At 42.7% G+C, this 143,369-nt stretch overlaps 6 protein-coding genes and 1 long non-coding RNA gene across 15 annotated transcripts; 5 read left to right on the top strand and 2 right to left on the bottom strand.

The window, feature by feature from the left end:
* Positions 1 to 12,657: 12,657 nt before the first annotated feature.
* On the top strand, positions 12,658 to 20,537 carry LOC106583221 (zinc finger protein Eos). Of its 3 annotated transcripts, none has more exons than XM_045705342.1 (8): positions 12,660 to 13,012; positions 14,193 to 14,240; positions 14,337 to 14,479; positions 14,657 to 14,920; positions 15,118 to 15,285; positions 15,432 to 15,581; positions 15,716 to 15,847; positions 16,053 to 20,537. In XM_045705342.1, the coding sequence occupies exons 3-8, from the start codon at positions 14,416 to 14,418 to the stop codon at positions 16,862 to 16,864; spliced, it is 1,590 nt and encodes a 529-aa protein (XP_045561298.1). In that variant the 5' UTR covers positions 12,660 to 13,012; positions 14,193 to 14,240; positions 14,337 to 14,415; the 3' UTR covers positions 16,865 to 20,537. The 3 variants fall into 3 exon arrangements, with proteins under 3 accessions (XP_045561297.1, XP_045561298.1, XP_014022618.1); XM_014167143.2 differs by having other exon boundaries at positions 14,381 to 14,479; XM_045705341.1 differs by having other exon boundaries at positions 12,658 to 13,012; positions 14,193 to 14,479.
* A 3,768-nt stretch (positions 20,538 to 24,305) lies between these two features.
* Positions 24,306 to 30,963, top strand: drc2 (dynein regulatory complex subunit 2). Of its 3 annotated transcripts, none has more exons than XM_014167146.2 (9): positions 24,306 to 24,590; positions 25,558 to 25,765; positions 25,898 to 26,065; positions 26,445 to 26,614; positions 27,295 to 27,433; positions 27,865 to 28,062; positions 29,836 to 30,054; positions 30,224 to 30,376; positions 30,458 to 30,963. In XM_014167146.2, exons 2-9 carry the CDS (start codon positions 25,619 to 25,621, stop codon positions 30,749 to 30,751), a joined length of 1,488 nt encoding a protein of 495 aa, XP_014022621.1. In that variant the 5' UTR covers positions 24,306 to 24,590; positions 25,558 to 25,618; the 3' UTR covers positions 30,752 to 30,963. The 3 variants fall into 3 exon arrangements, with proteins under 3 accessions (XP_014022621.1, XP_014022619.1, XP_045561439.1); XM_014167144.2 differs by lacking the exon at positions 24,306 to 24,590 and adding an exon at positions 25,075 to 25,260; XM_045705483.1 differs by lacking the exon at positions 24,306 to 24,590 and adding an exon at positions 25,334 to 25,355.
* LOC106583223 (FKBP prolyl isomerase 11) lies at positions 30,953 to 34,000 on the bottom strand. The gene is made up of 6 exons (XM_014167147.2): positions 33,479 to 34,000; positions 33,192 to 33,254; positions 32,136 to 32,226; positions 31,699 to 31,732; positions 31,388 to 31,458; positions 30,953 to 31,220 (listed from the first exon to the last, which is right to left on the bottom strand). Exons 1-6 carry the CDS (start codon positions 33,590 to 33,592, stop codon positions 31,018 to 31,020), a joined length of 576 nt encoding a protein of 191 aa, XP_014022622.1. The 5' UTR covers positions 33,593 to 34,000; the 3' UTR covers positions 30,953 to 31,017.
* Positions 34,001 to 38,851: 4,851 nt separating this feature from the next.
* On the bottom strand, positions 38,852 to 76,031 carry LOC123729676 (uncharacterized). 2 transcript variants are annotated; one of them, XR_006761350.1, is made up of 3 exons: positions 75,968 to 76,031; positions 45,657 to 45,693; positions 38,852 to 38,894 (listed from the first exon to the last, which is right to left on the bottom strand). It is a non-coding gene; the product is annotated as an uncharacterized lncRNA (long non-coding RNA). The 2 variants fall into 2 exon arrangements; XR_006761351.1 differs by lacking the exon at positions 75,968 to 76,031 and having other exon boundaries at positions 45,657 to 45,700.
* On the top strand, positions 43,273 to 88,551 carry LOC106583220 (receptor tyrosine-protein kinase erbB-3). Of its 2 annotated transcripts, none has more exons than XM_014167141.2 (28): positions 43,273 to 43,748; positions 53,122 to 53,276; positions 57,351 to 57,537; positions 58,040 to 58,165; positions 60,687 to 60,749; positions 60,887 to 61,005; positions 61,148 to 61,289; positions 61,513 to 61,626; positions 61,839 to 61,956; positions 70,750 to 70,823; positions 70,967 to 71,057; positions 73,357 to 73,574; positions 73,702 to 73,834; positions 73,956 to 74,049; positions 74,329 to 74,483; positions 74,593 to 74,646; positions 74,789 to 74,930; positions 75,079 to 75,198; positions 75,368 to 75,466; positions 77,897 to 78,082; positions 79,805 to 79,960; positions 80,230 to 80,305; positions 80,453 to 80,599; positions 84,210 to 84,307; positions 84,530 to 84,697; positions 84,888 to 84,947; positions 86,247 to 86,523; positions 86,809 to 88,551. In XM_014167141.2, exons 1-28 carry the CDS (start codon positions 43,670 to 43,672, stop codon positions 87,684 to 87,686), a joined length of 4,329 nt encoding a protein of 1,442 aa, XP_014022616.1. In that variant the 5' UTR covers positions 43,273 to 43,669; the 3' UTR covers positions 87,687 to 88,551. The 2 variants fall into 2 exon arrangements, with proteins under 2 accessions (XP_014022616.1, XP_014022617.1); XM_014167142.2 differs by having other exon boundaries at positions 79,805 to 79,954.
* Positions 88,552 to 89,577: 1,026 nt separating this feature from the next.
* On the top strand, positions 89,578 to 97,286 carry LOC106583219 (proliferation-associated protein 2G4). Its single transcript, XM_014167140.2, has 12 exons — positions 89,578 to 89,819; positions 92,039 to 92,167; positions 92,584 to 92,689; positions 93,803 to 93,872; positions 93,960 to 94,116; positions 94,282 to 94,360; positions 94,765 to 94,843; positions 94,984 to 95,117; positions 95,297 to 95,391; positions 95,480 to 95,607; positions 95,837 to 95,890; positions 95,973 to 97,286. Exons 1-12 carry the CDS (start codon positions 89,735 to 89,737, stop codon positions 96,036 to 96,038), a joined length of 1,182 nt encoding a protein of 393 aa, XP_014022615.1. The 5' UTR covers positions 89,578 to 89,734; the 3' UTR covers positions 96,039 to 97,286.
* Positions 97,287 to 98,324: 1,038 nt separating this feature from the next.
* LOC106583217 (protein cereblon) lies at positions 98,325 to 127,629 on the top strand. Of its 3 annotated transcripts, XM_014167136.2 has the most exons (14): positions 98,325 to 98,404; positions 98,508 to 98,534; positions 99,082 to 99,104; positions 99,429 to 100,349; positions 100,824 to 100,900; positions 101,006 to 101,208; positions 102,148 to 102,297; positions 113,233 to 113,395; positions 115,405 to 115,467; positions 117,220 to 117,304; positions 117,445 to 117,560; positions 120,515 to 120,579; positions 123,949 to 124,080; positions 126,239 to 127,629. In XM_014167136.2, exons 4-14 carry the CDS (start codon positions 100,160 to 100,162, stop codon positions 126,420 to 126,422), a joined length of 1,428 nt encoding a protein of 475 aa, XP_014022611.2. In that variant the 5' UTR covers positions 98,325 to 98,404; positions 98,508 to 98,534; positions 99,082 to 99,104; positions 99,429 to 100,159; the 3' UTR covers positions 126,423 to 127,629. The 3 variants fall into 3 exon arrangements, with proteins under 3 accessions (XP_014022611.2, XP_014022613.2, XP_014022614.2); XM_014167138.2 differs by lacking the exon at positions 123,949 to 124,080; XM_014167139.2 differs by lacking the exon at positions 102,148 to 102,297.
* Positions 127,630 to 143,369: the final 15,740 nt, after the last annotated feature.

Here is a 143,369-nt window from a genome sequence, read left to right on the forward strand (position 1 = left end):
TTGTTCGTTTGTTGCTTGTCGTGGGGTGTTTTTGTTTTCTACATTTCTTTTATGCGGAGGACGTTTGTTTCATTGCTGGACTGCGCTCATACTATTTTTGAGTTGGACATTTTCTGTTTTGTCGTCTGGTATGGTTTTTCCTTGTTCATTTTTTCCTAAAGGATTTTTTGTGGAACTAGGAAAATAAAACACCCTACTCTATTTATGTGGTCTCCTGCGCCTGACTTCACCCCCCATCACTCTAGTGAATCGTGACAAAATCTCGCACCAACTATATATGGAGTCAGCAGGAGCAGAGGCGCCACAATCGTCGATGGAGGAACGTGTCGTGCAACACACCAATATACACATCGTCTGGGATCAGCAATGGACCAGGTGTTGGCCAGAATGGAGATTTGGGAGAGAAGCGCTCTCCCTACACCACCATCAGCTGCTCTACAACCTGCGCCACCACCATCACCGCCGACGTCCAGCAGCAGCGGAATTAAACTCTCTCTCCCGAGGGAATACGATGGGTCGGCTGCCGGGTGTAAGGGGTTCCTGCTTCAGTTAGAACTTTACCTGGCGACTGTTCACCCTACTCCCTCGGGAGAGGAAAGAGTCAGCGTCCTCGTCTCCTGTCTTACTGGGAGAGCCCTGGAATGGGCCAACGCAGTCTGGGAGGGTCCAGATTCGGCTAGGTACCACTACCCAGAGTTCACTCGTCGCTTCCGGGCTGTGTTCGATCATCCACTTGAGGGCAGAGCGGCGGGTGAGTGGCTGTTCCATCTGAGACAGGAGACGAGGAGTGCGCAGGACTTCGCGCTGGAGTTCCGGACCCTGGCCGCTGGCTCGGGGTGGAATGAGAGGGCCCTGATGGACCATTATAGGTGTAGCTTTAGAGACGACGTCCGCCGGGAGCTGGCATGTAGGGACACCACTCTGACTCTTGACCAACTTATTGACATGTCCATAAGATTGGACAACTTGTTGGCTGCTCGCGGGCGTCCCGATCAGGCCCTCTTCGTTCCACCTCCCAGCACTCCTGCTCCAACGCCCATGGAGATAGGGGGTACTGCTGTTAGGAAGACAGGAGGGGGAGTCTTTTCCTGCACCAACTGTGGTCGGAGAGGGCACACTGCTGGCCGGTGCTGGAGGAGCTCTTCTGGGAGTCGAGATGGCAGGCAGAGTACTACTCAGACACCACAGGTGAGTCAACACCACGCTCACCCAGAGCCCCCTGTCGGCCATATGCATGTATTGGTTTCTTTCCCTGAGTTTTTCCCTCATTCCCAGCATAAGGCGCTAGTCGATTCAGGCGCAGCTGGGAGTTTTATGGACCGTGGGGTCGCGAGTAAGTTAGGGATTCCTTTGGTTCAGTTGGACCAACCCTTCCCCGTGCACGCCTTAGATAGTCGACCACTTGGGTCAGGGCTGGTCAGGGAGTCCACAGTCCCAGTTATGGGGGGGGGTCATGAGGAGCCGATTAGCCTCTTCCTCATTGATTCCCCTGCGTTTCCTGTGGTGCTGGGGATTCCCTGGTTAGATGATCACAATCCTAATATTTCATGGCGAGAGGGTGCTCTTAAATTCTGTATGGTAACACATGAATAATAGGCCTACAGAGCTGCAACTCTCACGCATTCACCGTGAGACACACGCAATTGACTCTGAAAACACGCGCTCACGCTACACCTTTTTGTGTGCTTCATTTTTTTATGAATTGTGTGCAGGTATGAATATGAAGGCGGTATTTCGCCATTACTTATGGGCGTCTGCTGCAAGCCCAAAGAAAGCCCCTCCTACTCGTAGCCACACTACGGTCAAAGTTGATACAGACTGCGCTCGTGCATTGTCATCAAGCTTCACTGACAGAATTTAGTGTTCAGCAGCTCTCGGACTCCCGTCATTTTCCAAATCAAGACAAGTCCCCAGAGAGAGTTCAATTCAAAGAAAGAACAAAGTAATTTAGGTAAGCAATGCAGTCCGCGTTATCATTGACGTAATTTTTGAATGTATTTATTATGTTTTATTTTGTTTTGATTTTATTTATGATTTTTTTTTTTTAATGTTTTGTATATTTTAGTATTTTTTTTTTTATCATTGACATAAATTACAATGTGAGGCAGGCTGTTAAGTTTGTTATTTTATTTATGGAAAACTTAACCTACCTACTGTAGCTAACTTAGCTAATGCTGGCTTGACAGAGAGTCTCAAGTTCCTCCTAAAAAGTGTAAAACCATCCCCCATTGGTTTACTTTGGATATTGGGGAACACAGTCAGTCATCCCTCTCTCCTTTGAGAAATGATGAGGGTGGTGATGAATTGCATCAGGTAGCTGGCTTGTAACTATTGATTTTTAGAGATTGATTCAATCTCATAAATTACGTCAAACAATCAATCCAGATTGGAGTTTAGCTAATGCAGTCAATCTCTGTTTTAAGGATGTTATCTAAAGTGGCAGGGAAGAGAACATTAATTTCAATGTGGGCAGCAAAAGATCAGCCCACAACAACAAAAAGGCACCAGCAATCGTTCAGAGAAGCCAGAGAGAGAACTGGGCCCTATCCTTCAGAGCAGCTAGAGAGAAAGGATGACAGAGAGACAATACAGCAGACCCAGCCAGAGACGGCAGCAAGAAAATAAGTGGTCAAAAAGCAAAGAGCCCTGAGTGTAGCTGCCAAGTATAAGTCCATGTTTAAAAATGAGTGGACAGCCAAATGGTCATTTTTATATAATGGAACCATGAGCATGCATTATTGGTGTTCAATATGTCGACAGGAGAACACATGTTCTAACCAAGACATTACAGATGTTATCAGACATATTAAGAGCCAGGGCCACCAGGAGAAACATGAGGTGCTGCAGTCTGCAAGTGACATTGCCTGGTTTTCTGTCTCGGTAGCCACTTCTGTTGGTGGGATGTCTACACAAGAAGCCAAGGTACACTATCAATGTAAATCAGGGGGAGTGTAGAGCTTAAGACTGCACTGGATGGGCAACATCTGGAAGAGAAAAAAAACCGGAATGTAACATGAACACATGTAACACTGTTAAATCTACTACAAATAAAACATTTTTTTTGTTGCAGACAAGGAGGGCAAAGGTTAAGGTGGCCTTGTCATTGGTTGAGCACAATGTGCCGATGGAGGTGGCAAATCACCTGGGGCCTCTGTTCAAGGAGTGTTTCATTGATTCCCAGATTGCTAAAGACTACAAGTGTGCCCGCACAAAGACCACCTGTATAATCAACAAAGCTGTCACACCACACATCAAAAATGTACTGGTGATGAAGATGAAAGACAATCCGAACACGATCATCACCGATGGATCCAGGAAATCCCACACCAAGCTATCTCTGAAAGTTGGCAGCCTTGGGCCTATCTAGAAAGTAGAGAGTAGAGTAGTAGGCATACTTTAATGATCCCAATTTGGGAAATGATTTCATCAATCAGCATCCTCCATAAATTACAAGGACTAGACACATATGAATGACAAACATGATTTAAAAAAATACATCATCAGTATGAAGGCACCTGCACCTTAGAGATAGAGCTGATTTAAAAAGGTAAGAAATTCGGATTTCTATCTTACTGGGCAAACAAGCAACAACCCTGATGAGGACAGCTTGTCTGTCTAAACGTTGGATATTAGGTTATTCAGTTATTGCATCTGAGCTCCTAGAGTGTGTGGCTCTCCTTTAATTTTTCAAACAAGCAACAACAACATTCATATTAAGAAGCATGGTTGGGTATGTTACTTTCTAAATGTAATTCATTAGTTATTAGTGAGCCTACTTGTCCAAAATTGTAATCATTAATGTAATTTTCAGATGACCCAAATTCAGTAACATAATCTGATTTCTTTCAGTTACTTTTGGATTACTTAATTAGAAGAAGACAAAAGGGATCCAGCAAATACATTTGGTGTGTCATCATAGTGGTAACCCTAACCTTAACCACACTGCTAACCCTGATGCCTAACCCTTACCTTAAATTAAGACCAAAAAGAAGGGGAAAAAATCATTAATGTTTACAATATAGCCAATTTTGACTTTGTAGCTGGCCCATCTAGCGGAAATCGCTCAGTTCTGCTTCAAGAACAAGACTCATTCCAATAAACGTCAACCTGCTTAAGAGGCATTAGAAGAAGACTAAATTGAATATTACCAATTGAACAACATCTATTGCAGGATAAATCAATGTTAGAGTTTACAGCTGGCCATAACAGCCAGGTCACACATGATACAAGTCAGTATTAGACTAGCCCAACCTCCACAATTGGATGTTGCATTTTACTTTCTGGGTTATTTATCTAGGATTCTTATAACCCATCGCTTTCTACTACAGATAATAATACGTTTAGACTATCTTTACATTTAAAAAAAATAAAGTCTGTCAGATTTCCAGTCATTCCAATTAATTGAATATCCCTTGATCTTCAAGAATTGGACTTGTAAATATAGATTAGCCAAATATGTTTTACCTGAGCATAACCCTAAAACGAAGTACTAATTATCTGAATCTATTGTTTTTTATTTTGTTGCCATGGAGGACTGATTGGGCTCATTGCTTTGAGTTGAAAAATAAATGCTGCTCTCGGAATGACATGTTTTGAGCACTACCGAAAAGGGCTAACAGTATTCGCATGTGAAAAACTAGATGGTCATTTTTCATGAAGAAAATAAAAGCCCCACTCTTGGTCGTCTTAAATAAACTTGTTTTTGACAGTATGGAACACAATGCCAAGGGGAAGTTGAGAAGGGAGGAACTCAAACTTTAATTCCATAGGCTGGGATCAGTAATATGCAGCTGTTGCCAGGGCCGGAAATCCCGGGGGGGACACAACCCCCCCCCCCCATCCTGGGAAAAATATGATTTGTCCCCCCCAATATATCACTGAAACATAACTATGTAATTTAAATAATATTAATAATACGCAATAAAAGCAATTGTGCTGATTATAGACACTTAATAGCACATTTTTAAGTTTCAAAAGATTGCGACCCCCCCCCACCCTTTGCCTCACAATGGTTTGATCCACTGCCAGTTCCTTAGCTTGCTAGGTAACGTAGAGGTCGTATCTACTGTCTGAAAGGCACTCAATGCACGTAACTGTCGTGAGGTTAATCCAGTCAATCGCGCACACACACTAGCTGAATATGCAGAGCTAGCGCGCGAATATTAACTATTAAGCTAGCTAGTACCTATTCCATTTATGTGGCATCGTCAAAGATGGAATCTTTGCTATCGTCAATTTATTCCAAGATCAGCATGCATGTAAGTTAGTGCTTCAAAGTCCCTGTGATAAGGTTAGTGATCAATTGAACAGAACTACACTCTCTTCTACCATTGTTTTAAATATATTTAATGGTCTCGTTGCAAAAGCTAAATTGTCGCAAGGGAACTTTTATTTATATATTTTATTTCACCTTTATTTAACCCGGGTAGCAAAGATTATAGCAAACACCACTGAATTGGTGCTCGCTAGCTTTGCAAATTCAGCTATTGTTAAAAGCCAGCCAATATGAAACAAACTATTAAAATTACAAAAGGTTGCAGCATATGTTGTGTAAATGGTGAACTCATACAGCTGTCAACTCTTGTCACTGCAATCCGTTTCACATTTGCTAGCTACCTTTTAGATCGAAGCCCATATAGAATGATAGAAGATAAGATGATAGAAGCCCATCTCCTACTGTAAATAACCTACATACTGTGTGTGTGTAGCCAACCAGGTAGAAAAATGGCTGAAAAATGGCAGAAAAAAGACGGACATCAGAGTATTTTTCAGTACACCAAAACGCAAAGTAAGAACCCTAGTAGCCTAATATCTCAAAGACTAGTTGATAAAATGTTCATAACAAAGAAATGAAATTCTAATGGAAATGTTTCACAATGATGTCATTAGGCAGAGCAGGCAACAGATGGCAGACAGCAGAGTTGGGGACAGATATGCAGCGACAGACTTGCAGAGAGGGGAGTCTCAGGTAAGTTTGTTGAGTCTTTGTTTGGCAACATTATGAAAGGTTCTCAATTTTTTTTACTTGTAAAATAGGAACATAATTGGAAAATGCCATGGATACCCCCACTCAACTTAAACTGGTGACTGAACTAAGATTTGTTCAAGGCAATGGTATTGCTGTTGTGATTAGTTGTGTAGTTTTGGGTACCGGTAGTTAGGAGTACGGCAAACACCTTATTTCTTTGGTTCCTCAATATACATTTACCATATTAAACGTAGGCCATGTGTTACAGCACTACTTTTGGTGTCCCCCTCAGGAATTGCTCTTGAGAAAATGTAATGTAATTGTCCCCTCCAAAGTTGATATCAGATTTTCGCCCCTGGCTGTTGCAAGAGCTCAGGCAGTAGGACCATCCTACCCATGCTAGATTACGGAGACGTAATTTATAGATCGGCAGGTAAGGGTGCTCTCGAGCGGCTAGATGGGCATTACCATTCGGCCACCAATATTCCTTATACATCACTGCACTCTATACTCTGTAAACTGGTTCTCTGTATAACTGTCGCAAGACCCACTGGTTGATGCTTATTTATAAAAACCCTCTTAGGCCCCACTCCTCCCTATCTGAGGTATCTACTGCAGCCCTCATCCTCCACATACAACACCCAATCTGCCAAGGTCCCCAAAGCACACACATCCCTGGGTCTTTCCTCTTTTCAGATCGCTGCGACTGGAACGAGCTGCGATAAACACTCACTGGACAGTTGTTTCTCAATCTTTTCAGTGAAAGACTCAATCATGGACACTCTTACTGACAGTTGTGGCTAATTTGCGTGATGTATTGTTGTTTCTACCTTCTCGTCGTGCTGTTGTCTGTGTCCAATAATGTTTGTACCATGTTGTCATGTGTTGCCGCCTTCCTATGTTGTCTTCGGTGTCTCTTTATGTGGCGATTTGTGTTTTGTCCTATATTTAGGAGGCATTTTGCCTTTTGGTAAGCCGTCATTGTAAGTGAGAATTTGTTCTTAACACACTTGCCTAGTTACATAAAGAAAGAGCGCATTTTTCACTGGCTGTCCAATGGGGCGTATTCATTACTCCAATTCTGTTGCAAAACGTTTCTTAAACGGAAGAAAACGGGATGGAACGAGGGAACTACCTGAATTCGTCCAATAGAAACTCTCGGTTTGCTTCCTTTTGGTTCTTAAACGGTTTCGGTAATGAATATACCCTGTTTGCAAAAACGATGAACGATTGGCTTTTTAAACTTATTTATTTCAACCATTATTGGTTAAAATACACATATAGCATACATTTGTAAACAGCCATTCACAACAACCTCAATCCGTAAACCGCAAATAAATGAGAGCGCAGCAGTGTGGTTCACATCAATGTGCTATGTAGCCTAGATATGAATAATAAATTATATCAGTATCACACGTAGGCTACACCACTGCTGTTGTCCTTCCCGCCAAGCGTTTATTCAAGTTGGATAACCTTTGGATCCTAGAAGTAATCATCTAGATTTTCAAAAGTATCTGTAATCTGATGACAATATATTTTATGGTAATGTCACTGATTACAGTTAGTTTTTTTTGTAATCCGTTACATGTAACTGATTACATGTAGGCTAAACCGTTACTCCACAACCCTGAACGCAGGACATGTTTAGAAAAAGGCTGCAAGCCAAGGCTCACATGATGATGGATAATGTCATGGAAACAATCCACAGCACTCTAATGCAGCACAGAAGCTCCACAGAAAGGTTTAGAATGGTCGTTCTTACCCACAGCCATGAGACTTTTTAATGAGTGCAATGATTAATTGAAGTATGATGCTTCTTAACAGGGCCCAACAATTACAAAAAAAAACTAGGCCTAACTGTAATCTTTTATGTTACAAGCAGAAATATTGTAATCCAATTACAAATACTTTTTAAAAACTAAATGATTACTTCCAAGATCATTTTTTAAATTCAGATGACACGAATCAGTTTGTTCCACCTGAGCAAGTCTGACCACAAATCAGAGACCACTATGACCAACACTATGACAAACCAAATGTGTTTGCGGGAAAAGAGCAGGAATAGGCTTTTGTAGGCTACAGTCCAAACTACAGTGCTTCTTCCAATGGTGCAACTGCTGTCGGCATTCAAAAACTATCCAACTTGAAAAACTTTTGGCAGTAAGACTTGACAGCAGTGGTGTAGCCTATACGGGCAATACCCAGTGGGCACATACACTACCGGTCAAAAGTTTTAGAACACCTACTCATTCAAGGGTTTTTCTTTATTTTTACTATTTTCTACATTGTAGAATAATAGTGAAGACATCAAAACTATGAAATAACACATATGGAATCATGTAGTAACCAAAAAAGTGTTCAACAAATCAAAATAGATTGTATATTTGAGATTCTTCAAAGTAGCCACCCTTGCCTTGATGACAGCTTTGCACACTCTTGGCATTCTCTCAACCAGCTTCACCTGGAATGCTTTTCCAACTGTCTTGAAGGAGTTCCCACATATGCTGAGCACTTGTTGGTGGCTTTTCCTTCACTCTGCTGTCCAACTCATCCCAAACCATCTCAATTGGGTTGAGGTCGGGTGACTGGAGGTCAGGTCATCTGATGCAGCACTTCATCACTCTCCTTCTTGGTCAAATAGCCCTTACACAACCTGGAGGTGTGTTGGGTCATTGTCCATCAAGGCCTTGGAGGCGGTCAAAAAATTTAAGTGGTGAAGAAATTTGGCCTGTCCCCAAGGGCCCTCACAGAGTTTTACAGGAGCACCATCGAGAACATACTGTCAGGCTGCATCACGGCCTGGAACGGCAACTCCACTGACAGCAGGGCCCTACAGAAGGTGGTACGCTCAGCCGAACACACTATTGGGTTCTCACTGCCTGTCTTCCAGGACACGTACAACACCAAGTGTCGCAGGAAGGCCAAGAAGATCATCAAGGACCTCAGCCACCCGAGCCACGGCCTGTTCTCCCCATTTCCATCACTCAGACGCGGGCAGTATACGAGTATCATGGCAAAAATGTTCAGACTGGCCAATAGCGTCTACTCCCAGACCATCAGACTGCTGAATAGCCACTAAGTAGTTACCTGCTCCCCCTGTCCCCCGGACTTCCTGCCGCTCCCCCTATGAATGTTCTTCCACCCCCTTCCAACAGACACTTACCCTGCCCCCCCATCGGATTATTTATTTATTTATCACCTTTATTTAACTAGGTAGGCCAGTTGAGAACAAGTTCTCATTTACAACTGCGACCTGGCCAAGATAAAGCAAAGCAGTGCAACAAAAACAACAACAGAGTTACACATAAATAAACGTACAGTCAATAACACAATAGAAAAATCTATGTACAGTGTGTGCAAATGTAGAAGATTAGGGAGGTAAGGCAATAAATACGCCATAGAGGCGAAATAACTACAATTTAACATTAACACTGGAGTGATAGATGTGCCAGTAGAGATACTGGGGTGCAAAAGAGAAATAAGATAAATAACAATATGGGGATGAGGTAGTTGGGTGTGCTATTTACAGATTGGCTGAGTACAGGTACAGTGATCGGTAAGCTGCTCTGACAGCTGATGCTTAAAGTTAGAGAGGGAGATATATCTCCAGCTTCAGTGATTTATTTTTAAATTTTTTTGCAATTCATTCCAGTCATTGGCAGCAGAGAACTGGAAGGAAAGGTGGCCAAAGGAAGTGTTGGCTTTGGGGATGACCAGTGAAATATACCTGCTGGAGCACGTGCTACGGGTGGGTGTTGCTATGGTGACCAGTGAGCTGAGATAAGGCGGGGCTTTACTTAGCAAAGACTTATAGCTGACCTGGAGCCAGTGGGTTTGGCGACGAATATGTAGCGTATCATTGCTACAGTTGTAAACGTGTATATATTATTATTGTAATTTGTATTTTTTATTATTGTCTCATTCATTCCCTTTTTTGACCTGCACTGTTGGAGCTCGGAGCATAAGAATTTAATCTAATACAGTGCATTCGGAAAGTATTCCCCTTTTCCACATTTTGTTACGTTCTTATTCTAAAATATATATTTTTTAAATGTTTCATCAATCTACACACAATACCCCATAATGACAAAACAAAAACAGTTTAAATTGTTTTGGCAAATAAAATATAGAAATAGCTTATTTACATAAGTATTCAGACCCTTTGCTATGAGACTCGAAATTGAGCTCAGGTGCATCCTGTTTCCATTGAAATGTTTCTACAACTTGATTGTATCACGTTTTAGGGAAGACCCAGATGCAGACAGTGTCGAAGTAACAAAAGTTTATTACCAGAACAGGGACAGGCAAAACGACAGGTCAATGCAGGCAGAGGTCAATAATCCAAATCGGAGTCAAAAGGTACAGAACGGCAGGCAGTCTCAGGAACAGGGCAGGCAGAGGTCAATAATCCAGGGCGGTGTGACAAGGTATAGAATGGCAGGCAGGCTCAGGGTCAGGGCAGGAAGAATGGTCAAATCCGGGAAAACTAGTAAACAGGAACTATAGAAAAAGACAGGAGCAAGGGGAAAACCACTTTTAGGCTTGACGGACAAAACGAACTGGCAACAGACAAGAGAACACAGGTATAAATACACTGGGGAAGATGGGCAACACCTGGAGGGGGGTGGTGACAAGCACAAACACAGGTGAAACAGATCAGGGTGTCACAGATTGGAGTCCACCTGTGGTAAATTCAATTGGTTGGACATGATTTGGAAAGGCACACACCTGTCTAGATATTATGTCCCACAGTTGACAGTGCATGTCAGAGAAAAAACCAAGCCATGAGGTTGAAGGAATTGTCCTTAGAGCTCCGAGACCGAATTGTGTCGAGGCACAGATCAGGGGAAGGGTACCAAAAAATGTCTGCAGCATTAAAGGTCCCCAAGAACAAAGTGGCCTCCATCATTCTTAAATGGAAGAAATTTGGAACCATCGAGACGCTCCCTAGAGCTGGCCACCTGGCCAAACTGAGCAATCGGGGGAGAAGGGCATTGGTCAGGGAGATGACCAAGAACCCGATGGTCACTCTGACAGAGCTCCAGAGTTCCTCTGTGGAGATGGGAGAACCTTCCAGAAGGACAACCATCTCTGCAGCACTCCACCAATCAGGCCTTTATGGTAGAGTGGCCAGACAGAAGCCACTCCTTAGTAAAAAGCACATGACGCCCGCTTGGAGTTTACCAAAGGGTACCTGAAGGGCTCTCAGACCATGAGAAACAAGATTCTCTGGTCTGATGAAACCAAGATTGAACTCTTTGGCCTGAATGCCAAGCGTTATTATTGTTGCGTCTGGAGGAAACCTGGCACCATCCCTATGGTCAAGCATAGTGCCAGCATCATGCTGTGGGGATGTTTTTCAGCGGCAGGGACTGTGAGACTAGTCAGGATCGAGGGAAAGACGAACGGCGCAAAATACAGAGAGATCCTTGATGAAAAGCTGCTCCAGACTGCTCGGGACCTCAGACTGGGGCAAAGGTGTTCACCTTCGGGACAAGTCTTTGAATTGCTTGAGTGGCCCAGCCAGAGCCTGGACTTTAACCCGATCTAACATGTCTGGAGAAACCTGAAAATAGCTGTGCAGCAACGCTCCCCATCCAACCTGACAGAGCTTGAGAGAATCTGCAGAGAAGAATAGGAGAAACTCTCCAAATATAGGTGTGCCAAGCTTGTAGTGTCATATCCAAGAAGACTCGAGGCTGTAATCGCTGCCAAAGGTGCTTCAACAAAGTGCTGAGCAAAGGGTCTGAATACTTATGTAAATGTCATATACATTTGCAAAAAATTCAAAAAATCTGTTTTTGCTTGGTCATTATGGGATATTGTGTGTAGATTGATGAGGGGGAAAAAACTATTTAATCCATTTAGAATAAGGCTGTAACGTAAAATGTGGAAAAAACACTTTCCGAATGCACTGTATGTGAGAGACTTTTTAACATTTATTTCACCTTTATTTAACCAGGTAGGCCAGTTGAAAACAAGTTGTCATTTACAACTGCGACGTGGCCAAGATAAAGCAAAGCAGTGCGACACAAACAACACAGAGTTACATATGGAATAAACAAACGTACAGTCAATAACACAATCAAGAGTCAAGAATCAAGACGCATCAAGAGGCACCAGAATGCCACATTTCAACTGATATCATGCAGTTAAATCAACTGAAACCTATTCTGATAGTTCTCAGGCTCTGCATGGCCTTATTTGGATGCACCATGCAATCACATTTTCTCTTTTGGACACAAACACACACACACACACACACACACACACACTGTACAGCAGTAGTGCCACCCTGTGGCAGATGAGTAAACAGCCGATCTAAACTGTTTCGTATACTGTCTATAACATTACTACCACTGCCAAAGTTCTAGTTTTAGGAATACAAATATGTGATTGAACTTTTTTTTCACCCAGGTCAGTATAAATGTTTGAAGTCAATCTGCATTATTAGACATTATCAGTGACTGTACACGACTCTTTCGCAGTCTTATGATTGATATTTTATCCTTCAAACGATTTTACTACTTTTTCCCAACCACTTGATTTTCATAAATCCTCCACTCATCAAAATCTTTAGGTTAACAAAAATTATACTTCTAGTGGGCTGCAGCCTAAATGGAACTATCTTTGATGAATACAAGGGCAGCCCAGTTTCGTAAAAATACAACACTGGTGAAAAGGGAATTGCCAAGAGTGTGCAACAAATCATTGCATGAAAGATAGACAGCCTACAGGGAATAAAAAAACGATCATCTTTTCCTCTGAATGAAAAGGCTGGACTATGTAGGTACTAGGTCCTATGTGACATGTAATGTGCAACACGTGGGTCAGTTTGGGAAGATGGCAGTCCTTAGCGGAGCCACAAACTCGATACACGACATTCTGTTGATGAGAATCCATGGGAGTTGGATTAAACCGGTCTGTATCCCGGAAATTGTTTAGGATTTGAGGTAAATGCTGCCGGGAGATGCTGTCGCCGCAAGGGAAAACAAGCGGAGAACCAGAAAAATAAAATCACAGAATCGAGGCCTATCGTGGCAGGTACGGAAGATTTTCAAAAAAATATTTGTGTAGATGCTGTTTCTACAGATGGTTTGTTTAAATGCTTTTAATTAAGTGTATAGCTGACGATGCCATCAGCCAGATAGGCTAGCTAAATGATTAGCTGTAGGAATAGTGAATGTTTCTGGGCGGTGGGTACCATAGCAACCGCTTAAGAAACATTATTAATGTAACTAGCCAACCAGACATGCTAAAACGTGGAATTGAGAGTAAACATATCTACAATGTTTGCATTCGATATGATTTAGCTAGGCACCATTTAGTAATATTTTATGTTCTTTACTATTTGGTTTTTGTTATATCGAACTGTCACTGTCGGTTTGACTCCGGTAGCTAGCTAGCAAACGTTAGGTATCTGAAAACAATTGGCTAATTACAGTAGTAACGTTCGTTAACAACGTTATCAGTTGGCAGGCTGGCCAGACAGCTAGCTAGTGGTCGCTGAGCTCAGTTAGCTAGCATGTACTAACAAACTAGCCAACTAAATGAGCCAACTAACGTCAAATATCATAACTAGCTAGCTAACCCTTTCATCTGTGCTAACCAAATATTATTTTTGCTAACGTAGTACAGGTTACAACCCCCACCAAATGAACAAATAGCTAGGTAACGTTCGCTAACTATGTACAGTAACGTTACAAGCACGAATAAAGTCTGTTTGGTGGTTAAAATAACTTGCATAACCAATGTATCTATAAAAGTAACTAGCTTTTTAGGCTGTCACACTGTAAGCAAGTAAAGTAGCTAACTAGATATTTCGATACACATTGACTGAGTGTTAGTGACTTCCTTCTGTACATAAACTTAGCCAAGTGTATCTTGGTTTTGCCAAGTTAGTCTTTAATTGTTATGTACTTGGCTGGTAGCATATTTGCTTGTATTGCAATCTAGCTCTACCAACCAACTATCCTAAATTACAGACAGTATAGGCCTAGTGCACAGTCTTGAAGAAATTGATAGCTAAGTGTTCAACAAAAGGCCATTGTATCTAGCTCCATTTCATGTCCCCAGAAATTGCTGGGCTTGGCTCAATGAGGGCCAGTTGCACTTCAGGAATTTTCATCTACTATGCATTTCCTGGAACTGTGAATGTGTGTACAGAAGAACAACTGATAATTTAGAGGCTCTTCTCTACCTCTTTGTTTTTTCCTTCGGTTAGCTGGTGTTAGAATGGATGACGACTGCAATGGCCATCCCTACATGTCAGGTATGGAGGGCAGGGCATGGACAGTCCTTTGTATTAGCTGACTTACTGACCTTATGGTTGTGACATTATTGAGATGACTGAATGGACTGTCAGTAGGCCTGTGTGGTGTGTGTCTGTCTGTCTGTGTGTGTGGACTGCAGGCAGTGGAGAATCTTCGAGGGAGTTTTCAGGGGCCATGGGAGGCCGCACAGTGAGCACCCCCAACAGCCAGCACACTTCCCCCAGCCGTTCTCTTAGTGGTCAGTTCCAATTAGTCAATTCCTTTGTTGTAGAAGTAGTGAACTTTATTATTCCCAAGGCAGAGTATGGTAGTTGGTTTTGTGGCTCAGATGTTTTTATTCTAATTTAGCAAGCACAGCCGTGTCTCTGCTCTCATCATATATCCTTCTCCTGGTCTATTCACTGTCTCTCTCCAGCCAACTCCATCAAAGTGGAACTGTACAGTGACGAGGAGGTGGGCCGTGGCACAGGGCCAGAGGATGAGAAAGGGGACAAGGTGGAGGAGGATGATTCTGAGCAGGGAGGAGAGGCAGGAGGCGGCTACAGGGAGCTGGCCAGTCCGGAGCCCATGTCACCAGGAGGTGCCATCCGGCTGCCCAATGGGAAACTCAAGTGTGACGTCTGTGGGATGATCTGCATTGGGCCCAATGTCCTCATGGTGCACAAACGCAGCCACACAGGTGACTGACCAATTAATTGAGTGATTAGTCCTTTATACGATAAGATTAGTTTGCGGAGCAAATCTGCCCCGAAACCAGGTTGACAGTGTGATTTGGGCACGTGACTGGGGGTGAAACTGATTTCAAATTACTCAAACTGGTTTGAAATTTGGTTTGTACGGGGTCGGTGTGTGTAAACGGGTATGTGCCTCCTCCAGGTGAGCGGCCATTCCAGTGTAATCAGTGTGGGGCCTCCTTTACCCAGAAGGGGAACCTGCTGCGTCACATTAAGCTGCACTCAGGGGAGAAGCCTTTTAAATGTCCCTTCTGCAGCTACGCGTGCCGCAGACGGGACGCTCTCACCGGCCACGTCCGCACTCACTCAGGTGAGAGGGATACACATACTGTACACACATTATCGCACACACTTGGGTGATGAAAAGAGGGTCTGAGTTGAGCCTGTCAGCTCCTGAGCAAAGTACACACATATTCTGTATGTACTGTATTTACGGTATGTTTACTTTGTCCCCAGTGTCGTCTCCCACAGTGGGAAAGCCCTATAAGTGTAGTTACTGTGGACGCAGCTACAAGCAGCAGAGCACCCTGGAAGAGCACCGCGAATGCTGCCACAGCTACCTGCAGAGCCTGGAGACACAGAAGCCAGCCAGTGCTCACACTCAAGGTAGTGGCGAACAAACTCTCACACACGCACACAGAGCAACCTATAGAGCCTTGATGACATTTAAATCACATTCATACATACACAAACACTGCATGTTACTGCTTTTATCTACGGTGTGATCATGTCTTCTATAGTAGAGGAGCTGAGGGACCTGGAGTTCATGCCTGACACCCTGCTGCAACCTTCCTCAGACAAGATTACGTTCATCGATCGGCTGGCCAACAGCATCACCAAACGCAAGAGATCCACACCACAGAAATTTGTAGGTCAGCACTTAGTTGGAATGTGTAAAGGGGTGGGGTGAGCAAAGACACCACTCACACACGCACACAGGTAACACAAAGGGTACAACATCATTGATGAGATCAGGTGTCTGTTTAAAAAATATATATAATAATTACCTACCTTCACATCACTAGTTTCTCTGAGTTGTGGTACAGTGTGATTCCCTGCCTTCTATCTGCCCTGCAGGACAGAAGCACTTGCGCCACAGTCTACCTGACACGCCTTACGAGCTCAGCGACGCCTTTGACAAGGACGGGGAGACACACCACGGTCTGGACCAGCCACACTACACCGGCCTGGGAGGAGGCTACCTGGGGGTGCCAGGAGCTGGTGGATCTGAAGGCCTCCGACCCCTATGGCTGCCACCCCCTCACCCCTCCTGTCTGTCAGAGCTCCGGCCAGTCATCAGCTCGGCTCACACCCCCATGGCGCCGCTGGGGCCGGGGCTGGACTGCATGGGGGCTGGCCTAGGGTCCACAGGAGTGGGGGGCAGGGAGGCTGCAGAGGGTCACGAGGACCTACCTCTTGGCCGCAGCCACGCCCCTTCGCCTAGCAACGTTTGCCAGGACTCCACAGACACTGAGAGCATGCCGGACGAAGTGTTAAGCAATGTGGCGCCTGCCCTGCCTCTCCACAACAACAATCACCACCTCCACTCCAACCACCACCCACCTCCTCCGCCCCTACTGCACCACAGGGGTAGGGACAGACACAGCCCAAGCCACGCCAGGGAGAGGGAAGAGGATGCCATCCCCCCGGCCCCAGGCTCCCCCACATCCAGGGAGGCGTTTCAGGTGGTGGACGGAGAGGGGCACGTGTTGCGCTCCTTCCGCTGCGAGCACTGCCGCGTGCTCTTCCTGGACCATGTCATGTTCACCATCCACATGGGCTGCCACGGCTTCCGCCAGCCCTTTGAGTGCAACATCTGTGGCCACCGCAGCCAGGACCGCTACGAGTTCTCCTCGCACATTGTCCGCGGGGAGCACCTGCTAGGCTGAGGGGTGGCTGGGCAGGCCTCTGTACTTAGGTTTTGTTTGTTTTTTACTCTGAGAGAAGGGCCTGCTTGGGTTTGGTCTGCATCACAATAGGGGGTAGGGGTAGTACGAAACTGCTTTTAGTAAATTATTTGTGCAAAGGCGTTGATACTGTTAACACATAAACCTTGACTTGAAATTGGTACATTAGGTCAATTGCATCACTTAAAGGAAAGAGAATCCTCACCACTCTGAATGCACTTTTCAAAATGCATGAATTCTTAATGAGAAAATGCACTTTCAAATAGATTTTATTCTGAAGTAAATGGAGTGAATGCACTTTTTTTTATCCTCAAAGTGCCTTTCTCTGCTGTGGTCTACCTTTCCTCTCTTATCCTGGTAAAAACTGGGTGCACAAAACAGCGATGCTACCATCTGGACAATGTGATTTATGTGACATTTTGAGTTGCTTTGTCTACTGCACTTTAATCAATATTTTAACCAAGATAAAAACAAGAACAGTCAGGCTACCTTGGAATTTGTCAAAGCTCTATTTGAAAAGCACTTAACGGATCTATTCCATTCCGTAACACACCTAGTCCCTGGGGGTGTGGCAGGCAGTGTTGTTTCAGATTATGTGTAGATGGTATATATCACTGTTGGTCATTTATTAGAATAAGTTGCGGTGCAGACCGGACCCAGGATCCCAAGTTAAATGTTCAGAAGAGATTTGAGGGGTTGGCCTCAATGAGGAGTGCACTTTCCAATTTCAGTTTGTGTATAGGTGTGTATGTTTGTTATTTTGGAAGTTAAGTTAAATGAGAGTTTTAGGCTTTTAGCAGTGTGAATGTCGTGGAATGGGGTGCAGTATGTTTGTTTTGTTTACTTTAATTGCTTTTGTTGCACTGAGATACCTGCCGAGATAGTTCAATATAAATTATTTTATAGAAGATTACATTTATGGCCTGCCCCTTTCTCTGTGCAGCATGTTGAAAGAAATAAAATGTTTTTAAAACTCATTCCACAAAAGAAGAGGGCCACTGCCACTATTTTGGAGTTGATGTCAACAAAGGTTGGGGATAAGATTTTTGGCCATTTTAGGTCCTTGATATCCCACTGCTTTGTGTACTACGAAACAAACCTAAACATGATTATTATTTACAAGTGAGACCTAAAACAATTGTATATTCATTGTACTGTGCCTTTCATGATGTTGACCTGGGGGACATGTATTAACAGCCATGTCTTGCCAACATATATCTTTATGGATGAGAAGATGTAGTTATTTTGACGATATAACATGAAATATCCTGTCTGCCCCTGCTAAGTAGCCTGCCCATGCTGAATTCTAGATTGCCCTTCACTAGTCACTTTGATTTGCACAGTCACTCATTTCTTAAGTAGCCTAATCATGATGTAAATTGTATTACCTTGTCCAAAAAGGAAATAAACATGTTTAAAAAAGCATTCGGGCATGTAAAAGATTTTAAAATATTCAGTTGATAAGTACATGTCCACAAGATTGTCACCTGCTGCTAAGGCGTAAATGAGTAGTGTGTCATAAATGAGCAGTGTGTGTGTGGTTGTCCACAGTCCTCGGTGGTTGAGATTGAGAACGTGGTTCTTGCGAAGTGACGTTGAAATGCTTATTCTTGTTCAATGATTTTCCTTTTTTCTCATTGGACTTGTTTTTATAGAGCACTGATGTTGGTAAACATTTTCCTTGGAATCATGACTCATTTAGATCCCTTTGGTCGACTTTGACGACCAAGATGTATATTTTGTATTTTATTTTCCACAACAATGCTTTGCTCAAAGGAACTTGATGAATATGCACTTGTGAATTTAAAAAAGCACTTCCATTGAGAGATTAGGAGACTGAGGGTAAGGGGTCAGTTAGGTCCTGATTGGTTTTGGCAGTTGCCTTACTCGTTTACCTAATCTCTTGGTCTTCACAGTGAATGAACTTGGAAGCCTGTGGGGTGTATAGCTCTTGATTAGGGCCCCAGAGTTTTCTATGGTCAAGCAAAACTACTGGCCCTACTAATGACACAGATGAAGTATGACAGACTGGAAAATCTGCCATTGGATTTAAAATAAATGACACTTTACCTCATAATTGCCTCTTGGGGGATAAAGGTTTGGTGAATGTTTATTTTTTTTGGTGGTTAATTTGACCTTTTATGTTTTGACAGCGACGGCTCTGTATCTTCACTTAGATATTTTAATACGTTTTACCAACAAAAAAAAGGAATGTGGCTTTGAAGTGGAGTACAAGAAAATATCAGAAAAGATCTTAAACTATTTCATAGCACTTACATTGTGCTGAATTACAGGGCATAGTTGCATTAATGTTAATCTGTACTGCTGTTCTAAATGTAATGCCTTATGAACGGATATGTAATTACTCTTCAAAGTAGATAATATTTAGAAGGTAAATAAAAAATGGTTTGATTATTGAACTGATATGGAAGTTGTGCATCGTTTCACACTAATTCGAAGGGCAGGATCTCTCTCCAGATCTGTTGTTTCGCTTTAAAAATCGGTCTATTGTGCCTTACTCCGTGAGGTTCACTGTTTGAGGATGTTGGCTCAACATAGATTTGAGGACAGAACACTTGGTCCAGGGTCAACCTCAATAAGAAATAACAAATGTATGTAACAGATATTAGGGGGGAAAAAACTTTAATGAGTGTTAATTATAGTTGTTTCACATCAGTCACCAATCCGACACCTAGCTACATAGACATGACCTTGTCGTTCCACAAATCACGCAGATGGCACAGCACAAAACTCTAGCTTCTGACTCATCTCACAATAGCTTTCATTTACAAATGTGTCTGCGACTTCACTCGTGTTATGATGCAAAAACAGTTTGTTCTGTAAACCAAATGGCATGTACACAATAATGGACATTAACTGCCAAAGATCCAGGTTTGAGATGGCATGATCTATGCATGATATTACGGGTCTTTATAAGAATGAATTCTGCCTGTCCCAGAGTAGATAGATGGCTTGTTCTAACAGAGCTATATTAAAGAGCTTGTCAACGGAAATACTAGCAGAGATGTCTGGGCTTTGGTAAGTGTGAAAATGCCAATTCAGTTAACCTAACCAGACAAGGATAATAGGACAGGATGTCTCATACTTGCCCTGGCAATGACCAGTGCAGTTTCTCTTACATGAAATCCATTTTGACCAGAAGTTAAGCAAATCCTTGAAAAAAAAAAAAGTAAAGGAGGTGATCCTGGATTTTATTCTTTGGTGTACTACACTGGATTGCCTTTATGCTTTTAAAACCTGGTGCATGTGGTAACAATGTGGTCTGCTAAACCTTAAAAGTTTTCACAAAAATCTAAAGTACAAATGAGTAAAGCTTATTTTGTATTTCCCCTTAAGTCACCCCAACCTCAGAGAAAAATATTTTGTTACTGATGTGTGCTTGTTTTTGCCTTCGTTTCAACGTTCCTTTCCTTTTCAAGGTTTCTTGATTGCACTGTGTTTGTGTTCCCTTTGACTTGACTATCTGCTCTGAGACCTTTACTCCTGCCCCTGTGAATGGTGTGAATTCGCTTTAACTGCAGAGCCTTTTTTCATGTACCATAATGTAATTAAGTATTTGTGTATTAAGATTAAACTACTGTACATTTTGTACTGTATTGAAGGAGACTATTCCAAATAAATACACTTGACTGGCTGATATTTTCTACAATGATAAGACATTCATATTTATAAAGATGTATATAAATGTTTTGCAAGTGAAAAATATATTCCAATCTGTTTTACATGGGCCGTGGAGAAACTCTGGGTGGGCCACCCTGTAGAAAGAGAACACATTCCATCAGAACAGTATTCCACAATCACATCATGCAATAACAGCCAACGTTAGAGGAAAAGCAAGAATGGAAATGTCAGTTTCTGTATTTGACTGAGGATTCTCTCAATCCAAGCAGATATCCCAGACATGAGGACTTGTGCAGGCCACAGTTGTCAAACTCATTCCCTTGTACTTGATTGATCCTTACGGTCACTGACTATTAAGGAACTCCCCTCACCTGGTTGTCTAGGTCTTAATTGGACAAACTGAAAGGAAATAAAGAAAACTAGCACATATTCAGCCCTCCATGGAATGAGTTTGACACTCATGATCACCATTTAATTGCCATGGCAGAGCTTGGTGCTCGAGTACTCACAACTGGGCCTGAAGCAGGATGGTGGTGTGCGGTCCTTCCTGGCCTCTGTGGAGTGGTTCCTGACCACCTTACAGTGGATGGCACAGCTCACGCAGTAGTGCAGTTTCACATAGAGCTTGGGCAAAACAGGCTTGCCAGAAGAAAGGATGTTTGAGTATGAAGTGTAATAAACCAAGGATCTGGTGGATCTAATCGAGCGAAATACATGCTCCAGTGCCATTCAATGCTGGTCCTGGGGACCAACAGTGTGCCTAATAGCATCACATGACTAATTACCCTCAGACCATTCAACAATCTAGCCTCTGAGATATCCCTGACGGCAGCAGCCTCAACAATGTTCCTGATGACAAACTTTTTTTTATGGCCTTGTCCTTGTGCAGCGGATGGGCTGCACATGCCCACAGCCCTTCTTGGCACGACCGCAGTTCCGTCTCTTCTTAGTCTATAAACAAAGGCATAATGAATGTCTTGAAACATCAGCAGAGACTCACTGTCGAGTTATTCACAAGTGTTCCTCAACTCTAGTCCTTTGTGTAGGTTCATTTCAGCCAATTAGCTACTCCCATTAGCAAGGCTCAATCAACTGATCTAAAAATGTCACAAATGCTGAGTCAGTAATTTCAGTATAATTAATATAGGTAGAATAATTTGTTAAGCACAAACATACAGTGCATACAAAGAACCAACCTGCGATATACCGACTCTTGGTCAACCAAAACAAAACCCATGTTTCAAGCAAGCTCAATTTCCTCAACTTAAGCCTTATTCAGCATATAAAAAGAGAAAATGTTTATAATTGTTGCCTACGAGTTTCCTATTATTGCAGTGGTCTTTGCCAGAATGTGCAAGAAACTAGCTAACCAACTATAGTACATACCGTACCGGCAAATTAGCAATCTAGTTAGCTAGCTGGTCCACAGTTATACAATATTCAATTAAAAAGCTTGACTTAATGCATCAACAGTCACAGTACTGTGGAAATTATTTTTATTGCTTTGTTTTTTATTAATATTAATGAGTATGTAAAACAAATAGTTAAGTTGAGTTGTTATATAATCAATTGAAATGTATTTAACGTAACTTTAGACAACGTTAATTCATATTGGGAAATCGACCCTGTGAATTGCATTTGACTGATCAGTTGATTCAGCATCTTCATGAATGATATCACCACACAGGTTACACAGGGCAGTACAGATTCAAAGTATTTTGTCCATTTTAGATGAGAGGTTGATTGGCACTGTCTGTGAGATGATTCTAAACCGTTTGAGTCTTTTAATTACACGTTCCAAATGAACCCTCACTTTGGCTATCCATCTTGTACATGTGGTGTCCTCCACTGACAGCTGTGCGCCTCTTTTTGTGAAGGCTGGAATTGCTCATTTGACCTTCCTCTCATGTACCAGATCACGGATTGTGAAGCCCCGGTCAGCCATGACCTCAACATCTGGACAGAGGTTCTCCAGGAACCTAGAATCCAACGTTATATATTTGTTGCTACATCTACCTCGATATGCTGAGGGGATGAGCATCACCAGACCACAAGGTGCAATGACCACCACGTACTTTTTTGATTTATTTCACCTTTATTTAACCAGGTTGGCAAGTTGAGAACAAGTTCTCATTTACAACTGCGACTTGGCCAAGATAAATCAAAGCAGTTCGACACATATAACACAGAGTTACACATGGAGTAAAACAAACATACAGTCAATAATACAGTAGAAAAATATGTCTATATACAATGTGAGCAAATGAGGTGAGATAAGGGCGGTAAAGGCAATAAATAGGCCATGGTGGAGAAGTAAATACAATATAGCAATTAAAACAATGGAATGGTAGATTTGACAGTAGATGAGTGTGCAAAGTAGAAATACTGGGGTGCAAAGGAGCAAAATAAATAAATAATACAGTAGGGGAAGGGGTAGTTTGGGCTATTTATAGATGGGCTATGTACAGGTGCAGTGATCTGTGAGCTGCTCTGACAGCTGGTGCTTAAAGCTAGTGAGGGAGATAAGCGTTTCCAGTTTCAGAGATTTTTGTAGTTCGTTCCAGTCATTGGCAGCAGAGAACTGGAAGGAGAGGCGGCCAAAGGAGGAATTGGCTTTGGGGGTGACAAGTGAGATATACCTGCTGGAACGCGTGCTACGGGTGGGTGCAGCTATGGTGACCAGCGAGCAGAGATAAGGCGGTACTTTACCAAGCAGGGTCTTGTAGATGACCTGGAGCCAGTGGGTTTGGCGATAGTGTTTATAGTTTAGTTTTACTTGATAGTGTTCTGGGCGTAGTAATGGTTGAACGACTCCCCCCTTGAATCCAGATTCTTGCATTCTGTAAAGCAATTTCTGAGCAGTCGATAATCCAGGTTGTTCCTTGTTAGTGGTCCTTAAAACATTGTGGCATTGTAGCACGGATGGTCTCCCTTGGCAACCATGGAATGTACTCCCTCAGACTCTCTTCCATCATGTCAATCCAATAACTAATCACTCAACTGACAATACTCTGGGAAACACCAAACCTTTCTGCTAGGTACTGCTGCAGCAAGTTGAGCTTCAGCTTCATCAGAAGTTGATCTGTCAGGTCTAATCGAAAGCTGCCTTTGTAAAAGGGTAGGAGATGTTCCACCAGGAGGGTAGAAAAGGCAGCAAGAGACAAGCCTGTATGCAGTCAACAGAGTGCTTCATTCCTCAGCAGGGTTTTGTAGAGGTAATGCTGGGCACTGTGTCCCTGCCTCACAGGTAGTGGGCTTTATATGATCACCTGAGCTGAAGTTGTGATCACTTAGAGATGGGTCTTCCCATTGGGTTTGGGCATCCTTTTCTGAAGCCATATCCATTCCTTCTATTCGTGTTGGCCAATCCCCATTTTCAATTTGGTGAAAACCTGAACCTGTTGTGTCATCTGTTAAGAAATCAGTATGGCTTGTTAAACAAGTCAATGGACAATTAATAACAAAACACCACACTGCATGGACGCTCCTAATAATATGTAATAAACATAATAATTAAGTATATATATTTTTATTGAGTTGTAGAGGAAATAAATTGTGCTATTATGAGACTGCTTAGCTACAAGAGCGAGACACAAAGGAGAGAATGCAAACTGCTCAAGCGTTTGGCTTAACGTTACCTGTCACTGATGACTGCCTGACCAACACCCGCACGTTTTACGAGTGGATTTTAAGATTTTGTGCGGTTCTGTCAGTGTAAAACTTTCAAGCTCTCAACGGAAAGTACAACTTTTGCATGCGCGTCACGCGAATGTTGCCGGAAATAGAAACACAATTGCAACGAACTCGCCGTGACGTTCCAAGAATAAGGCCAATACGTTCCATTTTTTCTGCATCAGAATATAAACGAACTGGACCGGAAGCATGGGTGCCGGCCGTACATTTCACAACAATGACAGTTTTTAGAAAATTAATTCTTTTTCAAAATCATGGACAATTCAGCAAAGCACTCACCATTTTGAACAGGAGGACCTGAGGGATGGGTGCCGACCGAATTATATCTCTCTAGCACCCTGGATGTTGTGAACGACACAGAAAGCACTCATATGTATTTGTTTTAATATATAGTTTGCATAATTATGCTATTATCAAATAAATCAAATGTTTACTTATTTTAGTTCTACAAAATAACAAGAAGGATATGTGGCATCTTTGCTAGTAATAGACGTCATTTCCCATTATGCATTTCCATTAATCCGCAATTTACAAACATTTGTTTGTACAATCGAAGTTTCTCTGTTGATGTTACAAATTGACTGGCGCTTCGCTTCGGCATTCCAATACTTTTCTTTCAATGCTAATTGTAAATTATTTCAATTTGCTAGAGAGTAAAAGCATGCGTTTCGTGTTCCTGTCTGTGCTGGACAGCGAGAAATGTCTCCCAAGAAAGGGCACATTTGCCATTATGTTAATTCGCATGACGCTTGCTTTATTTGCATAATGCATCGTTTCTGCAGCTAGGTATTGATAAACCTACTTTTCACATTATCACAAGTTACTAAATTAATTAATTTTATGATATTGTTCATTCATTCATTGATAATGATTGTTTTGTCGATAACATTTTTCCTAGCGCTTTATTTTTGGCACATTGGCGGCGCGGTATGTGCAGTCTGGCGCGCCCCCTGGGTGGGTTTAACTCCTAGAATGTTGCTAGGAGACCAAACACAAACTCATTTTGTGGAGATCTCGCAATCATATCTCTAGAATTCACACAGGTAAGACATCGCATCATGTTAGTTGTCGCAAATACATTTACGGGTTGTTTGTAAACTGCATGGACATGGGAAGCTCTGGACAAGACCATATGACAGTGCGAAATTGCGTCATAGAATGAATGGTTAATTAGCTAGGCATTGGTCATGAGGTTTTTACTATGCTTTTGCTTGGTTATTGGACAATGACAACCAACTTGATGTTAATTAAATGTTTAGGCTGTTTTGTGTGGGTTGCTCATTTTTTTTTAAGTATGTCTGTCTTACCTCTTAAATCTTGGCTTCCCATTCTGAATGAAGAGAGTGAAGTGGGCTGAGTGACACCAAAACAGCACCCCAGGTGGAGCTTGAGAGAGGAACCATGCCAAAGAAGGGTGCAAAAAAGGGGGGAGCAGGGAAGCAGGCAGGGATGACAGAGGAAGAGAGACTCTTGTACATGCAGCAGAGGGCCCAGGCAGAGGATGAAATGGCCAAAAGGAAGGAAGACATGCTAACTCAATTTCTCAAGGTACGTTAAAGAATGTAACCCAATGAATAGTCACACAGCCTGATGCAACTTGTTAAGCCTATTCTATTCTCAAAATGTCCTTGCATGACCTCTAAGTACTGTCCCCATCATCTCTACCCGTAATGCAACCAGGATAAGCTGCAGAAGGAGGAGCGCAACAGTGCAGTGAACCTACACAAGTTGACGCAGCAGTGGCGAGCAGTTCTCCGCCAGACACGGGCAGCTGAACTGCGCAGTGACATTGCTGTGCTCAGCCAGACCTTTGAGAGGGTGCTGGACCGGAAGGACAGTGTCATCAAGGTTAGGTATTTATTTATTTCCACAAGCATCTGTGAGAGACTTCTACTTAGTGTGTGTGTGTGTGTGTGTGTGTGTGTGTGTGTGTGTGTGTGTGTGTGTGTGTGTGTGTGTGTGTGTGTGTGTGTGTGTGTGTGTGTGTGTGTGTGTGTGTGTGTGTGTGTGTGTGTGAGAGAGAGAGACACACACACAGAAGGCTACTGAGGGGAGGACGGCTCACAATAATGGCTGGAATGGAGTGGTATCAAACACATGGAAGCCATGTGCTTGATGTCTTCGAAACCATTCCATGAATTCTGTTCCAGCCATTACGTACTCCCAAATTTAGGTATCACCGGCCGCCTGTGGTGTGACAGTCTCTTTATCTTTCTCTCTGCTGTAGTGTTTGGTGTGTGACCTGAGTGAGGCAGAGCAGCAGTCAGCCCAGGCCCTGCGCTCTCACCTGGAGTGTGTGGACTGTCTGCTGGCCCTGCAGAAGGGTAGGCTGGCATCCCTGGAGCAGCAGTGGAACAGCGGCCTGGAGGGACTGAGCTACGAATTCAATTCTGAGAGGTGTGTGTAAAACCTTCTCACACACACCATGACAGATAGACCTATCCGTCCAGTTCTCTAATAGACAGACAGAGACACTATACACAGTTCTGCACAACAATTAATATAACTGAATTATGCTGCACTAAACTATTTAATTGAAAAGCTTTTCTAACCTTGATGCAAGTTTGATATTTACTAGATAGTGATGCTCTGTGTTGTATGCGAATTGACAGCTGTGTGTGTGTCACAAGCGACCGGTGGCACCTTAATTGGGGAGGACAGGCTCATAGTAATGGATGTAACGGAGTAAATGGAATGGTGTGGAACACATCATTTCCATGTGTTTGATACCATTCCATTCAGTTCATTCCAGCCATTACACACCATTCCAGCCATTGTTATAAGCAGTCCTCCCCTCAGCAGCCTCCTATTGTGTGTGTGATAGTGTGTGTGTGTGATAGTGTGTGTGAGAGAGTGTATCTTAAAAAATTCCACAGCACCCCCCCCCCAAAAATGTGCCTTTTGTGAACTACCACTCGCACTTTGTTGATAGCTTCTTTATTGTGGAAAATTGTACTTACTATGACTAAGATATGTGGTTGTCTCACCTAGCTGTCTTAAGATGAATGCACCAACTATAAATCACTCTGGATAAGAGTGTCTGCTAAATTACTTAAATGTGTGTGTGTGTTTCCCAGGGAGCAGATCCTGTCCCAGCACCAGCAGGAGTGTGCTTACCTGGAGGATGTGACCTTTGCCATGGAGCAGTTCTACATAGAGGTAGATGGGGAGGCTCGCCAGGACTACCAGAGCACCAGAGACGACATCAAGAACAGGGTAGGGGTCTGGCTCAGACAACCAGCATCAGAGTTGTTTTTCCCTCTGGTGGGCCTCTTTCATTTCCCCTCTCTCCATTTGCAGATCCTCACAATTGGTCTAGGATAATCTCTCCTCTTTAGCATGCTAGCAGATACCCATAGACTTCCAGCCATTGGACTAACGCTAGTTAGCATTGGCTTGCAAAACTACCTCTAACTTCCTTCATACTGGACACAGACATAAAAATGGTATCCACGAGTTCATCTTAGTTCATCATTTGGGGAAGTAGATAAAGGGCCTCATTGCCAAAATCCCGAAGTATCCCTTTAACCTTAATCATTATGAACCACAGAACAAATCAAGCCTTGAACCAGCTGTTAGGGGATATTGTGTGAGCTGGCTTACATTCCCTGTCTGTGATCTGTGATCTCCTTTCCCTCTCCCATTAGAACATAGAGGAGAAGCATGCGTTGAGGATCCAGTTAGAGGGGACGGTGGAGGGCCTGTGGCGTCAGTTCCAACATGCCCTACGCAGCTACAATGAGGCTACAGAGGACCGTCACATCGCCTTTGAGTCGTTGAGGACCCGCGATCAGCGCAGTGCCCAGGAGATCGACACGCAGATGAGGAGGCTGCAGAAGATGCAGGTCAGTGTAGGGCTACAGAGACTACTTTTCCAATGGGGGCCGATTCAGACTTAGGAAATGTATGCCTTTTTAACATGTTTTGATTGAAACACTTCTCAGTATTTGGTATTCAGACTTACCGTATGCAGGTGCGCAACAAACTCTTTGGGTGTGCCTCCAATATGCGCACTGAATACATTTAATTAAACTGCTGAAAACCCTCCCACTTGTTGGCCAACAGATTTTCTCATGGAGTTTTCATTTAATAGGGTTTTCAGTACTTTTATCAAAAGCCATCCCGTTAAATACGGTGTACCTTTTAATTACATTTTCTCAAGACTCACTAGAATATATCGAGAGAACGGGTTCTGAGTATTAGAGATCAATGAAGAAAGCCATCAAAATATTATTATTTAGGTTTAGGAAAGTATTTATGAATCTACCTAATTAATACATTTAAAAAACTGGTTTGGAATGCCTTTATGCACAGCGTATATTGATTAATCAAAAATACATAGGTTTGGTTCATCCTGAAAGTTGCTATATTCAGTTGTTCAATCCTTGAAATATTGGAAGGGGAGCAAAGTGTAGTCATATAAATCTACCTTAGTTCCATCATCAGTGAGTATTGTGATGACAACAGTCCAGTTGTCGTGAACCGTGCGCCAGGCTCCAGGTTTAAACTGCCACATTTTGTCTGCGTTCCTTAATGATTGAAATAGGCTACATGTCCCAAATTATTGGACAATTTGTCATTAAAAATGATTTACTACTGCTAGCGACCTTCCGCAACAACCACATGGACAGGACAGCGTTTACAGAGGAAACAAATAAAGGTCGGCAAAATCAAACAATGGAATGATAGGAAGGGAATTAACCCTAAATTGACAGTTAAATATGTGTGGTTATTACTTATGGTCGCTACCAATAGAAAATTGTAGGAAACAGGAAAAGTTGGGGAATATGATTAAAACATTCTAGAGCGCACAAAGGTACAATTTGGCATGACTGTCATTCTGCTCGGCTTTGCACCTCCAAGATTTATCCTTAAAAGTTAAGGCCATACGATTTAAATTATGCATAGCGGCACAACATTTCGTACTTCACTGTGGGAAAGGGGCATAAATACCTGTCATGTTGATAAGCTTTTCAGTTTGCAGCCATATTACTGATTTCAAATTTGTCTCCATAAGTTAAAATAGATCTAAAACAATTATTTATATTTACAATCCCCTTATCCAAATGGATTACTCATTTACCTAGCTCTTTATCAATTTATAAATGACAGTGCGTGGAGAATGGCGTTATTACTATCGGGTAAAAATAAAGATGTTTTTCCACTTGGAACTGACAGGTGCTAAACCTTATTCATGGCTCCTCGCGAGTAAAGGTGTTGGAATTATGAGGGAATTAAGTCAAGGTCAGAATAGACGTATCTGTAGACACACCTCTGCCACACCTCCATTTCTGTGATCACCTCCCCAAACTAATATCTGGCTGTCACATGCATTTCCTCATACTTAAGATCAAGGTCAGAATACGCATAGAGAAAAATGCATAAAAGGGAATTAAGTTCCATTTACAGGCGCGTAACTCGGGTCTGAATTCATCCTATGTAGAATACAGGGTCAAGAGGACTACTCTGCAACAGTCTACCATATGAAAATAGAATGATTATATTGCTCATCTGTTATGTGATTGTATTAACTTTATTTGAATACAGTATTCATGCATGCCCTCTGTATGTCAGCATGAGTGCTCGTTTCCCACTGTATTTGTGTGTCTCCCCTCCAGGACTCTATCTCTGCTCTGCGCTCTAGGCTTAACTCCAGCCAGAAGGAGAGTGAGGGGGCAGCAAGGGGCCTGAGGGCGGCCAGGGAGGAGGTGACCCTGCAGGCTCGCCAGCTCAAGGCCCAGCTGAGCCGTGCCCGTGCAGCCGAGAGGAACCAGCTCACCAACCTCACTGTGCACAGCAACGCCGCTGCCAAGAACCTACAGGGCATCATCACTAAGGTGCTAACGTTAATGCATGTGGCCACATACAGTATATACGTTTAGCAGCCAGACATACACACGCTTTGACTTACATATGCATACATTGACAGCACACTTATGCATGTGTACTGACTGATATTCACTTCCTATGAATTCTCACACCCTGTCCTGTGATGTTGTGGATCAGGGGGAGAGGGTGCTGCGTCTGGCTGAGATGTGTCGTAAACTAGAGACAGAACATGAGAAAGTCCTGCCCTTCTACACCTCATCTCTCACTGCTGAGGAAGAGAGCCAGGAGAGAGCTAATGCTATGGAGCCTCCATCTGAGGAGCTGGCACAGGTATTGGTAGTACTGTATTATACACACACTGATCTGATCTTTGACTCCCACCTAACTTCATTTGTAACCTGGTGTGCTCAGGCCATGCTGGACTACCTGGTTCTGGAGCGGTTCTGGCAGCGTTATAACAAGGTTCTGCTGGAGCGGTTGTGTTTGGAACGGGAGAGAGGAGCTCTGACCCAGGAGAACCAGCAACTGCGGATCTTACTGCGCCAGTACCTGGATGGCATCTCCGTTAGCGACGAGATCCTTCGCCATCGCAACCCCCTGCTGATGGTGTCACGGCCCACCCTCGCCGTTCAACCCACTGCTGACGTCCAACGCAAGCGCCACACTGTCATTGAGGCAGCACATGTTGTGCAGCGCATGCTATAGACACAATAACAGGCTCACATCACACACCATCACTCCTAGATTAACTTCAAAAGGGGTTTAAGTTGTACACTGACTAGGAGTAACTAACTTCAAACTGCCAGAATGCACTCCTGACAGAACTCAATTCCTTATTCTATTTGTGTGTAAATTCTTTCTACCAGGTGTCTTACAATATCCATCAAATAAAAGAGGACTATTCCATCCGATAATAACAACGTTCCCTTGTTGTTTTTACATTTTATTATTTAAATAGTTCTGAGTTTCCTTTATTTATTCTTGCTCTTCTTGGCCGCCTTCTTGCCTGGCCGCTGGGCATTGGCCTTGTTATAGAGGTAGAGGCCCACCATGCCCAGCAGAGTGGGAACCAGACCCAGACACACTAGGGGGAAGACATCGTTCACCATCTTCTGCCATGGGGTTGCCTGGATCAGTGACATCACCTCCACTTCAAACTCTAGAGCAGCATCAGCTAACAGGACAGAGGGAAGAAGAGCGAGAGAGGATCAACTACTGAGTTGTGTGTGTTGCTGTGCTCAGCCAGACCTTTGAAAAGGTGCTGAACTAGCTAGACAGTTAAAGGTGAGACATTTATTGCTGTATTTATTATTGTGTGTATATGCAGATGTGGTTAAGTACCTGGGATGGTGGGAGGGTATCCTCTCTTTCCATAGGCAAGGTGTGGTGGAATAGTAGTCTTGATTTTTTGTCTAGAGAACCATAAGACAGACTGAGGTTATTCTCATAGATTTTCATGTCATCCACTATTTGTGACATTTTACCAAAGTAATTTGAGACAGGATCTTTGATTGCTTCACATAGTGGTAATATCTATATTTGAAAAAATTGTCCTTGCTTAGCCAAGTCATATTGAATTCCTAGTGAAAGTGGTTCTAAATTAATGTAGTCCACTTCAATTTTGTATTGGCAGACCTTGACTGTTTACTTACCTTTCACAAACTCCAACCAAGCTCTGTTCCAGACCTGTTGGAGATACAGTATCACAGTGAATGATGCAATAAACACTGCACTGCAAGTGTGAGCTATATTTGAAGGTATATTTAAGCAATAAGGCACGAGGGGGTGTGGTATATGGCCAATATACCACTAAGGGCTGGATACAGCCCTTAGTAGATATTGGCCACATACCACAAACCCCACAGGTGCATTATTGTTATTATGAACTGGTTACCAATGTAATTAGAACAGTAAAAATAAATGTTATACCCGTGGTATACGGTCTGATATATGACAGCTGTCAGGCAATCAGCACTCAGGGCTAGAACCACCCAGTTTATAATACTGTTAACTTAATTAAGCTAGTGTTCCTGTTTTGTGTGATCAATATATTGTCTAAAACTGTCTTTTTGAATGGTTGTGATTTTACCAGGGATAACGGTCCTCTTTCCCAACACAACAACAAGGGGGTCCCGGGACAGTGATGAGTCAATCACCTTGCCATCTGCCAGCAGTTTACCCTGTTCAGAGCATTGGAACAATATGGTAGGTGCATGTTAAGAGATTTTGCACGCAAGCTGTGATTCTAATCTAGATAGAAGGTTAAGATGCCTATCCTGTTCAAGTCACATAAAAATGTGAAACACTTGACAGACCGTTCAACTTTCTTTACAGGAGTGGCTGCACTGGGCACACCGTTGAATCAATGACCTCGTCGTTTTAATGAAATCACGTGGGACCATTCTAGCCAATGAGATGGCAGACACGCATGTGAACAACCAGCGCAACGGTTTTCACTAGTTAACAGCCAGTCAAAATTGGCTTTATCATAAAAATGAAGGGAAAAAAAGTGCTTTTTGGTTTTAATGTAAGATTAGCAGTGTGGTTATGATTAGAAAACGCCACCTACTGCTGAAGACAGATTTTAGGCCCAGTTATGCCTCATCCTTTCTGGTTTGGTCATGTTCTCCTGCTCAGACATTGCTGAGGCATGACAGATCTTACAACGCCTGGTTAGGTATTTTACTTATCAAACCACATGTTATAGCAATCTGGTAATGAGCAGGAGTGCTGACGTGTTGCAGCTCCCCCATCACACTACCGAGTAGAATGTTTGGCACGCGGAAAACTTGTCCATTGCACATGGGGTAAAACACGCAATTTACTTGCCATCCCAGATATGATTACAAACTAAGTGTAATGCAAAACTGAAAGTTGCTTTTATTTGACTGGCACACGAATTTCCCCAGTCTTTAGTGAAACGAACTTGCTGCTTCACACCGTGCCACATAGGCAAGATCGTATCGAGGTGCAATGAATCAGCACCACTTCAATTGCAGAGAACACTTTTGACCAGATTTCATAAAAATCGACAGTTGTCTCAATAAGCATGTAGGCTAGGTCTGATGTCAAACAGGGCGGTGCCTAGCCTACCTTTGAAATTGAAAATGTTAGTTAGGCCATTAATGTACACTTTTTTTCTTACCGTATAGTGGATTTGTAGCGTGTCTCCCATTTCTGACATTATAGAGCAAGTTTCGGGTTTCACCTTATGAAGGGGGAGAAAAATGGGGGGGGAAATAAAATCAAGTAATTTTTGCATTCAAAATATGACATCGTTTTATTACATAAAATAAGCGATACCTTAATAACAAGCTGATAGGCCTACATTGTTTGAATTTGGTCTGAATGTTGCAATGCATTATTGTATTCGGCTCGTGCAAGAGTCGCCACTTTCTTATCGCTGCTTTGGCAAAAACAGACAGAACTCACCAAGGTTTCCACCAATAACTCTTCCACAACATTTTCCTCGGCTTCAGCATCCTGTGCTGCAACATAAACGAAAGCTGCAAGCATGACTAGGATGACCCCAATCTTGGCTTTCATTGTAAATCCGACCTTTTGGAAAAACTATCCAACTAACTTCAGTGAAGCTGTAGAGCATGCAAGCGCCGACGATTGACTATCGAAGGTAAAGCAGGCCGGTTAAGGATGATGTGTTGTTATATTAGGCTATGGCGATAACGGGGCAGCCGAACCACGGACGTTGTCCTAAAACACCTGGGTCGCCGAAGTGCCCGCCTTAAACATTCCGCCAGCAACCCAGAAGTCCCTTGCTGATGGGTAACGGTGCAGTTACATTCTTCGTGTCGGTTGAGGGCAGTTGTGAGTCTGATAAAAGCCTCAGCAGTTAGGATATGTCCTTTCAACTGGCCTAGGACCAGGCTACTTTCATCGCGATCTGAAACCTCAGATCATGGGGGTTCCCATGGTTGCTGCTCGTTGTGCTGTATCTGATTAGCGCTATAGCTTGTTTGTTTACTTTCCATACCTCACATGACAGTCACCACCATCTGTACTGACCTGTGTGCCAGCTGGACTCAATTATGTGTATATAAACCCTAGATTGTTAATGTTATGGTTGACCATTGAGGCTTTGAAGCCATCGGTCCGCCATATTGGCACTCCCCAGTGCAACCTGGTCTCAGAGCAAAACGTATTATATTTTACGAAAGTCCAGCACCGACATTTAGTGTGATATGTTACATTACATTGGCCAACCAATGTTGTAGCGGTCTTACAATTACAAATGAATTGCAAGATGTATAGTATCTTACGTCTTGATCATTTAGTATGACATTTTGTTTGACTACTTTAGTATGATATGCTATGTTTGACTGCTTTAATATGATAGAATAAGTTTGACTGCTTTAGCATGATACGCTACGTTAGGCATTAAGGTTAGGGCTAGGAGTTAGGTTAAAGGGTTAGCTACCATGGTAAGTAGTTGCAATGTAGCTAAAAAGTAGTAAGTAATTGCAAAGTTGCTAATTAGCTAAAATGCTATAGTTGTCTGTGATGAGATTCGAACCTTTGGGATGCTATATTTTCGCATTATATATCCAACCACGCTTCTTTTGTTTTTGCCTTAAGTAATCTAATGTCAGACCAAACATAACATACCAATTTCAGTGTCCTGAATTTACATAGACTAATGTAATCTAACATAAAGTAAGAATTCATACTAAATGGAGTGGCACAGATGAAGAAAATATAAGCAGCCCTCCACAGTATTTCAATGAAATGTTAAGGACAAAAGTACATGTGTTAAAGCATTTTTGTTGTTGTATTGGGAATAGTAATGTTAGAAATCTGAAAATGTATAGCTTAAGAATTTTTTATTTATTTTTTGTTTAGTTCACAATATAATTTAATAATATTCATTAAGGTGTCTGTAATATAACACGTGGCAAAAACGAATGTAGACACTAATAAATGCATTTCTATAGCGTCCAAAATATGTTTTACAAGATGGAGACACGTTGGTTTCAACACAGCACCCCATATTAGTCATCTAGTGTATTTATGAATCATTGGCTAAAATGCAGCTCTTTAAAAGAGAAGGGTGCAATTGTGGCCCGCAATTGCGGCGTTCCTGCATGTGGGCATTGGCAGGAACCCCTCTATATATACTTCTATAGGTCCATTTTTAAAATAGGACTCCCGTACACAGTCTGGAGGCGGGGGCGCTCCAGTACAGTAGGTGGCGGTAATGTACCATAAAATTGGATGGAAACCACCAATAAACTCCACAGAAGAAAGGACAGGCGAGTCCAATGTTGCCAACTTAGCGATTTTGTCGCTATATTTACATTTAAGTCATTTAGCAGACGCTCTTATCCAGAGCGACTTACAAATTGGTGCATTCACCTTATGATATCCAGTGGAACAACCACTTTACAATAGTGCATCTAAATCTTTTAAGGGGGGGGGGGGGTTAGAAGGATTACTTTATCCTATCCTAGGTATTCCTTAAAGAGGTGGGGTTTCAGGTGTCTCCGGAAGGTGGTGACTGACTCCGCTGTCCTGGCGTCGTGAGGGAGCTTGTTCCAGAGTAGAGCTTGTGCCAGAGCAGCGAACAGTTTTGACTGGGCTGAGCGGGAACTGTGCTTCCTATTTCCTATTTAGCAAGTATTCATACCCCTCTAGCGACACATTTTTTAAAAATCGACTAGCGACAAATCTAGCGACTTTTTCTGGTGTTATTGGAGGCTTTTGGAGACTGACGTGAAAGCACGTATCGTTCTTACTCTTCTCAACGAGCAGCGGGTGCTGCCGTGGGCCCAACCCCCGTCACAAAGCACTCACAGGCGGCCCAGTCCTCGCGCTGAAGTCAGAGCAGGAGATGTTCACCCCTCCGCGTCCAGACTGCAAATGAATCGCGCATGCGGGAAGCCGCCGCTGGCTGATCCTGTAAATGTAAAATGTTCTTTGTCTAAAATAAATCACTGCACAAAAATAAATCACTGCATTTGACTCACACAGCCTCAGTCACTTACTCACCTTGTCCAATGTGTGTGTGCCTCTCTGTGACATAAGATAAACATCTAGCTGGCTAGCTCATCATGTCTCAGTCTAAACTGTACACTCAAAAATACAGAAAGGAGTGGGAATCAAACCCTGAATTCAAAGGCTGGTTGAAGCTGTTTATTGGAGAATACGGGCATACTGCCTGTATTGTAAGGCTGATTTCTATGCCAAACTTCGTGATGTAAAAAAAACACATGACAACTCAAAAACATACTCAAAAGGCAAAGCCTTATAATGTGATCACATTGGAGAAGCATGTAGAGCTGCTTTCTCAGACTCCACTGCTGCTACCCACTTCAAAATGCACAGGACAAAGTGCACAGAAATGATTAATGGTGTTCTAGCACCATACTTTCTGAAAAAGTTGGTCGCAGATGTGGGTGACCAGCGTTTCAGCCTCCTCCTCGATGAGTCCACGGCAGTGGCGGTTCTAGACCATTTCAACTGGGGGGGGCCAAGCTGGGGCCAGTTGTACTGTTAGAGGGGCCAGTTACATTAGACGTTATTGTTGTCATATCATTTTCTTCACTGCATTGCAGGCATTAGCAGGCAAAAGACCATGTTCATAATCATCATCGTTGCTACTGTCTAATAACGGATGTAAAAAAACAATAGCATAACTGTATCAATTTATTCGACATGCTCATTTAATATATTTAATTATTTGCACAGTTTGTTACTTACAAATAAGCAGGGTGAAACCATTTCACTTTGTATTTTTCAGGTGTTGTATTCTATTTTGACCTGTCAGATACAGTATGTTGTTAACACCTAAAGCTAATGACAGTATAAATGGAATGCATTGAGAATATTCATCGCATTACTAGAACAATACCTGACCTCAAACCTCCCTCTGATTGTATTCTGTCAAGACTCATCAACACATCAGTCTGATTTAGTTGCTTGTCCAGATGTAAGCCATTCTACCACCACTGATACCAGCAGAACTCAGAGGTTACTGTCTTTTTGGAGTGTTGTAATATGTAACACTATTATATCATATACAAACCAAACAGTCCAGTATTCACATACATACAGCATCTATGTTACTTGTTCGTGTTGAATAATTTGAGTTGTGTTGCCTTATACACTGCTCAAAAAAATAAAGGGAACACTTAAACAACACAATGTAACTCCAAGTCAATCACACTTCTGTGAAATCAAACTGTCCACTTAGGAAGCAACACTGATTGACAATACATTTCACATGCTGTTGTGCAAATGGAATAGACAACAGGTGGAAATTATAGGCAATTAGCAAGACACCCCCAATAAAGGAGTGGTTCTGCAGGTGGTAACCACAGACCACTTCTCAGTTCCTATGCTTCCTGGCTGATGTTTTGGTCACTTTTGAATGCTGGCGGTGCTTTCACTCTAGTGGTAGCATGAGACGGAGTCTACAACCCACACAAGTGGCTCAGGTAGTGCAGCTCATCCAGGATGGCACATCAATGCGAGCTGTGGCAAGAAGGTTTGCTGTGTCTGTCAGCGTAGTGTCCAGAGCATGGAGGCGCTACCAGGAGACAGGCCAGTACATCAGGAAACGTGGAGGAGGCCGTAGGAGGGCAACAACCCAGCAGCAGGACTGCTACCTCCGTCTTTGTGCAAGGAGGAGCAGGAGGAGCACTGCCAGAGCCCTGCAAAATGACCTCCAGCAGAAACAGACTCCATGAGGGTGGTATGAGGGCCTGACGTCCACAGGTGGGGGTTGTGCTTACAGCCCAACACCGTGCAGGACGTTTGGCATTTGCCAGAGAACACCAAGATTGGCAAATTCGCCACTGGCGCCCAGTGCTCTTCACAGATGAAAGCAGGTTCACACTGAGCACATGTGACAGACGTGACAGAGTCTGGAGACGCCGTGGAGAACGTTCTGCTGCCTGCAACATCCTCCAGCATGACCGGTTGGGCGGTGGGTCAGTCATGGTGTGGGGTGGCATTTCTTTGGGGGGCCGCACAGCCCTCCATGTGCTCGCCAGAGGTAGCCTGACTGCCATTAGGTACCGAGATGAGATCCTCAGACCCCTTGTGAGACCATATGCTGGTGCGGTTGGCCCTGGGTTCCTCCTAATGCAAGACAATGCTAGACCTCATGTGGCTGGAGTGTGTCAGCAGTTCCTGCAAGAGGAAGGCATTGATGCTATGGACTGGCCCGCCCGTTCCCCAGACCTGAATCCAATTGAGCACATCTGGGACATCATGTCTCGCTCCATCCACCAACGCCACGTTGCACCACAGACTGTCCAGGAGTTGGCGGATGCTTTAGTCCAGGTCTGGGAGGAGATCCCTCAGGAGACCATCCGCCACCTCATCAGGAGCATGCCCAGGCGTTGTAGGGAGGTCATACAGGCACGTGGAGGCCACACACACTACTGAGCCTCATTTTGACTTGTTTTAAGGACATTACATCAAAGTTGGATCAGCCTGTAGTGTGGTTTTCCACTTTAATTTTGAGTGTGACTCCAAATCCAGACCTCCATGGGTTGATAAATTGGATTTCCATTGATTATTTTTGTGTGATTTTGTTGTCAGCACATTCAACTATGTAAAGAAAAAAGTATTTAATAAGGTTATTTCATTCATTCAGGTCTAGGATGTGTTATTTTAGTGTTCCCTTTATTTTTTTGAGCAGTGTATATAACCAATCTACAGTTTTTATATACCTTCTCCTATGAAATGTTTTGTTTTTTGCTCCATAATGCAAAATTGGTCAACAAGGGGTTTCTGTCCTCTGTCTTCCTTTTGGTTCCTGTGTTTGATGAGTGTGCTTGGTTCATTTTTGGTAGTTGGTGTTTGGGGTACAAAAATGTGATGTTGTCTGTGAACATAAAGGAACATAAATTATGATAATCAATGGGAAATTGATGAATTACCTAGTGACTTATTGATGAATTACCAAGTATCTGGGGTGTCATGGACACCCTACCCTGTAAAGCTGTAAAGTGGTGTAATAAAACAAAGGAAAATAAACCCATTTCTCTATGACCTGTCTCATAGGCTCTGTGTGAAAGTTACTGAAATGTACAGTGGGGAGAACAAGTATTTGATACACTGCCGATTTTGCAGGTTTTCCTACTTACAAAGCATGTAGAGGTCTGTAATTTTTATCATAGGTACATTTCAACTGTGAGAGACGGAATCTAAAACAATTATCCAGAAAATCACATTGTATGATTTTTAAGTAATTAATTTGCATTTTATTGCATGACATAAGTATTTGATCACCTACCAACCAGTAAGAATTCCGGCTCTTACAGACCTGTTAGTTTTTTTTAAGAAGCCCTCCTGTTCTCCACTCATTACCTGTATTAACTGCACCTGTTTGAACTCATTACCTGTATAAAAGACACCTCTCCACACACTCAATCAAACAGACTCCAACCTCTCCACAATGGCCAAGACCAGAGAGCTGTGTAATGACATCAGGGATAAAATTGTAGACCTGCACAAGGCTGGGATGGGCTACAGGACAATAGGCAAGCAGCTTGGTGAGAAGGCAACAACTGTTGGCGCATATATTAGAAAATGGAAGAAGTTCAAGATGACGGTCAATCACCCTCGGTCTGGGGCTCCATGCAAGATCTCACCTCGTGGGGCATCAATGATCATGAGGAAGGTGAGGGATCAGCCCAGAACTACACGGCAGGACTTGGTCAATGACCTGAAGAGAGCTTGGACCACAGTCTCAAAGAAAAGCATTAGTAACACACTACGCCGTCATGGATTAAAATCCTGCAGCGCACGCAAGGTCCCCCTGCTCAAGCCAGCGCATGTCCAGGCCCGTCTGAAGTTTGCCAATGACCATCTGGATGATCCAGAGGAGGAATGGGAGAAGGTCATGTGGTCTGATGAGACAAAAATAGAGCTTTTTGGTCTAAACTCCACTCGCCGTGTTTGGAGGAAGAAGAAGGATGAGTACAACCCCAAGAACACTATCCCAACCGTGAAGCATGGAGGTGGAAACATCATTCTTTGGGGATACTTTTCTGCAAAGGGGACAGGACGACTGCACCGTATTGAGGGGAGGATGGATGGGGCCATGTATCGCGAGATCTTGGCCAACAACCTCCTTCCCTCAGTAAGAGCATTGAACATGGGTCGTGGCTGGGTCTTCCAGCATGACAACGACCCGAAACACACAGCCAGGGCAACTAAGGAGTGGCTCCGTAAGAAGCATCTCAAGGTCCTGGAGTGGCCTAGCCAGTCTCCAGACCTGAACCCAATAGAACATCTTTGGAGGGAGCTGAAAGTCCATATTGCCCAGCGACAGCCCCGAAACCTGAAGGATCTGGAGAAGGTCTGTATGGAGGAGTGGGCCAAAATCCCTGCTGCAGTGTGTGCAAACCTGGTCAAGAACTACAGGAAACGTATGATCTCTGTAATTGCAAACAAAGGTTTCTGTACCAAATATTAAGTTCTGCTTTTCTGATGTATCAAATACTTATGTCATGCAATAAAATGCAAATTAATTACTTAAAAATCATACAATGTGATTTTCTGGATTTTTGTTTTAGATTCCGTCTCTCACAGTTGAAGTGTACCTATGATAAAAATTACAGACCTCTACATGCTTTGTAAGTAGGAAAACCTGCAAAATCGGCAGTGTATCAAATACTTGTTCTCCCCACTGTATGTGACAGATGTGGTGACATTAGATGAAACTAAAGTAGATGACATACAGTCAACAATCAGAGTATTATTGGCTATAGCCCTCTATCTGCACTAGATCCCAACTCCGGTTCTCCAGTACCCCCAACAATTCACATTGTTATTGTAGCCCTGGACAAGCACAACCGATTCAACTAATCATCAGGTCCTCAATGAGTTGAATCAGGTATGTTCGTCCAGGGCAAAAATGTGTGCTGTTGGGGGTACTCAAGGACCAGAATTGGGATCCACTGGTATAGAGTGCTCCATCACATCTTGCCTAGAGCCAGGACATAATCACATTAAGTAATTTCTGTAATAAACCTGTGCATGTTTTCATGTTGGCCAGATGAGGTCAGTCTTCACCAGCACAGCTCACTGGCGAACGCATTACAAAAATGTTATTGCCATATGCCTATGAAATGTTTCATTGCCTGGCCTAACATGAAGGCAACTTTTGTCTAGCTGAATGAAGATATTGTAAAACAACCCCTACATGCTTGTGTTTAACTCTATCTTTGTTTATTGTATTTGACCCCATACCTCACTGTTAACCAAGATGAAACAAGAGGTCCTTTTTCGAAATTATAAGATCTTTGAGAAGATCTTCCTGGTAGAACCTCTGGCTATAGTGAGATATTTACTATTTGTTTTAACATTGCATAACAACAGTAGGTTTATGGCAATGGCACAAATAAGAACATTTTGGGGTGTTTTGTAGGGTGGTTCTACTAAACTAACATATGGAATTGTTTCAAGATGATCATACCATGGATCATTTAACTATATGATTTGGAATTTTAGGAACCTTTTACGTATCCAAAAAATATTTTAAAAAAAATGATTTGATAAAATATTGAATGAAATATTATAGCCCATAGAAACGCATTGATTAACACATTCATAAATGACAAAAAAACAGTAAAGAAACAAATCATAAGGAATAAGGTTTTGAAGTGTCTGTCCTATTATCTAGGAGATATAAGAAAGCGCAGGATTTTTTTTTTTGGACACATATTTAACCCCTTATTTTTGTTGGCAGAAAACTACCTCCGTACTTCTATTCATTTGTATGGGTTATGTTCAGATAACTCCTGAGACACTTATGGGGGTAGTAGAGCAAAATGGAGAACACCATCATGTTCGTGAGTCTCTTCTTTCCATAGAGTGGTCATTAGTTTGTAGCCCAAAATGTTGGGACACTACAGACGTTTTCGTGAGAAGACCAATTTTTGGGATGTCTCCTGGTCTGACAAACAGCTGTACCTCTGCCACTTTCCAGGGCAGATGCATAAGGGTGACATTGGCGGATGTGAGACGCAGACCAATTTCTCAAGCTTAAACTAATGGATTTTGATAGGGATTTTTTAAATTATGTTCATTAGCTTGACACATGGGTGCGTCAATACACTCAAAGATTTTAATTAGTGCCTGTCTTGTTCAATCACTGACAGACACACTCACACAGACTGGAGTTACAGGCAGAGCCAGTTTCAAGAGAGCAGTTGTTAAGCTGGCTCATCCGCTCAGACAGACATGTCTGTCTCTCTCCCTCTGTGTGTGTGTGTGTGTGTGTGTGTGTGTGTGTGTGTGTGTGTGTGTGTGTTTTTTATTTTTGTGTGTGCGTGTGTGAACTATTCTGAGTCATTGTTCAATCGACAACCATCATGATGACATATAAACAGTATATTCATATGCAGGTCCTCTACTAGGATAATCATCAGTTCATCACTGTCTGTCACAGAATACCAAAATATAAATAGTTGAATTCATTTGATGTACTGAGAAAAACAGTGTTTCAGTGACGCACACGAGAGAATGCAAGAATGTTTGCCCCCTCTGTGCACGGGCTTGTAGGGTTGAGAAGTAAATTTGACCCGTGGACAATGCTGTCATTCTGATAGCGCTGGTCCAGCCCCCTTCAAAGAAAGAGTGACCAGTCCACGCTACCTAGGTACAATTCCGCCATTCACGGAGAACAGCGGGGCTTGTCACCAATGTAACTCTCAACAAGCAGACATTTATCAATGGTGGACTTACATTAGCCCTGCGATAAGCCAGGAATACCAAACGATGTTGAGTCAATTGTGTGTAGTGTTGTTAATCATAATTAATTGGTAGGGCTACAAGAATGTCTACAATTTATTTTTTCAAATACGTTATGTATATAATTATGGAAGGATATCCAAAAGACATTACAGAAATCAGAAAGATGATACGAAAATGATTTGTATTTTTCATATTGACATGACCAATACGATTAATATAGGCGAATAAAAAAAAGAACGATGAATAGGAAGCTTTATTTACTCACAAAGATGGTTCAATAATGATTAATTCGGGACACTTCGATACAAAGTGATTTTCGTAGCAGGTTAGGAGAGCAATTTCCCAACCTTAACCCCAGTCTCATAACCTGTTATGTTAATTATCCTTGCCTGCTGCGTAAATTCTCCTAACCTGCTACGAAGACATTTGTGGAGTAGCCTACAGACGGCGCATTTGTCTCTGGTTGGTTCAACGACAGTCTCTTGTCCAATCAGTGACTACCGATGATTTTACACATCAGAGAGGTTGAAAGATTGTAAACTCTGTTCCAAACAGATATACACTCTCCCAATCCTAGCCTATATTTTGGTCAATAGGCCTACGAGTCGGCTTTTTACGTTTAGTTTTTCTGTAAATTAAAGGAATGTTTTAATCAATTCGAATCTGCTGATTAGCCTTCTGCTGCAAAGAAAACGTTCAAGATTGGGGACTCTTCAATCCGAATTTATTTACTTTGCCTGTTCTCTATGAGATACTGTACATAGCAGGGGATACATGTTTACATTTAAATGATTTATTCGACTAACAATTCATGAGCAGGAGGAAACCGTCGAGGGTAGTCGATATTGTACATCTCTCCCAGCTCGTAATGTTTAATAAATTGTGTCAACTGTCGGAATGAGGGGACTCCGGAAGGTGCTCGCGCTGTGCGTCGCGCTACCATGGCTCCAGCTCACCTGCGCTCAAACTCAAGAAGGTAAGTTTCGTGCCTCTATTGGGCTCGCCGTCAAATTTGTTAGACTTTCTGTCAAATAATTTCCTATTCCCCCGACAGTGCCCAAATTTCTGTTCAAAAAACCTATTATGAAAATGAGGAGTAATTTGGGAATTGGCCCAAAGTGTCTCATTCTGTGGGATACCTCATTTACGCCTCAAAAAAGTTGCCTATTATTTTGTCAATAATCCCAATGTGGTTTGTGTTTTTTTAGGAGGGACCAATCCCACAGAGTTGTGTACATAAAATAGTCAATATGGCATCACTTGTCTTCACCTAAATCAGTGCTGTGAATCTGACCCTCGAGACAAAACCCGTTTTCATATGTGCTGAACCTGTTTGCTGTGTGTTAGTCGACTTAAGTTAGCCGACTTTCGAAACAGTGTGTTTGTATGTGTTTGTGTCAGCTGTGTCTGTGTTATCGCTTTGCCATGCAAGTTGTTAAGGACAAGCAGCTCCTCCCTATAAATGTCTAAGAAAACAATGTTTACTTTCTGTTCTTTTGTGTCTTTCTCACTTTGCACCTCAAAAGTGTTCCTGGTAAATACTTTCTAATCTGTGCAGTTTATTCACCTGGTATTCATAGTGGGTCAGGTGTGAGTGTGTATAGCCTCCATGTCAGAGTGAGGTGTTGTGATTCGAATCACAAACAACCACAAACACTGGCTGAACTTTGCCTCTGTACTTATGTCATCCGGCTGTAGGTAAATAAGGTGGTGCATTGCAGGAGGAAAACAATGTAAACAACAGGTCAGGGTGATCCCCATCAGGTGACAGTCATTGGAGGATAAAAGGCTGAAGTAAATAGACTCATACTGTACATGTCACACAACAGTACAAATAGATTTAATGTAGATTTTGATCAGCATCAAATCAATACTTGTTTTCCTCTGCATAGCACACTATCCTTATTTCAATGTATTCTCTAGAGATCTATAACTCCTCATCAATATCTGGTAAACAATACATTCATTACTGGTAAATGTTGCATGGATCCATTTTTTTTTTACATGTTAATAAATTGTTTATTACACAATGGACCAGAGTTGAATCTGCATGTTAATATAGGTGGTCCTATATATAACAGGTTGGCTCCAGTCAAATTTAATGAAATATAATTTGATTGATGGACTGGTTGATTCATTGTCCTATATGTGACCATGGGCACTGGTCAGGTAGTGCTTTGTTGTCTTAACCATCGGGGATGTGGCACAGAGCTCAAGATTACAAGGCCCTGTGTGCCATAAACTCATATCAGGGTTCAGAGATAACGATAACTGCCATGTCATAAAAATATACCTATCACAACACTTTTTCAGGCATCTCTGAAGTTTGGATTTTCCTCAATCTCTTCAAGCTTGTTTTCTATCACCTGGAATTGTGTGTGTATGTGTGTGTGTGTGTGTGTGTGTGTGTGTTTGTCTGTGTGTGTTTGTCTGTGTTTGTCTGTGTGTGTGTGTGTGTGTGTGTGTGTGTGTGTGTGTGTGTGTGTGTGTGTGTGTGTGTGTGTGTGTGTGTGTGTGTGTGTGTGTGTGAGTGTTGAGGTTTGACATTCCTGGCATGACTATTCTAATGCTCAGATGTTTGTATGTTTGTCTGTGTGTGTGTGTGTGTGTGTGTGTGTGTGTGTGTGTGTGTGTGTGTGTGTGTGTGTGTGTGTGTGTGTGTTGTGTTTAGGAGGTTTGACATTCCTGGCATGACTATTCTAATGCTCAGATGTTTGTGACTGTAGCATATTTATCTGAATCATTTCATTCTTGTTACATGACACAAATTTATCTTCAATGATTGATAATTTTGTGATTTCTGGTAAAGACCTTAATTGAATTATGATGCACACCCTTGTAGAATGTGCATTATTTTTGGTTAATAAAAAAACAAACAATTTACCTGTTCAGGTTTTATACTGCAGATGTTGGTGTCAGGTCTGTGAAATAGAGAGGTAGGAAAGCTTGGTTATTTCCTGTGATAGGGGAAAAACCGATACAGTTATATATCAGGATATTATTTTTGACGATATATCGCAATATTATTATTATTATTTAAATGGTTCCAAAATGTATTTATAGCTTTGATTTAATCTCCTTCTTTGTAATTGCACAATAACTACCCACACAAAACAATTTGTGCCTTACAGGTAATCCTCTCAGTGTTTACTGCTTCACTAGAGGGACACCTGTTCTTATTTACGGATACGTCACAAAAAAATGTTGTCGCACCTGTTAGTGAGGCATGTTATTGTGAAACCCCTGAACTTTTCAATGTGAACCTCTCAGTCAACACTAGTGTTCCCTTCGCAACACAGGTAGTTGTACCCCTTACAGTGAATATTTACCATTTTCATCTATCACAAATAATACCCTGTGGGAAGAGAACAATAGTACCGTTTTTTTTCATCACTGATGCAATTTTCACCAGTAAGTGGTACATTTTCACAACTCTTAGTACGAAACTCAAAACAGATCATCAAAAGGGCAGTTCTTTCAAAACTCTAAGTGCAAAATCCTACACTCACTTTTTTACCAAACTTAATCAGTGTTTCATCTGGAAATACATGTTTCACATTGCAATACATGTTCATATTAAGTCATTGTCTTTTACAATGCAATGCTCATATTATTTTTGAGAACTACATAATTAAAATACATGTCTGTAAAGTACAAGCCTCTCACTGTAATCAGTACCTGGAATCTGGTTCAGGTTATTAATCTACCAGGGTGTTTACAAATACTACAGAAACAAGATCATCCACATGTAGTGATCACATTTTTGCTAATACTGTAGGACTTTGTTCTAAAGCTGTATCCATACCCATTGGATACAGTGATCACAATACAGTGGCTATATCCAGGAAAAACAAAGTTCCCGAAAGCTGGGCCTAAAATAGTGTATAAGATATTATACAAAAGATTTTGCTGTGACTCTCATGTGGATGATGTTAAAAATATTTGTTGGTCTAATGTGATTAATAAGGAGCATCCAGACGCTGCACTCGATGAATTTATAAAATGTATTCTTCCAATTATTAATAAACATGCACCTGTTAAGAAACTGACTGTTAGAACTGTTAAGGCTCCATGGATTGATGAGGAATTGAAAAACACATGGTTGAAAGAGATGGGGCAAAAAGAGTGGCTATTAAGTCTGGCTGCACATCTGACTGGCTGAATTACTGCAAATTGAGAAATGATGTACAGTGAGGGAAAAAAGTATTTGATCCCCTGCTGATTTTGTACGTTTGCCCACTGACAAAGAAATTATCAGTCTATAATTTTAATGGTTGGTTTATTTGTACAGTGAGAGACAGAATAACAACAAAAAAATCCAGAAAAACGCATGTCAAAAATGTTAGAAAATGATTTGCATTTTAATGAGGGAAATAAGTATTTGACCCCTCTGCAAAACATGACTTACTACTTGGTGGCAAAACCCTTGTTGGCAATCACAGAGGTCAGACGTTTCTTGTAGTTGGCCACCAGGTTTGCACACATCTCAGGAGGGATTTTGTCCCACTCCTCTTTGCAGATCTTCTCCAAGTCATTAAGGTTTCAAACTGTTGGAAAAAATTGTGTTTGACCAAATACAAATACAATACAACAGACTTTCAGAATGCTTATAGAGAAGGGCACTCAACATGTACTGCACTGACACAAATGTCCGATGATTGGTTGAAAGAAATTGATAATAATAACATTGTGGGAGCTGTCCTGTTTGATTTCAGTGCAGCCTTTGACATTATTGACCATAACCTGTTGTTGAGAAAACGTATGTGTTATGGCTTTTCAACATCTGCCATATCGTGAGTTCAGAGCTATCTATCTAATAGAACAGAGGATTTTCTTTAATGGAAGCTTCTCTAATGTCAAAAATGTAAAGTGTGGTGTACCGCAGGGCAGCTCTCTAGGCCCTCTACTCTTTTCTATTTTTACCAATGATCTGCCACTGGCAGAAAACAAAGCATGTGGGTCTATGTATGCTGATGATTCAACCATATACGCATCAGCATATACGCAACAGCTAATGAAGTCACTGAAACCCTTAACAAAAAGTTGCAGTCTGTTTTGGAAGGGGTGGCCAGTAGTAAACTGGTCCTGAACGTCTCTAAAACTAAGAACATTGTATTTGGTATAAATCATTCCCTAAGTTCTATAACTCAGCTGCATCTGGTAATGAATTGTACCAGTAACGGAAAGTGCAAAAATGTATCCACTCACTACTATAAGTCTTTCTGGAGAAGAGTGTCTGCTTATGACTAAAATGTAATTGTGAACTGTCATGGTCAAAACATAGATTCAATGGTTGTAAAGATAGGGAGAGGTCTGTCTGTAAAAAAGCAATTCCTGCAGGCTCTAGTTTTACTTTATCTTGATTATTGTGCAGCCGTGTGGTCGAGTGCTGCAAGAAAAGACGTAGTTAAGCTGCAGCTGGCCCAGAACAGAGCGGCATGTCTTGCTCTTCATTGTAATCAGAGTGCTGATATAAATACTATGCATGCCAGTCTCTCTTGGCTAAGAATTGAGGAGAGACTGACTGCATCACTTCTTCTTTTTTATAAGAAGTATTAATGTGTTGAAAATTCCAAATTGTTTGCATAGTCAACTTACACACAGCTCTGACACACACACTTACCCCACCAGACATGCCACCAGAGGTCTTTTCACAGTCCACAAATCAAGAACAAATTCGAGAAAGCATACAGTTTTTATTGAGCTATTATTGCATGGAACTCCCTACCATCTCTTATTGCTCAAATGAACAGCAAACCTGGTTTCAAAAAACAGATAACGCAACACCTCGCGGAACAACGCCTCTCCCCTATTTGACCTAGATAGTTTATGTGTATGTATTGATATGTAGGCTACGTGTGCCATTTTTAAATTGATGTAGTTCTGTCCATGAGCTGTTCTTGTTTATTAATGTTCTGTATTATGTCATGTTTCATGTTTTCTGTGGACCAAAATTCCAAAATACCAAACATAAAAAGTATGATATATACTCGAATGTACTACTATGATGATGACTATTATGTAACAAATCAAAGTTTTTTGGTTGCGTACAAAGATTAGCAGATGTTACAGCAGGTGCAGCGAAATGCTTGTTTTTCTAGGTCGTACAGTGCTGTAATACAATATCAATACCATACTCATTATATTTCACAGTAAATTTATATTTTGGATCAATGGTTGTGTGGTGAAAGATGTTTACAAACAAAATCAATGCACAATGAAAGGTTTTTAATTTAAGACTGGCTGCGTTACAAGTGTCACTAGTTTGGAGTTTTGTACTAAGAGTTTTTAAAATTCAGCATATACTTGTGAAAATAGTACCAAAGCAATAAGAAACATACATCTCAGTGAGGCATGTGTGTGAATAGACCTCTAAGGTATGCGGTAGTCTCTTGGTGTCCCGAGCCAAGTTTCTGTTTACCTCATCCACCGTTTATATCACTTTATAAAACGTGTTTATCTCCTCCTCCCTCCCTCTTTTCTTTCTTGTCTTTCTTTTCTTCCCATTTTCTTTCCACTCCACTTTTTTAGTGTTGAAACATTGGAAACATGAATAAAAATTACAACTAAAACTAATCCAGGACTGAGTAATGTTTCTAGAGTGTTAGGCTACTGGCTATGGCAGTAATGTTTTCAAACGTGTTAGTTTACTGTCTATGGCAGTTTTCAAACGTGTTAGGTTACTGTCTATGGCAGTAATGTTTTCTAGCGTGTTAGGTTACTGTCTATGGCAGTAATGTTTCCAAGCATGTTAGGTTACTGTCTATGGCAGTAATGTTTCCAAGCATGTTAGGTTACTGTGTGTGAGTTTTCTGTGAACTCTTCCACCCCTCTCCATCTCTCTCTGTCTGCCATCTGCAAATACTGAAAGTATCTCAATACCAGCGAAACCCACCTACTCAGCCCAATCAGATTCTTCACTTCTCCAGCAACAATATTTGAACATGTATGTTGCTCTGCCTGTCTGTGTATTTGTGTGTGTGTTAATGTCAATTACTGTGATGGAACATTTTGTATGTGTGTTCTTTTTCATCTGATGACCTGGTATACATGGATTCTTCATTTCTTTGTGTTCAATTATTGTGCTTGCATACACATTAGTGTTTGTGTGGTGATTGTATACTTTCGTGATTGTGTGTGCCTGGGTGTACATGTGCATGTGCACAGGACTATTTCTCAACAGGCAATTGAACTGGTTGAGTGTCAACAGCTTTAAGCCATCTACTGATAGCAGTCACCCAGCTCAGGCTTCTCCCAGCGTAGGTGGGGTAGTGATAACATGGTTCTCATTGGGAAATGTACACATAAGAATATAATTACAGTCTAATGGGTTTCCAATGACCAAATGTGTATACATTGCACAAAGTCCATGATCCAATTTGAGCTGAACAGAACTCCTACAGTACACTGTGCTTGACTGTAACTTGTACACCTTGGATCTAGTTGGTGATTCATTATATAAGAATTTCTGATCCTTGTTTTTTACATGTTTATTACTCTCATGCAACCTCACAATGCAGGTTGCACATGTATGCAAATGCATGGCTATAGCAAAAATGTGCAACCCTGTGGGTGTCCAGGACCAGGATAGAAGAGCACTGGTCTAATGTAGCATGCTGCTAAGTTAGTGTTCAGGAATGTCCCTTGACCCTCTAACAAGGTAGAGTCAGTGTACACTGTCTGGCTCTGTGTGTGTTCACATTCCTCAGACTAGAGTCAGCACCTGTGACCCCCCCCCCCCTCTCTCTTTCTCTAACATCCATTCACAGGGAAATATTGTGATGAACCTTAAGAAACTATAATTTCACTCTGAACCTAACACTATTTGAACCCCTGTCCTTCGTCTCTCTCTTGCTCTCTCTCTCTCCTTCACAAACACAATAAAGTGTCTACTATCTCTGCTTTATGACGTCTGGGCCTGCTCATTGGACTGTTATCACACACTATGCTACTCTCTCCAGAATCACCTGCAAGCTTTTACTGATTGTTATTTCCTGTGTGAAGCGAATTAACTAGTACTTGTTAACACTCTCCTAGCTCATGTCTGTGTGACTCACAGTCTCCAGATTTAATGCTGAACATTTATTTCAGATAATTGTGAGAGCATAGGAACACAGCACATAGACAACATGTAAAAAGAGCAAATTAACTTGACAACATGGTCTATTTACAGTACCTCTAGTTAGTTAAAGGTCAATGTCCCATCAAACCCAACACAGTATATCTTGTTCTTAGAGATATATCTATCTGTGAATCTGTGAATAAATAACTTATTGATATATACAGAAAAATATTAATGGAACAGCAACAGCAACTACAGTGAGGGAAAAAAGTCATTGATCCCCTGCTGATTTTGTACGTTTGCCCACTGACAAAGAAATGATCAGTCTATAATTTTAATGGTAGGTTTATTTGAACAGTGAGAGACAGAATAACAATAAAAAAATCCAGAAAAACTCATGTCATGAATGTTAGAAAATGATTTGCATTTTAATGAGGGAAATAAGTATTTGACCCCTCTGCAAAACATGACTTAGTACTTGGTGGCAAAACCCTTGTTGGCAATCACAGAGGTCAGACGTTTCTTGTAGTTGGCCACCAGGTTTGCACACAACTCAGGAGGGATTTGGTCCCACTCCTCTTTGCAGATCTTCTCCAAGTCATTAAGGTTTCGAGGCTGACGTTTGGCAACTCGAACCTTCAGCTCCCTCCACAGATTTTCTATGGGATTAAGATCTGGAGACTGGCTAGGCCACTCCAGGACCTTAATGTGCTTATTCTTGAGTCACTCCTTTGTTGCCTTTGCCGTGTGTTTTGGGTCATTGTCATGCTGGAATACCCATCCATGACCCATTTTCAATGCCCTGGCTGAGGGAAGGAGGTTCTCACCCAAGATTTGACTGTACATGGCCCCGTCCATCGTCCCTTTGATGCGGTGAAGTTGTCCTGTCCCCGTAGCAGAACAACACCCCCAAAGCATAATGTTTCCACCTCCATGTTTGACGGTGGGGATGGTGTTCTTGGGGTCATAGGCAGCATTCCTCCTCCTCCAAACACGGCGAGTTGAGTTGATGCCAAAGAGCTCCATTTTGGTCTCATCTGACCACAACACTTTCACCCAGTTGTCCTCTGAATCATTCAGATGTTCATTGGCAAACCTCAGACGGGCATGTATATGTGCTTTCTTGAGCAGGGGGACCTTGCGGGCGCTGCAGGATTTCAGTCCTTCACGGCCAATTGTTTTCTTGGTGACTATGGTCCCAGCTGCCTTGAGATCATTGACAAGATCCTCCCGTGTAGTTCTGGGATGATTCCTCACCGTTCTCATGATCATTGCAACTCCATGAGGTGAGATCTTGCATGGAGCCCCAGGCCGAGGGAAATTGACAGTTCTTTTGTGTTTCTTCCGAATAATTGCACCAACTGTTGTCACCTTCTCACCAAGCTGCTTGGCGATGGTCTTGTAGCCCATTCCAGCCTTGTGTAGGTCTACAATCTTGTCCCTGACCTCCTTGGAGAGCTCTTTGGTCTTGGCCATGGTGGAGAGTTTGGAATCTGATTGATTGCTTCTGTGGACAGGTGTCTTTTATACAGGTAACAAGCTGAGATTAGGAGCACTCCCTTTAAGAGTGTGCTCCTAATCTCAGCTCGTTACCTGTATAAAAGACACCTGGGAGCCAGAAATCTTTCTGATTGAGAGGGGGTGAAATACTTATTTCACTCATTAAAATGCAAATCATTTTAGAACATTTTTGACATGAGTTTTTCTGGATTTTTTGTTGTTGTTGTTCTGTCTCTCACTGTTCAAATAAACCTACCATTAAAATTATAGACTGATCATTTCTTTGTCAGTGGGCAAATGTACAAAATCAGCAGGGGATCAAATACTTTTTTCCCTCACTGTACAATTAAAAAAACACATGTTATTATCCAGAGTTAGCCTCTCTTCCTTCCTCTCTCCTTCTTTCACTTTTTCTCTCTCTCTCTTTGGACATCTGGCTAAGATTTGATTAGCAAAACAGTCTCAGTTCCAATGACGTTGAAAGGGAAAAGGACTGGACTCCTACAGTCCACAATAAACAAGGCCTTGTAGGTCTGCCCCAGAGACAGTCAGTCACTGTATTATATGTAGCACTAGCCTAAAGGGAATGAGAAGGGAGAGTGAATAAGTTATTTATTATTCCTAGCACTAACATGTATTAGTCATAGTCAGAGTTTGAATGTAAGTTGTGACCTGATGTGTTACATCAAAACTACACAAAATGCATCAGTACAACAACAACATAGCCTAGAGTTTTGAATTTAAGTCCTTAAAACTGAAGAACTGTCTTTACCCATCTTTCCCCCAGTGATATGCTCCGGCACCCAAAATGCACTAAGCGTGACAGGAAGTTCACAGACGCAGTACACGCTAATGAAGGAGATGTACAGTGGCTGTGAGATCGTCATGGGTAACCTGGAGATCACCATGATGGAACACTGGAGGGACTTCACCTTTCTACAGGTGAGGGGATGAACAGGTGGATGAATGGCAACAGGTGTGTGTGTGTGTGTGTGTGTGTGTGTGTGTGTGTGTGTGTGTGTGTGTGTGTGTGTGTGTGTGTGTGTGTGTGTGTGTGTGTGTGTGTGTGTGTGTCTTGCATCAGGAGTATGTATCATCTACTCCAGTCCATAGAAGTCTATATATATAGTGCCAACACTAAACACACAATCAGACATGTCAGGCCACACTTCCCTCTGGGGCACAGAGAACAACACAGAGATTTTATCATTGTTTGTCTCTTGTGGATGATGTCACTGTCTCCTGTACACAATGAGTCCTCTTACATTCCCCTGTTGAAACCTTTAGCACTGTGGTAACTGATCACACAGCCATGGTAACTTAACACAAAGCCATGAAAACCAGTTAGTTATCCGTAAACAGAGCCATATACTGTATATGGCTCTGCCTGTAACTAGTTTAACTGTCATGGCACAGGTGTAGGATCTTAATTTTAGCCAGTTTGGTACAGCAGGAAAATTATCCTGCTCCAACAGGAAATGTGAAATATTATGTGGATTATAATTAATGGACATTTTTTTTGTAGGAGTTGATACATTCAAAAGCCTTTTTAAACCTCAAATACACTAGGTTTTACATGTCCTGCATTTCAGGAAAGTTCTCCTGCAACAGGGTGATCAAATTAAGATCCCACATCTGTACTGTAGTTAGCTAATGTTACGGCTGTCATGGAAACAATTGATGAGTGAGAGAATAAGAGGGCTGTTGTGATGTTATAGTCAAAGTTGTTGAATTTTAGAATTAAGATGTCAGGCTACCATGCAGTACATGATCCGCAACATCAGGTATTCCCAAACTGGGGCACGCGTACGCAATGCCGTCGGGGATACGCAAAATAAAAATGTGATTCACATTTTTACAAATATATATAAAGAAATAAAAACAATTCTTCACATTTTCAAACAGTACATTTATATTTTCCAACGGGGCTATACATTTGGGTGAGGTTTTTTTCTCGCCTGAGTAGCCTCGTTTCACTGCCAAAAATAAAACTAAACCATCTAGTGTTCAGCGAAATAACAACACAATGTCAAATACAGGTAGCCTAGTCAAATAATGAACATCCAATCACATTAACCGTTACTCTCTCGCGGGAAACCTTCACTCTTGCGCAGACATTTAGAAACGAAACATGACAATTTAAAAAATAAGCCACATTCGTTTTTTGAGAGAGAATAAAGACTTTCGAGTAGTAAGACATGTATAAAAGCAACAGATACCATTAATAAGAAGGGGCTAGAAGCATCTTATATGGTGAGCTACCGAGTGGCTAGGACAGGCAAGCCCCATACTATTGTGGAGGACTTAATTCTTCTTGTTGCCACAGATATGGCTGGGACAATGCTGGGGGAGAAGGCCAAAAAACTATACAGACAATGCCTTCATCAAACAACACTGTTTCACGACGCATCAGTGACATGGCAGGAGATGTTTTGAAACAATTACTGCTTCGCATACAAGCCAGTGAATTATATGTGTTACAGCTGGATGAGTCAAAAGACGTGGCGGTCCTGGCCCAGCTCCTGGTATATGTCCGTTACGTTTATGGGGGGTCAATTAAGGAATTATACCCTGATGAATACAGCTTGTCTGTCGAAACGTTGGTTATTAGGTTATTAAATTATTGCATCTGAGCTCCTAGAGTGTGCGGCTCTTCTTTAATTTTTAAGTGTTCTACTCTGCTAGCCAGCACCTCGCCTAAATAGGTGTGCTTTTCTTTCACCTCTGGGTAAATTAAGGAAGACATCTTCTTCTGCAAACCACTGGAAACCAGGACAACATGAGAGGATGTTTTTAAGGTACTGGACAGCTTTGTGACATCGAATGGACTTTGGTGGTCAAGATGTGTTGGTATCTATACTGATGGCGCAAAAACCATGACAGGGAGACATAGTGGAGTGGTAACGTGCGTGCAAGCAGTTGCTCCCGGCGCAACTTGGGTACACTGCAGCATCCACCGAGAGGCTCTTGCTGCCAAAGGAATGCATGACAGCTTGAAAGATGTTTTGGACACTACAGTGAAAATGGTTAACTTTGTTAAAGCAAGGCCCCTGAACTCTTGTGTATTTTCTGCATTATGCAATGATATCGGCAGCGACCATGTAACGCTTTTACAACATACAGAAGTGCGCTGGTTATCAAGTGGCAAAGAATTGACATGTTTTTTTTTTAATTGAGAGACGAGCTAAAAGTTTTCTTACTGACCATAATTTTAACTTGTCTGACCGCTTGCATGATGACGAGTTTCTCACACGACTGGCCTATCTGGGTGATGTTTTTTCTCGCCTGAATGATCTGAATCTAGGATTACTGTCAGGGATTTCTTCGTCGGAGGACGATATGGCGAAATCATAATCGGAAAATGAGGACCAATATGCAGCAGAGTTGAGATGGTTCATTTTGAACTTTTAATAAATTCCAAAACGAACATACAAAATAACAAAAACACGAACGCACGATACACTGACAGTCCTGTTAGGTTTACACACACTAAACACGGAACAATCTCCCACAAATACACAGACAAACACACCCAACTAATATAGGACTTCCAATCAAAGGCAACACCACACAGCTGCCTTCAATTGGAAGTCCACCCCAATTAACTCAACATAGAAACAGATCAACCAGACTACACATAGAAATACATCAACATAGACCATAACTCAAAACCCGGAAATAATAAATCAAACGCCCTCCTAACTAACACACCACCCTGAACCACATAAAACAAATACCCTCTGCCACGTCCTGACCAAACTAAAATGACAATTAACCCTTATACTGGCCAGGACGTGACAATTACAGGGACTCTCCTCACCTTAATTCAATGTGCGGGACAAAATTGAGGCTATGATTAAGAAGTTGGAGCTCTTTTCTGTCTGCACTAACAAGGACATCACACAGGTCTTTCCATCACTGTATGATTTTTTTGTGTGCAAATGAACTCAAGTTTACGGACAATGTCAAATGTGATATAGCGAAACACCTGAGTGAGCTGGGTGCACAATTACGCAGGTACTTTCCCGAAACGGACGACACAAACAACTGGATTCGTTATCCCTTTCATGCCCTGTCTCCAGTCCACTTATCGATATCTGAACCCGAGAGCCTCATCGAAATTTCAACAAGCGGTTCTGTGAAAATTGTATTTAATCTGAAGTCACTGCCAGATTTATGGATAGGGCTGCGCTCAGAGTTTCTTGCCTTGGCAAATTGCGCTGTTAAGACACTGATGCCCTTTGCAACCACATACCTATGTGAGAATGGATTCTTGGCCTTCACTAGCATGAAAACTAAATACAGACACAGACTGTGTGTGGAAAATGATTTAAGACTAAGACTCTCTCCAATACAACCCAACATTGCAGAGTTATGTGCATCCTTTCTATCACCCCCTTCTCATTAACCTGTGGTGAGTTAACAAATTTTGATGAACAAATAAGGTTTTATATGTAAGATGGCTAAATAAAGAGCAAAATTATTGATTATTATAAGAATATTATTTGTGCCTTGGTCCTATAAGAGCTCTTTGTCACTTCCTACGAGCCGGGTTGTGACAAAAACTCCCACTCATTCTTATGTTTAATAAATGTATCGTATAGTGTGTGTGTGGCAGGCTTACAATGATGGCAGAAAACAACATATGAGAGTGCGCTGACCCTGGTGCTAGAGGGGGTACGCAGCTGGAGGTTGAATGTTTGAAGGGGTACGGGACTATAAAAGATTTGGGAACCACTGCACTACATAAATGTTCTTTACTCTGCATACGAGAGGGATATTTGCATGCAGGCTTTTTTCCCCAGCCCAGTTCTCACACACCTGACTGAGCAAATCAAGGTCTTGATGTGTAGTTCATTCAATTGAGTCAGGTGACAAATGCCTGCTGACACTGCAGCTCTCCAAGATCAACAATGAGGAATATATCCGTATCCTGTTTCCGTCTACAGTAACACCTTTTTCTTTCCTCTTTCTCTTTTCCTCTTTACTTCTTCCCTGACCTCTCCTCCCCCGTAGTCTATTAGAGAAGTGACGGGCTACATCCTCATAGCCATTAACCAGTTCAGCCGGCTGCCGCTGGACCAGCTCCGTGTCATAAGAGGCACCACTCTGTACGAGGATCGCTTTGCTCTGGCTGTCCTCGTCAACTACCAAAAGGACGGCCAACACGGACTGAAGGAGCTGGGCCTCACACACCTCACAGGTACACACACACACACACACACACACACACACACACACACACACACACACACACACACACACACACACACACACAATTATTTTTTTTATCATTGTGATGAAGATAAGTCTTTAAGTGATATACATCATCATCATGAACAGCAACATGGTTATCATGGTCCACATGCCAACTACCATACGAACTTCAGTAGCAGGATTGGGGTCAATTCCAGTCAATTCAGGAAGTGCAATGAAATTCAAATTTCAATTCCCAACTGTAGCATGAGAGATGAGAGGAGCCACTGTGGAGAGAGAAATACACATTTGTGCCCGTTTTGATTTGGTTAGTCACCAACGTGTTCTGTTAAACTAATTGTGCGTCTTCCTGTGTGTGTGTGTGTGTGTGTGTGTGTGTGTGTGTGTGTGTGTGTGTGTGTGTGTGTGTGTGTGTGTGTGTGTGTGTGTGTGTGTGTGTGTGTGTGTGTGTGTGTGTGTGTGTGTGTGTGTGTGTGTGTGTTCCACAGAGATACTGGAGGGAGGGGTGCAGATCATTCAGAATAAGTTCCTGAGCTACACCCCTCAGGTAAACTGGCTGGACATAGTGAAGGATGGAGACTCTGAAGTCATCATCAACGAGAACGGGCCTGAACGTGAGTATAGCAGGAGGTAGATGGTAGCACTCACAGAAATTATACAGTGCCTTGCGAAAGTATTCGGCCCCCTTGAACCTTTCGACCTTTTGCCACATTTCAGGCTTCAAACATAAAGATATAAAACTGTAATTTTTTGTGAAGAATCAACAACAAGTGGGACACAATTATGAAGTGGAACGAAATTTATTGCATATTTCAAACTTTTTTAACAAATAAAAAACTGAAAAATTGGCCGTGCAAAATTATTCAGCCCCTTTACTTTCAGTGCAGCAAACTCTCTCCAGAAGTTCAGTGAGGATCTCTGAATGATCCAATGTTGACCTAAATGACTAATGATGATAAATAGAATCCACCTGTGTGTAATCAAGTCTCCATAAAAATGCACCTGCTCTGTGATATTCTCAGATGTCCGTTTAAAGCGCAGAGAGCATCATGAAGAACAAGGAACACACCAGGCAGGTCCGAGATACTGTTGTGGAGAAGTTTAAAGCCGGATTTGGATACAAAAATATTTCCCAAGCTTTAAACATCCCAAGGAGCACTGTGCAAGCGATAATATTGAAATGGAAGGAGTATCAGACCACTGCAAATCTACGAAGACCCGGCCGTCCCTCTAAACTTTCAGCTCATACAAGGAGAAGACTGATCAGAGATGCAGCCAAGAGGCCCATGATCACTCTGGATGAACTGCAGAGATCTACAGCTGAGGTGGGAGACTCTGTCCATAGGACAACAATCAGTCGTATACTGCACAAATTTGGCCTTTATGGAAGAGTGGCAAGAAGAAAGCCATTTCTTAAAGATATCCATAAAAAGTGTCGTTTAAAGTTTGCCACTAGCCACCTGGGAGACACACCAAACATGTGGAAGAAGGTGCTCTGGTCAGATGAAACCAAAATCGAACTTTTTGGCAACAATGCAAAACGTTATGTTTGGCGTAAAAGCAACACAGCTCATCACCCTGAACACACCATCCCCACTGTCAAACATGGTGGTGGCAGCATCATGGTTTGGGCCTGCTTTTCTTCAGCAGGGGCAGGGAAGATGGTTAAAATTGATGGGAAGATGGATGGAGCCAAATACAGGACCATTCTGGAAGAAAACCTGATGGAGTCTGCAAAAGACCTGAGACTGGGACGGAGATTTGTCTTCCAACAAGACAATGATCCAAAACATAAAGCAAAATCTACAATGGAATGGTTCACAAATAAACATATCCAGGTGTTAGAATGGCCAAGTCTAAGTCCAGACCTGAATCCAATTGAGAATCTGTGGAAAGAACTGAAAACTGCTGTTCACAAACGCTCTCCATCCAACCTCACTGAGCTCGAGCTGTTTTGCAAGGAGGAATGGGCAAAGATTTCAGTCTCTCGATGTGCAAAACTGATAGACATACCCCAAGCGACTTACAGCTGTAATCGCAGCAAAAGGTGGCGCTACAAAGTATTAACTTAAGGGGGCTGAATAATTTTGCACGCCCAATTTTTCAGTTTTGTATTTGTTAAAAAAGTTTGAAATATCCAATAAATTTCGTTCCACTTCATGATTGTGGCCCACTTGTTGTTGATTCTTCACAAAAAATTACAGTTTTATATCTTTATGTTTGAAGCCTGAAATGTGGCAAAAGGTCGAAAAGTTCAAGGGGGCCGAATACTTTCACAAGGCACTGTATGTATTCAGATTAGTGCTAGGACTGCTATTATATACACTACCGTTCAAAAGTTTGGGGTCACTTAGAAATGTCATTGTTTTTGAAAGAAAAGCACCTTTTTTGTTCATTAAAATAACATGAAATTGATCAGAAATACAGTGTAGACATTCTTAATGTTGTAAATGACTATTGTAGCTGGAAACGGCAGATTTTTTTATGGAATATCTACGTAGGCGTGCAGAGGCCCATTATCAGCAACCATCACTCCTGTGTTCCAATAGCACGTCGTGTTAGCTAATCCAAGTTTATCCTTTTAAAAGGCTAATTGATCGTTAGAAAACCCTTTTGCAATTATGTTAGCACAGCTGAAAACTGTTGTTCTGATTAAAGAAGCAATAAAACTGGCCTTCTTCAGACTAGTTGAGTATCTGTAGCATCAGCATTTGTGGGTTCGATTACAGGCTCAAAATGTCCAGAAACAATTAACTTTCTTCTGAAACTCATCAGTCTATTCTTGTTCTGAGAAATGAAGGCTATTCCATGCGAGAAATTGCCAAGAACTGAAGATCTGGTACAACGCTGTGTACTACTCCCTTCACAGAACAGCGCAAACTGACTCTAACCAGAATAGAAAGAGGAGTGGGAGGCCCCGGTGCACAACTGAGCAAGAGGACAAGTACATTAGACTGTCTAGTTTGAGAAACAGACGCCTCACAAGTCCTCAACTGGCAGCTTCATTAAATTGTACCCGTAAAACACCAGTCTCAATGTCAACAGTGAAGAGGTGACTCCGGGAGGCTGGCCTTCTTCTATGGTTTTGTGTGATGTAGCTTTTATGTTTTCTAACATTTCTGACATGTTTTTCAGAGCCATGTGATGAGGCATGCGGAGGTCCATGTTGGGGGCCCAGGAATGACACCTGCCAGAGCTGTGAGTCACTTTTGACCCCTGGCTCTCATTTTCTGACAACACTAGATAGCTTCGCTCTGATGTAATGTCCTACAACCCAGCTCAGTCAGTTTGCTTGGCTCAAAGTACTCTCTATCTCTCTTTCTCTGCCCCCCCAGTGACGAAGACAGTGTGTGCCCCTCAGTGTAATGGCCGCTGCTTTGGGAGGAGTCCTAGTGAGTGCTGTCATATGGAGTGTGCAGGAGGTTGCACCGGACCACTGGACACCGACTGCTTTGTGAGTTTGCTATACACACAAACACACCGCAAAGAAGTCTTAAAAGTAGTTCTGATAGTCATTGCATAGAAATGAATGGGTTAAAACTATACTACTAAGCAATGCATACAGTATCATATAACTGTGTATTTTCTCTATCCAGGCCTGCCGTAACTTCAACAACTCAGGCTCCTGTGTGCCCCAGTGTCCCCAGACCCTCATCTACAACAAGCACACCTTCAAACTGGAGCCCAACCCCAGCGCCAAGTACCAGTACAGTTCCATCTGTGTGGCCCAGTGCCCCAGTGAGTCCACACACAGCATGCTCTACCCACTTCCCCTCATTGGTCAACTCCTGGCCATAACCATGACCATCATGTCTCACTCATTGTCCTCATTCAATCTATAAATGTTCTAGCATGGTCCAATCTTCCTGTGGATTTCCCTGTGGATTTTAATGATTTGGTTTTCTCCCTTTACCTGTCCCTCTGCCCCACTCTTTCTCTCTCACATTACATTCCTCCTCAGCTCATTTTGTGGTGGACGGGAGCTCGTGTGTGAGCAGCTGCCCTTCTTATAAGACGGAGATGGAGAAGAAAGGAGTGAAGAGGTGTGAGCCTTGTGGAGGCCTCTGTCCCAAAGGTACCCGGCTGTCCGGTGCCCATATATACACCCTTCAACTATCATTGCTTTATAGAGAGTCTTCTACTCCAGCAACATGCCCTTATGACTCATGTTCTGAAACTTTGGCTTTATTAATTATTTCCTCTCCTCTCCTCTCCTCTCCTCTCCTCTCCTCTCCTCTCCTCTCCTCTCCTCTCCTCTCCTCTCCTCTCCTCTCCTCTCATCTCTAGCTTGTCAAGGAACAGGCACAGCCTCCAGACAGACAGTGGACTCTCAGAACATTGACAGTTTCATCAACTGCACCAAGATCCAGGGTAGCCTGCACTTCCTAGTCACCGGGATTAAAGGGTGAGTGACAGCAGCAATATTCTATCAAAATTGCATGGCTTGGGGTAGTCTAGCTGCCTCTGGAGCACATGTACGATGTATTGCTACCAGCATAGGTTCCAATCTGGCCCAATGTTTTCACAGCACTCTTTCTCCTACCTTTCAGCTCTAGCTCTTTCTATCCAATAAACATACAAAATACTGAAATATATACAGTACCAGTAAAAGGTTAAGTACCAGTAAATCTACTCATTCAAGGGTTTTTCTTAATTTTTTTACTATTTTCTACATTGTAGAATAATAGTGAAGACATCAAAACTATGAAATAACACATATGGCATCATGTAGTAACCAAAAAAGTGTTAAACAAATCATAATATATGTTCGATTTTAGATTCTTCAAAGTAGCCACCCTTTGCCTTGATGACAGCTTTGCACACTCTTGGCATTCTCTCAACCAACTTCATGAGGTAGTCACCTGGAATGCATTTCAGTTAACAGGTGTGCCTTGTTAAAAGTTAATTTGTGGAATTTCTTTGCTTCTTCATGCGTTTGAGGCAATCAAATCAAAATCAAATCAAATTCTCACATGCACCGAATACAACAGGTGTGGACCGCACAGTGAAATGCTTACTTACAAGCCCTTAACCAGCAATGCAGTTTTAAGAAAATTCCCGAAGAATAACAAATAATTAAAGAGCAGCACTAAATTACAATAGTGGTGCTATATACAGGGGGTACAGGTTCAGAGTCAATGTGCAGGGACACCGGTGTCGAGGTAACTGAGGTAATCTGTATGTAGCTAAAGTTATTAAAGTGACTATGTATAGATAATAACCGAAAGTAGCAGCAGCGTAGAAGAGGGTGGGGGCAATGCAAATAGCCTGGGTAGCCATTTGATTAATGTTCAGGAGTCTTATGGCTTGGGGGTAGAAGCTGTTTAGAAGCTTCTTGGACCTAGACTTGGTGCTCCGGTACTGCTTACCGTGCGGTAGCAAAGAGAAAAGTCTATGACTAGGGTGGCTGGAGTCTTTGACAATTTTTAGGGCCTTCCCCTTACACCGCCTGGTATAGAGATCCTGGATGGCAGGAAGCTTGGCCCCTGTGATGTACTGGGCCATACGCACTACCCTCTGTAGTGCCTTGTGGTTGGAGGCCGAGCAGTTGCCATACCAGGCAGTGATACATTCCATCAGAATGCTCCCGATGGTGCAGCTGTAAAACCTTTTGAGGATCTGAGGACCCATGCCAAATAATTTCAGTCTCCTGAAGGGGAATAGGTTTTGTCATGCCCTCTTCACGACTGTCTTGGTGTGCTTGGACCATGTTCGTTTGTTGGTGATGTGGACGTCAAGGAACTTGAAGCTCTCAACCTGCTCCACTACAGCCCCGTCGACGATAATGGGGATGTGTTCGGTCCTCCTTTTCCTGTAGTACACAATCATCTCTCTTGTCTTGATCATATTTAGGGAGAGGTTGTTGTCCTTGCACCATACGGTCAGGCCTCTGACCTCCTCCCTATAGGCTGTCTCATCATTGTCGGTGATCAGGCCTATCACTGTTGTGTCATCTGCAAACTTAATGATCGTGTTGGAGTTGTGCCTGGCCGTGCAGTCATGAGTGAATATTGAGTACAGGAGGGGACTGAGCACATACCCCTGAGGGGCCCACATGTTGAGAATCAGCGTGGCGGATGTGTTGTTACCTACCCTTACCACCGTCGGTAGTCATTTAGGCAGGTTACCTTCGTTTTCTTGGGCACAGGGACTATGGTGGTCTACTTGAAACATGTTGGTATTACAGACTCAGACAGGGAGAGGATGAAAATGTCAGTGAAGACACTTGCCAGTTGGTCAGCGCATGCTCAGGGTACGCGTCCTGGTAATCCGTCTGGCCCTGCGGTCTTGTGAATGTTGACCTGTTTAACCTGTTATGGTTGGGGGCAGTATTTTCACGGCCGGATAAAAAACGTACCCGATTTAATCTGATTATTACTCCTGCCCAGAAACTAGAATATGCATATAATTATTAGCTTTGGATAGAAAACACTCCAAAGTTTCTAAAACTGTTTGAATGGTGTCTGTGAGTATAACAGAACTCATTTGGCAGGCCAAAACCTGAGAGGATTCCATGCAGGAAGTGCCCTGTCTGACAATTTCTTGCCCTTCTTGATTATCTCTATCCATTACAGGGGATCTCTGCTGTTACGTGACACTTCCTACGGCTCCCATGGGCTCTCAGAAGGCGGCAAAAAGCTGAATCGTGGCTTTGCAGGCTCTGGCTGAAAAAAAGTAGCGCGTTTGGATAGTGGCTGGTTACAGTACTGTGAGACTCAGGCTCGTGCCCGAGTCGACCCCATGCTTTATTTTCTTTCGTCTGTTTACCTAAACGCAGATTCCCGGTCGGAATATTATCGCTTTTTTACGAGAAAAATGGCATAAAAATTGATTTTAAACAGCGGTTGACATGCTTCGAAGTACGGTAATGGAATATTTAGAAATTTTTGTCACGAAATGCGCCATGCTCGTGACCCTTATTTACACTTCGGATAGTGTCTCGAACGCACGAACAAACCGCCGTTATTTGGATATAACAATGGATTATTTTGAACCAAACCAACATTTGTTATTGAAGTAGCAGTCCTGGGAGTGCATTCTGACGAAGAACACCAAAGGTAATCAAACTTTTGTAATAGTAAATCGGAGTTTGGTCAGGGCTAAACTTGGTGGGTGTCTAAATAGCTAGCCGTGATGGCTGGGCTATCTACTCAGAATATTGTAAAATGTGCATTCACCGAAAAGCTATTTTAAAATCGGACACCTCGATTGCACAACGGAGTTCTGTATCTATAATTCTTAAAATAATTGTTATGTTTTTTGTGAACGTTTATCGTGAGTAATTTAGTAAATTCACCGGAGGTTTGCGGGGGGTATGCTAGTTCTGAACGTCACATGCTAATGTAAAAAGCTGGTTTTTGATATAAATATGAACTTGATTGAACAAAACATGCATGTATTGTATAACATAATGTCCTAGGTGTGTCATCTGATGAAGATCATCAAAGGTTAGTGCTGCATTTAGCTGTGGTTTTGTTTTTTGTGACATTATATGCTAGCTTGAAAAATGGGTGTCTGATTATTTCTGGCTGGGTACTCTGCTGACATAATCTAATGTTTTGCTTTCGCTGTAAAGCCTTTTTGAAATCGGACAGTGTGGTTAGATAAAGGAGAGTCTTGTCTTTAAAATGCTGGAAAATAGTCATATGTTTGAAAAATTGACGTTTTTGTATTTTTGAGGAATTTGTAATTCGCGCCACACCTATCGTTGGATATTGGAGCAGGTGTTCCGCTAGCGGAACGTCTAGATGTAAGAGGTTAATGTTGCATCTAGACGTTCCGCTAGCGGAACGCCTCGCCAATATCCAATGGAAGAACGTGGCGCGAAATACAAAACCCTCAAATGCAATAATTTCAATTTTTCAAACATACGACTATTTTACACCATTTTAAAGACAAGACTCTCGTTAATCTAATCACATTGTCCAATTTCAAAAAGGCTTTACAGCGAAAGCAAAACATTAGATTATGTTAGGAGAGGCGTTCAGGTCACTATCCAAAGGGTAACGCGCGAGCGCATATCGAGACAAAACATTTCAAAATGTTCCTTTACCGTACTTAGAAGCATGTCAAACGCCGTTTAAAATCAATTTTTATGGTATTTTGTCTCGTAAAATAGCGATAATATTCCAACCGGACAATAGTGTATTCATTCAAAGAGGAAAAGAAAAAACAGCATGGTCGCGGGACCGCGCATATCCAATCTCTTAGTCACCAGGCAGACCACTGACAAACTGTGCTACTATACTCTGCCCAGAGACAGGAGACGCCTCAATCCGCTTTCTGAAGGTTTTAGAGAGCCAATGGAAGCCTTAGAAAGTGCGACGTAACCCCACATATACTGTAGTTTCGAAAGGGACTAGAAAGAAGAACTACAAATTCGCAGACAGGCCACTTCCTGCTTGGAATCTTCAGGTTTTTGCCTGCCATATGAGTTCTGTTATACTCACAGACACCATTCAAACAGTTTTAGAAACTTCAGAGTGTTTTCTATCCAAATCTACTAATAATATGAAAATATTTTACTCTGGGTCCGAGAAGTAGGCCGTTTAATTTGGGTACGTTTTTCATTCGGCCGTGAAAATACTGCCCCCTATAGCGAAGAGGTTAAAGGTCTTACTCACATCGGCTGCGGAGAGCGTGATCACACAGTCGTCCGGAACAACTGATGCTCTCATTCATGTTATTCAGCTCATCAGGTAGACTCGTATCACTGGGGGGCTCTTGGCTGTGCTTCCCTTTCAAATTTCAAATTTTTAGTCTGTAATAGTTTGCAAGCCCTGCCACGTCCGAAAAGCGTTGGAGCTGGTGTAGTACGATTCAATCTTAGTCCTGTATTGATGCTTTGCCTGTTTGATGGTTCGTCAGAGGGCATAACGGGATTTCTTATAAGCTTCCGGGTTAGAGTCCCGCTCCTTGAAAGCTCTACCCTTTAGCTCAGTGCGAATGTTGCCTATAAGCCATGGCTTCTGATTCGGGTATGTACTTACAGTCACTGTGGGGACGACGTCATCGATGCACTTACTGAAGCCAATGACTGATGTGGTGTACTCCGCAAAACAGTCCTGTAGTTTAGCATCTGCTTCATTTGACCAGTTTTTTTAAAGACCGAATCCCTGGTGCTTCCTGCTTTCATTTTAGCTTGAAAGCAGGAATCAGGAGGATAGAATTATGGTCAGATTTGCCGAATAGAGGGCGAGGGAGAGCTTTGCACTCTGTGTGTGGAGTAAAGGTGGTCTAGAGTTGTTTTCCCTCTGGTTGCACATTTAACATGCTGATAGAAGTTAGGTAAAACTGATTTAAGTTTCACTGCATTAAAGTCCCCGGCCACTAGGAGCGCCACCTCTGGATGAGCGTTTTCCTGTTTGCTTATGGCGGTATACTACAACGTTTCAGGTAAGTACACAAATTCAGACTGTGTTGAAGTAAAAATGTTTATTACAGCAACAGGGGCAGGCAAACAACAGGTCAAGGCAGGCAGGGGTCAATAATCCAGAGTGGTGGGGCAAAGGTACAGAACGGCAGGCAGGCTCAGGGTCGGGTCAGGCAGAGGTCGGTAATCCAGAGTAGGGGCAAAGGTACAGGACGGCAAGCAGGGTTAGGGGCAGGCAGAGTGGTCAAGCAGCCGGACAGGCAAGGGTCAAAACCAGGAGGGCAAGAAAAAGAGACTGGGGAAAAGCAGGAGCTGAGAAAAATGCTGGTTGACTTGACAAACAAGAAGAACTGGCAACAGACAAACAGAACACAGGTATAAAAGGTACAGGGGATAATGAGGAAGATGGGCAAGACCTGTAGGGGTGGAGACAATTACAAGGACAGGTGAAACAGATCAGGGCGTGACAGTACACCCCCCCAGGGACGGCACCTGACATCCTATCTGGGCGCATACCTGGTTGAGTGGGGTACTGGTGTTGGAATTCAGAGAAAAGGCCTGGGACCAGGATGTCCCTAGCGGAGACCCAGCACCTTTCCTCCGTGCCATAACCCTCCCAGTCAACCAGGTACTGGAAACCCCTGCCCCAAGGTCGAACCTTCAGGAGACATCTCACCCTATACACCGGTTGGCTGTTGATGAGAGAGGGGAGAGGGGTGGGCCTGGAAACAGGAGACAAAAGGCTGTGAGACATGGGTTTACATCTAGACACATGAAAATTAGGAAGTATACGGAGGGTACGGGGCAACAGAGGACGAATAGCAAAGGGTCTAATGATCTTGGAGCAGGGGGAAAAAATGTCTCTGCTTCCTGGGGTGTAGCCGCGGGGCTATAGCGGTGTGCCAGCGCATCCGACTTAACATCCTTGGGTACCGGTCGGTGTTGCGGAAGCGAAGTGGCCTTACTGAATCCTCCCGGAAGTCCTGGCACACTGCGGGAATGGCGGAGAGGTCCGGAGCAGAACGGGCACCAGCTCACAATGGCACCAGTAGACCAGTCAATCAAGGGATTGTGCCACTGGAGCCAAGAGAATCCCAATACCAAAGGAACCTGCGGAGAATCAATTAGCAGGAATTGGATCGTCTCGCTGTGGTTCCCGACACTCGTAGGTTGATGGAGGTGGTATGGTGGGTGACCCAGCCTATAGAACGCCTGTCTAGTGCTCTAACATTCATGGGAAAGGAGAGGGGTTGAGTGGGGATGCCCAGCTCGGACACCAGGGACTCATATCGGCCCCCGAGTTGATGAGTATCTGGAGAGACTTGGACTGGTCGCCCCACAGCAGGGTGGCATGGAGAGGGGGGAAAGTAGGGGGAGAAGCTAAATTGTCCTTAGGACCCACCAGAGTACTCATCCCTACCAATGAGCTAGATCTTTTGAAGGGACATGTAAACACATAATGATCGGCAGTACCGCAATACAGACAACTCTGGGTGTTAAGTCTGCATACGCGTTCGGCTGGAGACAGCCTAGCCCTGCCGAGCTGCTTTGGCTTGGGAAGAGGTAAACTAGCAGTCTTCGGAGACTCTTGGAGGAACTCGGGTAAGCACGGATCCTTTCATGGACGTAGACGCTGGAGACTTCCGGAGTCCATCAGATGCAAGGTGGGATCCTTGAGTGAGAGATTGGGACCGCAATCAGTCCTTTTCTCCCTCCTACATTCCCGTAGCCGTCCATCAAGCTGGATGGTCAAAGCGATGAGTGAGTCGAGATCCGTCAGTAGTTCCCGGGCTGCAAGTTCGTCCTTTACTTCCTCCGATACACCGTGCAGGAAAGTGTCCAACAACGCTTCCGGGTTCCAGGCACCCTCCGCTGCTAGCGTGTGGAAATCCACCGCATAGTCTGCCACACTGAGGGAGTCCTGCCAAAGCTGGAGTAACCTCCGGGCAGCTTCTCTCCCGGACGCCGGCACGTCAAACTTTTGTCACCTCCGACCACGAATACCTCCAGACTGAGGCAGATGGCGGATTGTTGCACCCACACCACCGTGGCCCAGGCGAGTGCCCTCCCGGACACCAGCGTAATGATGTACGCTATCTTCGAACGGTCCAAGGGGAATGAAGAAGGCTGCAGCTCGAAAACGAGGGAGCACTGGCACAGAAAGGCCCAGCAGGTTCTGGAATCTCCATCGTAGCACTCCGGTGGAGGTAAGTGGGGTTCCTGGGAAACCGGGGTGACGTCGATGCTACCAGCCGGGTTACTTAAGGGCTGGGAGGTTACCGTTGTGGTAGGCTGCCAGTAGGCATCCCATGGAATTGCTCCCGCAATGCGTCCAAAGCTAGGTCGTGACATTCGGCCACGGCCTGGAACCTTTCCATCAGACCGCAAAGCAACTCCTTGTGCCTACCAATGGTGGCTCCTTGGGAGGAGATGGCATTGTGGAGCTTGTCCAAGTCTGCTGGGTCAGTCATGGCCAGTTCGTACTATAACGTTTCAGGTAAGATCCAAATGCAGACTGTGTTGAAGTAACAATGTTTATTACAGCAACAGGGGCAGGCAAACGACAGGTCAAGGCAGGCAGGGTTCGATAATCCAGAGTGGTGGGGCAAAGGTACAAGACGGCAGGCAGGCTCAGGGTCAGGTCAGGAAGAGGTTGGTAATCCAGAGTAGGGGCAAAGGTACAGGATGGCAGGCAGGCTCAGGGTCAGGGGCAGGCAGAGTGGTCAGGCAGGCGGGCTCAGAGTCCAGACAGGCAAGGGTAAAAACCAGGAGGGCGAGAAAAAGAGAGACTGGGGAAAAGCAAGAGCTGAGAAAACGCTGGTTGACTTGACAAACAAGAAGAACTGGCAACAGACCAACAGAGAACACAGGTATAAATGCACAGAGGATAATGGGGAAGATGAGCGACACCTGGAGGGGGGTGGAGACAATCACAAGGACAGATGAAACAGATCAGGGTGTGACATATACAGCTCATTGAGTGCGGTTTTAGTGCCAGCATCAGTCTGTGGTGGTATGTATACGTATATATGTAAAAAAGCGATAATATTCCGACCAAGAAGGCGTGTTTAGGTTCAAAGAGAGAGAAAATAAAAACATGGGGTCGACTCGTGCACACGCCTCCATCCCATTGTCCTCTGATAGAGCACTTACCAAAAGCGCTAATGTTTTTCAGCCAGTGGCTGGAATTACATCATTCAGCTTTTTCCCAACTTCTGAGAGCCTATGGGAGCCGTAGGAAGTGTCACGTTACAGCAAAGATCCTCAGTTTTCATTAAAGAGAGCCAAGAAGAACAAGAACTTGTCAGACAGGTCACTTCCTGTAAGGAATCTTCTCAGGGTTTTGCCTGCCATATGAGTTCTGTTATACTCACAGACACCATTCAAACAGTTTTAGAAACTTTAGGGTGTTTTCTATCCAAAGCCAATAATTATATGCATATTCTCGTTTCTGGGTAGTAGTAATAACCAGATTAAATTGGGTACGTTTTTTATCCGGCCGTGCAAATACTGCCCCCTACCCCCAACAGGTTAAGACAAAGGGTGGCTACTTTGAAAAATCTCAAATATAAATTATATTTTCATTTGTTTAACACTTTTTTGGTTACTACATGATTCCATATATGTTATTTCATAGTTTTGATGTCTTCAGTATTATTCTACAATGTAGAAAATAGTAAAAATAAAGAAAAACCTTGGAATGAGTTGGTGTGTCCAAACTTTTGACTGGAACTGTTTACATATTCAAAATGGCACAGTAATGTCAACTTGTGTTCACTTTTCAATGGACCTCACTAGTTCTGTTGGATGATCTTCTATACACAGTGATCCCTACAACAACATCACAGCTTTGGACCCAGAGAAACTGAAGATCTTCAGAACTGTGAGAGAGATCACAGGTGTGTGTGTGTGTATATATATATGTGTGTGTGTGTGTTGAAGTTTCAAATGCATGTGTCTGTTTAGTGGCAGCAGTGTGAGTGATATGATATATTCGTGTTTGGAAGGTGTTCTGTGTTTTAACACTTTCTGCGGTTGCTAGACGTTCTGAGTATCCAGTCGTGGCCTGAAACTCTGACTGACCTGTCGGTGTTCTCTAACTTGGCAACCATACAAGGAAGAACCCTCTACAGGTGACCATCTATCTCTGTCTTTCTCACTCTCTGACATTAGACTTGTCTTTGTCTCTCTGCACTTAAGAAATATCTCTTTCACTTTCTACAGTATGTGTCCACTGAACCCATTTCCATCTCCATCTGTGCTTAACTGCATTGTAGACATGCATGCATAGACTGACCTGTTGTGTCTTGTGTGTCATGTCACCATTTTATCTCTCATCCCCTTTCACCCCATTTCTGCTCCTCTCTCTCTCTCTCTCTCTCTCTCTCTCTCGTTCCATCAGCGGAGGGCACTCTAAAAAGTCCAGTAGTGTGTGTGACAGTTGTTTTACTAATCTACCTGACTACTAATCTTCCTGATACTGTGTGAACTGATAAAACAACATCATACTCAGACAATGCTAAACAAAACAAAAATCCTCTGAATTGGTTACGAGTTGTCTTGAACTGTATGAGAAGTGTCTCAGCTGGTGATTTTAGTGTAGGTTGAGGTATAATCCTCATGATTGTATTCTGAACTTGATCATACCTTATGACCACCAGTGGATGAGGGAGGACGATTTTCTTTTCATGAGCATGGCCTTATTTGTATTACAGCATATTGGATGACTCTCATTCATATTCCATTCACCCAGTTCAATGTAACAGCGATAGGAGTAGGCTACTACATGATCCTCTAATTTTCCATATACCCATCATGAGGTTGCTACATCCTAGCCTATGAATGAAAGTTTACAACGTAGGTGCACACAGGTCGAGAGACAAATTTGAGGTGACAGACAGTGACATTCAATACCGCCTTACACACTCTTGCCTGCATCTAGCTGATATAGGCTGTGATCATTAGTCCAACAGCTGCAAACGAGAGTTTCTATTGGACAAATTCAGGTATGTTTATCCCCGTTTTGTTCCGTTTGCTTCCGTTTAAGAAACGTTTTTCAACAGAATGATTACACCCCTGATCACGCGTAACAGAGTTCACTCTCATAACAGCCACATTGTATTCCTGCTCTTCCCTTTGCTTGTGGGCTTCAATGCACAACAAATCATCTGTATGCGACCAGGCGAAAAAACCTTTCCAAGCCAAACCTCTACAAACAGCTCACATCGTTGTCACCATAAGCTAAAGTAACGTCATAGTCAGCATAGCTAAAATAACTAACGTGTTAGTAAACCCGCTAAAATCATACAGTAAAGTTAGTGTACAGTCAGTAAGCAGTTACACCGGCAGGCCCTGGTGGCAATAAATTAGTAAAACCAAAAGCTTAACTTGACTTGGAAGAGCTCCAATGTTGTGTTGGAAAGTCATAGCCAGCTAGCTAACATAGCATCCCTCTGTTTGAGCAGGGTGTTTCAGTAGGCTAAACTAGCTAGCTGCATTTGCTAGCTAAGTAAGTGAAACTGAAAGTGAAAAAAATGACTCTCTCTCTCTCGATTTCTCTCTTGCTTCTCCTTCATTTTGGAAGAAAGTAATTTGTTCAAAACTGTTCAACTATTGTCTTTCTGTCTCTACTCACCACATTTTATACACTGCAGTGCTAGCTAGCTGTAGTTTATGCTTTCAGTACTAGATTAATTCTCTGATCCTTTGATTGGGTAGACAACATGTCGGTTCATGCTGCAAGAGCTCTGATAGGTTTGAGGACGTCCTCCGGAAGTTGTCATAATTACTGTGTAAGTCTATGGAAGGGGGAGAGAACCATGAGCCTCCTAGGTTTTGTATTGAAGTCAATGTACCCAGAGGAGGACGGAAGCTAGCTGTCCTACGGCAACACCATGGTGCTACCCTACAGAGTGCTGTTGAGGCTACTATAGGCCTTCTTTTCAAAATTGTGTGTTTTAACCAGTTATTTGGTGACATGTCATTGTATTTACTATAGTTTTATCTTAATAACTTTTTTTAATGTTTTACATTTTAAATGTTTATGAAATTCACTGAGGAGGATGGTCCTCCCCTTCCTCCCGTGAGCAGTCTCCACTGATGACCACATTGGGTATTAGGAGTCTCTACCACAATAGCATATGAATTCCCTACATAATAACAACACACACATTTTCTGTCTACATGTAGACAATTAATTCATGTTTGGGAGCAGCAATGCCATATGCGGGATTCATTTACTTCTCTGTCCTGACTTGATTGATGTTCCCAGCACCAATATACATTTGTACATATTTTTTTCTGAAATATCCTCCATTCCCTCCACCTTAATTGTTCTCTCTCTCTTGGCTCTCCCTCTTTCTGTCATCACCCTATCCCTCTACCTTGCTCCTCTTCCTCCTCCTGCGTTCTTCCCTCCTCCCTCTTCTTCAGGGGCTACGCCCTGCTGGTAATGCGTATCCCGTCACTGACCTACCTGGGGCTGCGCTCACTGCAGAGCATCAATGACGGCGGCGTCTACATCACAGGAAACAGGAAGTTATGCTACCAGCACACCGTCAACTGGACACGCCACTTCAGTAGTAGCTCCCGCCCACAGCGCCACCAGAAGAACATCGACATCAAGGACAACCGACCCCAGAGCCAATGTGGTGAGACGGGGGATAGAGGAGAGAGATTGGGTGAAATCTTCAAAATCATTAAGTAAATGTAATTGTTTTGCGGGTACACTAGTGAATTACTAATAGTTTTTTTTGCATATTTTTTGTGTGTGTGTAGTTGCGGAGGGGCACGTGTGTGACCCTCTGTGTTCGTCAGAGGGGTGTTGGGGTGCTGGGCCGGACCAGTGTCTATCCTGTAAGAACTACAGCCGGGGGGGAACCTGTGTCAATCAGTGCAGATTTCTCACTGGGTCAGTACTCATTCAAAACAATGCATTTTTATTATAATGTAGATTTGCCAGTATGTCTCAATGTGTGTACGTGACTATGTGTTTAACCTACTTTTCAATCTCAATCTCTGCTTTTCTCCAGGAAGGGGCGTGAGTTTACAAGTCTGAAGGGCGAGTGTATGCCCTGTCACTCGGAGTGTGAGGTCCAGGAGGGACAGCCCACCTGCATAGGACTGGTATGCTCACCTCTGACATCTGCCCATAGACCTCTCTCAAAGCATCTTAAAAAGACAGTTCTATGAGCTCAGAGTGATCAGTTGAAAAGTGTCTCTCAAAGTATATCCAAAATGTAATGCTTCACTGCCACCTTGTGGATAATATTTTGGACCACAATTACAAAGATATTGTCAACTGTCTCCATCTCTCCATCCCCCTCTACCGCTCTCTCCCCCTCTCTCGCTTGCTCGCTCTCTTGCTTTCTTTCTCCCTCTCACTCTCTCACTTTCTCTCGGCAGGGAGCTAATGAGTGTGTGGTGTGTGCCAGTCTGAGGGACGGTCCTCACTGTGTGTCCTCATGCCCTGAAGGAGTGATGGGGGAGAAGGGTCTCATCTTTAAATACCCCAACCAGCAGAGACGCTGTGAGCCCTGCCACCTCAACTGCACCCAGGGGTGAGAGACAAGTTAGAGAATGGGGCTAGTGTGTGTGTGTGTGTGTGTGTGTGTGTGTCTGTGTGTGTGTGTGTGTGTGTGTAAATATCTCTCTGCTCTGTGTTTTCAGTTGCTCAGGCCCAGGAATTGGGGACTGTTTGGACTCCACCAGATTAACTGATAGGTGAGTGTAGTTTCTATATTTTTTTTACCTGTGACTGACAACCTGATTTATCCTCACTGTAAGTTTTGTTTAGTCTAGAATGTAGCATTATTCATTATTGTATATCAGGTGCTGATTGGCTGATACATGTGTGTCTTTCCAGCCAATCCATTACAGGAATTGTTTTGGGAGTATTGGCAGCAGTGATAGTGGGCTTCTCCATCTTTGTGATGAGTGTTCTGTACCGCCGAGGTCTTGCCATCCGGCGCAAGAGAGCCATGAGGAGATACCTGGAGAGTGGAGAGGTGAGGTGGGAGGGGAGTGTGTGTGTGTCAGAGAGCGCCAGAGCGAGAGAGAGAATTAGGATCTCTTAATAAGAGTATGTGTATGTGTAGTCTATTGTCTTGATATGTGTTGATATTAATTGTGTGCATGACGTGTATGTGTCTGTAGAGTTTTGAGCCTTTGGACCCTGGTGAGAAAGTGGTCAAAGTTCATGCCAGGATCCTGAAGGACACGGAACTCCGTAAGATCAAGCTACTGGGCACCGGTGTGTTTGGCTCCGTCCACAAGGTGTTTACATCATTAACCGTCACCCTCTTAAAGCCCCTATTATCATCATCACCCTGCACCTCTCTGATTTTCCCGTAGGCCCTACATGTATTGTGCTACTTACCTTACTTGTTTTTGTTTCATTGTGAGGTAACCCCTCTCCCCCTCTCTTTTCCTCCATATTTCTCAGGGCATTTGGATTCCTGAAGGTGACTCAGTGAAGATCCCCGTGGCCATAAAGACTATTCATGATCGAATGGGGCAAAATACCTTCCATGAGATCACAGAGGTAAGAAAAGACTCTCACATGCCCACTCTCAAGAACCCCTGCCCCTTAAAGCATACTGACCTAATACCCACTTATCTTGACTCTTGCTGCACCCCACCGACACACATCACTGTTGCAGTTGTTAATATGTATGTTATTACCAGTCAAAAGTTTGGACACACCTACTCATTCCACAAATGAATTCTTAAAACCTGTTATGGCTAGGGGTTCCGCTAGTGGAACTTTTCGACAACATCCGGTGAAATTGCAGAGCGCAAAATTAATTTAAAAAAAAAAAAGAAATATTTAACTTTCATACATTCACAAGTGCAATACACCAAATTAAAGCTTAACTTCTTGTTAATCTAGCCACCGTGTCAGATTTCAAAAAGTCTTTACGGCGAAAGCAAACCATGCGATTATCTGAGGACAGCACCCCATCAAACAAACACATGACAATCACATTTCAACCCGCCAGGCGTGACACAAAACTCAGAAATAACGATACAATTCATGTCTTACCTTTGAATAACTTCTTCTGTTGGCACTCCAGTATGTCCCATAAACATCACAAATGGTCCTTTTGTTCGATTAATTCTGTCGTTATATCTCCAAAATGTCAATTTATTTGGCGCGTTTGATTAGGTATTTTAAAACGTAAATAATTGATCAAATTTAAGACGGGATAAACTGTGTTCAATATCGGATAAAAACAACGTGAAGCGCGTGACTGTCACAACTTCCACCGAAGTTGGCTCCTCTCCTTGTTCGGGCGGCGTTCGGCGATCGACGTCACCGGTTTTCTAGCCATCGCCGCTCCATTTTTCATATGTCCATTGGTCTTGTCTTGTTTCATACAGACCTGGTTTTCATTTCCCCAATCAATCTACTTGTATTTAACCCTCTGTTTCCCATCATGTATTTGTGTGTAATTGTTTCATGTTATTGTGGTGTTTTGTTACGCGCCTTACTTTTGTTATGTTCCGTGTTTTGAGCGCATTTGAATTATGTAGTGCTCTCGTTTTGGAACAAAAATAAAAGTGTGCCTGTTATCATTACTCTGCTCTGACTTCGCCTCTAGTACACCCCTTGACAGTGACCTGGAGCGCGCATCAAAACAGTAGAGAGCACTAGGCTGGACCCTCGTTCTGAAGAGCCGTACTTCTTCATTTCTCTAAAGAAAAACATCAACCAATTTCTAAAGACTGTTGACATCTAGTGTAAGCAATAGGAACTGCAACCAAGTGCCACAGAAATCTAGGTTCCCATAGAAAACCAATTGAAAACAGTCACCTCAACAACAACAAAAATGCCTGGATGGTTTGTCCTCCCAGTTTCGCCTGCCAAATAAGTTCTGTTATACTCACAGACATTATTTTAACAATTTTCAAAACTTTTGAGTGTTTTCTATCCACATCTACCAATTATATGCATATCCTAGCTTCTGGGCCTGAGTAGCTGTCATGTCCTGACCAATATATAGGTATTATTTGTATTATATTTGGTCAGGACGTGGCAGAGGTATATTTGTTTTGTATTATGGGGTTTTGTGTGTGTGGTGTAGTGGGGTGTGTTAGTTTTGGTATAGGTTCTAGGTTTGTTTTTCTATGTGTAGAGTTGGGTGCTGGACTCTCAATTGGAGGCAGGTGTTTCTAGTTGCCTCTGATTGGGAGTCCTATAAGTAGGTGTGTGTTTGTTTGGTTTTCGTGGGTAGTTGTATTTTGCACTGTGTTTCGTTTCACCTGTGAAACTGTCACCTTTCTCCTTTGCGTGTTTATTTTGTTTTGTCGTTTCCATCTATAATAAATATGATGTGGAACAGTCAACCCGCTGCGTATTGGTCATCGAGTGATTTCGACATATCTTCCGATGAGGGAGAATACGAGGAACGTGACAGTAGCAGGCAGTTTACTTTGGGCACGCTTTTCATCCGGACGTGAAAATACCGCCCCCTATCCCAAAGAGGTTGACACACCTGTTAATTGAAATGCATTCCAGGTGACTACCTCATGAAGCTGGTTGAGAGAATTCCAAGACTATGCAAAGCTGTCATCAAGGCAAAGGGTAGCTACTTTGAAGAATATCAAATATTAAATATATTTTTATTTGTTTAACACATTTTTGGTTACTACATGATTCCATGTGTTATTTCATAGTTTTGATGTCTATTTTTTTGTGTGTATTCTACAATGTATAAAATAGTAAAAATAAAGAAAAACCCTTGAATGAGTAGGTGTGTCCAAACTTTTGACTATTTATATTGATATTGTTGTTTTTTATTACCATTTCATTATTTTATTTCACTTAGTTCTGCATGTTGCAGCTCGAGGCCTAAGATGTTCACTTTACCCTGCAATCACACCTGCAACCCTGTACATGTAACTATTAAACACTGAATCTCTGAGAAAAAAATAAACTCTTATTAATGCTGTTAGATGTTAACCCCTGCAGCACATGTTGGCGATGGGTAGCTTGGACCACCAGTACATCGTCAGGCTCTTAGGTGTCTGTCCAGGTGCTAGTCTCCAGCTGGTCACCCAGCTAAGCAATCAGGGGTCCTTACTGGAGCACATCAGACACCACGGGGATAGCCTGGACCCACAGAGGCTGCTCAACTGGTGTGTGCAGATTGCCAAGGTGAGATACCGTGTGTGTGTGGTTGGTTGGTTGGTTGGTTGGTTGGTTGGGTGAGCGGGTGAGTGATTATGTACAGTGCCATCAGAAAGTATTCACACCCCTTGACTTTTTCCATATTTTGTTGTGTTACAGCCTGAATTTTTTACAAATTAATTAAAAGTGAAAAGCTGATATGTCTTGGGTCAATAAGTATTCAACCTCTTTGTTATGGCAAGCATAAAAACGTACAGGAGTAAAAATGTGCTTAAGAAGTCACATAATAAGTTGCATGGACATGATTTTTTTAATGACTACCCCATCTCTGTACGCCACACATACAATTATCTCTAAGTTCCCTCAGTCAAAGTACATTTTAAGCACAGATTCAACCACAAAGAAGAGGAAGGTTTTCCAATGCCTCGCAAAGAAGGGCAACAATTTGTTTTTAAATCAATTACGCTTTAGATGGTGTATCAATACACCCAGTCACTACAAAAATTCAGGTGTCCTTCATAACTCAGTTGCCGGAGAGGAAGGAAATGGCTCTGGGATTTCACTATGAGGCCAATGGTGATTTTAAAACTGTTACAGAGTTAAATGGCTGTGATAAAAAAATATATTTAACCTTTATTTAACTAGGCAAGTCAGTTAAGAAGAAATTATTATTTATAATGACGGCCTACAACGGCCAAACCCAGGCGATGCTGGGCCAATTGTGCACTGCCCTTTGGGACTCCCAATCACGCCAGTAACTAAGGAAGGATCAATAACATTGTAGTTACTCCACAATACTAACCTAAATGACAGAGTGAAAAGAAGGAAGCTTGTATAGAATAAAAAATATTCCAAAACATGCATCCTGTTTGCAATAAGGCAAAAATGGGGCAAAGAAATGAACTTTTTGTCCTGAATACAAAGTGTTTTATGTTTCGGGAAAATCCAACACAATATCACTGAGTACCACTCATCATATTTTCAAGCATGATGGTGGCTGCATCATGTTATGAGTATGCTTCAGAGGAATAATGTATGTTAGTATTACGTGAATGCAAAAAATGTCAATTGTTTTTAATGGTATGCTGTATTTATTGATAAACTAGGGACTAGGACTAGGACTAAGGAGTTATTTAGGATAAAATAAAACAGATAAGAGCTAAGCACAGGCAAAATACTATAGTAAATCCTGGTTCAGTCTGCTTTACACCAGACATTGGGTGACAAATTCACATTTCAGCAGGACAATAACCTGAAACACAAGGTCAAATATATACTGAAGTTGCTTACCAAGACAACATTGAATGTTCCTGAGTGGCCTAGCAACAGTTACTTAAATCGGATTGAAAATCTATGGCAAGACTTCAAAATGGCTGTCTAGCAATGATCAACTACCAACTTGACAGAGCCTGAAGAATTTATTTATTGCAAATATTGTACAATCCAGGTATTGAAAGCTCTTAGGGTCTTATCCAGAAACACTCACAGCTGTAACCGCTGCCATAGGTAATTCTAATCATTGAATTTTTCTTACACTTTGACATTACAGAGGATTGTGTGTCGATCGTTGTCAAAAGAAAGGACAATTAAATACATTTTAATCCCACTTTGTAACTTAACAACATTTGTAAAATGTCAAGTGTGTGAATACTTTCTGAAGGCACTGTATATGACAGAAGTGTATGTGATAAAGGTGTGTGTGGGATTGTGTATGTAACCGAGGTGTGTGTGTGTGCTCTCCCCTGTCAGGGTATGTACTATCTGGAGGAACACATGATGGTCCACAGAAACCTGGCAGCCCGTAACGTGCTCCTGAAGAGTGACTACATGGTCCAGATCTCTGACTACGGCATCACAGACCTGCTCTACCCCGATGACAAAAAGTACTTCTACAATGAGGTGAAAGTGTGTTGACTTCCTCGTTAGGTCACATGGAAAAACTAGACATGGATAATGTCTCAGCCTATTATTTATCTTCTGCTCAAAATTGTCTAGAAGCATCTGCTGTCATTTGTCTTAAGTGAGATGTTGACTAGGTAAATGCCCTGTTTCTATACGTGTTTTGTATTGCTGCCATGAACACTAACTAATATGTTTTTTTCCAGTGGCCACAGGCTTTGAACTCGGTGTAATTCATGGTGACATAGTTCCCTGTCTTGTCTCTCTCACCACAGACGGCCATTAAATGGATGGCTCTGGAGAGCATCTTGTTCCGCAGATACACACATCAAAGTGATGTCTGGAGCTATGGTGAGTCACTGTGTGTGTGTTTGTGTGTGGGTTTCATGTGCTTTTATAGACTTTTATATCAACGGTAAGAAAGTTCAAAGTACTTGTGTGTATGTGTATGTTGAGTTACCATAATTTTATACTGTCTTATATTTCTCCGTCTTGCAGGAGTGACAGTGTGGGAGATGATGTCATACGGGGCGGAGCCCTACTCGGCGATGCGTCCACAGGAAGTGCCAGACCTTCTGGAGAAGGGCGAGCGTCTTTCCCAGCCACCCATCTGCACCATAGATGTCTACATGGTCATGGTCAAGTGTGAGTGACCACCCTCTCTCCTTCACCCTCAATACCAATATACCTAGCTTTCCCTCTACCCACTCTGCCAAAGAAACAGTGGTAACTCCCGGGTGCTGTTATCTACTGTGAGCAAGCTCCTCCAACCTGTGAACAATTCTTCTACCTCAGCCTCCCCAGAAAGGTGCAATCAATACCTGGGCTTCTTCCAAAGCAAAATGTAAAACATGAATAACACCATCCTGCCCTCTCCAGCCCTGGTAGTTGAGCTACTGAGTCCTACCCTCCCTGAGTCAAGGTTCTCCACCTTCACCACAGTCACTGCAGCTGATGAAGTCAGCTGGTTAGGACAATGAAGCCCACCACTTGCTCACTTGACCCTATCACCACCTCCCTTGTGACAACCTGCTTACCTGCTCTAGAGCCTTTCTTCACAGAAATTATCAACACGTTTCTTATCACTGGATGTGTCCCTCCTCAGCTCAAACTGGCCGCAGTCACACCAGTACTTAAAAAGCTTGGATCTGACCCTGACAACCTACAGAACTACAGGCCTATTTCCAATCTGCCCTTCCTGAGTAAGCTGTTTCTGGCCAACTCCAAAACCATCTGGCCACTCACAACCTACTTGAGCCCTTCCAGTTGGGTTTCAGAGCTAGACACAGCACTTAGACTGCCATGGTAATGGCCACTAATGACCTCCTCATGAATGCTGACTCTGGGGCTGCCAGCATCCTCATACTGCTGGACCTCGGTGCAGCACTCAACACGGTCAGCGACACCATCCTGCTGAACTGCATGGAGAAGCCCCTTGGCCTGTCAGACACTGTCCTGAACTTGTTCAGGTCCTATCTCACTGATCGCTACAAGTTTGTAGCCATTGGTCCTAGTAGGTCACACACAGTTGTAGTCAGACAGGGGGTGCCTCAAGTGCTAGTGCTGGTTAAGTTTATTTAATTTTTATGTATTTTTTTTTTTTGGGGGGGTTCGAGGTGAGGAGGACGATTATTTAAGATACTGTTTTAAGAGGTAGGGTTTCAGATGTTTTTTGAAGATGGGCAGGGACTCTGTTGTCCTAGCTTCAGGGGGAAGCTGGTTCCACCATTGGGGTGCCAGGACAGAGAGGAGCTTGGACTCGGCTGAGCCGGAGCAGAATGGCATGCTCAGGTTGGGGTGTAGGGTTTGAGCATAGCCTGAAGGTAGGGAGGGGCAGTTCCTCTTGCTGTTCCGTAGGCAAGTACCATGGTCTTGTAGTGGATGTGAGTTTCAACTGCAAGCCAGTGGAGTGTGTGTAGGAGTGGCGTGATATGAGAGAACTTGGGAAGGTTGAAAACCAGGCAGGCTGCAGCGTTCTGCAGGGGTTTGATGGCACAAGCAGGGAGCCCAGACAACAGTGAGTTTCAGTAGTCTAGACAGGAGAGGACAAGTGCCTGGATTAGGACCTGCGGCGCTTATGTGTGAGGTAGGGTCGTACTCTATGGATGTTGTAGAGCATGAACCTGCAGGAGCAGGTCAATGCTTGGATGTTTGCAGAGAATGACAGGGGGTTGTCCAGGGTCACGCCAAGGTTCTTTGCACTGTGATGGCGACACTGTGGAGTTGTAAACCTTGATGGAGAGGTCTTTGAGCGGGGAGACTTTCCTCGGGAGGAAGAGCAGTTCCGTCTTGTTGAGATTGAGCCTGTGGTGGGCCGACATCCAAGTTGAGATATCTGCCAGGCACGCAGAGATGCGCGTCGCCACCTGGGTGTCAGAAGGGGGGAAGGAGAAAATTAGTTGAGTGTCATCCTCATAGCAATGATAGGAGACACCATGTGAGGATATGACGGAGCTGAGTGACTTGGTGTATAGAGAGAAGAGGAGCGGGCCTAGAACCGAGGCCTGGGGGACACCTTTAGTGAGACTACGTGGTGCAGACACAGATCCTCTCCACGTCACCTTGTAGGGTAGTTCTGTGTGAGTGAGATCAGTGGACTCAATAGGCTGAGTGAATGATTAGTTGATGTTGTCAACCTTTTTCTCAAAGTGGTTGACAAAGTCGTCTGCAGAGAAAGAGGAGGGATGGGGTAGTGGATTAAGCAGGAAGAAGAAGGTAGACAAGAGTTTCCTAGGGTTAGAGGCAGAAGCTTGAAATGTAGAGTGGTAGAAAGTGGCTTTAGCAGTGAATACAGAGGAAGAGAAGGTAGAGAGGAGGGAGTGAAAGGATTAGTTAAGTTTCCTCCATTTTCGCTCAGCTGCCCGCAGCCCTGTCCTGTAAGCTCGCAATGAGTCACTCAGCCACGGAACAAGAGGTGAGGGCAGAGCCAGCCGGGAGGAAAGGGGACAGCGCGAGTCATAGGATGTGGAAAGGGAGGAGAGTAGGGATGAAGAGGCAGAATCAGGAGACAGGAGGGAGAAGGATTTAGCAGAATGGAGAGATTATAGGATAGAAGAGGAGAGAGTAGTTGGAGAGAGAGAGTAAGGATTGCGATGGCGCATGACTATCTGGGTAGGGGCTGTGGTTAGGGTTGGAGGAAAGAGAAACGAAAACAGAGTTGGAAAGAAATTAATCGAAGGCAGACGTTGGGAGGTTGAAGTTGCCAAGTACGAAGAGCGGTGAGCCATCGTCAGGAAATTAGCTTATCAAGGTGTCAAGCTCATTGAGGAACTTTCCAAGGGCACCTGGTGGGCAATGGATTACAATAATGTTAAGCTTGAGTGGACAAGTGACAGTGACATTATGGAATTCAAATGAGGAGATGGAAAATCTCCACTTAGGAGAAATGAGTAGACCTGTGACACCACCGTGATGACCAGATGCTCTCGGACTATGAGAGAAAACATAGTCAGAAAGAGCAGCTGGAGTAGCAGGGTTCCCTTGGGTGACCCATGTCTCCGTCAGGGCCAAAATGTCAAGGGACTGAAGGGCAGCATAGGCTGAGATTAACTCTGTGTTCATGACCGCAGATCGGCAGTTCCAAACGCTGCCAGAGACCCAGAATTCCACATGGCTTGTGCACGCAGGGTACACTAAATTAGAAGGGTTTTTTATTAATATATATTTTTAATTCAGCACCCCTACTTCCAATGCCCACTGCACTTCTGGTCAGCTGCCTGCAGGACATCGAGGCATGGATGGAGTTGAGCTTCCTGCAGTTAAACTGCAAAAAGACAGAGGTCGTCCGGATTGGCACTTGCACTATCATCAGCAGCTTCAGCCTCAATATTGATCGTGTCAAGGTCCTCCCCTCCAGTCAGGTTGACATCCTGGGTGTGATATTTGACAGTCAGCTCTCGTTTGATGCCCACATCAAGAGTATGACCAAAGTTTAATATGTCCATTTACGGAACATTGCCAGGTTAAGACCTATGCGATCACAACCTGCAGCTGAGCGACTCCTACACGCCTTTATTTCATCCCGTCTGGACTATTCTAACACCATTTTTGTTGGCGCATCTGCCAAGTGCCTAAACAGGCTACAATATGTCCAGAACTGTGCTGCACATGTCCTCACCCACGTGTCCTTAGAGTACACTGGATGTATTACATTGAAATAATTAGTTTTGATCTGAAAGTATAGTTGATAAAGAATGCACAAACAACTGGCACTTTATTTTCAATGGGACTCACGTGGCATTATTATAATTTACAGGCTGGATGATTGACGAGAATGTCCGTCCCACCTTCAAGGAACTGGCCAATGAGTTTACCAGAATGGCCAGGGACCCGCCGAGGTACCTTGTGATCAAGGTAAGACAGAATGCCATCTTTGGGAGAAATCAGTTATCAGTAGCCCTACAAATCTATATGCTAAGAATGTCCTTTTCCACTCCCAAATGCCAGTCATTACAGCCCAAAGACTGTGCCGTTTACTTGACAGTCACACTCTTGTTCATCCAAACCAAATGTCAGCTCATGAGGATAATAATGTTGTTGGAGAATTTGATGATGACTGAAGTTGCATTCCACCAGGGGGAATGCAGCCCGTTGGACTCTCCCTCAGATGTATCTTACCAACGAAACACAAAGCTGGATGACATGGAGGCGGGGCAGGAGGACCAGGATGAGGACGGCACGCCCCCTCTCTACCGGTCACAGGCCAGGAGTCTCTCGAGACTTTCAGGAATGGACAGTCACAGGGTGAGGGCTCATATTAGTCATCTCTCCATATTCATACACTATACAAGGAGCCACAAGTTTTTCCGGACCATGTGACCTATCTAGGAAAACCCCTGGCCCGTATCTATGTAACATGGGCAGATCGAACCACCTTTTGGTTACCCTGTTTTCCTCTAATCCCCATTCTGTCCCATTTCTGTATTCCCCTCAGGGTGTTCACAGCAGTCAGGCTGGATACCTGCCTATGACCCCAGGACTGGATAACCCTCAGGTCAGTCACTGGAGATGAACCATGACCATTTTGCATACAAACATACACTACCGTTCAAAAGTTTGGGGTCACTTAGAAATGTCCTTGTTTTTGGAAAGAAAAGCACATTTTTTGTCCATTAAAATAACATCAAATTGATCAGAAATACAGTGTAGACATTGTTAATGTTGTAAATGACTATTGTAGCTGGAAACAGCAGATTTGTTTTATGGAATATCTACATAGGCGTACAGAGGCCCATTATCAGCAACCATCACTCCTGTGTTCCAATGGCACGTTGTGTTAGCTAATCCAAGTTTATGATTTAAAAGGCTAATTGTTCATTAGAAAACCCTTTTCAATTATGTTAGCACAGCTGAAAACTGTTGTTCTGATTAAAGAAGCAATAAAACTGGCCGTCTTTAGACTATCTGAGTATCTGGAGCATTATCATTTGTGGGTTCGATTACAGGCTCAAAATGGCCAGAAACAAAGACCTTTCTTCTGAAACTCGTCGGTCTATTCTTGTTCTGAGAAATTATTCCATGTGAGAAATTGCCAAGAAATTAAAGATCTTGTACAACGCTGTGTACTACTTCCTTCACAGAACAGCGCAAACTGGCTCTAACCAGAATAGAAAGAGGAGTGGGATGCCCCAGTGCATAACTGAGCAAGAGGACAAGTTCATTAGTGTCTAGTTTGAGAAACAGATACCTCACAAGTCCTCAACTTGCAGCTTCATTAAATAGTACCCGCAAAACACCAGTCTCAACGTCAACAGTGAAGAGGCGACTCCGGGATGCTGGCCTTCTAGGCAGAGTTCCTCTGTTCAGTGTCTGTGTTCTTTTGCCCATCTTAATCTTTTTTTTTTTATTGGCCAGTCTGAGACATGGCTTTTTCTTTGCAACTCTGCCTAACTGCCATAATTGCAAAAGGGTTTTCTAATGATCAATTAGCCTTTTAAAATGATAAACTTGTATTAGCTAACACAACGTGCCATTGGAACACAGGAGTGATGGTTGCTGATAATGGGCCTCTGTACGCCTATGTAGATATTCCATTAAAAATCTGCCGTTTCCAGCTACAATAGTCATTTACAACATTAACAATGTCTACACTGTATTTCTGATCAAATCGATGTTATTTTAATGGGGGAAAAAATGCTTTTCTTTCCAAAAACAATGACATTTCTAAGTGACCCCAAACTTATGAACAGTAGTGTACTTGAAAACGTGAACATGCTAACACCTCTTCCACCCTATATCAATCCTATAGGATTGATCACTCATATTGCATTATACCCCTTATTCCCCTGTATAGATGGTGTGGCCATCAGCGTCCCGCTCTCGCCTCAATTCCGCCCGCACCATGTCAGAGAGTTCCGAAGGGCGGGGCACTGTGGTGGAGCTGGAGATGAGCGAATACTTTTTATTGACTGGCAGCATGCGGAGAAAGCGGCATCGGGAGGACAGTGCCTACATGTCCCAGAGGGACAGCATGTCAGGGGGGCCGTCTGAGACCCCCTCCCCTGACACAGAGGGGGAGAAGGACCAGAGCGGATACATGCTCCCCGGACTGGGTGACAGCCCAGAGAGAGGTGATATATCAGAGATAGATGACGCAAACCAACATACCACACAATATGTATAGAAACATCTATCTTTGAGTTTCTGTCTGTTGAACATGTTGCATTTATGAATGTTCATTAAGCCATATAAAAAGTGTATATGGTTTTGCATGACATGTGTTTGGGGATGGTTGCATGGCATTGTTATAACTCTGAGTATATGAATGTCAGTATTAATTGCAAGAGGACTCAGATCATTTCAGATCCCTGGATCACCTTACTCACTCCTTTTTATCTTGTCACTCTTCTCCACAGAGACCATACTGTTTAGCTCCCAGGTCACCCTGCTTCACGGGAAGACATCCAAGGTCTCCTCATACCCATCAGGACCCTTGGAGGACCATGACAGGGCCTGTGAGGAATATGAGTACATGAACAAACAGGCGTCCATTATTTATCTCTCCCCCAGGCAGCAACCTGGACATTCCAATGATGGCCCACAGCGGCTGAAGATGAACAAGAGGCAATGCTCTTCTGTGCCGGACACAGAGTACTCAAAGTGCATGGGGTACAGGACATCAGCTGGGGAGAACAGGGGAGGCCAAACCAAGAATGAAGAACACCAGGACTATGAATTCCCTGCTCTCAACTCTGATTCAGACAACACAGAGCAACATGGCTCTGGTGATGTGGAATACAAGTACATGGACATTCGAGGTGTTGGACCAGGGGCCAGTGAAAGACCAGACGATCCCCCAACACGAGATGTCCCTCATCCTGGGGCTACGCCTAAACAGCGGATGAGAGGCGAGAGAGAGGTGGAGGAAGAGGAGGATGACGAATACATAGAAAAGGATGACTATCAGTACACTAACAGGCAGCCCAAGCTGCGGCAGACTCTGCGAGGCAGGGAGGGTCTGAGGATGCAAGGAGGAGGAGAGGGAGAGGTGGATGAGTACGAGGACATGGATTCCCTGGCCGCCCCTGGAGCTGGGGACCCAGTGGAGTACGAGAATGTGCAGAGAGAAGGTGAAGGCGCAGTGGGAGGTATGGAGGGTCAGCACACAGGGATGGGGGCATTTGTAAAAGTGCGTGCAGGGGTAGGGGAACCTAGTGGCGGAGATTGCTCCTTTGACAATCCAGACTATTGGCAGAGCAGGTTGTTCCTGAAGCTTAATGCTGTGAACACGTAGGGAAGTGGACCTCCCTCGCTGGCACTGAAGAGGATAGCCGCCTCTGTAGCTCTTCCATGCCAATTGAAATCAATGAAGGACCAGGGGAGGGGAGAAAGCCATCCAATATTAAACATATGTATGGCATGTTTATAACTATATTTATTTTATTTTATGTTGTTTTTTTTTTACCACGTTTTCTCCCCAATTTCGTGGTATCCAACTGGTAGTTACAGTCTTGTCTCATCGCTGCAACTCCCGTACGGACTCGGGAGAGGCGAAGGTCGAGAGCTGTGCGTCCACCGAAACACAACCCAACCCAGCTGCACTGCTTCTTGACACAATGCCCACTTAACCCAGAAGCCAGCTGTACCAATGTGTCGGAGGAAACACCGTGAACCTGGCGACCGTGTCAACATGCACTGCGCCCGGCCCGCCACAGGAGTTGCTAGTGCGCGATGGGACAAGGACATCCCTGCCGACCAAACCCTCCCCTAACCCAGACGACGCTGGGCCAATTGTGTGCTGCCCCATGGGTCTCCCGGTAAAGGCCAGCTGCAACAGAGCCTGGACTCGAACCCAGAATCTCTATGTTTGTATCTTTAATGTGTCTGTTACAGGTTTACATTGATCATGTTTTTATCCATAATAACATAAGCTTTGGGATGTTTTCTTTCTGTATTACAAGTGGAAGGCACTGTGAGTGAGGGAGGCACTAAATGAAATGGCCAGATTACAAGCTTTGTATTTGTGTTTACTTATAAGAACAAAAAATGTATTTGTACAATGTCCTTTTTCTCTTGTATTTTCATGTTTTGAATATGTTAATGTTACCTTTTAGTGATTTTTTTTGCTTTTTTAATAATAAAATTCTTTGAAGAATGTACATAATTGTTATTTATCAGGGGGACATAGTTCTCATTCAGTTTGTTGATACTAGATCTTTAGTGCTATTGTGCTGGTCTTGCTGTTTTCTTCTGACAGTCCCATTTATTGGGGTAAGTGAGAAATGAATGGGCACGTTCCATGTCATCTTTATTGCACTTGGTTTGAGCAGATTACTGGAGCTCAACACCAGAAACAACATCCATGCTTAAAAGCGCAGCATGCACTCTGGTACTGAAATCCATGCCTGAGGCTGGCCGTTTCCTCACCTGGGCAGTGTGCGTGCACCTACTGTAATTTTGTCCTAGCTCTCCAGTTCAGTGCTTCTTCATTCATTTATCTTTTCAGAAACCAAATCAGTTTTGACCATATTCGAATATCGAATAAATCAGAATGTTTTCAAATGTTTAGCCTACTTGTAAGACACTCAAATGTTCCTCTCCCCTTAGGGCATCAAAAGAAATGGCACAGAGCTGATATTTCCATGATTAACACAAACTTAATTCAAAACAGATGATCATGTGGTATTTGTATTTTATCACATTATAAATTAACAACTTGTCTTGACAAAGGCAGTAAGGCCCCCTGTTGGGATGGGGTTTCTCTCCGTATATCGTGCTCAGTGAGTCAGTGATCAGTGTTGTCTGGATTGACGATAACTGCCTAATCATTTTCCGTCTGTATCTAATGGACTCTTCTCCAGAGTATCGACTGCTCCAGAGTCACCGGAGAATATGATGATTAGGATGAGGATGTGTCACCCACATTTTGCACAATATTTACTACTTGAGTCAGTAATGATTAGAACCTTTCTTGGCATGTTGTACTCGCAGCAAAGGTGCTGCTCCGTCACAGTGCCAATCCAAAAAAAGACGACCTGGAACGCAACCCATGTTGTGGATGTAGATGAATGTGTGAAATGTAGTTTATTATGTGGTGCTAAGTGTATATGTATAGTAACTAGAAGGGGATTAAAAACTACAATCTAAACCATGAAGCTTCACTTCTCATTTTGGCGGCATGGTTGTTGGGACGTTTTTTGTTCTTACGTAGAAAGAAGGTGGGAGGAGAATCTGGGACGAGGAGGCTGGGCTTTAGCAGCGGAGTAGAGCTTTGGATGTGTGTGTATAGGTCTTGGAGCTTGACATATCAGGAAAACTGTTGTAAAGAGAGCCGTTGTCAAGATGTCTGACAACGAAGAACAAGAACAGACCATCGCGGAGGACTTGGTTGTCACCAAGTACAAAATGGGAGGTGACATCGCCAACCGTAAGTGTCCGATCGGAGGGACTTGAAATGAGGTGACCTACTCTGCATGCCTTTCGTTTCGTACACACAGCCCGTAGTGACAGTGGTAGTCACCATAACAGGTAGGCACATACCAATGGCCTTGTTCGAGAGCGTCAAAACAGTGAATGTCCATGGGTAAATTGTGACTGACTGACTGATCTACAAATAATAATGAGTCGTTATTTATGATGCAAGGTGATGTTGGACATCAGCCAGTTGGCAGTCGCATGTACTGTCGTTTGTAATGTCGAACAAGCCCAATCAATGACTAAGAAGGCACAGTCCAACAGCCATGTGCTTTGACATGCTAGTCGCAGTTTTAGAAACGTGTGGAATGGAAATAGGGCCCGCTCCTAGTTGTCTTGTAACTGTTGGTGCTAGCAAGCTGACTTCACGTTAACGTTGTTTTGTGAACAATGTTAACGCGGTTATTTTGTCAAGAACGTAGGCTAACTGTTATATCATCTACAGTCACATCAGACAGCTAACTGTCGAGTTTAGCACGCAAGCTAGCTAACCAAACACCTTATTTGTTAGTTATCTAGATGTAGCTAGTTGACTAGCTATTCTATAAGTCCTAGCTAGCTAGTTCACAGTTTGGGGATAACTGCATTTATGTTGCCTGACTAACAGATTAATTGGAACAACAGAGTTTGATAGTTAGCCAGCTGTGTGGGTGGTGTGGGTAGGTAGCTATTTAACGTTAGTTTACTTGTTCCAAGTGAAGTGAAATGTAGGTCTAACGGATTAACTGTTAACTACAGTGCCTTAAGAAAGTATTCACACCCGTTGACTTTTTCCACATTTTGGTGTTCCAGTCTGAATTTAAAAATGATTAAATTGACATGTGCCACTGATCTACACACAATACCCCACAATGTCAGTGGATTTTTGTTTTTAGAGACTTTTGCAAATGTAATAAAAAAAGAAACTGAAATGTTTTGAGTCAATAATTATTCTACCACTTTGTTATGGCATGCCTAAGTATTGAATATTTCAGGAGTAAATATTTGCTTAACAAATCATATGTTGCATGACTCACTCTGTGTGCAGTAATTGTGTTCAAGAAAAATGTATGATCAACGCATCTCTGTACCCCACACATACAATTACATGTAAGGACCCTCATTCGAGTAGTGAATTTCAAGCACACATTCAAGCACAAAAAACAGGGAGGTTTTTCAATGCCTCGCAAAGAAGGGCAGCTATTGGTAGATGGGTAAAAATAGCTGACACTGCATTGAGCATGGTGAAGTTATTAATTACGCTTTGGATGGTGTATCAATACACCCAGTCACTAAAGATACAGGGAGTCCTTCCTAACTCTGTTGCCGGAGAGGAAGGAAACCGCTCAGCGATTTCACCATGAGGCCATTGGTGATTTTTAAAACCATTACAGAGTTAAATGGCTGTGATAGGAGAAAACAACTGAGGATGGATCAACAACATTGTAGTTACTCCACAATACTAACCAATGACGGTGTAGGCCGTCATTGTAAATAAGAATTTGTTCTTAACTGACTTGCCTAGTTAAAGGTTACATATAAAAATGTATTAATAGGTGCTGTATGTGTGAAGTACAGAGATGAGGTAGTCATTCAAAAATCACGGTTAACACTACACACAGTAAGTGTGCACCTTATGTGACTTGTTAAACACATTTTTTCCCTTTGAACTTATTTAGGCTTGCCATAACAACGGGGTTGAGTAATTATTGACTGAAGACATTTCAGCTTTTCATTTTTAATTAATTTGTACCATTTTCTAAAAACATAATTCTACTTTGACTTTATGGGGTATTGTGTGTAGGCCAGTGACACACAATCTCAATTTTTTATATATATTTTTTTAATTCATGCTCTAACACAACAAAATGTGGAAAAAGTCAAGGGGTAAGAATACTTTCTGAATGTTTGGCACTGGATGTTTGGCTGGTTTCCAGCTATGGACTTCAGAGACTGGCCTCAGTCCCTAGGTTATGACTCATAACCCGATGTTGAAACTAGTTAAATGGCTGCTGATTCATCTTGACATAATACAACCATAATGGGTAGTCTTATTCATGGAGAATGCATATGGTGCGATTGAATGTAATAATGACATCTTTGGTCTCACTTCTACACTCATTTTTTTGACCTCATCTGTCTGATACCGCTCCACCTCCTAGTCCCCTGACCACCCTCTCGTCTGTTATCCAGAGGCCCTGCGTGTGGTGATTGAGGCGGCCAAGTCAGGGGTGTCTGTCGTCAACCTGTGTGAGAAGGGAGATGCCCACATCATGGTCGAGACTGGCAAGGTCTTCAGGAAGGAGAAAGACTTAAAGAAAGGTGAGGGGCTGGGATAGAGGGGAGATGAGGATGGGTGAGAAGTGCAAGAGGAATCGGGCTATTTACTGTACTGATAAGACTGTTTGCCCAGTCTCCCATCGCTGTTTATGTAGGGCAGGTGGTTCAAAGCAGTGGTTGTTCTCGTGAGTGGGTCAGTGTGTTGTCATACTGTCTCCAAATTAGAAACATCACCAGATCAGTTCAGTCTGGCAGGAGTCTGCATGTGTCCATGCCACACATTCACAATGGGCCTGAACGTGGGATGGGTCATTGAATATGCCAGTGAGATGACAGAACTATGAAGAGTGATATGGGGCAAGAATAGGGACGTCATTTGACATCAGTCAGGTCTCTCTCACAAACACTACAGATTATTTTAAATTAAAGATTTGGTGGTTCTCTCTTCCCTCTTCCAGGCATTGCCTTCCCTACCAGCGTCTCAGTCAATAACTGTGTTTGCCACTTCTCTCCCCTGAAGAGTGACCCTGACTACACACTTAAAGATGGGGACCTGGTCAAAATGTAGGAACCTCCATCTGCAGTAACGTGGCCCCCATCACTCTGTGTCTCTCTAGTACCCCTCTCGTCTGTCATCTTGTGGGCTGTGTTCTCATGCATCTGATGCTTGGCTGTTGGCTTGTATTTTCTGTTAGGTCTCGTCTCTATGTATGTGTGCCTTATGTCTATCTGTCATGTGGCAAATTCTAAGTAATGATTGGATTACATGTCATGTTCATCTGGCATTGGTGTTCAATTGTCACTTTGGCCATTGCATAGTTGATCAAGCCTCTTCATCTTACTTGTTGAATTGCCCACCTTTGTCTTCATCTATCTGTCTGACCCTACCTTTCCTGTTTTGTGTCAATATATAAGAATGTCACTGTTTGGAATATTGTTTAAGACCCAACTAATGGTTAAATGCCAGCTTATGCTGTGGTACTGTATGGCTGTGCCATTCTTAGAATCTGAAAAGTAACCTTTTTCATTACTGTAACAAAATCCTGTGTGTGTCCTTCCACCATGACAATGAAATTGCTAGTGTTGCTCTCTTTGAGATACATTGAGCCCCCTGCAGTATTGTTGTAGGTGAACATGAACAAACCAGTAACAAAACTTACCCTCAGCATATCCTCACTCACCCTCAGCATATCCTCACTCACCCTCAGCATATCCTCACTCACCCTCAGCATATCCTCACTCACCGTAATATAATCACACACATTCCATTCTTTCATATTTGTCTGACCTTGTATTTTTTGTTGACATCTTTCCCATATGATCTTTGGGAACACAACATTGAAATAATAATCTCATCTAGTCCTTTTACACAATTACATACAGTGCCTTCAAAATGTATTCATACTCCTTGACTTATTCCACAGTTTGTGTTACAGCCTGAATTCAAAATTGATTAAATAGATTTTTTTCTCACCTATCTTCACAGAATACCCCATAATGACAACATGTTTTTAGAGATGTTTCCAAATGTATTGAAAATTAAATACAGAAATATCTAATTTACATAAATATTCACACCCCTGGCAGAAATAATTCTGAATGTCTGATGCACTTCTATTGTCCTCATGACTTCATCTCCCCCTTTCCTTTCCATCTCTGCCCCCTTTATTTCTGCAGTGATCTTGGAGTCCATGTTGACGGCTTCATCTCTAATGTAGCTCATAGTTTTGTTGTGGGAGCTACTAAGGTATGTACCTTGTATGACCTTATGACTTGGTTTTTGATCCCTCATCGCAACAGGCTTAAAGTTTCAACCTCTGCCCTGTGTATGTAGGAGGCTCCAGTGACGGGGAAGAAAGCTGATGTGATCAATGCGGCTCACATGTGCGCGGAGGCAGCTCTACGCCTTGTCAAGCCTGGCAATCAGAACTCAAAGGTGACGGAGGCATGGAACAAGATTGCTCAGTCATTCAAATGCACGGCCATCGAGGGTGAGTGCCTTTACTAGTTAAGTTGACTCTGGTTCATGGGTCTAAGATAGTGAATCAACAGTTTTATCTGACCTTTAACATATGAACGTTACTGTTGTGTGACAACAGTCAAATGTAGGGAGAAAAACGTTGCAATGTTGTATTTTTTGTACCTTTCTGTTTAAGGTATGTTATCTCATCAGCTGAAGCAGCACATCATCGATGGAGAGAAAACCATCATTCAGAACCCCACAGACCAGCAAAGGTACATTAATGTCCAAGCACTTGAACACTTATTTTGTTTTACTTTTATTTAACTAGGCAAGTCAGTTAAGAACAAATTCTTATTTTCAATGACGGCCTAGGAACAGTGGGTTAACTGCTTTGTTCAGGGGCAGAACGACAGCTTTTTACCTGGTCAGCTCGGGGATTCGATCTTGCAACCTTTCGGTTACTTGTTACTAGTCCAACGCTCTAACCACTAGGCTACCTGCCGCTCCAGTCACACTTTGTAATAATTCCTGCCGCCCCAGAGAATTGTGGAGAATAGTGCTTTGACAAAGTACAATACCACAAAGACAGACAGGAGGACACTAAGACTGAATGAAAACTGAAAGCTTTGAGTTGTGCGAGTTGCTCTGATTGGCTACTGTTGATGCCGATCTGCAGGAAGGACCATGAGAAGGCGGAGTTTGAGGTGCACGAGGTCTACGCTGTGGATGTCCTGATCAGCACTGGTGAAGGGAAGGTAAGAGAGAGGGAGATGTTTATTTTTTTTGTTCACTGCCCCAATGAACTGTCCTAAGAAGCCCCATACAAATCTTTTTCCTTTACATTTCTTACCTGGCTAAATGTGACTGTCCAATGTTTCTATGCTCCTATGCCCAGGCCAGGGATGGAGGCCAGAGGACCACGATTTACAAGAGGGACCCCAGTAAGCAGTACGGGCTGAAGATGAAGACCTCCCGCATGTTCTTCAGTGAGGTGGAGCGACGCTTCGATGCCATGCCCTTCACTCTCAGGTAGGACACCAAATGGAAGCACATTAGAAGTGTCAGAGAGATGTTATAACCAAGACCATACTCTTATTTATTTTTATTTTTTTTAAATCATCAACCATCTCTGATGCTGAGTCAGGTGCTTTGAATGTCCGTTGGAAACCTCCTCAGCTAACGGGTCTGTCCTGTTGCTCTCCTCTCAGGGCGTTTGAGGATGAGGCCAAAGCCCGCCTGGGCGTGGTCGAGTGTGCCAAACACGAGCTGCTACAGCCTTTCAGTGTGCTCAACGAGAAGGAGGGTGAGTCTCTCCATCTGTCTTTTCCTATCCTCTGTGCACTTTCCTTCTGTTTTGAGTTACCTGTCTCATCTCTCACTCTGTCTCTCAGGAGAGTTTGTGGCCCAGTTTAAGTTCACAGTGCTGCTGATGGCCAACGGCCCCCATAGAATCACCAGCGGACCCTTTGAGCCAGAGCTCTACAAGTCAGAGCACGAAGTGCAGGACGCAGAGCTTAGGGTAAGGATCCCAGCCCAGAGCCCCCAGGCAACCTGAAAGGCTCTTCACTGCTCATATTACATGAATAACTATTAATGAACAGGGATTTGCACCTCAGAGCCTACACTAGATAACTGTGAGATGGCATCTGAGGTTTTGACCGGTATATTTCCACACTTGCCAGCTCTGTTGTGGCTTCCATAGAAGAAATTTCATGATTGACAAAAAATAATATCTCTCTCTCCCTCAGACTCTACTGCAGAGCTCAGCTAGTCGCAAAACACAGAAGAAGAAGAAAAAGAAGGTATTTGATATGAAAACCGAATTAAGTCGATACACTCTTCGCTCTCTCCATTCTTATCGGTGCCCTCCTTCCTCTCTCCTAGGCCTCCAAGACTGTGGAAACCGCTACTGGACAGCCAACTGAGGAGAGCAAAAAAGCAGCAGAGTAGATGGCTACCTGTCTTCCAACACCCTGACACATGTATACACACACACTCGCACCCCCCCCAAAGAATGGAAACATAAAAAGTGAATCTAAATATTCCCCAACTGTTAGCTGTTTTTGACCCTCATGCCCTTTTCTAGCATATGGCCCATTGAATAAATCTGATAGATCTCAAATCTGTTGAAAATACAATTTTGTGTCCCACATCATTCAGTTGATTCTGAATAAGGGTCACACCTGTGTAACACATTGTTGTAAACAGAATTTTTGCCGTTGATACTTAACTGCAATATGACATTGGGGAAACACATTTTTGGAATCTGATGGATAAATAACCTTTTGTAGCAGAGTTTTTACATCTTATCGTTAGGTGATGTAGCTACCTGACTTCAGGATGGTTGCCATCTATAGGTGAAGTTTTATAAACTTAAAAAAAAAAAAGTAAATGAAACAAGTTTTATTTTAATTAATTTAAACTGGATGATATTTGTTGTAAAATAATGTTGGGGTGCCAGTCACACTTTGTAATAATTCCAAACCCTGATAAGCTGACTTGGTACTTTCATTGTACATGAAGGAGACTTGAGTTAGCCCCTCAAATCTTTTGGCCTAGGATCCTATTTGGTTAAAGTGTTAGTTATTCAAACATGACAGAATTGAACGGTTAGAGCACAGAATTTAGAGAACAGAATTCTCGCACCAACACCTGACTAGTTTACAGGAACGAACCCTGCTACATTTACTGCCAGCCCCTTCTTTCCTGGTAGGGGATTTTTTTTAGGAAATAGTGCACTGTTTTCAATCAAACAATTTTAGAAATATGTTTTTATTTTCAACGATACCTAATTTTTTATCAACCATCTACTAACATATGAAACTTTTTAGTGGAGCTTTTAAACAGTGTCTTCATTCAGAACTGCATGAAATCATATTTTATGCAAACCCATTATTCTGTTAAGTAAGATATCATATCATTATCTGGCAAAGCTACATTGACAACAGTTGTAGTAGAATGATTTTAGTGACAGGTAATTAGTTAGCTTACTTTTCTGTGGTAACCTTGCACACATTTTTTATGTAATTGCATACAAGTATTTTTTGAAGCCAGCCACCAGAATAACCTCCCCGTGTAGCCTAATTTGATCAGCTCAGACACGCACAGAGACGTCATGTAAGTCAACATACATATCCCCTGTGTTTTTGTTTTATTTTCAGAAAATTAAGAAAACATTCAATAAACTTTATAATACCAGTGCCTTGTGTGTGTTTTTTTTTAAAGTAGTTTCCACTATTCTTCTATTGATGCTTTTGCTCTATGAAACAAAATGGAACACAATTCTACCATCAGAGCACAACTCATGGACTGTATAGGGCACAGAGGAAAATCCTATATAATCTACGGGTTCCCTGGATCTTCAGTTTCACTATGATCAGAGTTTTTCTGATTATATATCTGTAAAGAGGACCGCAGATGTTTAGTGTGGTGAAAAATAACTTGCTCACAGAATTTTTAAATCTGTGTTTGATTTGCTTGATGAGATTTTAAAGGAAAGTTACATGGATGGAAAGTTTCACATTTTTAAAGTTGTGCACAAGTACAGTAAAATTTATTTTTTTGCTTGCTTTTTCCCAACAATGCAGTAATCAATATCAGTATTACTATGAAAAATACATTAAAAAGTCAAGTAGAAGAAAAGAAAACATGAGAAATAGAAATAAGTACACAAAGTAAGATATAGGTCAGTGACAATACTGTTTACAATAGAGCCCCATAGTGGAAGTGTCACAATACCCATAAAATCTAGCGTCAAAAGGAAATTGTTCCAGTCATTTTTCCACTAACATTTTCTCAGGATTTTAGAAACCCTTCAAATAAGGGCTGTTTCATGTAGACTTACCCTGGCATAATGTTTTGATAGCCATGTAAATCTTTTGGACAATGTGACTTTTATCAATATTTAAACTAAAATAAATGTATAAATATATTTGGCTCTATTTACATAAAGTTAAGTGTACATAAAGTAAAGTGTACATGGAGTCAGTGCAAAACTACTAAATAAAATAGAAGGGTCAATGCAGATAGTTTGTGTGGCCATTTTGTTAGTCTTATGACTTAAGTCTGCCCAATCTTTCTATTACAAACGGAACCCATAGACTTACACGGTTGTAGACAAACTAAACATACCTGAGCACAGGTGCATAATTCCAACATAAAATATTAGTTTATGTTCATCCGTTTCTGCCTACATCTCCCAGTGAGCACTGAGCTGAGCAAAGGGCAAGTTAATATGACGTTATTTTTGCGTTGGCACTATAAAGCCCCTCCCCTTTCTTCGTCACATCCTCTTTCAAGTTGGTGTCGCTTTAGTGGTAAGTCTTATTGTACGCTATCCCGAAACGAATCCAAACTAATCTGGAATAAGTTGTTGGCATCCATTGCATCTAACAACTTTATTATATATTTTTATTGCAGACACATCTCCACAAGATGAGAGCAAAGGTAAATTGATGAATATCAACTTATTGGCGGGTTTTTGTTTGGCTCTTTGTCACTACTCGTCAGTGGCTAGCTAACGCCAGACGAACCTTTCTCTAGCTTCCTTTATTTTATAACGTAACTGGTGTACTAGTATGGTAGTCTTTGTCTCAGGGTTAGCCTCGTCTATGGCGCTATATATATAACCTTACTGAACATAAATGTTAACGCGGCATGCAACAATTTCAACACGTTTTATGGAGGTAGTTACTCAACTGTAAATTAATTAGGCCCAAATCTATGGCATTCACATGACTGGACAGGGGCACTTGCCCGCCCACATGTTTAATAGGCTTGATATGCTACAGTCAAGTGGATTATTTTGGCGAAGGAGAAATGCTCACAACGAATGTCAACATTTGTCCACAAAATGAGAGCAAGTGCCATGTTTAACTTCACTGCATGTTTTGAATCACTTCAAATCATGCTCAGCAGTATGTTAACAAAATACTTTGCTTGTTTTGAATGTCGATTTTTCACTTGACAAGTTTGTATTTTTGATTTCTTACAGTGGAGGAAGAAGCGTATGCGCAGGTAAAAATCATTCATTGCCTTAATTCATACATTGGATATGACTGGTACAAGTTCTCATTAGCCAAACATGATGCTCCCTTGAGTGTACAGAGCAACTGATACACTGCAAGATTGGTTGGACTTGAGTTTGACTGAGAATCATGCTTAGCACAATTTCAGGCTCATTGAGTTCAATTCTGGGTGTACACTTTTTCTCATTGAGTACAGGTGGAGACTTGATCAGTGCAAAGTTAACTGTAGGGACTTTAACAATCTCAACTGATATGGCTGAGTAGTTTGGCATGTAATGTAGTGCTGTTCACTCATTGAAACTCTTGTCTGTAGGCTGAAGCGTAAAAGGCGAAAGATGAGGCAGAGATCTAAGTAGACTGGCCCATCCATACCCTACAGCTGTGATCTCCAAGCCCTCTCTGGTGACTGAAGTCTGCAGTCCATGATGTGCCAAGAGCTGAACGTGGTCGTCTGAAGCAAATGTTGCAATGGTGTAAAGGACAGATCCCGGCTACCAAGTCTTCTACCCATCAAATGGCTGCTGGCTGACGACCACTGGAGAATGGCGAGGAAGACTTGAGAATTGAATCTTCGGTCGTTTTTAATTCTGGCCTTATACCATCTGCCCTGCACAGCTGATTTGTTGTAAAGACCATAATAAATCTTTGGTTTACTAACCACAGTGCTCCCTGTTAATTGATTTATTGGTCATGTCTTTCAAGCCACATGCACCACGTGTGTTAGACCTACAGTAAAATTCTTATGTTATGAGAACACGAGGAAACTCTTGAAACCCTGTTGCAGCTGCCCTAGGTTGACAAGCTATCTACAGCTGTGGAGTATGAAATGGCTTGAGGTTTTGGGTAAGGGTAGCCCTTGGGATTATTTTTTTTTGGGGGGGGTATAATACGATCGTGCTTTGTGTCAAACAATGGCGCCTGTTCAGTTGCACAAATGTCATTTAATAGTACTTTGAAAAATAAAATTGCTTAGGGTTTAGATCAAATGAACAGTCGGTTTCGGAGCTCTTATCTAGTGGACTCCGGGGCCAAACTAATGGGAACATGTCTAGCACTAAACTAATTCCAAGGCCCAAAATGCATAATTGTGGGAAGATTAACTCCATCCACTTGGGCCCGACAGTGAGTCGTTTTGGATGCTTACCCTGCTATAGAAAACCACAGGCTATGGCCGACGACCAGGGTGGAGGCGACAATATCAACGACATGGGCAATCGGCTGCAACTCTTACCCGGTACAAATGGTTTTAATTGCATTGGTAGACTAGTGTACTGAAGCATGCGTTTATTGTAATAGGACCTTAAACGCATCTGTATTGTATTCAAAGAAACGAGGCCATACTTAATGTGACAGCATAATGAGCTCATTCAATCACTGTCGCAGAGAAGCTAATTTTATCTTCACAGATTGATTGCTTGTTTCAGTAAAATATATCTTGCTTGTTACAACTGTAAAATGGCTCGTTAGCTAGCTACCATACATGCTAATGTAATTTAATTCCCAGCTGCTAGTAATGTCAGTCTACTAATAATAGCTTGCCAAACCTAGGTTTTCTGGTCTGTGATCAAAGGTGATTATCTTCCAAATGCTTCATGTCCAACAGGGTATTGTCAACGCAATGACTCAGGAAATTGTTTTGCAATGGGGCAATTAAAAGTGAAAGTACATATTTGCTTTCCTATGGCCACTTTGACTATTATTCTTACAGAAAATGAAGAGATGGAGACAGAGGATGCAGAAAAACCAAGCTTAAACTTTGACCCGAGTCTTCCAACTTCACATGCTGTGGGTTTCATATTTACATCTACAAAGTATTGTTCAGCTGTATCACTGAGTATACAGTTCTTGGTTTTCTACACTGCACTAATGCTTCGGCCCCCCTCCTCCCAGTACCTGGGTTCAGACATGGAGGAGTTTCATGGACGTACGGTGCACGATGACGACAGCTGCCAGATCATCCCAGTGCTTCCATTCACAGCTGTCATGCTTATCCCTGGACAGACCCTGCCGCTGCAGCTCTTCAGACCGCAGGAGGTCAGCATGATGCGCAACATCATCCAGAGAGACCGCACCTTTGCTGTGCTCGCACACAGGTATAGAGTGAAGGGAGGGAGAGAAGGAGGAGGAGAGAGTGGGAATGGGCTCTGTTTAGGGTGATCACATGCCGGACAGCCCTGCATTTTGGCCCTTTGTCCCGCAACCAAACAATCATGTCCCACATTTTATCAACAAATGTGAGCACTTTGCTGATGTCAATGTTATGAACAGAGTACCCCATGGTGGGGGTGGTGTTATGATATGGGCAGGCATAAGCTACGGACAACGAACACAATTCCATTTATCGATGGCAATTTGAATGCCATTCATCCAACGCCATCACCTCATGTTTCAGCCTGATAATGCACAGTCACATGCACAGCCCCATGTTTGAATCAGTGGTGGAAAAAGTACTCAATTGTCATAAGTAAGTAAAGATACCTTAATAGAAAATGACTCAAGTAGAAGTAAAAATACTACTTGAGTGAAAGTATTTGGTTTTAAATATACTTATCAAAAGGAAATGGATTGCTCAAATGTACTTATCTATCAAAAGTAAAAGTATAAACCATTTCAAATTCCTTATATTAAGCAAACCAGACGGCACAATTTATTTTTTATTGACGAATGGCGTAGGGGCACACTATAACACGAAGCATTTGTGTTTAGTGAGTCCACCAGATCAGAGGCAGTAGGAATGACCAGGGAAGTTCTCTTGATAAGTGTGTGAATTGGACCATTTTCCTGTCAAAATGTATGGAGTTAAAAGTACATTATTATATTTAGGAATGTAGTGAAGTAAAAGTTGTCAAAAATATAAATCGTAAAGTACAGATACCCCCAGAAATTACTTTATTAGTAGTTTAAAGTATATTTACTTAAGTACTTTACACCACTGATTTGAATGCATTGGACTGGTGTCGTGTGTGTGATCACAGTAGGGCGTTCTTAATTAGATGTGTGTGGCTGTCTGTACCCCTCACCTCACCCTCCAGTGACACAGGCGAGGTGCATGCAGAGTTTGGGACGACAGCTGAAATCTATGCTTATCGGGAGGAGCAGGAGTACGGCATCGAGACTGTCAAAGTGAAGGCAGTCGGACGGCAGCGGTTCAAGGTCCATGAGATCAGAACCCAGGCAGATGGGTGAGAGGAACTAAATGTTACTGAACAGAACCACCTGAAACCTCGTAGAACCTGGGCGTAGTAATGAGGAAAACAGCTTATAGACAGAAGACCAAAATCTATCCAATCTGTCTGTCAGTTGAGCTTCATCTCTAAATGTAATCATCATTCTCACTTTCATAAAGGCATTATTATCTTCATGGCCTTATAAGTAGAGATGGTCCTTGTCCGAAATCCGTCTTGCCTACTACTTACTAAAACTACATACAGTGTACTAATAATACTGCATACTAGATCTTACTGTTTAATAAAAACACATGCATTTTAAGCAACAAATATCAACATACTACTCATCCATACTGAGAAGGTGTCATCTATTGCTCAATCGCACTTGTTCCCCGCCATTTGTACATTTTTGTAGAGCGCGTCCCTTATTCTGATTATCAGCTGTTATCAAACACACGTGGGTGTAAAAATACGATTCTCTTCCTCAATAGTGTGCAGCAAATTCTACTAGATGAAAAGCTGAAATTAGTATGACATCCAGGCATTTAAAACATACTCAATGAAAAAAATGTCACATACTATAAAACGTTCTATTTTCACATACCCTAAAAGCCTACTATTTAGAATGCAAGTATGGATATTCGGATATGGCCTTTATGTACAGTATGAATGAGCAACAAATATTTTGCATGTTATTCCACAAGATGGCAAACTCATTGTTTTTATCATTTTAGTAGAAAAGCATATTAGACACTATGGGGAGGTGATATAATATACTAGCCTTTTAAACAATATATATATATACTGACAAAAGCACATACAGTGCCTTCAGAACGTATTCATACACCTTGACTTATTCCATATGTTCTTGTGTTACAGCCTGAATTCAAAATGGTTAAGAAAATAAATGCATTTAATCCATCTACACCCAATACCCCATAATGACGAACTGAAAACATATTTTTGGAAAGGTTTACAGAAATATCTCATTTACGTAAGTATTCACATCTCTGAGTCAATAATTTGTAGAAGCACCTTTGGCAGCGATTACAGCTGTAAGTCTCTAAGAGCGTTCCACACCTGGATTGTGCAACATTTGCCCATTATTCGTTTCAAAATTCTTAAAGCTCTGTCAAATTGATTGTTGATCATTGCTAGACAACCATTTTCAGGTCTTGCCATAGATTTTCAAGTAGATTTAAGTCAAAACTGTAATTCGGCCACTAAGGAACATTCACTGTCTTGGAAAGCAACTCCAGTGTAGATTTGGCCTTCTGTTTTAGGTTATTGTTCTACTGAAAGGTGACTTAATCTCCCAGTGTCTGGTAGAAGGCAGACTGAACCATGTTTTCCTCTAGGATTTTGCCTGTGCTTAGTTCCATTTCTTTTTTTATCCTGAAAAACTCCATAGTCCTTAATGATTACAAGCATACCCATAACATGATGCAGCCACCACTATGCTTGAAAATATTGAGAGTAGTACTTATTCATGTGTTATATTTGACCCAAACATAACACTTTGTATTCAAGACAAAAAGTTAATTGTGTTGTCACATTTTTTGCAGTTACTTTAGTGCCTTTCAACATTGTATAAAATATTCTGGGCCCACAGAGTTTTCCATGCCAGTGAGCTTGGGACAGACACAACTGTAGGCTATTTGCGCAAGGGATAAAAAGCAGTGCTTGACTTGGGCAGGAGCTCATCGGAGCTGAGTACTGTCACTTCAAATGTTCTACTGCTTGAGCTCCTGTTTCTCTTATAGAATATTAGCTAAAAAATATTGTGGAGCTCCTGTACATAAATCTAAACAGTACCAGCACCCAAAATGAGTACTGTAACCTATTTCAGTCCAAGTCAAGCACTGATAAGAAGTAATCAGATAGGCTTATTTTATCATGTTTCCACTGGATCAGAGCATGACATTTTTCCCTTTCACGCTGGGTGGTTATCGAAAGGGAGAGAGCTGGGAAGATTTTTCAAATACATTGAGAAACTATTGTTATTCTCAATGGATGTAAAAACAGACTTTGTTTGCTTGCTGTTTGAGGTGAAGAAAACATTACTATGAGAGGCTCCGTAGGTCATTAGTGGTGGTGCGTTAAGCCAATCAGAAATACTATCAGATCCCCAAATTGGCACATTTATATTCCTACATTTGCGTGCAGGCCAGGTAGCCTATAGGCCCACTGCTATGCGTGCGCGTCCTTACTCAACATTGACAGGAGCGCTCCAAACAAAAGACAATGGCTACATTTACAAAACTCATAAATGGAATGAAACAAACCAAAACTTGTTTCTCACAAGTGTAGCATAGGTTGTGCACTCTGCAAACAATATGTCCACTCCGACAATAATAATGGGAAGACTGGAATAATAATATTGAATGCATTTAAATAAATGACCGTAACCAAAGTAACAAACATTGTAGATTAAAAATTATAGGAATTAATGGTAAATGTACTACTGGTGCTAAAATATTCATACCCCTTGACTTTTTCCACATTTTGTTAGGTTACAGCCTTGTTCTAAAATTGATTAAATATTTTTTTCCCCATCATTCTACACACAATACCCCATAATGACAAAACAAAAACAGATTTTTAGAAATGTATTACAAATAAAAAAACTGAAATATCACATTTACATAAGTATTCAGACCCTTTACTCAGTACTTTGTTGAAGCACCTTTGGCACTGATTACAGCCTCAGGTCTTCTTGGGTATGACGCTACAAGCGTGGCACACCTGTATTTTGGGAGTTTCTCCCATTCTTCTCTGCAGATGCTCTCAAGCTCTGTCAGGTTGGATGGGGAATATTGCTGCACAGATTTTTTTCAGGTCTCTCCAGAGATGTTCGATCGGACTCAAGTACGGGCTCTGGCTGGGCCACTCAAGCACATTCAGAGACTTGTCCCGAAGCCACTCCTGTGTTGTCTTGGCTGTGTGCTTAGGGTCGTTGTCCTGTTGGAAGGTGAACCTTCATCTCAGTCTGAGCTTATTCTCCATTGTAGAATAATTGTGAAGACATCAAAACTATGAAATAACACACATGGAATCATGTAGTAACCAAAAGAGTGTTAAACAAATCTAAATAGATTTTATATTTGAGATTCTTCAAAAAGCCACCCTTTGCCTTGATGACAGGTTTGCACACTCTTGGCATATTCTACAATGTAGAAAATAGTAAAAATAAAGATGTTTCACTAAAACAATCTCGGTCGACCAACAGCCTAACGACCAAACTCCAATGTCCTTTGATAATGCTAGTCCCGTGCAAATCGACATCCCTGTGTTTTGGGAGAAATGTCTGAGTTTCACAGATGTTGCGCGCGGCTTGAGCAAGAAAACAATAACTGATTAGATAAATTGAGCTAAGTGCTGCGCCTAAGCTAAATATGAATGGCCTACAGTTGAAGTTGGAAGATTACATACACTTAGGTTGGAGTCATTAAAACTTGTTTTTCAACCACAGGACCTTGTCAAGATGCTGGAGGAAACAGGTACAAAAGTAACTATATCCACAGTAAAACGAGTCCTATATCAACATAACCTGAAAGGCCGCTCAGCAAGGAAGAAACCACTGCTCCAAAACCGCCATAAAAAAGCCAGACTACGGTTTGCAACTGCACATGTGGACAAAGATTGTAATTTTTGGAGAAATGTACTCTGGTCTGATGAACTGTTTGGCCATAATGACCATTGTTATGTTTGGAGGAAAAAGGGGGAGGCTTGCAAGCCGAAGAACACCATCCCAACCGTGAAGCACGGGGGTGGCCACATCATGTTGTGGGGGTGCTTTGCTGCAGGAGGGACTGGTGCACTTCACAAAATAGATGGCCACATGAGGGAGGAAAATTATGTGGATATATTGAAGCAACATCTCAAGACATCAGTCAGGAAGTTAAAGCTTGGTCGCAAATGGGTCTTCCAAATGGACAATCACCCCAAGCATACTTCCAAAGTTGTGGCAAAATGGTTTAAAGACAACAAAGTCAAGGTATTGGAGTGGCCATCACAAAGCCTTGACCTCAATCCCAAAGAAAATTTGTGGTCAGAACTGAAAAAGCGTGTGCGAGCGAGGAGGCCTACAGACCTGACTCAGTTACACCAGCTCTGTCAGGAGGAATGGGCCAAAATTCACCCAACTTATTGTGGGAAGCTTGTGGAAGGCTACCTGAAATGTTTGACCCAAGTTAAACAATTTAAAGGCAATGCTACCAAATACTAATTGAGTGTATGCAAACTTCTGACCCACTGGGAATGTGATGAAAGAAATAAAAGCTGAAATAAATCATTCTCTCTACTATTATTCTGACATTTCACATTCTTAAATTAAAGTGGTGAAATGTATTTGGCTAAGGTGTATGTAAATTCCCGTCTTCAACTGTACATGTAGCCAATCAACTTTCACACGGAATGCTTTTGTTCATAGGCCTAAGACACTGCATGTCAGTGCAAGAGGTGTCACTGCGGTACCTGGTTTGATTCCAGGCTGCATCACATTCGGCCGTGATTGGGAGTCCCATAGGGCGGTGCATAATTGGCCCAGCGTCGTCCGGGGTAGGCCGTCACTGTAAATAAGAATTTGTTCTTAACTGACTTGCCTAGTTAAATAAATAAAGGTTAAATATATATATATTTTTTAAATGTGTATATGTTTTGTGCGTATGAATTGAATATTGCCAATGCATCAGTAAAAGATATTGAGCCTATTTAATGCAACCCTTGCTGTAAATAAATCGCAAAGCAGCAGCATACAACTTGTCATTTCCAAACGTTTAGGTAACTTTCTCATCCATAGCCTTAAAATGCATCTCAAGTGCAATTGCACTGTTTAGCTCACATGTGAAGGCTCGGGGTCAGTATGGCCCTATCACCTGGACATGTTGAAATACTGTATCTTCACTTCTAGAAAAAAAAACTCCAGGATTCCGTCATAATTGTCAATTTATTGGGGAAAAAGAAAGAATTACAGGGGGCAGTTTCGAAAAAACTGATCTCGTCCAAATCATCCTGGAATAAAGGACATTCTGGAGTAATAATTACAGAAGCAAAGTTCTCTAGTAATATTGTACTGTGTGAATAGGTCTTTGGTCACATGCGATGTGTGTGTCACAAAGAGAGCAAGGGTTGAGGCAATCGGGAATGTTTTTCCTGAACAAATTAGGGATTTCTCTAACAGAACCTTTCTGTCAGAAATGCCTGTAATTATGTTGCAGCTTCAGCAACACGGACAGCGCGATAAACACTTAGATTTTCTGTGGTGGTGTAACAACTGTCTTCAAAAATGGACCAAGGCGCAGCGGGAATGTGGATACTCATAGTTTAATTCAAAAGAGTAAAGCATCCACAGTGAAGAAACAATAAACAAGACAGCAACAGTTTTGCAGGCTAACTAAACACAGTGCAAAAACAACTACCCACAACCCCAAAGAAAAACACACACTCCTATATAGCACTCCCAATCAAAGGCAACTCAACACACCTGCCTTCAATTGGGAGTCCCAATCACCAACACAACCATTCACACACACAAAACCCCCTGCCACATCCTGACCAAAACTAACACAATTACGCCCTCTGCTGGTCAGGACGTGACAGTACCCCCCCCCTCAAGGTGCAGACCCCGTAATGCACCTAAAAGAAAAAACAAACCCCCAAACAAAAAAATATCCCCCTAAACAATAAGGGAGGGAAGGGAGGGTGGCTGCCGTCACCGACGGCACTGTGCTACACCCTCCCTCCCCAACCCACCTATCCTGGAAGTGGCTCAGGTGCAGGACGTGGACCTCGCTCCACCTTCGGCGTCGCCGACTTCGGTGGCGCCCGGGCAGATGGGCCACTCGGGCTGACCCTGGCAGACGGACCACTGGCTGGGCCGGAAGACATGCGGGCCACTCGGGCTGGGCCGGAGGACAGGCGGGCCACTTGGGCTGGGCCGGAGGACAGGCGGGCCACTCGGGCTGGGCCGGAGGACAGGCGGGTCACTCGGGCTGGGCCGGAGGACAGGCGGGCCACTCGGGCTGGGCCGGAGGACAGGCGGGGCACCCGGGCAGATCCGGGCAGTCGGGCCACTCTGGCAGCTCCGTGCAGTCGGGCCACTCTGGCAGCTCCGGGCAGTCGGGCAGCTCCGGGCAGTCGGGCCACTCTGGCAGCTCCGGGCAGTCGGGCCACTCTGGCAGCTCCGGGCAGTCGGGCCACTCTGGCAGCTCCGGGCAGTCGGGCCACTCTTGACTGGCGGGCGGCTCTGGCGACTCTTGACTGGCGGGCGGCTCTGGCGACTCTTGACTGGCGGGCGGCTCTGGCGACTCTTGATAATCCCCAGCCTGAGTCCATGGTCCCTCTCCGTCCAGGATTTGCTCCCACGTCCATTGGTCCATCACGTTGTACTCCTGTGGCTCCTTCCTCTTCCGCTGCTTGGTCCTTTTGTGGTGGGTAGTTCTGTAACAACTGTCTTCAAAAATGGACCAAGGCGCCGCGGGAATGTGGATACTCATAGTTTAATTCAAAAGAGTAAAGCATCCACAGTGAAAAAACAATAAACAAGACAGCAACAGCTTTGCAGGCTAACTAAACGCAGTGCAAAAACAACTACCCACAACCCCAAAGAAAAACACACACTCCTATATAGGACTCCCAATCAAAGGCAACTCAACACACCTGCCTTCAATTGGGAGTCCCAATCACCAACACAACCATTCACACACACAAAACCCCCTGCCACATCCTGACCAAAACTAACACAATTACGCCCTCTGCTGGTCAGGACGTGACAGGTGGTCGCTGCAGCAGGGAGGAGAGAGAGACAACCGGGTGCTAGTCAGTCATTCACTGTTTATTTTTTTAAACACAGCGCAGCAATTCTGAGCCCGACCCGGGACAATTAAATCCATTGCTGGTCGGACTCGCTCTAGTCATTTGTGTGTCTTAATTATTTAATCAAACCGTGGCTTAAAGCATCAGGCAAGCTCAGTGAATATCGTCGATTTGATTTAAAACACATAGGATACGTCAATATATGGAAAAATACATGTTTAAAATGTAGACCTTTTGATTGGTTGAAAGAACAGGGACAGCTCTAGAACCAAGACATGGAAAAAGAAAATAGGCTGCTGTCCCTGGTTATTACAATAGTCAACCGCTCACTGATACTACGAGTCGATATTGACGTAATAATAAGGAATTGTCCTCGACCATACCCACAAATTGGTGAAAACAAACATTCCTTCCCATGCACCCCCATTGTAAAACATCTAACTTCGTCGTCAATTTTCTGTGTAACAAAACATGCCAAAAATAGAGCCTGCAAGAAGAGTCCTGTGGCTTCAGGCTATTCTGTGTGGGAAATGTGAGGACCTGGTTTCCAAATAGGCTACACAAAATATGCAAAAGTATGTGGACACCCCTTCAAATATGTGGATTCGGCTATTTCAGGTGTTGCCAGGTGTATAAAATCGAGCACACAGCCATGCAATCTCCATAGACAAACATTGGCAGTAGAATTACCTTACTGAAGAGCTCAGCGACTTTCAACGTGGCACCGTCATAGGATGCCAGCTTTCCGACAAGTCAGTTGGTCAAATTTCTGCCCTGCTGGAGCTGCCTCGGTCAACTGTAAGTGCTGTTATTGTGAAGTGGAAACGTATAGGAGCAGCAATGAGATTGGTGTGGAAGAACTTGACTTGCCTGCACAGAGACCTGACCTCAACCCCATCGAACACCTTTGGGATGAATTGGAACACCGACTGCAAGCCAGGCCTAATCACCCAACATCAGTGCCTGACCTCACTAATGCGCTTGTGGCTGAATGGAAACAAGTCCCCACAGCAATGTTCCAACATCTTTTGGAAAGTCTTCCCAGAAGAGTGGAGGCTGTTTTAGCAGCAAAGGGGGGACCAACTCCATTTTAATGCCTATGATTTTGGAATGAGATGTTCGATGTGCAAGTGTCCACATACTTTTGGTCATGTAGTGTATGTCATGCAGCTATTCGCAAGTCCATATTTTGTATTTTGCATTAAGGAGACATAACATTTTTATATTATTGGTCTACAAGACCTGTCATTATTTTTCTCAGGAAACGGGAAGGAGCTTAGGTGGGAAGTCCCGGGATACCAATCACCGGTATCCAACCCTTCAGGGAGGATCATTTCTTAATAATTCAGGACAAAATGTTCAGACAGTGAATATCACACAACAGAAATTAAGGATCAATTTATTCAGATCATTATTCTTTATAGACACCAAAACTAGACAATATAATTCATTGAGAATGCTATAGCTACACATTTTAAAGTGAAAGTGCAATCTGCTGTATACTCGAGTGACCAACAGATTATCCATTATACAACCTAATGGCTGTTGGAATAAAAGAGTCCCCATTTTGATTTTCCTTTGAACAAGTCTCTTTCCCCTTGTCCGGCTGCTGCTGTGACTGAGTTTTGAGTGAAGGGGATGAGTACTGTCCCGTAAAATGCTTTCAAGTTTTAGGAGGATGAGTTTAGTGTACAGGTTGATGGCTGATTCTTGAACTATACCAATTATCCTTTCCGCCGTTTTGATCTAGGGCTGAAGCTTAACTTGGTCTTGCGGTTGCATGTTTCCAAACACGTTTATCAGACCAAAGGACCACACTCTGCAGGACAGATTTCTAGAACATTTGTAAAGATATGGTGATCGACATTAAAATGGTTCAGTTTGCTAAAAAAAATATATATATATTTTTCCATTTCTTTATCTTTGCAAAGGCACAGTGTGTTTGTCTATTTTGAGTCCCAGGTATTTATATGTGGTCACTCTATCGACTGATTCCCCGTTGATCTTCGTAGGAGGTAGTGGAGTTTTGTGCCTTCTGAAATCAATTTCCATCTCTTTGACAATCAGCGACTTCTTCCATAAATCAATGTATCTTTGGTTTGTAGCCTGTGATGGTTTGTAGCCCTTGTCACGCTTTCTTACTGTCCTTGTCCTTGAAAAGGTTTTCTAATTTGTCTTTGTATGCTGCCTTGCACTCCTTGATTTTGCTTTTCTTTCTTAAAGCTGCAATATGTAACTTTTGGGGGACCTGACCAAATTCCCATAGAAATGTGTGTTACAGATCTGTCAATCGCATTGAAAGCAAGTCAAAAGCTGTAGATCTGTTCTATGTTTGTTATTTCTAAGTTTCGTTTTTGCATTTTTTTTCCCAGCTTCAAACAGCTGAAAATACAATACTTTTCGTTATGGAAAATATATGTCACTGCGGTTTAGATTCTACACAATACTTGCTTGTTTTGTCACATAAACTGAAATTAGGCAAACTATTTGAATTTTACCAACCAGGAAATGACGCAGCGAATTCTGGATAGTGCATCTTTAATAAGCTTAAACTTGTCATTCGATTTTTCTATAGGCTATTGATATTGTTTGTTCTCTCATTATTAGACCTTTGGCTACCTTATGTTTTTACCTTAGGCCATTCAATTAACTTTTGAGATAGAACTCTGTTATATTCATTGTTTGACCGGGAGAAAGCCATTCATAAAATGATTAAACTTAGGCTATCAATATTACTGAAGGCTATCAAATGGAGAGAAGGGAATATAGGCTACATTCTTTTAAAACAGCTGGACCGAAGACACTATAGACACACTATAGCATTATGCCCATGCATCTGACAGAGAGAGAAAGTATTTTCTGACTGGGCATTTTGCGCTGCTTTGGTGAATTCTCTGCTCTCTCTGGCCTGCATTCCTCTCTTGCTATATAACATATTTATTGGAACAGGCTATAGGAATTGTCAACTTACTCGGAATGTCACTTGCGCGCTGCCCTGCTGTGCTCTGCGACACTAAATGTTTTACTGCGTGGTGCCAGTGAAGTTCAAATATGCGAAACCTTCGTCTGTCTCATCGCTATGTCATCATCATCGACAATGGCTGTCAATCATAGTCGACAGACAATGATATCATAATATCACCCAAGCCTACTCGGAGCACATCTCTCACTAAATGCCCAGTCATTATTTACATTTTTTTTATACATTTGATGGGGAAGGAAAGTGGTATCTCTTCCCATTCATGGTGTCAAGTCATACATCTCTCTGTCTCTTTCCATGTTTCTCTCCGTCGCCGACTGTCTCTGTCATTTCTGTCTTTCTATCTCCTTTCTCTGTCTCTCTCTCCCTGTCATCATGAAGGACGCTTTTGATCTGTAGTCTAAATGCGTAGTATGTACCTATGGGTTTATTCACTGTCTGTATTTACCTGTGAACTAAATGTGTAGTATTTACCTATGGGTTTATTCACTATCTGTGTTTACCTGTGAACTAAATGTGTAGTATGTACCTATGGGTTTATTCACTGTCTGTGTTTACCTGTGAACTAAATGTGTAGTATTTACCTATGGGTTTATTCACTGTCTGTATTTACCTGTGAACTAAATGTGTAGTATGTACCTATGGGTTTATTCACTATCTGTATTTACCTGTGAACTAAATGTGTAGTATGTACCTATGGGTTTATTCACTGTCTGTATTTACCTGTGAACTAAATGTGTAGTATTTACCTATGGGTTTATTCACTGTCTGTATTTACCTGTGAACTAAATGTGTAGTATGTACCTATGGGTTTATTCACTATCTGTATTTACCTGTGAACTAAATGTGTAGTATGTACCTATGGGTTTATTCACTGTCTGTATTTACCTGTGAACTAAATGTGTAGTATTTACCTATGGGTTTATTCACTGTCTGTATTTACCTGTGAACTAAATGTGTAGTATTTACCTATGGGTTTATTCACTGTCTGTATTTACCTGTGAACTAAATGTGTAGTATGTACCTATGGGTTTATTCACTATCTGTATTTACCTGTGAACTAAATGTGTAGTATGTACCTATGGGTTTATTCACTATCTGTATTTACCTGTGAACTCTAGCACCCAATTCTCTCTCTGTCTTCTCTCTTTCAGGATCAAACAGGCCAAGGTGCAGATCCTCCCAGAGCGGATCCTCCCGGATCCCCTGACTGCAGTGCAGCTCACGCCCCTGTCTCGCCTCCACATGCACCCCACCTCCAGACCCCCCGCTCAGAGCTGCAGACAGGCCCAGTGCTGGTGGGCCACCTACCGCCAGGTCCGACACACACAGACAGACCTACCCACTCTCACTAAGACACACCTACCACCACTTACATACAGCTATTCTCACTCACACATACACAGAGTGTACAAAACATTAGGAACAACTTCCTAAAATTAAGTTGCACCCCCTTTTGCCCTCAGAACAGCCTTAATGTGTCGGGGTATGGACTACAAGGTGTTGAAAGCGTTTCACAGGGATGCTGGCCCATGTTGACTCCAATGCTTCCCACAGTTGTGTTAAGTTGGCTGGATGTGCTTTGGGTGGTGGTCCATTCTCTACACACGGGAAACTGCTGTGTGAAAAACCCAGCAGTGTTGCAGTTCTTGACACACACAAACCGGTGCGCCTGTCACCTACTACCATACCCCGTTCAAAGGCACTTCAATCTTTTGTCTTGTCCATTCACCCTCTGAATGGCACACATACACAATCCATGTCTCAATTGTCTTAAGGCTTATAAATCCTTCTTTAACCGGTCTCCTCCCCTTCATCTACACTGATTGAAGTAGATTTAACAGGTGACATCAATAAGGGATCATAGCTTTCACCTGGTCAGTCTATGTCATGGAGAGAGAGTTCCTAATGTTTTGTACAGTCAGTGTATGTACCACTATTCACATGATATATTGCACATACTCTACTAGCTTTAAATGAGACATCACATATCTTAAAACAGGGGTTCACAAACGTTTTGGGGCCGGGGACCCCTTTTGTGATAGCAAATTCACCAGGGACCACCTCATAACACAACTCGAGTGAGATAAATAGCATACGGGGTGTTTTACTATGACTTTGGCAGTGCATGGTCGGACGAACCACAGCCCGGCCCCTGGGAAGGAACATTTTGTCATGGGGCAGATAGATGTTTTCTTTTTGCAGCTTTAAAGCTAATATCCTGCAATTCTAAAATAATTGCCGTGAGGCAGATAGAAAACTTTGCCATTTCAAAGCTTAAAATACAGTGCATTTATGTCAACAATTTTTGTTGTTGTTGTTGGTGTGAGGTTGAAAAATGTATAATTGGTGGAGTACTGTGGATACCAATATCCCTGTGAGCCTCCCAGGCCCATGTTGCCCAGGGATAAGAACAGAGTACTGTGGATACCAATATCCCTGTGAGCCTCCCAGGCCCATGTTGCCCAGGGATAAGAACAGAGTACTGTGGATACCAATATCCCTGTGAGCCTCCCAGGCCCATGTTGCCCAGGGTTAAGAACAGAGTACTGTGGATACCAATATCCCTGTGAGCCTCCCAGGTCCATGTTGCCCAGGGTTAAGAACAGAGTACTGTGGATACCAATATCCCTGTGAGCCTCCCAGGTCCATGTTGCCCAGGGGTAAGAACATCCATTGTAGGTTAATAATGTTACATTGTATTGCATGACACACTTTAAACTTATTCCACAGATCCCTAGGCCAAAAGTTGTTTAATCTGTTAGTAATATTCATTAAAAAAAAATGTACTGTCCAAAAAAAGAGATCTAGCCGTGGACCCCCTGCAGTACCTCCGTGGACCCCAGTTTGAGAACCCCTGCTTTAAAATATGACATTATATGTCTGTATATGTTGTTTCTATTGATGGTGAAGTCATGCACCGTCTGTTATCGCACGCTCTTGAAGTTAACAAACAGAGTGTGGTGGTAGTGACAGGGTGTGGAGAATAGGAGCGGTCGGAAGGTTAATTGTTTGTTAGGGGGATGTTTGGATGTTTAACGTGCAGAGGTAGAGGTGGCAGTCTTCAGGGGCGAGACACACGGAACATGAGACGCATGTTCAACTGAAGGCCCAATCTTATGGAGTGTTCAGATAAACTTGTTTTGTCTAGAACAGACATGCTTCTCTGTCATGTGGAAAAGGAAAAATGTCCCCTCTATATATAGTTGCTCCCTCCTGAATGTGACCTGGCAACCCAGTGTTGTTTGTGCAACACAATGCATATGAATGAAGATGTTCTCCTGCTGAGGTGATGTTTTCTGTGTGTTTGCCTGTGTTCTCATCAGAGGAAGTTCCACTGTGCCAACATGACATCGTGGCCTCCCTGGGTCTACGCCCTCTATGACTCTGTGAGTACTCAACACTGTTCTATAGGTTAGTGTCTTAACCTCTCAGGGCTAGATATACAGTCCATTCAGAAAGTATTCAGGCCCCTTCACTTTTTCCACATTTTGTTACGTTTCAGTCTTATTTTAAAATGGATTACATTCATTTTTTTAATGGATAAGCAAAAACAGATTTCTAGACATTTTTGGAAATAAATAAAAACTGAAATACCTTATTTACATAAGTATTCAGACCCTTTGCTATGAGATTAGAAATTGAGCTCAGGTACATCCTGTTTCCATTGATCATCCTTGATGTTTTTACAACATGATTGGAGTCCACCTGTGGTAAATTCAATTAATTGGACATGATTTGGAAAGGCACACACCTGTCTATATAAGGTCTCACAGGTGACAGTGCATGTCAGAGCAAAAACCAAGACATGAGGTCGAAGGAATTGTCCTTAGAGCTCCGAGACAGAATTGTGTCAAGGCACAGATCTGGGGAAGGGTACCAACATTTTTCTGCAGCATGGAAGGTCCCCAAGAACACAGTGGACTCCATCATTCTTAAATGGAAGAAGTTTGGAACCACCAAGACTCTTCTTAGACCTGGTCCCCTGGCCAAACTGAGCAATCGGGGGAGGCGGGTCTTGGTCAAAGAGGTGACCAAGACCCCGATGGTCACTCTGACAGAGCTCCAGAGTTCATCTGTGGAGATGGGAGAACCTTCCAGTAGGACAACTATCTCTGCAGCACTCCACCAATTGGACTTCATGGTTTAGTGGCCAGACGGAAGCCACTCCTCAGTAAAAGGCACATGACAGCCCAGTTGGAGTTTGCCAAAAGGCACCTAAAAACTCTGACCATGAGAAACAAGATTCTCTGGTCTGATGAAACCAAGATTGAACTCTTTGGCCTGAATGCCAAGCGTCACATCTGGAGTGAAACCTTGCACCATCCCTATGGTGAAGCATGGTGGGGGCAGCATCATGTTGTGGGGATGTTTTTCAGCAGCAGGGACTGGGAGACTAGTCAGGATAGAGGAAAAGATGAACGCAGCAGTACAGAGTGATCCTTGATGAAAACCTGCTCCAGAGTGCTCAGGGCCTCAGCCTGGGGCGAAGGTTCACCTTCCAACAGGACAACGGTCCTAAGGACACTTCCTAGACAACGCAGGAGTGGCTTTGGGACAAGTCTCTGAATGTCCTTGAGTGGCCCAGCCAGAGCGTAGACTTGAACCCGACCGAATATCAAAATTGCTGTGCAACGACGCTCCCCATCCAACCTGACAGAGCTTGAAAGGATCTGCAGAGAAAAATCGGAGAAACTCCCCAAATACGGAGGTGCCAAGCTTGTAGCGTCATACCCAAGAAGACTCGAGGCTGTAATTGGTGCCAAAGGTGCTTCAACAAACTACTGAGTAAAGGGTCTGAATACTCATGTAAATGTGATATTTCTACATTATTTCTACATTAGCAAAAATTTTTTTCTTTGTCATTATGGGGTATTGTGTGTAGATTGAATAGGGGGAAAAAACTATTTCATCCATTTTATAATAAGGCTGTAACGTTAAAAAAATGTGGAAAAAGTCAAGGGGTCTGAATACTTTCTGAATGCAATGTAACTACTGTGTGTACACAGACAGAACATTGCCAATGGAACTTGATTTGAGCTGATTTATTCCATAATGTGTTTTAGAAAAATAGTTGACTAGTTAAGTGACTTATGACACACATCCTGTTTGTAACCTTGTTTCTTGTGTTTGTCCCACAGGAGACTCTGATGAACAGAGTGAAGAGACAGCTCCATGAATGGGACGAGAACCTGAAGGATGATTCCCTCCCCACAAACGCTATAGGTACAACTCCTTGGCCTGCCCTAAAGGCTACTGTATATTTCTGCCACCAAAACTGTAATATTTTTAGGTACTTCTTCCAACCTCACAGATTTAAATCCTGAACTGTAACATACCATCTCCCCATCCCCCCTTCCTATCAGATTTCTCCTACAGAGTGGCAGCCTGTTTGCCCATAGACGATGCCCTCCGGCTCCAGCTGCTGAAGATAGGCAGTGCCATCCAGAGGCTGCGCTGTGAGCTGGACATCATGGACCGGGTGAGCACACACAGATAGACACAGACATGTGCACACACACAGAGCCATAAATAAACGTCACTAAACCTTACAATTTAAAGGCCAAGCACACTGCTCAACGCATGAACCAGGCGAGGACTTGTTCATCTGTCAGACACACAGAGCCTTATCCACACACTGTTTGATATGTACCCCTACACCCACCACGAATCCATCCAGCTGTACCCATCCAGCTGTACCCACTGTACCCCAACTGATCTGGTCTAACCTCTTACCCCTACTCCTCCCTGTTGTTCTGTGGCAGACTCCCGTCTCTCTCTCTCCTCTCTTTCCTCTACTCTAATGTGCTAGTGTTATATTTAGCCACCACCTATAAAGGGGATGATAATTTCCCCTCTCTTGAGGTGGTGGGTCAGAGATGCTGCCTTCTTTTGTGAGCTCTCCCATGCATTGAGAGCTGTGCAAGTGTTAAAGCACCTCTTCTCTAATCCATCCCTCCCTCCTCATCGTCGCTCTGACTAGAGCTGGAACGATAAACCGAAAATTACAGACGCTGACATTGCCTTGCTCTTATCGAAGCATTTTGCTGATGTTGGTAATTTTCTGTGATTTTGCTGCAAAATGTTCTTGTTCTAAAAACCATTATTTGGTCAACAATAGCATTTCAATCGGTGACGTCACTCGCTCTGAGACCTTGAAGTAGTTGTTCCCCTTGCTCTGCAAGGGCTGCGGCTTTTGTGGAGCGATGGGTAACGATGCTTCGTGGGAGGCAGTTGTTGATGTGTGCAGAGGGTCCCTGGTTCAAGCCCAGGTAGGGGCGAGGAGAGGGACGGAAGCAATATACTGTTACACTTGGGTTCATTGTCCATTTGGAAGACCCAATTGCGAACAACTTTCCTGACTGATGTCTTGAGATGTTGCTTCAATATATTCACATAATTTTCCTCCCTCATGATGCCATCTATTTTGTGAAGTGCACCAATCCCTCCTGCAGCAAAGCCCCCCCCACAACATGATGCTGCATGGTGTTCTTTGGCTTGCAAGCCCTTTTTCTTCAAAACATAACGATGTTCATTATGGCAAAACCGTTATATTTTGTTTCATCAGACCAGAGGACGTTTCTCCAAAAAGTATCTAGCAACAATATCATATTTAGTTAGCAATCTAGTGAAGTGTTTTGAATTCCCACTTCCTCAGGTGGTGAATAAAAGAGCTCGCTAGGCCAATAGAAACATAACAGCAATTATGTGACTAACATGTGAAGCCTAATTCCCTTCCTTCCCTCTCTCTGTTCATTCTGGATAGAGCGAGTGAGGGGGTAGTAAATAGAGATTTCATACATTCATGTGGGGGTGACAGCACCCACAATAGTATATGCATTGGTTGAAGCTCAATGTTAAATTCACATCTCCTTACAATCAAATCTAAGCCAATATGACACACAATTCTCTGAAAATGTGCAAGTGAACATGATTAGAGGTTCTGAACACACTCCCCGCCTCTGGTCATGAGCCATCCAGCCGTTACCGATAACCACAATACCAGATTTTTAACAGGGTCGTTAGCATTAGGGAAAAAAAGACTTTCTTGCCCTGACCTAGCTCAATATGTAGGAGTCGGATAAGAATGAGAATACAGCGTCTGTAAATCTACCATTAGACTTGCCACCATTCGGACTGACTAAGTTTGTAGCAGCAACAGTTTTGATTTTAAAAAAGTTGTTTAAATAGTGTCAAGATAATGCATTCATTACTGGGTTTGTAGCGTTAACGTCACCGCCATGGAATCTGAAGGTCTTGGGTTCTCCCCTCGGAGGAGACATTTTGGCCTTTCTCTTTCATGTATAGTTTTGACACCCCCTTCCTAGTCCCAACACACACACCGGCCCAAACACACGTGCAAGGTGTGTGCTTATTTTCAATTATCAAGTGGCTCATTGAGTGGCAATGGACAGGGACTATGGTGTGTTTACTACTGTGCGAGTCTTGCCGAACACCTGCCCTCGCCATCATTAACAGAACTGCAGGAAAACAGTGCCCGACAGACTGTATGAAGGACACTGTTTACATTTGTCCTAGCTAGTTAGCTACCAGCATTGTCACCCTCGCCTCTTCTTTTGTGGGGTTTATCGGCAGTTGGCATCCAACATTATGCTGCAGTAACGCCACCTACTGTACTGGAGTGCTCCCGTCTGTTTACTGGAGTCTTAGCTTAAAATTGGACCAATAGAAGAATAAAGACGTGTTCCTGCAGGAATGCCCACATGCAGGAACGGCCTGAATTGCGGGCCGCAATTGCACCCTTCTCCGTCTTAGACCAGTGGAGATTGGAGTGAACAACTCTCAAGGAGTAGGTCATTGTCCTGATCCGTCAGATGCTCTCCACCCCTACAGTACATCCCAGGGACACAGTGCTTAATGGCAGGGTGGCAGATTGTGTTCCCTGAAATGCGTACACCAGCTGATTGACAGGGCGCAGGGCCCTCTCTATGCACTTGTTTATCTTCTGATCCCACTGGAACATCTAGCTCCTCCACTGAGAGATATCAGAGAAGACCACGGTTGTCCTGGGAGACATTTGGATGACCATCTTTAAATCCGCGCATCTGCCGCACCATTGCCGTCCCGTTGGTGTATCCCAAGTCCTTTCCACCAAGGTGGATGACTAGGATATCAGGGGGAGAAGTAGCACCTCTGCTGGATAGATCAATATGTGAGCTAATTCTCTAGCTCCAACTCTGATTTTAAGATGATATGTAAGCCCATGCTATTGCATGGAGAATGAGGGTTACAAAGAAGATCCACCGAGCCCCCCTCCCGACACACGTACACACACCTCTAGCCCTTGTGAGGTTGCCAATTACAGACTGTTACATAACCTCATAGCACAGGCAATAACTATAATTATGTTTGTTATGTCTACAAAAGTCTGGTGGATTGAACATGAAGTCACATATGTTGTGTTTTCTCCCACAGTGCACCTCGCTGTGTTGCAAGCAGTGCCAAGATACGGAGATCACCACCAAGAATGAGATCTTCAGGTGAGAGAGAGGAGATGAGGGAGAGATGCATCTAGACTGCCCCAATAGTGTGTGTGTCTGTAGAGTAGTCTTACACTGGTTGTCAGTGAGTCAGAATGAGCTCGTATCGTGTGTGGGCAGTGGGATTGCATGTGTCAACTTTGCTCCCTCCGCCTCCCTCCCTCAGTCTCTGTTGACTGAGGTATTGCAGACAAGCCTTTGATTGCAGACAAGTCTGTGCCTCCACCCCGACTCCTCTCCCCCCCACTCTCTACTCCTCTCCCATGCTCCTCTCACTATCCACCCCTCTCCCCCTACCCTTCTGCCCTCCACCCTCCCTGTCTTCTTGTCACTTGACCCCCCTGGAGCGGCCAGGTCTCTTGTCACCCAGAAGTTAATTTGCTGAACTATACCAACCAGACACAGACTCACGCTGTGACAGGATGACAGTAGGAGTAGTGAATAATCTCATGTTGGCAGATAGAGTTGAAGTCAGAAGTTTACATACATCTTAGCCAAATACATTTAAACTCCGTTTTTCACAATTCCTGACATTTAATCCTAGTAAAAATTCCCTGTCTTAGGTCAGTTAGGATCACCACTTTATTTTAAGAATGTGAAATGTCAGAATAATAGTAGAGAGAATGATTTATTTCAGCTTTTATTTCTTTCATCACATTCCCAGTGGGTAAGAAGTTTACATACACTCAAGTAGTATTTGGTAGCATTGCCTTTAAATTGTTTAACTTGGATCAAACGTTTTCGGGTAGTCTTCCACAAGCTTCCCACAATAAATTGTGTGAATTTTGGGCCATTCCTCCTGACAGAGCTGGTGTAACTCAATCAGGTTTTTCAGGCCTCCTCGCTCGCACACACTTTTTCAGTTCTGCCCACAATTTCTTTATAGGATTGAGGTCAGGGCTTTGTGATGGCCACTCCAATACCTTGACTTTGTTGTCCTTAAGCCATTTTGCAACAACTTTGGAAGTATGCTTGGGGTCATTGTCCATTTGGAAGACCCATTTGCGACCAAGCTTTAACTTCCTGACTGATGTCTTGAGATGTTGCTTCAATATATCCACATAATTTTCCGCCCTCATGATACCATCTATTTTGTGAAATGTACCAGTCCTTCCTGCAGCAAAGCACCCCCACAACATGATGCTGCCACCCCCGTGCTTCACGGTTGGATGGTGTTCTTCGGGTTGCAAGCGTCCCCCTTTTCCTCCAAACATAACAATGGTCATTATGGACAAACAGTTCTATTTTTGTTTTATCAGACCAGAGGACATTTCTCCAAAAAGTACAGTCTTTGTCCCCATGTGCAGTTGCAAACTGTAGTCTGGCTTTTTTATAGAGGTTTTGGAGCAGTGGCTTCTTCCTTGATGAGCGGCCTTTCAGGTTATGTCGATATAGGACTCGTTTCACTGTGGATATAGATACTTTTGTACCTGTTTCCTCCAGCATCTTCACAAGGTCCTTTATTGTTGGGTTTGATTTTCACTTTTCGCACCAAAGTGCGTTCATCTCTAGGAGACAGAACGTGTCTCCTTCCTGAGCGGTATGATGGCTGCGTGGTCCAATGGTGTTTATACTTGCGTACTATTGTTTGTACAGATGAACGTGGTACCTTCAGGCATTTGGACATTTTTCCCAAGGTTGAACCAGACTTGTGGAGGTCTGCAATTTTTTTTTCTGAGGTCTTGGCTGATTTCTTTTCCCATGATGTCAATCAAAGAGGAACTGAGTTTGAATGTAGGCCTTGAAATGCGTCCACAGGTACACCTCCGATTGACTCAAATTATGTCAATTAGCCTATCAGAAGCTTCAAAAGCCATGACATTATTTTATGGACTTTTCCAAGCTGTTTAAAGGCACAGTCAACTTAGTGTATGTAAACTTCTGACCCTCTGGAATTGTGATACAGTGAATTATAAGTGAAATAATCTGTCTGTAAACAATTGTTGAAAAAATTACTTGTAAAGTAGATGTCCTAACCGACTTGCCAAAACTGTAGTTTGTTAACAAGAAATTTGTGGAGTGGTTGAAAAATGAGTTTTCATGACTCCAACCTAAGTGTATGTAAACTTCAACTGTAGCTTGTTGTTGCTAGCTAATTTGTCCTGGGATATAAACATTTGGTTGTTATTTTACCTGAAATGTACAAGGTCCTTTTTTGTTGTTGCTGGATATTAGTAGAATTCTGACCCATTTTAACTCACACAAAATCGTGTTCCCTACTCCGACAATTAGTCCACAGATAAAAGGGGAAACCGAGTTAGTTTCTAGTAATATCTCCTTGTTTAGTCTTCTTTTCTTCTTCTGTGGATTTTATATGGCAGTTGGCAACCAACTTTAAGGTGCATTCCTGTAACCAACTGGACTGGCGTATGGATCTCCTTCATCTTTCAATCACCCATGTTGGTATTTGCTCCTAAAAACCAATGAGGAGATGGGAGAGGAGGGACTTGTAGTGTGTCAGGCGTCTAAAATCGGACCAAGTTCTATTTTAACGCAGACACTCGTTGACCCGCGCAGAAGCAGTTTGGATGAAATGATTGAATAACATGTATGTGTACATTTATTTTGCAACACTCGTGCATGCAACACAGGCTATTTCACAGCAATTTAGATGGTACAATGATTCTCTAAACTATATACTTGCTTAAGCTAACTGTTAGAGTTTTTGGGGCGGCAGGTAGCGTATTGGTTAGAGCGTTGGGCCAGTAACCGAAACATTGTTAGATCGAATCCCTGAGCTGCAAGGTAAAAATCTTTCGTTCTGCCCCAAGTCAGGTAACACACTGTTCCTAGGCCATCATTGTAAATAAGATTTGTTCTTAACTGACTTGACACGTTAAATAAATAAAAAAGTAATAGGAAATAGTATTTAAGCAACCAAGAAATGGCGGAGGGATTTCTACATCTTTAAAGGATTGTCTCAAAGACCCATTAAATGTAACAATAACTTGAATCTAAAAACCTCAAATAATTTGGAGTTTCTCATCAGTGTCCCTGAACACTCAACACTTTATCTATGGGGTCATCAGAGTGGCATGGATACTGCGTGCGTGCGTGCGTGTGTGCGTGTATGCGTAAGGAAGGAAGGGTTCCGCAAGTTGGTGTCTCTTGTTTGACATTCATCTAGCTAAGTTTCATAACCATCTCTCTGGCTACTGTCCCATTCTGTCTGTCTACACAGTCTGATTCGACCTGGGTCATTCTAGAATATTTGTAGTTTAATGTATTCGCATACTTTAATATTTGCATGTCATTTGTACACCCAATTCGGTAGTTTTTTGTACAATGTGGTTCAGATAATAAAAACATTATCTCTACCCTGGTCTCCTCTCTTACCCCCCCTCCCCCCCCACACACACACACCTGCAGCTTGACTCTGTACGGCCCCATGGCAGCCTATGTCAACTCCCACGGTTACGTCCATGAGACCCTGACTGTCTACAAAGCCAGCAACCTCAACCTGGTCGGCAGGCCGTCTACACTCCACAGCTGGTTTCCAGGGTAACCCCTCTCTATACATGCCTCACACACATACATTCCCTCGCTCTCACACATTTAGATGTACACTAACCCATTCCCCACACTATACAAACTCACCCACAGCCTTACACTCACAAATTATATTCTCAAGTGACATGTACTGTACTTTTGAGGCGTTCATAATAAATTATTCATAATGATAATATAAGAAAATAATATAAGAAATGATCAACACCTGTCACGTTACCCAGGTTGTGTGATCTTGGACACATTAATACCATATTTGGTCCATTAATAATTTTACCTCTACAGGATCAGTGTCCCCCCCGTGGGATGGTTGAGCTTAATGTGTAGGCTAATGTGATTAGCACGAGGTTGTAAGTAACAAAAAAAATTCTCAGGACATAGACATATCTGATATGGGCAGAAAGCTTAAATTCTTGTTAATCTAACTGCACTGTCCAATTTACAGTAGCTATTACAGTGAAAGAATAACATGCTATTGTTTGAGGAGAGTGCACTATTGAAAATGTATTAATAAACCAATTTGGGCTTGATACAACATTTTGAACGGATATGCAATTGTTCATTGGATCAGTCTAAAACTTTGCGCATACACTGCTGCCCTCTAGTGGCCAAAATCTAAATTGCGTCTGGGCATGAATAATACATTTTGACCTTTCTCTTGCATTTCAAAGATGATGGTTAAAAAAAATAATTAAAAAACATTTTTTTCTTTGTATTATCTTTTACCAGATCTCATGTGTTATATTCTCCTATATTAATTTCTAATTTCCACAAACTTCAAAGTGTTTCCTTTCAAATGGTATCAAGAATATGCATATCCTTCCTTCAGGTCCTGAGCTACAGGCAGTTAGATTTGGGTTTGTCATTTTAGGCAAAAATGTTGAAAAAGAGTCCAATCCTTAAGAGATTGCCAAAGATTTGAAAGCAAAAGTCTCTGCGTTTTTGGTATACTGTCATTTTTTGCATTGTTTGTCATTTTTTGCATCATGTCGTCAATGTTTGTTTTTGTTTATTTTTTTTAATTATTATACATTTTTTTAATATTTTTTTTATTTAACCATTTAACTAGGCAAGTCAGTTAAGAACAAATTCGAATTTACAATGACGTTCTACACCGGCCAAACACGGACAACGCTGGGTCAATTGTGCGCTGCCCTATGGGACTCCCAATCACAGACGGTTGTGATACAGCCTGGAATCGAACCAGGGTGTCTGTAGTGACGCCTCAAGCACTTCCGACCGCTGCGCCGTATCGGGAGCCCAATATGAGGTGCCTTGTATTCATTGAGCTTTATTTAAAAAAAATTTACATTCTCTCTGTGAAGATATACACATACACCAGGTGTGTGTGTGCCCGTGTGTGCGTAACATCAGGCTTGCTTGACTGTATTGACATAGAGCCTGAACTATTTGGAGAGCTGTGGAGATCTCCCCTGGGTTCTCAGTGATTCTGTTATGTTACGTAAGGAATCTTCAACCAAAGCCACTCGTCAGTCCTCAGCACTCCTGTGTTAGCCTGTAATAATGACAGCAATAACTTCCTCCACTTATCCTCCCCATGGGCTGGCACTGGTCAAGATGAGTCTTATTCAAGTCCTCTGTGGGGAGCTATGGAGGAGGAAGAAACCTCTCTGCCACACTGCTCTTCTGGTGAAGCGTGCTATTACAGCCTGTTGTTCTGAGAAGACATGTTGTGCAGAGAGCAACAGACACACAACATGACAGATTTAGGCTGTTTATTGGTGTCTTTCATCTGTTAATTGCATGTGCTTCTGTGTGATAATTGTTATTCAAATGGTAGGTTGTTGCCAGGAAGAGAACCCTGCGAAACGTCTTAATTGAACAGGTGTCAGATGGGAGAGAAAAGATGAGAGTGGAGTGGTTTGTCTGTGTGCCTTCCTTCCTTTGCCTGGCCTGCCACCATTCCTACATGACAGCCAGTAAGGGCTTTAGTCTGAGGAGAAAATGGAGAGGCGATGAGAGAGGGAATTGTAATTGAATAGACACAGCCTGTGTTCTTTCTCTATGTAATATTTGTTTCTGTGTCAGATGCCTTATGTCAACAATAAGAAGAGAGGCATGCTGCACAAATCCCTAAGGACTGATGGAATTTATTTCTGCCTCTCTCTCTCGCTCCTCCCCCCTCCCTCAGGTATGCCTGGACGATCGCTCAGTGTCAGATCTGTGGCTCCCACATGGGCTGGAAGTTCACGGCCACCAAGACGGACTTGTCCCCTCCTCGTTTCTGGGGCCTGACCCGCTCAGCGATGCTGCCCCGCATCCCCCAGACAGGTGGCCAGGAGGGGGACGAGGGCTCCCGCCTGCTCTGCCTGTGACAACATGAGGACCTCCCCGCCACCCATGTCGCCAACACACCCTGTCCACTGGCGAGGGCCTCTCCTTAGTACTCGGTGTCCCACCCAACCTCCGACAGCCATGGCAGCAAATCCCTCATATATGGTCATTCTGCCTTTGAATGGCACTTTCTAACACACGCACACCCACACACACACACACACACACACACACACACACAGAGAGGAGGAAGAGGATGGAGAGGTGTTTTGTTCCTGAGTGCAGTGACACTGGAGATAGAATGCGTTGCATATTGACAGATGTATATGGGGAATTGAGCAAGAGATTTATTCTGCAACACGGGCAAATCTTCCCCATAGCATGCTACTCTGGACTTGTCTGTACTGCTGTCTCTATCTAGCTCCTATACTATCTGTCACAGACACGGCACGCACTAGTGCATTGCCATACTATCCACCTGCTCTAAAACATAGGTGTGACTTTGCATGCAGTATCCAGCTAGGTGTGTATAGGGTTATAGACGCCCATCAAGAGGACCTTTGGTCGCCATAATCTCTAAACAAACCAATCAATAGAAAGCCACTTGGGATTCAGGTCACCGTTAGTTGTTGATGTGTTTCTCAGAGAACCTAATTTCAGCTGGATCGGTTCATGGAGAGATAGACCATGTAAAATCCAGGATTAGAGGTTGTTTGTATATGTGAAAGTATGCTGCTTTTACAAGGATGTATCATGCCTTTGTTTCATGTGCGAGATGTTTTGATCAATCGGTCAAGTGTAAAACAGCTTATATTTTCACATGAAAGGAATGCATAGAATGGAGGAATCTGAACAAGAAGAATAGGGGAGCAATTGCTTTATTTTGCCATGAATTTTGCCATGTTTGCAAATATATTCATCATTTGGTTTTCTCATAATTTCACATTGTCTAAAAACATATATGTACTATACATGTAGAGATACTCGTTTCTATTTTGTAACTGATGGAGGCCCATTTAACTGCAAGACACTGTGCCGCTGGTCAGTGAAGACTAGAGTTGGCTTGGTGCCGGATGTAGACTTGAGGAAAGCAGGGCACAAGGCAGTGGAGCCAGAGAATCTGTCAGTCACCATGGTTCTATGTGTGATGTTGATGGCTGGATGGAGTGCCTATGGTCCAAATCAATGTCTTGTTTGTTTGTTATGTCAGTGAGCCACACAATTAAATGGGACATTGTATAAATGAAACTGTCTTCGTTAAAAATGGCAACATCATAACGCAAGTTACCTGAATAACTATATTTTAGTTTATATCCATATATTTCCTTTAAGTTAAGAATTGTATTCCTTGTCGATGTACAAAGTTATTTTGGCTCGTGTTTGTAAAAAATGGTATCTTAAAACTTAATTGGGGTAGGGGGCAGTATTTTCACGTCCGGATGAAAAGCGTGCCCAAAGTAAACTGCCTTTTTCCCAGGCCCAGAAGCTAGGATATGCATATAATTGGTAGATTTAGATAGAAAACACTCTAAAGTTTCTAAAACTGTTAAAATGATGTCTGTGAGTATAACAGAACTGATATGGCAGGCGAAACCCCGAGGACAAAGCATCCCCCCCAAAAAATGTTCTGTTTACCACTGTTTTCAACAGCCAGAACTTTAATTATAAGCCCAAGTCCTCCCAAATTGCAGTTCCTAGGGCTTCCACTAGATGTCAACAGTCTTTAGAAAGAGTTTCAGGCTGGTTTTTAGAAAAATGACCTGGAAATTTTAGTTTTTCTAGGTGGCTCCCATTTTGGCTTTAGTGTTTCCAAGCGCGTGGAGGAAAGCACGTCCTTTGTTGTTTATCTCCGGTAAAGACAATAACAATTCTCTGTCTTAAATTGTATCGTTTATTTGCGTATTAGGATACCTAAGGAATGATTTTAAACGTTGTTTGACTTGTTTGGAAAAGTTTATTAGTAACGTTTGGGATTCATTTTGTATGCATTTTGACGGAGGGAAACTGAGTGGTCAGAAACTGATTATTACAACCACTACTATGGAGGAGGCTACTACCAGGGTGATGGTGTGGCTACAGACACCCAGAGGACCGTGACACCTGAGGGGCAGGAAGCCACTGATGCCTCAGAGATGACAGCGTTTTTATGGATATAAAAAAGAACATTATCGAACAAAAGGACCATTTGTGATGTAAATAGGACCTATTGGAGTGCCAACAGAAGAAGATAATCAAAGTTAAGGCATTTTTATAGCGCTATTTCTGACTTTCGTGTCGCCACCTGCCTGGTTGAAAATGATTGTTATGCATTTGTGTGCTGGGCGCTGTCCTCAGATAATTGCATGGTATGCTTTTGCTGTAAAGCGTTTTTGAAATCTGACACCTTGGCTGAATTAACAAGAAGTTAAGCTTTATTTTGACATATTGCATGTGTATTTTCAAGATTGTTAAATATTTACAATTCTGTAGTTTGAATTTGGACGCTAGCGTCCCACCTATCCTAGAGAAGTTTTAAGTAACCAGTCAGTTATGGATTTTCTGGTCTGATATACAGTTGAAGTCGGAAGTTTACATACACTTAGGCTGTAGTCATTAAAACTTGTTGTTCAATCACTCCACAAATTTCTTGTTAACAAACTATATTTTTGGCAAGTTGGTTAGGACATCTACTTTGTGCATGACACAAGTAATTTTTTCAACAATTGTTTAAAGACAGATTATTTCACTTATAATTCACTGTATCACAATTCCAGTGGGTCAGAAATGTACATACACTAAGTTGACTGTGCCTTTAAACAGCTTGGAAAATTCCATAAAATGTTGTCATGGCTTTAGAAGCTTCTTATAGGCTAATTGACATCATTTGAGTCAATTGGAGGTGTACCTGTGTATGTATTTCAAGGCCTAACTCCAAACTCAGTTCCTCTTTGCTTGACATGGGAAAATCAAAAGAAATCAGCAAAGACCTCAGAAAAATAATTGTAGACCTCCACAAGTCTGGTTCATCATTGGGAGCAATTTCCAAATGCCTGAAGATACCACGTTCATCTGTACAAACAATAGTACGCAAGTATAAACACCATGGGACCACGCAGCCGTCATACTGCTCAGGAAGGAAACGCGTTCTGTCTCCTAGAGATCAACGCACTTTGGTGTGAAAAGTATAAATCAATCACAGAACAACAGCAAAGGACCTTGTGAAAATGCTGGAGGAAACAGGTACAAAAGTATCTATATCCACAGTGAAACGAGTCCTATATCGACATAACCTGCAAGTCCGCTCAGTAAGGAAGAAGCCACTGCTCCAAAACCGCTATAAAAAGCCAGACTACAGTTTGCACATGGGGACAAAAATCGTACTTTTTGGAGAAATTTCCTCTGGTCTGATGAAGCAAAAATAGAGCTGTTTGGCCATAATGACCATCGTTATGTTTGGAGGAAGAAGGGGGAGGCTTGCAAGCCGAAGAACACCATCCCAACTGTGAAGCACGGGGGTGGCAGCATCATGTTGTGGGGGTTCTTTGCTGCAAGAAGGACTGGTGCACTTCACAAAATAGATGGCATCATGAGGGAGGAAAATTATGTGGATATATTGAAGCAACATCTCAAGACATCAGTCAGGAAGTTCAATCTTGGTCGCAAATGAGTCTTCCAAATGGACAATGACCCCAAGCATACTTCCAAAGTTATGGCTTAAGGACAACAAAGTCAAGGTATTGGAGTGGCCATCACAAAGCCCTGACCTCAATCCTATAGAAAATGTGTGGGCAGAACTGAAAAAGCGTATGCGAGCAAGGAGGCCTGACAAACCTGACACAGTTACACCAGCTCTGTCAGGAGGAATGGGCCAAAATTCACCCAACTTATTATGGGAAGCTTGTGGAAGGCTACCCGAAACGTTTGACCCAAGTTAAATAATTTAAAAGCAATGCTACCAAATACTAATTGAGTGGATGTAAACTTCTTACCCACTGGGAATGTGATGAAATAAATAAAAGCTGAAATAAATCATTCTGTCTACTATTTTTCTTACATTTCACATTCTTAAAATAAAGTGGTAATCCTAACTGACCTAAGACAGGGAATTTCCTCTCTGATTAAATGTCAGGAATTGTGAAAAACTGAGTTTAAATGTATTTGGCTATGCTGTATGTACACTTCCCACTTCAACTGTATCAGTGATGTAGAACCTCAACACTCTTGCCTCTCCCATAGCCATGTATTTCCATTTTATAACAATGTAAAACAGGATTGATTTGTTCAGTTCAATTATCACAATTGAGCAAAGTAATTCTACGCAATAAGAAATGTTCTACAATACGACTGAGATTATATTTTTTCATGATTGTTATTATTATTTTTTATTTGTTTGGTATACCAGTTGGTAACACTTCAGATGAGACAATGCCATTGAAGAAGAACCTTGGATTAGTGGAAATAGAAAACAAGTAGAAAAGGAGCCCCAGATGGCTTGGTATGAAAAAGGTTTAGAAACTGATCTACTGTGTAAAATCAGAGTGTAGTACAGTACTCCAGTCAGCACTAGGCGTACAGAGGCCCATTATCAACAACCATCACTCCTGTGTTCCAATGGCACTTTGTGTTAGCAAATCCAAGTTTTATCATTTTAAAAGGCTAATTGATCATTAGAAAACCCTTTTGCAATTATCTTAGCACAGCTGAAAACTGTTGTACTGATTAAAGAATCAATAAAACTGGCCTTCTTTAGACTAGTTGAGTATCTAGAGCATCAGCATTTGTGGGTTCGATTACAGGCTCAAAATGTCCAGAAACAATGAACTTTCTTCTGAAACTCATCAGTCTATTCTTGTTCTGAGAAATGAAGGCTTTTCCATGCGAGAAATGGAACCAGAATAGAAAGAGGAGTTGGGGGCCCCGGTGCACAACTGAGCAAGAGGACAAGTACATTAGAGTGTCTAGTTTGAGAAACAGACGCCTCACAAGTCTTCAACTGGCAACTTCATTAAATAGCACCCACAAAACACCAGTCTCAACGTCAACAGTGAAGAGGTGGCTCCGGGATGCTGGCCTTCTAGGCAGAGTTGCAAAGAAAAAGCCTTATCTCAGACCAGCCAATAAAAGATTAAGATGGGCAAAAGAACACAGACACTGGACAGAGGAAGATTGGAAAAAAGTTTTATGGACAGACAAATCTAAGTTTGAGGTGTTCAGATCACAAAGAAGAACATTCATGAGACACAGAAACAATGAAAAAATGCTGGAGGAGTGCTTGACGCCATCTGTCAATCATGGTGGAGTCAATGTGATGGTCTGGGGGTGCTTTGGTGGTGGTAAAGTGGGAGATTTGTACATGGTATTAGGGATCTTGAAGAAGGAAGGCTATCACTCAATTTTGCAACACCATGCCATACCCTGTGGACGGCGCTTAATTGAAGCCAATTTCCTCCTACAACAGGACAGTGACCCAAAGCACAGCTCCAAACTATGCTTCTTCCCTAACTATTTAGGGAAGAAGCAGTCAGCTGGTATTCTGTCTATAATGGAGTGGCCAGCACAGTCACCAGATCTCAATCCTATTGAGCTGTTGTGGGAGCACCTTGACTGTATGGTACATAAGAAGTGCCCATCAATCCAACTTGTGGGAGGTGCTTCAGGAAGCGTGCGGTGAAATCTCTTCAGATTACCTCAACAAATTGACAACTAGAATGCCAAAGGTCTGCGGGGCTGTAATTGCTGCAAATGGAGGATTCTTTGACAAAATAACACAATTATTATTTCAATTAAAAATCATTATTTATATAACCTTGTCAATGTCTTGACTATATTTCCTATTCATTTTGCAACTCATTTCATGTATGATTTCATGGAAACAAGGACATTTCTAAGTGACCCCAAACTTTTGAACGGTAGTGTACATCAGTGTGTCCTGCTGTTCCGTTGGCGGTAACATCTGTGACGTTTAGCTACAAACACATCTTGACATGTCTATATGCCTCAATGCGTACTCTATGTGTGTGTGTGTGTGCGTGTGGTGTATATCTACATGTATTAATAAATTACTGTCCTTTTGTATTGGTTTGTGTCCTCAATGGCAGCCCCTGGTGACAGATTGCTTAAGGTCAATACAGTGTAAGGGACAATAACCATCACCATGGAGGATGACTAATAGGACCATGTCTCACAGGGCTGATGAACACATGATTGGTCTTCAATTTTTATTCATCAGCCATATTACCCTGCATCCCAGTGCTGGCTTGCCTCTGAAGTTATGCTGGGTTGGGCTAGATGGGAGACCAGATGCTGCAAGAAGTGGTGTTGGAGGGCCGATAGGAGGCAAACTGTTTTTATCCTCTTAATCAGGGACTAATTCAGACCTGGGACACCAGGTGAGTGCAATTAAGTGTTTCGGCTCACCAGGACCAGAATTGGGCAGCCCTGTGTGTAGTCTGATACACTAATGCCCCTGTTTTCAGTGTTCTACTGTAGCTCAAATGAAAATAAGGAGCATACTTGTTTGTTCTTTGGCATATGTGGAGGTGCACATGTTCCTGCAGTCCATCTCAGCAGAATCAGCAGGCCTTTTAGAAGCTAGCAGACACTCTTCTCACTTCACTGTTGTAACCAACTAAGGAACACCAGGCACTCCTCAGACAGAAACAACAGCTATAGAGAGATGCAGCATGTATGAAAAACCTTTAGACAGAATGGGGTAAAAGTGAAAATGGAAACGTGGGAAGAAAAGGGATGGCAGGAATCCACTCTGTAGCCATATGTCATATGTCATTTCCAGTAATTGGTGAGCATGTGAGTGGACTTAACGTGTGTGTCTGCACTGTGTGTGTTGTAGGCATACAGGTACACGTGCAACGCGGTGTGCTGGCTTGGTCAGTGCTTTCCTGGTAGCCTCCTGTCGCTCTCATATGCTGGCCCAGCGAGGGGCTAACCAGAGAGAGTGGATACTGGGCGTGTGACTGGCCTCTGGGAGACGTATTTAAAGTAAAAACAAATTCTGCACTTTACTATTTATATTTTTGACAACTTTTTACTTCACCTACGTTCCTAAAGAAATAATGTACTTTTTACCTCATTATGTCTGAGTGTTGGAGTGTGCCCCTGGCTATCCGTCAATTCAAATAGAAGTGTGTGTCATCTGGTTTGCTTACTATAAGGAATTTGAAATGATTTATACTTTTGATACTTATGTATATTTTAGCAATTACATTTACTTTTGATACTTAAGTATATTTAAAACCAAATACTTTTTACTTGTATTCAAGTAGTATTTTAAAGGGATTTTACTTGAGTGATTTTCTATTAAGGTATCTTTTACTTTTACTTAAATATGACAATTGGGCACTTTTTCCACCACTGTCTGCTACTGTAACAGCCCCAGTGCCTGGCTTGTCTCTTTAGTTGTGATTCTGGTCTGCATCGCTTTTATCTTGTTCGGTTCTATCTTAACACTTAGCCAACTACTCTCATTTTATTCCATTGGCATGGCCATAATGAATGTAATCCAAGATACACTACATGACCAAAATTATCTGGACACCTGCTCATTGAACATCATTCCAAAATCATGGGTATTAATATAGAGTTGGTCCCCCTTTGCTGCTATAACAGCCTCCACTCTTCTGGGAAGGCTTTCCACTAGATGTTGGATTATTGCTGCGGGGACTAGCTTCCATTCAGCCACAAGAGCAGTAGTGAGGTCGGGCACTGATGTTGGGTGATTAAGCCTGGCTTGCAGTCAGCATTCCAATTCATCCCAAAGGTGTTCGATGGGGTTGAGGTCAGGTCTCTGTGCAGGCCAGTCAAGTTCTTCCACACCGATCTCGACAAACCATTTCTGTATGGACCTCACTTTGCGCACAGGGGCATTGTCATGCTGAAACAGGAAAGGGCCTTCCCCAAACTGTTGCCACAAAGTTGGAAGCACAGAATTGTCTAGAATGTCATTGTATGCTGTAGCATTAAGATTTCCCTTCACTGGAACTATGGTTCGATTTTCCCTTCACTGGAATAAAGATTTCCCTTCACTGGAATAATGGTTCGGGCTAGGCCGGAACTTCGGCCTAGCCCGAACCATTATTCCTCCTCCACCAAACTTTACAGTTGGCACTATGCATTCGGGCAGGTAGCGTTCTCCTGGCATCCACCAAACCCAGATTTGTCTGTCGGACTGCCAGATGGTGAAACGTGATTCATCTCTCCAGAGAACGTGTTTCCAGAGTCCAATGGGGGAGGGCTTTATACCACTCCAGCCGACGCTTGGCATTGCGCATTGTGATCTTAGGCTTGTGTGTAACTGCTCAACCATGTAAACCCATTTCAAGAAGGTCCCGACTAAAAGTTGTTGTGCTGACGTTGCTTCCTGGGGCAGTTTGGAATTTGGTAGTGAGTGTTGCAACCGAAGATAGACAATGATTTTTACGAGCTTCAGGACTCAGCGGTCCAGTTCTGTGACATTGTGTGGCCTACCACTTCGCAGCTGAGCCGTTGTTGCTCCTAGACATTTCCACTTCACAATAACAGCACTTAGAGTTGACCGGTGGCAGCTCTTACGGGCAGAAATCTGACGAACTGACTTGTTGGAAAGGTGGCATCCTATGACGGTGCCACGTTGAAAGTCACTGAGCTCTTCAGTAAGACCATTCTACTGTTTGTCTATGGAGATTGCATGGCGGTGTGCTCAATTTTATAGACCTGTCAGCAACGGGTGTGGCTGAAATAGCCAAATGGACTAATTTGCTAGCCACTTCCAGACACAAATGAGAGAACACCTCACTCTGACCATATTACTCACCCTAGCAGAGCTGGTTAGGCTGTTTTCATGTTATCTAGAGTGTTGGTGACGGTCACTTTGCTGCTGGCAACAATTTAATTATGTTTTTAAGCTGACGTTTACTGACACTGGTCATATTGAACTGGTGTTGCGCGTTCGTAAATTCATCCGTTTTTCTGCGCTCTGGCACACTCAGACGAGAGTGCTCTAAAATCGGAGTATATAGCCAGAGTAAATTTACGAACGCACCCTAAATGTGTTTTTCAATTAAGCAACACATTACAAAAATGAAGATACTCTCTTAATGTTCAGAATGTTCCTACCTCCTTTCCAAATGCTATTTTGCTCATGTGTTTGTTCATCTGAATGCTTGTTTCCCTATCAAGGGCTGAACTATCCTCCATAAATCCCTCAGAAATCCCCCCTCTTTCTCCCTCTGTTGGTTTTGTATTTGTTACTCTGTCCTAATTCTTCTTGTTTTCCTTGTTGGGTTTATAGTCCCTCAATCCCATTCCTCCCTTGTGTCGCCTGATGATTCAGCAGATGAGCCTTGCAAGAACCAAGTTGATCAATCTCTCAATAGCCAAACTATTTCCACAAAATAAAAATATCTTCCAATTCCTATAGATGTGCAGAGAGATGTGCAATTCGCTAAAATAACTAAACTGTTCACATATAATAAAATAATTTCACAAAAAATTGCAATTTAAGGAGAGGAGCTCTTCTTATTTTAGTACTCATCACTTCATTCTCTACCAGAAAGTTGGTTGGCCCTCTTTGATGTCACATATGTTGATGCATTGCTCTGTTTTCATTTATAAAGCCCTTTTACAAAAAGTTCCACTGTACTGTTCCATCTTTACTAAACTTTAAACATACGAGTTAACACACCCAGTCTCAGGGATGGTTAACTCTGGAAATTCATTTGGTCTCTACTGAGTTAGGTAAATCAGCTTTTGTGGAACAATCTTCAAAATGTTGTTAAATGTGATGTTCTGGTGCCTCTAGGTCAATTCAGAAAGCTGATTAAGGACTTTATTACTGATTCATGTGTTTGTTTTTTATGACCATGTTTTTCTTTCTGCTTGCATTTTGTATTTATATTGATGTGTGTATTTTCTGTAATTCAGGGCTCATCTGTAAACTTGGTCTCAGTATGACTCCCTGATAAAATAAATGTAAAAAAATCAAGGTGAAGGATGTGACATATTGCAATCTAAACTTTACAAGCTCTCAGCCTCTTAATATAACAAATAAATAAATAAATAATAATAATAGTCATGTGAAAAGTAAGTACACCCACTTGAAAGTGTTTTTTAAATATATTTTATTTTCTACATATTTGGACACATGGATATTTGAGCAAAATTCTCACCACATTCATTGATAAAGGTAACCACATTTAACAAATCACACACATTTTTTTACTTTGAAAATGTTATTCAATTAAAATAAACAAAAATGCATTTTCCTTATGCGGAAAAAGTTGGTACACCCCTACCTTTACCATCACATAAAATGGCTCAAATTAGAATCAGGTGCACCAAAACAGGTGCAAATGATTAGAAAATCATTAGAAAGTAACTTAGGAGGGTCCAGCCTTCCATAAAGATTAGAAACTGGTTTGGTCCTAACCATATGGGTGTGTGGTAACACATCATGCCAATATCAAAAGACCTACCCGAGGCCCTCAGAAGAAAGATTATTGATGCCCATGAGTCTGGGAGGGGTTACAAGCAATTTGAAGTACATCATTATACTGTCTGACGGCTCATCTACAAATGGAGGAAATTCCAGACCGCTGGCAATCTACCAAGGACAAGTCATCCCACCAAATTCAGCCCAAGAGCTGACTGAAAGATGCTCATAGAAGTCTCTAAGAACCCCAGGGTAACATCAAGGGATCTACTGGCCTCTCTTGCCACAATCAATGTCAAAGTGCATGAGTCAACTGTCAGAAAGAGACCGCACAAACTTGGCCTACGTGGGAGGTCAGGAAGGAAGAAAATAATATCAAGACACGACTGACGTTTGCCAGACAACACCTGCGAAAAGACCAAAACTACTGGAGCAATGTGCTCTGGACAGATGAGTCAAAGGTGGAGTTGTTTGGCCGCAATGCCAGATGCCATGTTTGGCAAAAACGAAACCATGCCTTTGAACAGAAGAACCTCCTACCAACGGTAAAGCATGGAGGCGGTGGCATTATGGTTTGGGGCTGCTTTGCTGCCTCACGGCCTGGACAACTTGCAAAAATTGAGTCAACCATGAGTTCTATATTGTACTAGAGAATTCTTGAGGAGAATGTGAGGCCATCTGTCAAAAAGCTGAAGCTGAACCGAACATGGATCTTGCAACAGGGCAATGATCCAAAACACAAAATCAAAGCTACAACAGAATGTCTCAAAATTAAGAAATAGAAGGTTATGGAATGGCTGAGTCAAAGCCCAGATCTCAATGCTGTGGGGGGACTTGAAGTGGGCTGTGCATGCAAGAAAGCCCTCAAACATGACACAGTTGAAGCAGTACTGTAAAGAAGAGTGGGCAAAAATTCCTCCCAGTTAATGTAAGAGACCGATAGTTACAAGAAACGGCTACATTAAGTTACTTCAGCCAAAGGGGGCAACACCAGCTATTAAAGCTAGAGATGTACTTATTTTTTCTGCACTATGGAATTGCATTTCCATTGATTGTTGATGAATAAATGATTGCAACATATAATCTTTGTGTCATTTGTTAAATTATATTACCTTTAATAGTGTTGAAATGAAGATTACATATCCATCTGTACAATAAAAAAGACAACTTTCCAGTGGGTGTACTTACTTTTTCACGACTCTACATGCCATTTAGCAGATGCTTTTATCCAAAGCGACTTAGTCATGCGTGTGTACATTTTTTATGTGTGGGTGGTCCCAGGAATCAAACCCACTATCCTGCCGATGCAAATACCAACAGAGCTAAAGAGGACTTTTTGACTGGTGATTACTTATGCAGACTCAGCACTCAGTGTGTTCCACTCAGTTAAATCCAAATCCATGTACCCTGAGGAACACAGTGACTGGGTGGCTTTTATATATTTGGTGGAAAAGCATAAGTGCAAAAAATGGTGTGTGAGTGAGAGAGTAACAGGGAGGGAGGGGTGAATCTGAGAGGGACAACAAACAAGCTATTATGAGTCACCCACTCTCTAATGCACTCCACTTCCATAACGTGTGCGCTCAGAGACCACACGTGGCCATAGAACAAGATTATCAAAGTGAGTGATGAATTGAAGAAAATGGCAGCAGTTTTTAACCTTACTGTAATAGATTTTTATTAAAATGTGAAAAAATATATTTTTTGCAAAAACTTTCTCAAGCAATGATTTTGCTAGGACTGTCTGGAATAGTCTGAGTGGGGAGGGGAAAACTAGCTGTTATTGGCAGAGGTTTGGAACTCTTTGTTATTGCTCTATTAACCAATCCATCTGTACATGATGATGTCACCATGGAAAGCCAAAATCTCCCGCCCATGCAAACATGCTGATTAGAAGGTCCTGTGTACATCTTATTTTCAATAAGCAGGAATTAACACAGATTTAAAAAATCACACTTTTACAGTGTTAGTTTCAGCTGTTGTACAATATATATGGTGTCCACCTGCTCTGCCCAGAGTAGGTGAAAATGTGCTTCGGTGATGAAATTTCACTTCCTTATGTTATAAAATACATTTTACCAAGACAAATATGATTATTCATGTTCTGAATTGTTCAGTGGGGTCTTTCACTAACATTTCAACACCATTATATACACGAAGTCGGATTTCGTAACCTAAAACATCGAATAATAAGCACCAAGTTCTGTTGACATAGCTGTGCAGGTTTCTCTTCACAACTTTTAAGGATTTTACATTTTGTGGTCATCACTTTCAAAGTTTTTACTGCAGGTCGCAAAAAGCAAAATTAACATGACATGAGCTGAATTAAATGTAAACTGCGTTGAAACTGAAAGCTTGTTATATGCTGAGTGCTCCGTTGACATTTCAGAGATACGCTTGTTTTTGTGAGAAAATTTCAAATGAATATGAAAAGTGTATACTAAAATATGAAAATATTACATGTCATGTCTCAAAATTGATATCCATCTTACCTCTATATTGTTGTATGTCTTGAGGATTCAAGAAGATAGATTAGTTCAATGGGAAAGTGAGCCAGTCGGGCAGCCAGTAGCCTTAATTCTTGCACAGAATTTAGCCTACAGTAGCTGACGTGATGCAATTTTCCAGATTTTTTTTGTACCACTTTTTACTCTTGCCTCCATTGGTCACCCTAATTCTGGCCATCCTACAATGTTAAAAGCTCCAATAACTTTTGAACGGATTATTATAGAGACATCTACTTAGAGGAGTATCTGAAATTAACATTATTTTACCCATTGGTCAAATTTGGCCTTGTTTGATTAGACACCATACAATGCGATACAAAGCACAGGAAAAACTGGATTTTGACTGCACTGGGACTTTAGTGACATATGTTGGAATAGGCCAGCTATAACAGCCGATGGTTGTCATGGTGTTGTTGCTCTTTGATGCCAGGCCATTAGTCCCATCATTCTGTAAACATACAGCATATATCTCTCTCTCTCGCTCTCTCACTCACTCACTCACTCACTCACTCACTCACTCACTCACTCACTCACTCACAGTCCTCCTGCGCCACTGTTCATACAGTAGCTTCCACCAGCTGGTATATTCAAGAGCCTTTTCTTCTCTGCCTGAGATTACCTTTTAGGATTTCAGAAGTTGTTGTCTTTCTATGTAGACTAATAATACACTTTTTCTTCTCTTCAGAAATTGTAATCATAAACTGCATTCAAAGAAAAATGTTATCTCTTGCCATTTGAATGCAATTCACAACAGAACAGAATTAACCTCAAGCATCTTCAAAAACATTGACTAGGTTGATGACACCCCTCAATAGTTGTGTGACTGAACAAACTCAATATCACCAGTTTGCTTTAGTTTCAAAGTGACTGTATATTTGATTTGGCAGGAGCCGGTAATGGCCTCCTGCTCATTGGGTTCCGGTAGCTTGATCACCACCCTGACTACACCATGTCTGTAAATCTGGTCCAGTAGATGGTTTGCTATCCAGGCCAGACGACTCTAAGGGGAAAGTATGGAGAAGAATCCAGGGTCCGTGTTGATTCCTCCAAGTAATGTGACAGAGGGGATGTGGTGGCGGCCCTGTGTGATATCATCAGAGTGACACTCTGGGCATGGTTCTGATTCTCCAAAGGGAAATGAGACTGATTTCTCTAAATGCACCAAAACCCTGTTCCCAGCATGTGTTAATCCGATAAGAGCGCTGGGAATGAGATGACTGTGGATCCGCTGTGTTGTGTTTGATCAAGGATTTAATATGATGAGCTCCCTATGAGTCTTCATGCCTATCTGACTCCATCCCGTTGTGTCCATTGGACCGTTGTCACAAACACAGATTAATTAAGCCTAGTCTTGGACTAAAAAACTATTTCAATGGGAATTCTCCATTGAGCATGTTTTTTGTCCAGGACTAGGCTTAATCTGTGTCTGAAAACTGGCTCATTAAGTGTTTACAATAGCCTACTGTTGATCCACAGCTGGCCACTTTCTTAGAAACAAATGGGAAGCATCAAGCAAGTTTTATGACATTATGGGCCATTGCGTGGCCCTGACAACAGCATTTTTGGTGCTATCGCTCAGCATATGTTTTGTTATGATGAGACATTGGGAGTTACAACTGAATCAAGTTGTGCAGCACCACACCTCAAACTCCTTCAAAACAACCCAAGAGAAAAGATGGATGGCCTCTCTTGTTATCTTGTTGTTTCCTCTTTCCCTACACTCAAGCAGTGTGGGTGTGTGGTAATCAATTATCTTTGTTTTCTCTCAATAGTTCCGGCATCTCTCTCCATCTTGCTGTCCTCGCTCAGCTATTTGTCCTCGTTAGTTAGCCAGTGTGTAGGAGAGCAGGTAGGCACAGAGCTAGCTACACTGTATGTTATAATAGCTCATTATGACTGTGTTGTGGAGTCTCACAATGGGTCTAAGTCACAGGTCTCATTCATCCACCCACTCTTTGCCCTGTGACGTCAACTAAGTCAGCCACTCCAACTGGAGCTAACCACTCTGTCAGGAGCAACAGAGCACTCCAGGGCTCTCGTCTCTCGCCTGGTGGCTTTGTGACTGCCTGAATGGTGCTCTTTATTGGAGCTAGTCATGATTTGGTTGGAGTGGGCGCTACAGTACATGATCAATACACGTGTATCCTGCTCATAAGGAAGCGTCATCACTCACATCATCAGAGCTGAGACCATAGGCCCTCGTTGTCTGGAAAGTTTCAGTCACTCACCCTGTGTAGCTCAGTTGGTAGAGGATGGTGCTTGCATTGCCAGGATAGTGGATTTGATTCTCGTGACCACCTATATGTAAAATGTATGCACGCATGACAAGTCCCTTTGGGTAAAAATGTCTACTAAATGGAATATAGTATTATAAAATCTTGTACTTCTCTTTCACAAACTCTGAGGAAGTGGTGACTTGTCCTCTTCCTTCAATCACGGCACTTCTCTGCACCATCAAACAGGCAAAGCGTCAATACAGGGCTAAGATTGAGTCATACTACACCGGCTCCGATGCTCGTATTATGTGGCAGGGCTTGCAAACTATTACAGACTACAAAGGGAAGCACAGCCGCGAGCTGCCCAGTGACACGAGCCTACCAGATGAGCTAAATCACTTCTATGCTCACTTCGAGGCAAGCAACACTGAGGCATGCATGAGAGCCTCAGCTGTTCCGGACGACTGTGATCACGCTCTCCGTAGCCAATGTGAGTAAGACCTTTAAACAGGTCAACATACACAAGGCTGTGGGGCCAGACGGATTACCAGGACGTGTGCTCCGGGCATGTGCTGACCAACTGGCAGGTGTCTTCACTGACATTTTCAACATGACCCTGATTGAGTCTGTAATACCAACATGTTTCAAGCAGACCACCATAGTCCCTGTGCCCAAGAACACAAAGGCAACCTGCCTAAATGACTACAGACCCGCAGCACTCACGTCCGTAGCCATGAAGTGCTTTGAAAGGTTGGTAATGGCTCACATCAATGCCCTTATCTCAGAAACCCTAGACCCAATCCAATTTGCATACCGCTCAAACAGATCCACAGATGATGCAATCTCTACTGCACTCCACACTGCCCTTTCCCACCTGGACAAAAGGAACACTTATGTGAGAATGCTATTCATTGACTACAGCTCAGAGTTCAACACCATAGTACCCTCAAAGCTCATCACTAAGCTAAGGATCCTGGGACTAAAGACCTCCCTCTGCAACTGGATCCTGGACTTCCTGACGGGCCGCCCCCAGGTGGTGAGGGTAGGTAGCAACACATCTGTCACGCTGATCCTCAACACTGGAGCTCCCCAGGGTGTGTGCTCAGTCCCCACCTGTACTCCCTGTTCACCCACGACTGCATGGCCAGGCACGACTCCAACACCATCATTAAGTTTGCAGACAACACAACAGTGGTAGGCCTGATCACCGACAACGAAGAGACAGCCTATAGGGAGGAGGTCAGAGACCAGGCCGGGTGGTGCCAGATTAACAACCTATCCCTCAACGTAACCAAGACTAAGGAGATTATTGTGGACTACAGGAAAAGGAGGACCGAGCACGCCCCCATTCTCATCGACGGGACTGTAGTGGAGCAGGTTGAGAGCTTTAAGTTCCTTGGTGTCCACATCAACAACAAACTAGAATGGTCCAAACACACCAAGACAGTCGTAAAGAGGGCACGACAAATCCTATTCCCCCTCAGGAAACTAAAAAGATTTGGCATGGGTCCTGAGATCCTCAAAAGGTTCTACAGCTGCAACATCGAGAGCATCCTGACTGGTTGCATCACTGCCTGGTACAGCAATTGCTCGGCCTCTGACCGCAAGGCACTACAGAGGGTAGTGCGTACGGCCCAGTACATCACTGGGGCTAAGCTGCCTGCCATCGAGGACCTCTATACCAGGCGGTGTCATAGGAAGGCCCTAAAAATTGTCAAAGACCCCAGCCACCCCAGTCATAGACTGTTCTCTCTACTACCGCATGGCACGCGGTACCGGAGTGCCAAGTCTAGGACAAAAAGGCTTCTCAACAGTTTTTACCCCCAAGCCATAAGACTCCTGAACAGGTAATCAAATGGC

This window comes from Salmo salar, chromosome ssa22 (assembly GCF_905237065.1).
Source record: "Salmo salar chromosome ssa22, Ssal_v3.1, whole genome shotgun sequence".
Taxonomy (NCBI): domain Eukaryota; kingdom Metazoa; phylum Chordata; class Actinopteri; order Salmoniformes; family Salmonidae; genus Salmo; species Salmo salar.

Bases quoted from the DNA above. Each gene is read 5' to 3' on its own strand.
- LOC106583220 (XM_014167141.2), top strand. From the start codon at position 43,670: ATGAGGGGACTCCGGAAGGTGCTCGCGCTGTGCGTCGCGCTACCATGG. The intron at 74,647-74,788 runs GTGAGTGTAGTT...GTGTCTTTCCAG, and splicing joins TCCACCAGATTAACTGATAG to CCAATCCATTACAGGAATTG. The intron at 84,948-86,246 runs GTCAGTCACTGG...TCCCCTGTATAG, and splicing joins CAGGACTGGATAACCCTCAG to ATGGTGTGGCCATCAGCGTC.
- LOC106583219 (XM_014167140.2), top strand. From the start codon at position 89,735: ATGTCTGACAACGAAGAACAAGAACAGACCATCGCGGAGGACTTGGTT. The intron at 93,873-93,959 runs GTATGTACCTTG...CTGTGTATGTAG, and splicing joins TTGTTGTGGGAGCTACTAAG to GAGGCTCCAGTGACGGGGAA. The intron at 95,118-95,296 runs GTAGGACACCAA...CTCTCCTCTCAG, and splicing joins GCCATGCCCTTCACTCTCAG to GGCGTTTGAGGATGAGGCCA.
- LOC106583223 (XM_014167147.2), bottom strand. From the start codon at position 33,592: ATGAAAGCCAAGATTGGGGTCATCCTAGTCATGCTTGCAGCTTTCGTT. The intron at 31,733-32,135 runs GTAAAATCACAA...TATCTCCAACAG, and splicing joins AAAGAGGACCGTTATCCCTG to GTCTGGAACAGAGCTTGGTT. The intron at 31,459-31,698 runs GTAAGTAAACAG...ATGGTTCTCTAG, and splicing joins TTGGTTGGAGTTTGTGAAAG to ACAAAAAATCAAGACTACTA.
- LOC106583217 (XM_014167136.2), top strand. From the start codon at position 100,160: ATGTCTAGCACTAAACTAATTCCAAGGCCCAAAATGCATAATTGTGGG. The intron at 102,298-113,232 runs GTGAGAGGAACT...TCTCTCTTTCAG, and splicing joins ATCAGAACCCAGGCAGATGG to GATCAAACAGGCCAAGGTGC. The intron at 115,468-117,219 runs GTGAGTACTCAA...TTTGTCCCACAG, and splicing joins TCTACGCCCTCTATGACTCT to GAGACTCTGATGAACAGAGT.
- drc2 (XM_014167146.2), top strand. From the start codon at position 25,619: ATGCCAAAGAAGGGTGCAAAAAAGGGGGGAGCAGGGAAGCAGGCAGGG. The intron at 25,766-25,897 runs GTACGTTAAAGA...TAATGCAACCAG, and splicing joins TGCTAACTCAATTTCTCAAG to GATAAGCTGCAGAAGGAGGA. The intron at 26,615-27,294 runs GTGTGTGTAAAA...TGTGTTTCCCAG, and splicing joins TACGAATTCAATTCTGAGAG to GGAGCAGATCCTGTCCCAGC.
- LOC106583221 (XM_045705341.1), top strand. From the start codon at position 14,314: ATGACTGAATGGACTGTCAGTAGGCCTGTGTGGTGTGTGTCTGTCTGT. The intron at 14,480-14,656 runs GTCAGTTCCAAT...GTCTCTCTCCAG, and splicing joins CCCCAGCCGTTCTCTTAGTG to CCAACTCCATCAAAGTGGAA. The intron at 15,286-15,431 runs GTGAGAGGGATA...CTTTGTCCCCAG, and splicing joins CCACGTCCGCACTCACTCAG to TGTCGTCTCCCACAGTGGGA.